This window comes from Giraffa tippelskirchi, chromosome 13 (assembly GCF_054371585.1).
Source record: "Giraffa tippelskirchi isolate mGirTip1 chromosome 13, T2T-mGirTip1v1.2.pri, whole genome shotgun sequence".
Taxonomy (NCBI): domain Eukaryota; kingdom Metazoa; phylum Chordata; class Mammalia; order Artiodactyla; family Giraffidae; genus Giraffa; species Giraffa tippelskirchi.
Window position 1 is genome coordinate 8,438,767 of NC_137287.1, and position 140,602 is coordinate 8,579,368.

The 140,602-nt window shown below is 47.7% G+C and overlaps 5 protein-coding genes, 2 long non-coding RNA genes and 1 pseudogene across 25 annotated transcripts; 3 read left to right on the plus strand and 5 right to left on the minus strand.

Moving 5' to 3' along the window:
- Positions 1 to 217: 217 nt before the first annotated feature.
- Positions 218 to 720, minus strand: LOC145532546 (small ribosomal subunit protein uS12 pseudogene; annotated as a pseudogene). The gene has a single exon (XR_014073331.1). The product of XR_014073331.1 is annotated as a small ribosomal subunit protein uS12 pseudogene (transcript).
- Positions 721 to 6,600: 5,880 nt separating this feature from the next.
- On the plus strand, positions 6,601 to 19,159 carry FZD9 (frizzled class receptor 9). Of its 5 annotated transcripts, XR_014073332.1 has the most exons (5): positions 6,601 to 6,688; positions 7,021 to 7,166; positions 11,095 to 11,256; positions 11,786 to 11,906; positions 13,509 to 13,708. XR_014073332.1 is itself a non-coding variant. In XM_081557883.1 (4 exons), the coding sequence occupies exon 1, from the start codon at positions 7,723 to 7,725 to the stop codon at positions 9,490 to 9,492; it is 1,770 nt and encodes a 589-aa protein (XP_081414009.1). In that variant the 5' UTR covers positions 7,433 to 7,722; the 3' UTR covers positions 9,493 to 9,589; positions 11,095 to 11,256; positions 11,786 to 11,906; positions 18,352 to 19,159. The 5 variants fall into 5 exon arrangements, 4 of the variants coding, with proteins under 4 accessions (XP_081414009.1, XP_081414006.1, XP_081414007.1 ...); XM_081557883.1 differs by lacking the exons at positions 6,601 to 6,688; positions 7,021 to 7,166; positions 13,509 to 13,708 and adding exons at positions 7,433 to 9,589; positions 18,352 to 19,159; XM_081557880.1 differs by lacking the exons at positions 6,601 to 6,688; positions 7,021 to 7,166 and adding an exon at positions 7,433 to 9,589.
- Positions 13,691 to 68,583, minus strand: BAZ1B (bromodomain adjacent to zinc finger domain 1B). 2 transcript variants are annotated; one of them, XM_081557877.1, is made up of 19 exons: positions 68,127 to 68,583; positions 59,053 to 59,169; positions 56,727 to 56,871; positions 53,033 to 53,234; positions 49,680 to 49,801; positions 47,289 to 47,486; positions 37,546 to 39,247; positions 35,490 to 35,628; positions 34,855 to 34,988; positions 33,111 to 33,216; positions 32,302 to 32,400; positions 31,157 to 31,334; positions 29,063 to 29,245; positions 22,904 to 23,051; positions 21,623 to 21,770; positions 19,736 to 19,848; positions 17,362 to 17,507; positions 16,103 to 16,206; positions 13,691 to 15,848 (listed from the first exon to the last, which is right to left on the minus strand). In XM_081557877.1, the coding sequence occupies exons 1-19, from the start codon at positions 68,231 to 68,233 to the stop codon at positions 15,491 to 15,493; spliced, it is 4,449 nt and encodes a 1,482-aa protein (XP_081414003.1). In that variant the 5' UTR covers positions 68,234 to 68,583; the 3' UTR covers positions 13,691 to 15,490. The 2 variants fall into 2 exon arrangements, with proteins under 2 accessions (XP_081414003.1, XP_081414004.1); XM_081557878.1 differs by lacking the exons at positions 59,053 to 59,169; positions 68,127 to 68,583 and having other exon boundaries at positions 53,033 to 53,225; positions 56,717 to 56,813.
- Positions 68,584 to 68,738: 155 nt separating this feature from the next.
- LOC145532550 (uncharacterized) lies at positions 68,739 to 72,568 on the plus strand. The gene is made up of 3 exons (XR_014073333.1): positions 68,739 to 69,133; positions 70,150 to 70,210; positions 70,797 to 72,568. It is a non-coding gene; the product is annotated as an uncharacterized LOC145532550 (long non-coding RNA).
- A 274-nt stretch (positions 72,569 to 72,842) lies between these two features.
- BCL7B (BAF chromatin remodeling complex subunit BCL7B) lies at positions 72,843 to 90,302 on the minus strand. Of its 2 annotated transcripts, XM_081557884.1 has the most exons (6): positions 90,093 to 90,302; positions 86,752 to 86,827; positions 77,624 to 77,720; positions 75,016 to 75,186; positions 74,152 to 74,231; positions 72,843 to 73,914 (listed from the first exon to the last, which is right to left on the minus strand). In XM_081557884.1, the coding sequence occupies exons 1-6, from the start codon at positions 90,182 to 90,184 to the stop codon at positions 73,822 to 73,824; spliced, it is 609 nt and encodes a 202-aa protein (XP_081414010.1). In that variant the 5' UTR covers positions 90,185 to 90,302; the 3' UTR covers positions 72,843 to 73,821. The 2 variants fall into 2 exon arrangements, with proteins under 2 accessions (XP_081414010.1, XP_081414011.1); XM_081557885.1 differs by lacking the exon at positions 75,016 to 75,186.
- A 4,740-nt stretch (positions 90,303 to 95,042) lies between these two features.
- Positions 95,043 to 102,615, minus strand: TBL2 (transducin beta like 2). Of its 6 annotated transcripts, none has more exons than XM_081557888.1 (7): positions 102,456 to 102,615; positions 100,812 to 100,942; positions 100,373 to 100,519; positions 99,743 to 99,894; positions 99,295 to 99,421; positions 98,786 to 98,938; positions 95,043 to 98,546 (listed from the first exon to the last, which is right to left on the minus strand). In XM_081557888.1, exons 3-7 carry the CDS (start codon positions 100,429 to 100,431, stop codon positions 98,084 to 98,086), a joined length of 954 nt encoding a protein of 317 aa, XP_081414014.1. In that variant the 5' UTR covers positions 100,432 to 100,519; positions 100,812 to 100,942; positions 102,456 to 102,615; the 3' UTR covers positions 95,043 to 98,083. The 6 variants fall into 6 exon arrangements, with proteins under 6 accessions (XP_081414014.1, XP_081414016.1, XP_081414012.1 ...); XM_081557890.1 differs by having other exon boundaries at positions 100,396 to 100,557; XM_081557886.1 differs by having other exon boundaries at positions 100,373 to 100,557.
- A 7,122-nt stretch (positions 102,616 to 109,737) lies between these two features.
- MLXIPL (MLX interacting protein like) lies at positions 109,738 to 128,486 on the minus strand. 7 transcript variants are annotated; one of them, XM_081557893.1, is made up of 18 exons: positions 128,092 to 128,486; positions 124,221 to 124,327; positions 123,603 to 123,646; positions 119,851 to 119,933; positions 119,596 to 119,685; positions 119,221 to 119,265; positions 118,464 to 118,665; positions 118,273 to 118,353; positions 115,207 to 115,376; positions 113,141 to 113,693; positions 112,840 to 112,907; positions 112,614 to 112,761; positions 112,325 to 112,437; positions 112,101 to 112,220; positions 111,818 to 111,945; positions 111,611 to 111,734; positions 110,792 to 110,921; positions 109,738 to 110,522 (listed from the first exon to the last, which is right to left on the minus strand). In XM_081557893.1, exons 1-18 carry the CDS (start codon positions 128,461 to 128,463, stop codon positions 110,404 to 110,406), a joined length of 2,697 nt encoding a protein of 898 aa, XP_081414019.1. In that variant the 5' UTR covers positions 128,464 to 128,486; the 3' UTR covers positions 109,738 to 110,403. The 7 variants fall into 7 exon arrangements, 5 of the variants coding, with proteins under 5 accessions (XP_081414019.1, XP_081414018.1, XP_081414021.1 ...); XM_081557892.1 differs by having other exon boundaries at positions 112,614 to 112,764; XR_014073336.1 differs by lacking the exon at positions 123,603 to 123,646 and having other exon boundaries at positions 110,792 to 110,916; positions 128,092 to 128,415.
- Positions 128,487 to 128,551: 65 nt separating this feature from the next.
- LOC145532559 (uncharacterized) lies at positions 128,552 to 130,884 on the plus strand. The gene is made up of 2 exons (XR_014073339.1): positions 128,552 to 128,798; positions 130,671 to 130,884. It is a non-coding gene; the product is annotated as an uncharacterized LOC145532559 (long non-coding RNA).
- Positions 130,885 to 140,602: the final 9,718 nt, after the last annotated feature.

The window sequence follows — 140,602 nt, forward strand, 5'->3', positions numbered from 1 at the left end:
CTCAAAATTCTCCAACCCAGGCTTCAACAATACGTGAACTGTGAACTTCCAGATGTTCAAGCTGGTTTTAGAAAAGGCAGAGGAACCAGAGATCAAATTGCCAACATTGACTGGATCATTGAAAAAGCAAGAGAGTTCCAGAAAAACATCTATTTCTGCTTTATTGACTATGCCAAAGCCTTTGACTGTGTGGATCACAATAAACTGTGGAAAATTCTTTTTTTTTTTTTGGTATATGAAAATTTATTACTATCGTGCTTTCATCATCAAAATTTATGATCTTGGTCTTTCCTTCTTGCCTTTGTATAAAGCCAAAAGAGAGACATTGACTACTTTGACAGCCTTAAAGTGGACTGTAGGAATGTCACCAACAGCGTGACCTTTGCGACCAAATCCAGCAACCAGAACTTCATCATTTTCCTCAATAAAATTCAAGCAACCATCATTGGGTACAAAAGCAGTGATTTTTTTGCCATTCTTGATTAGCTGAACCCTGACACACTTCCTGATGGCAGAATTTGGCTGTTTGGCTTCAACTCCTACTTTTTCCAGCACAATTCCCTTGGCATGAGAAGCGCTGCCAAAAAGGTTGGACTTCAGGGCTGTGCCCAGATGGGCTTTCTTGTACTGCTTATCATGCCACTTCTGGTCTCGTCGGTGGCTATGCAGCTTGCTAGCAGTACGAAGACCGCGACACTTGCCCATTTTGCTGGAGCCATGGGCCTGAGCGAAAGAGCTAAACTGTGGAAAATTCTTAAAGAGATGGGAATACCAGACCACGTGACCTGCCTCTTGAGAAACCTGTATACAGGTCAGGAAGCAACAGTTAGAACTGGACATGAAACAACAGACTGGTTCCAAATAGGAAAAGGAGTACGTCAAGGCTGTATATTGTCACCCTGCTTATTTAACTTATATGCAGAGTACATCATGAGAAACGCTGGGCTGGATGAAGCACAAGCTGGAATCAAGATTGCTGGGAGAAATATCAATAACCTCAGATATGCAGATGACACCACCCTTATGGCGGAAAGTGAAGAAGAACTAAAGAGCCTCTTGATGAAAGTAAAAGAGGAGAGTGAAAAAATTGGCTTAAAGCTCAACATTCAGAAAACTAAGATCATGGTATCCGATCCCATCACTTCATGGCAAATAGATGGAGAAACAGTGGCAGAAATTATTTTTTTGGGCTCCCCAAATCACTGCAGATGGTGATTGCAGCCATGAAATTAAAAGATGCTTACTCCTTGGAAGGAAAGTTATGACCAACCTAGACAGCATATTAAAAAGCAGAGACATTACTTTGCCAACAAAGGTCTGTCTAGTCAAGGCTATGGTTTTTCCAGTAGTCATGTATGGATGTGAGAGTTGGACTATAAAGAAAGCTGAGCGCTGAAGAATTGATGCTTTTGAACTGTGGTGTGTGGAGAAGACTCATGAGAATCCCTTGGACTGCAAGGAGATCCAACCAGTCCATCCTAAAGGAAATCAGTCCTGAATATTCATTGGAAGGACTGGTGTTGAAGCTGAAATTCAATACTTTGGCCACCTGATGTGAAGAAGTGACTCATTTGAAAAGACCCTGATGCTGGGAAAGATTGAGGGCAGGAGGTGAAGGGGACGAGAGAGGATGAGATGGTTGGATGGCATCACCAACTCAATGGACATGAGTTTGAGTAGGCTCCAAGAGTTGGTGATGGACAGGGAGGCCTGGCGTGCTGCAGTCCATGGGGTCGCAAAGAGTTGGACATGACTGAGCTACTGAACTGAACTTAACTATATAGACATAGATATTCTTTTTCAGATTCTTTTCTATTGTAGGTTTTTATAAAATATTGAATATAGTTCCCTGTGCTATATAGTAGGTCCTTGTTATTTATCTGTTTTATACAGAGTAGTATGTCTTTGTTAATCCCCAGACCTAATTTATCCCACCCTCTCCCTTTTCCCCTTTGGTAATGATAGGTTTGTTTTCTATGTCTGTGAGTCTATTTCTGTTTTGTAAATAAGTTCATTTGTATCAGTTTCCCTCCATTGCACATATAAGTGATATCAGATATTTGTCTTCCTCTATCTGACTTACTTCACCTAGTATGATAATCTCTAGGTCCATCCATGTTGTGGCAAATGGCAATATTTCATCCTTTTTATGACTGAGTAATATTCCATTGTGTATATAATATTCCATCATGTATATAATATTTCATTGTGTATATAATGGTAAAGAAGATATATATATATATCTCTCTCCATTCCTCTGTGGATGGACATTTAATCTGCTCCCATGTCTTGCTATACTATAGGTAGTACTACTATGAACACTGGGGTACATGTATCTTTCCGAGTTAGAGTTTTCATCTTTTCCAGATACATACTCAGAAGGGGGGTTACTGGACCATACGGTAATTCTATTTTTAGTTTTTTAAGGAACCTCCATACTATTCTCCATAGTAACTGCACCAATTTACAGTCCCAACAGTGTAGTAGGATTTCCTTTTCTCTACACTCTCTCTAGCATTTATTATTTATGGACTTTTTGATGATGGTCATTTTTTTAAAATTTTTATTTATTTCTTTATTTGTGGCTGCAGTGGGTCTTTGTTGCTGTTCACGGGCTTTCTTTAGTTGCAGCGCACAGGCTTCATGGGGTGGCTTCTCTTGTTGCCGAGCACAGGCTCTAGGGCGTGGGCACAGTAGTTGTGGTGCATGGGCTGCACGTGGACTCTTCCCAGACTAGAGATCCAGCCCGTGTCCCCTGCATGAGGAGGCCGAGTCTTAACCAGGGAACCACCAGGGAAGTCCATGATGGCCATTCTGACCAGTATGAGGTGATACCTCCTTGAAGTTTTGATTTGTGTTTCTCTAATAATTCAGGATGTTGAGCATCTTTTCATGTGTCTGTTCGCCATCTGTATGTCTTCTTTGGAGAAATGTCTATTTAGATCTTCTGCCCATTTTTTGGTTGGGCTTTTTTTTTTTTTTTTAATTGAGCTGTATGGTCTGTTGCTTTTTAAAATAATTTTGTTTATTTATTTTTGGCTGTACTGGGTCTTTGTTGCTGTGTGGGCTTTTCTCTAGTGACAGAGGGAGGGGGCTATTCTCTAGCTGAGGTGCACGGGCTTCTCACTTTGGTGGCTTCTCTTATTGTAGAGCACAGGCCCTAGGGCATTCGGGCTTCAGTAGCTGCAGCATACGGGTTCAGCAGTGGCTGTTCCCAGGCTCTAGAGCACAGTCTCAATAGTTGTGGCACATGGGCTTAGTTGCTCTGCAGCACGTGGGATCTTCCTGGACCAGACAGAGATCAAACTCGTGTCCGCTGCACTAGCAGGTGGATTCTTTATCACTCAGCTACCAGGAAATCCGGAGAAGGCGATGGCACCCCACTCCAGTACTCTTGCCTGGAAAATCCCATGGACGGAGGAGCCTGGTAGTCTGCAGTCCACGGGGTCGCTAAGAGTTGGACATGACTGAGTGACTTCACTTTCACTTTTCCCGTTCATGCACTGGAGAAGGAAATGGCAACCCACTCCAGTGTTCTTGCCTGGAGAATCCCAGGAATGGCGGAGCCTGGTGGGCTGCTGTCTATGGGGTCGCACAGAGTTGGACACGACTGAAGCGACTTAGCAGCACCAGGAAATCCCTCTGTTTGTTTCTTTTGGAAATTCAGCAAGAGGTACTTCAACCCCTGACACTGATTACCTGAAGGCAAGGGTTCAAGGGAATTAGTTACAGAAATTTTTAAAATGCTTCTTTAGTAAGAATGGAACAGTCTAGTCCAGCCCTTGACCTCCCAATAAAGGGACCCTGAGTCAGATCCAGGGCTGGAGCTTGCCCTGGGCCTGGGCGAGTGTGTGCGCACACAGTTAACTTGCCCCCAGACCCACATGTCCAGCACATACACGTGCTGGCGCCCACTGCTGTCTGCCCGGGCTGCGGTGTCACGCCCCCCGCCCCCGGCCCCCCCAGGAGCAGATGTGTCCGTGTTGCACCCGCTGGGCCCCTCATCACCATCAGCAGCCTCTCTGGGGGTCTCCCGGGCACTGGAGGAGGTGTGGGATGGGCCTCCTCCTGGTTCCTGCTTCCTCACACAGACAACTCTGTCCCCCAGGGTCCCGTCCTTCCCCAACTTCAGGCCCCACTTGCATGTCGCCTCTTCCAGAAGGATCTCTGGCCACCTCCTCCTCATGACATCCTTTTCACTCAACAAACATTTAGGGGCGCCCCCTCTAGGCTAGGCACCAAGACACCCAGGAGCAGGGCCCAGCCCTCTAACCTCCAGAAACTCCCAGGTTTGTGGGGAGACAGGCATGGTTATGGGGGCGGCAGGCACCAGGGCCATAGAGCAGGAGGAAGCATATCAGAGTCAAGTTGGGGAAGGGTCAGGATGTGTCCAGTGAGGGTGAGTGATGGCTGTGATCAGAAAAGGGTGGTAGGAAGGGCCTCCAGGAGTCTGGGGAGACTAGAGGGGTGGGGGCAGAGGTCAGGGGGGTATCCCTTCCCACTTGGGCAGGGCAGCTCACTGGCGCGCAGCCGAGGGCCCCCAGGAAGGGAGTGTTCTCCCCCAGGAGGAGGAGTGAGGAGGGGGTCTGTTCCCACCTCACCGACTCTGGCCCCCTCTGCCCAGGGAGTGGGGGTGGGAGTGGGCACTGATGGCAATCACCCTCCTCCTGGTCCCCTCCAGTCCTCCGCATAGTCTCCTTTTCAGTGAGTGCCTGGTGTATTGTTCCGCCTTTGTAAAGAGGGGGATCCAGTGACAAAGCAGGGTGGGTGGGCAGGCGGCCCAAGAGGCCTCTTCTCTCCTAGGCAGTATCTGCATGGGGGAGGGGCTTTTTCACAACCCCCACCTCTGGCTTCCCAGGAGCAGCTGTTGTCATGGTGACAAGCCTGGCATCCCATGGCTCCTGGGGTGTCCTCCCCACTATGGCTGCCAGAAGAAGGGCCCCCGGCCTCTTCACCCTGGCTGGGGACAGAGGCACAAAAAAAAACCTGGATCCCAGACCAGTCGTAGTGGGGGGAAGCCTCCAGCCTTCTCCACCTCTCTACCCGGCTGCCTACAGCGGGGCAGCTCCGAAGCCCCTGCTTCATACAGACCCTGTGAGGTGGGGGCTCAGCCCATGCACCACTCTTATCCATGCATCTGTGCCTCCTTGGGGCAAGATACAGAGAGAAATAAAATGTCCCCAGGGTCCTTGAGCAGCTGCTGGCATTGGGGCAGAGTGGGGGATGTACGGAAGGCTAACAGCACGTGAGTGTACAAGTGGCAACGGTGAGTGGGCCAGGACTCTGGGCCCACAGAGCAGAGCCTCCAGCCCTGTCCTCGAGAGCTGGGGTCTGCCCCTAGGAGGCTGGTGTGCCCAACAGAGCAGAATAGGGCCTTTGGGCCAGGGAGACTGAAGGCATGACGTGGCATGGGTTCCAAGGAGTTAGGCATGGCAGGAAAGGAAGAGGTAGGTGGAGGCTATACCTGGAAGGGCTCTTGCTGCCATCCCCAGGGGCATGGCCTTCACCCTGGGCCATGGGAAGCTGTTGCTGGCATTTCAGGAACCTCCTTGTTCAGGAGGTCAAAGTCAGGTCCTTGTTTCAAAGTTATCCTATTTCTGTGTTGCCTCTTTGGGACGATCAGGAGCTTGCCGCTTCAGCTGTCACAGCCCAGGTGGGCCGAGGATGCATCTCATGCTGAGAACAGGGCCGGCTGCATCTCCATGGAGTCCCAATCTCTCGGGTCCTCCTCCTCCCTTCCCTGCTCCAGCACTGCTCCCAGGGCACCGATTACGGCCGCTGCCCTGGCTCCTTGCTGCACAAACCCCTCCCACATGCCAGGCTCTCCAGCAGGGCAGTGTTGGCCAAGCAGGGCCAGTCGGGCAGGTGCCCTCGCGCCGGTGGCGACAGGCAGCCTTATGCAGTGGAAGAGCCTGAATGCCAACCCTGATCCTTATGAACTGTGTATTCCCAGGCAAATGTCTTGAGTTTTCTGAATCTCAATTTCTCATCTGTAAAATGGGCACAGAATTCCTTGCAGAGCTGTTATGAGAGTTTAAAAGGTCACTGTGTAAAACACCTGGCCCGGAGCCCACCTGGCTCCACTTAGGTCTACAACCAGTTTCCCAGGCCCCTGCAGCACAGGTCTCTCCCTCAGCCCTTCACCCACTGATCATCCCTAAGCAGCTGCTAGGGCTGGACCTGTGCCAAGAGCTCACGTGGAATCTGAGTCTTCCAGGTACATCTAGGCCAAGCGGGTGAGGGCAGACAGGGGTGAGCCGGGGAGGAAGGAGGAAGTTTCTAAGGGAACTCCAGACCAGAACAGGGCCCCTTGGGTGGCCTCCTGGATGGCACTTGGGTTTCACCCACAGAGCTACCTGGGAACCATGGTGGAACCCTGGCTGGGCAGAGGTGGGAGGGCAAAGGGCCTTTGGGGCCCCAGGAAGCCCCCGGCAATCCCAGCCTCTCAGAAACACCTTCCCAACCTGAGTGAGGATGAGGGGTGTCATGTGCGCAGTTCAGGGGTCACAGACCCCACTCACTCACTGTCACCTGTCACCTCACCAGCAGGCTGAGCCTAGGACTGCCTTGATGGTTCCATCTGTGCAAAGGGAAGAACAGGCCTCTCTCCTCCCCCTGTTCAGGTGCCGCCATGGAAGCAGGCTGAGTAATAGTCTTACCAGACTAACCTGACAGCTGTCAGGTTTAGGTGAGGAGGGTGTGAGCTGAACTGAAATGTTCCATGGCTGTCACTGTACCTGGCCCCCTACTCTGCAGGCGCAGGAGGGAGCAGGGGGCTCGGGGGAAGGGGATGGTGGAAAGGGGCAGGCTTCCTGGGCAGAGAGGAGTTCTTAGGGGAGACCCTGTGCCAAGGGAGGGGAGGGGGCAGAAAGAGACTGGGTTTTCAGGCGGTCCCGAGGTGTCAAGGGGGCAGGTGGATTGCGAAGAGACTGCGAGCTCAAGTGCGCAGTGTGACGGGTAAGCAGCCCGCGCGAGCCACAGGTGAATTCATTTTGACGGGATTATCTGCCTGTTTTACAGAAACGAAAACAGGCTCAGAGCGAAGAGCCCAGAGCCACACGCAACTAGTGAAGAGACGGAGAGGCTGCGCTCGAACCGTCCCAGAGTCCGAGGTCGAGGCGTCCCAGGCGTAGAAGCCTTCGAAATGGTCCCGCCTGGGGAAAAACGTAGGTGACGCAGTACGGGGGGCAGGGAAATCCTCCGGCTGACTGTCCTGTCCCGGAGAGAGGTTGGGCAGCAACCCCTCAGAAAGGGAGAACCGACTGTGAGCGGGCAGACGAGGTCACTACTCTGACACCCCGCCCCACCAGACCGCGCCCGGGTTGGTCCTGCCGTGCCGCGCAGCTGAGAGGCGCGGCGCCTTTAAAGCCCGGCCAGGGGCGTGTCGGGCGCGCGGGGGGGCCCGCCCCTGGGCGTGTCCGCCAGGCGCCCCGCCCCGAGGCTTGTAGCCGCGGCCTCGGGAGGCGTTGCCTGCTCCGGCTCCGCGGCCGTTCGAGTAGCGGCGGCGGCGGCGGCGGCGGCGGCGGTGGCGGCTCGGCGCCTCCTTTCCCTCGGGCGGCTTCCCCGCGCGCTGCCCAGGGCGCCCGGCCGCGCCAGGACACACGCGGCCGGCTCCGCTATGGCCCGCACCCCGCGACGTGGCGGGCGGGCACGGGGGCGCCGGACGGCGCGGCCCGAGTGAGGCGGGGCCGCCCTCCCCGCCCTCGGCCGGGACCGCCCGGGATGGCCGTGCCGCCGCTCCGCCGGGCGCTGCTGCTGTGGCAGCTGCTGGCTGCGGGCGGCGCGGCGCTGGAGATCGGCCGCTTCGACCCGGAGCGCGGGCGCGGGCCGGCGCCGTGCCAGGTGGTGGAGATCCCCATGTGCCGCGGCATCGGCTACAACCTGACCCGCATGCCCAACCTGCTGGGCCACACGTCGCAGGGCGAGGCGGCCGCCGAGCTGGCTGAGTTCGCGCCGCTCGTGCAGTACGGCTGTCACAGCCACCTGCGCTTCTTCCTGTGCTCGCTCTACGCGCCCATGTGCACCGACCAGGTCTCGACGCCCATCCCCGCCTGCCGGCCCATGTGCGAGCAGGCGCGCCTGCGCTGCGCGCCCATCATGGAGCAGTTCAACTTCGGCTGGCCGGACTCGCTGGACTGCGCCCGGCTACCCACGCGCAACGACCCGCACGCGCTCTGCATGGAGGCGCCCGAGAACGCCACGGCCGGCCCCACTGAGCCCCACAAGGGCCTGGGCATGCTGCCCGTGGCGCCGCGGCCCGCGCGGCCCCCCGGCGACGCCCTCCCGGGCGCCGGCGGCACCTGCGAGAACCCCGAGAAGTTCCAGTACGTGGAGAAGAGCCGCTCGTGCGCGCCGCGCTGCGGGCCAGGCGTTGAGGTGTTCTGGTCGCGGCGCGACAAGGACTTTGCGCTCGTCTGGATGGCCGTGTGGTCGGCGCTGTGCTTCTTCTCCACCGCCTTCACCGTGCTCACCTTCCTGCTGGAGCCGCACCGCTTCCAGTACCCGGAGCGCCCCATCATCTTCCTCTCCATGTGCTACAACGTCTACTCGCTGGCCTTCCTCATTCGGGCAGTGGCTGGGGCCCAGAGCGTGGCCTGCGACCAGGAGGCGGGTGCGCTCTACGTGATCCAGGAGGGCCTGGAGAACACGGGCTGCACCCTGGTCTTCCTGCTACTCTACTACTTTGGCATGGCCAGCTCGCTCTGGTGGGTAGTGCTGACCCTCACCTGGTTCCTGGCCGCCGGCAAGAAATGGGGCCACGAAGCCATCGAGGCCCACGGCAGCTACTTCCACATGGCGGCCTGGGGCCTGCCAGCCCTCAAGACCATTGTTATCCTGACGCTGCGCAAGGTGGCGGGGGATGAGCTGACCGGGCTCTGTTACGTGGCCAATATGGACGCAGCGGCGCTCACGGGCTTTGTGCTGGTGCCCCTCTCCTGCTACCTGGTGCTGGGCACGAGCTTCCTCCTGACCGGCTTCGTGGCTCTCTTCCACATCCGCAAGATCATGAAGACCGGGGGCACCAACACGGAGAAGCTGGAGAAGCTCATGGTCAAGATTGGGGTCTTCTCCATCCTTTACACCGTGCCTGCCACCTGCGTCATTGTGTGCTACGTCTACGAACGCCTCAACATGGACTTCTGGCGCCTGCGAGCCACAGAGCAGGCCTGCTCGGCAGCCACCACGCCCAGCGGCCGGAGGGACTGCTCGCTGCAAGGGGGCTCAGTGCCCACTGTGGCTGTCTTTATGCTCAAAATCTTCATGTCGCTGGTGGTGGGCATCACCAGCGGCGTCTGGGTGTGGAGCTCCAAGACTTTTCAGACCTGGCAGAGCCTGTGCCACCGCAAGATGGCAGCTGGCCGGGCCCGGGCAAAGGCCTGCCGGGCCCCCGGGGGCTATGGCCGGGGCACCCACGGCCACTATAAGGCCCCCACTGTGGTCTTGCACATGACTAAGACAGATCCTTCTCTGGAGAACCCTACACACCTCTAGGGACACAGCCTGCGTGGGGCGGCTGTGGCCCCCTCCTCGACACCCCCTCCGGAGGAGACAGCTGACTAGCAGCTGCCCAGCTGTCAAGGTCAGGCAAGTGAGTCCGAGGGGCCGAGGAGCAGGGCGGGGAGCCTCCTTCAACCCTCACTTGTCGGACCCACTGAGGCTACTCCCCTGTTGCCTAGTCCAAGGGGGTGGGCCTGGCTGAGTCCCCACTGGGACCTGGGGGAGCACGTGGAGAGGAGGAGGGGCAGAAGGGGGTGTGGTCCAGCAGAGTTTATTTAATGATGTAATTTATTGTTGAGTTTCTCTGGAAGCTGTGACTGGAATAAACCCCCGTGTGGCAGCGCTGCGTCTTCTGTGGACTAGAAAGGGGGACGGTAGGACAGTGAGGGCCCTAGGGGAGCCTTCCCCTGCGAGCGGAGCTGGGAGTGGGTCTTCTGGCTTTCCATCAATCAGGAGAACATCCTGCCGGGGAAACAGCTGTGTTTTGCAGGAGCCCCAGATTCTGTGAGTGGGTGTGTTCTCCTCTTGGCTCCTTTTGGTGGCCTGCTTGCCTGTCTGAGCCCAGGAGCCCCAGATTCTGCGGGCGGGTGTGTTCTCCTCTTGGCTCCTTTTGGTGGCCTGCTTGCCTGTCTGAGCCCTGGGTTCCTGCTTCCCAGAGTGAGACGGGGATGTCTGCTGGGAGAAGTCAGGGAATCCCCTGGGATGACACGCCCCACTCTGGCCCCAGTGAGCCTGGCCTGTTTGGGAGCTGTGGGTAAGACTGCTTTCCTCAATTTGTGTAAAAAATTAGGGCATCAGCCTTTCTTGAAGGTTCCCTTGGAGGCTGTGTCTGCTCCCACTGGCTGGCTGGCCCCTCCTGTTCCTTCCCTGCGACTGAGGGTCGGGAACCAAGACAGTCCTCACTGTTGTTGATGTGGCCGCTCACTCCTTGGGGCCCCAGTCAGGGCATCACTCCCCGCCCCCAACTCCCGCCCTTCTGGGTGGAGATGGGGCTAGACTGTTACTGGGCATCTTGGGAGCAGACATGGGCACAGAGGCAGCCCTCGAGGAGGGTGGGGATTGGGTCCCCAGCTCCTAAAGGGTTGTGGAAAGATGAAGTGCTGAGCACAGCAGTGAGAAACAGGCAGGTAGTATCGCGTACCGGCAGAGGAAAAGGTGCTGTGCTGACCTACGTGCCGGGGCGGCCCTGGGGCTGCCGGGACCTGTGTGGCCATCCCGGAAACCCTGGTCCTGTCTTAGCCTGTGCTGTGGCTGCTGTGACTCCAGCCAGGGGAGAGCCTTGGTTCCTGTCCCCGGTCCCTGGTTCAGCGGCACCGTCAGGAGGCCCCAGGGTCCAGCCCGCTGCCAGCCAAGGGGAGCCCAAGGCCAACTGCTTCATACAGTAGGACCGAGCTCCCAAACCCAGGGCCTCTCTGGCCAGAGCCCTTTCTGCCCCAACCACCAGTATCACAGGAACAAGACAGACATCAAGTAGAGATCAAACAGGTGGTGTCAGCTCCCTCAAGAGCTGATGGAGAGAGGGCGGTCCCTCCCCGCCCTCAGAACAGTCCTGACCCCTAAGGGGATTTTGCAACCCTTACACTATGCTTCTTGCAGGTGGAATCCTCCCCGCCCCCCAGTCCTTCCGTTCTCATAGAGCACAGACAGCTAAGTCCTCATGTCCTCATGCCTGCTTTGACCAGCCAAGTCAAGTGACCCAAACGTTGCAACTTTTCCAGGGAGGGTCCATGACTGAGAAACAGAAGGAACTTATTGCAGGTGAGGGGGCCCAGGCTGGGAGAGGGACCGTGGCTGCACTGGGCTGCGCTCACAGGCCTGCACTCAGGTGTGGGCAGCAGAAGCCACAGGAGGATTCTGGAAACAGGAGGAGAAACGCAAGTGATGGGTATGGGCCAAGGGTGGAGGGCAGGGCGAGCGTCAGGAGTGGCACTGGATCACCCAATCCCTTGTCAGTCAGTGGACAAGGCGGGTGGAGGGCACTTGTCTGTGTCCTGCTCAGTGGAAACAAAACTGACTTCCAGGACAACTGGGACCAGAAGGGGAGGCAGTGTAACCAGGACAGACCCCAAGGGAGCTTTGCTTTGAGGCTAAGATGATTCACAGAGGCCAGGACCCAGGAAGGGGGGCGGGGGAGGGCAGGCCTTGGCAGCTAAGGCTTCTCAGCCTGGCAGCTTGGGACGACACTAACGACAAGTCCCAGACCCTGAAGGACAGAGAAGAAGGAAACATTTGATTCAAGACCTCTTACAGAAGTCCTCCATCTCATCCTCCCCTGTCCATTTTTCAGACAAGGGAAGTGCCTGAAGGCCTTGGCTGGCTCAGGAGCACACAGCCAGGGAGACTGGCCTCCAGAGCTGCTGTGACTTCACACCATGGATTCCACCAGGCCGTGGGGTGAGATGGACACGGTGGGTGTTACAACCTAGGGCAAATTTATCCAGAGAAACCTGCCCCACGGCGGGACCTCTCCCCACCCAAAAGGAGACTCTAGAGCCCAAAAGAAGTGCCTCAGAAGCCATCAGCCTCCAACCTGTGCACCGCGTGTCCCTACCACTTCCCTCAGGGGCCTCACAGCCCCACAGGGCCCCTCAGAGCAGCATGTCTGTGTGTGTGTCCACACCAGCCGAGCCTGAGCTTGTTCTTAACCGAACTTGTGAGCCCAGATCGCAGTCAGAAGTTCCAGGGAAACAATGCCAAGTTCCCTGGAGTCAGCAGTGGGAATCTTGACTGAGGTCAGACTGAGAGGTCCTGGGGGTCAGCAGCTGCCCTCTGTCCCTGCTCAGACTCCCGGGAGGAGTACGCTCTGAACAGTCCTGGTGTGAAAAGGCCTGGGCATCCTGGGCAGGGGGAGCAATGAGTGACCTCCTCCTACCTAGTTTGAGTGTCTGACTCAGTATCCTGCTAAGGGAACCCTGGCTCTCAGGCAGATGGGGGCCTGGTTCCCTACTGAAGCACTGCCTGAGTAGCTGCTTTGGAATCCAGTCACCAGCTCACTGCCACCTGAGTGCCCCCTGCCCCGGGGACAGGATTTGAGGAGAAAGACAAATAGGCAGGACGAGGGAGAGGTCTCCCTTGATCGCCAGAGTAATGGTCAGACCCCTGTCTTCAGGAAAAAAGTTGTCTCCATTTGCAGTAGTCAAGCCAAATCAAGCGTCTCCCCCAAGGTCACAGCCTGCTAGGGACAGATGGGCTGGGATGGTGGACTAGGATCAGGACACAGACCCCGGATGAGGTGACGGGGCCCCAGAGGTGCTGTCCTCACGTGGCCTAAGAAACCACCCCAGGAACAGGACTTCACAGATGCCGGTGAGCTGGGGCTGCAGGGACTGCTCAGAGGTAGCACAGCTCCTCCAGAGCCTGAGGGCTGCTCAAATCCAGCCTGACCTTGGGGCAAACCACTTCCTCCCTGTGGAACTGAGAATCCCCTAGTGCTCAGGCCTGGCTTACTGCCCATGCTCACCAAGGCCACAGAGGCAGTCAATGGCAGAACCCACACCCAGCGCTTAGGTTTCTCCTCAGATTTCTTCTGGTTTTACCTTCTGCCATCCCCGGTGCAGCTGGTCAGGAACTGGTGGTTTCGCCGCTCTGTCACTGGGATCACGCAGTGGCCCTACAAAATCCTGGGATTCCACAGGCAGGTTGCCAGCCAGCAGTGACCTACTCAAATCAACCAGTCTGACTAAAGAAAGACTCCCAGCATAAAATATACATGAAAGCATGAGTCAAACAAGACTGGTTACACAGAAGTGCTGAAGCTGAGTAGGTAGGAATTTGTCGTAGTTCTGCTGCACATGTTTCAAGTTTTCCTTGAAAACTGTTGTAAAATACCCAAAGCTTCCCCCAAATTAGATTCTGAAGGACTACAAATTCCCACAGTGAAGCCTTAAAAAATTACTTTCTCCTAATTCCTAGAAGTTTCCAATAGAAATTGGGTGGGGTGGGGTAGGGTGTGGGTTTGAGATGGAGATAAGGCCAGGAGAGGCTTGAAGGCCATGGCTTCGATTACCCAGGGCACCAGAACGCTGTCCTGGAAGCAAAGAAATGCAATAGATGGATCTGACCTGTGGTTAAAAAGACTGTAAGCCAGAGGTCCTCTGCTGAAGAGCCGCCTCCAAGAGAAAACACGCTCGGGACCTACTATCCACTAAGACCTCCAAGAGCACAAAGAAAAATTCACCAGAGTTGTCACTTCTTTATAAACACAGGTACATAATGTTTATTTGAAAGTCCAATTTATTACAAGTTTACCCTTTAATGGGGCCCTTCCTCCTTAAAGACAGTTTAAAAAACAACACGTAACTGAGGTGTCACTGAAGTGGGAACACAGAATTCTCACTGTTAACAGAGACAGACTGGCTCTAGGGAGAGGCAGGCGAGAGGGGCGGGGCTGTGACACTGGGACATCAGTGCCAGCTCCAAGCCCAGGGGAGCCCAGCCGGCAGCCCCTGGGGCAAACCCCGAGGCAGCCGGGGCGTGGGGACCACACCTTGACGTTTCACTTTAAGAGGCTTTAGTTCTGCGAGCTGCAGTCCCCTTGGTAGACTTCTTTTCCCTTCATTTGAATCGGTCCGGAAGCGCTTAGGTGCTCACGTTTTCCAAATTCAAAGTTGACAGAAAAGAAAATTAAACCCTGTTCTGCATTTTTTATCAAAATCTGCCATAAAAGGGAAAGAAGACTACAAAGGTTGGCCTAAACGTAACAACTAGTGCTAGACTCACTGTGGGAAGGGCCGCAGAGCGCCCCCCCACCCCCGGCCCCCTGCCCCCGAGCCTGACACTGAGCGCTGAGATGCGGGTTCTCAGGGTCCGAGTCTGAGGCCAGAGGAGCACGGCAAGGGCACTGCACACGGAGGCGGCGGAAGCGGCCGCCAGGGCGGCAGAGGGACCGTCCACAAGCAGGTGGTCCCCACCACCGGCCCTGACGAGCCCCAGCCCACCTGCTCTAGAGCAGAGAGGACGGGCTGAGGGAGGAGACTGGGCAAAGGAAAGCAAACACGTTATCATAGAAATCGTACTGTACATGTGCCAAAGCGAGATGACAGAGATCTTTTTACAAGATGTTCTTTATACAATATCACTGCTGAAACAAGCAACCTTTAATAACTAGAAAAGTCAATTTAAAAAAAATTAAACATTTAAATTCCTCCTGCTTTTCTTCTGCTCCCCTAAGAGCTTGTCTGGTGTGTGGGTGGGCTGGGCTCCAACACCCCTCTGCCAGACCCATCAAAGGAAAGGTTATACGCGTGGTTACAAGCAGGGCTCCAGGCTCTGAGTGAAGTGCCTTAGGTTTTGTTTGAGGGGCCAAGGGTGGGGAGAGAGCTGTCACAAAGAAGGGGAGGGGTACTCAGGAATGGCTGTAGGACATGTCCCTTTACTCTGCCAAGATCAACTCAACAGACCACAGCTGTCTCATGATGCTGGTGAATACAGAACTCTGTATGGCACTCACTGATACTGTCCCCTGAGAGGGCGGGCGGGCGGGCGAGACAGAGCACAGGCTTCAAGAAACAGGACTGTGTATAAATATAGATTTAAAACATCGACACTACCTCCCCAGTTGGCCTTATTACCCTTCATCCTTCTACGTAATATAGTAATCCCTCCCCTGGAGACCAGAGGGCTTGGCACTGCTGTGGTGGCCAAAGTGGGAGGGACCTTAGGAAAGAAGAAAGAAAAGGAATTGGGTTCACGAGAAAAGCCTTGGACTTCTCCTGGAAACTCTCAGGAAGGGGGGTTAAGGCCACCTCTCCCCACAGCATTTCTGGGCAAAGACCACCGACCAGCACGAGGCTCTCCAAAGTGCGCTGCTTGATTAAGGCCCATGGAGAGCTCTGGAGATGTGTGCGAGCGCGGGTGACAGGCATTCCCGGGCTCCCCGTGACCTCTTCCTGTCCATGTTCTTCTCCAGCTTCTTCTCTCGCCTCCCTCCCCCCCCCTCGCTCTTGCCCTCGAGTCCCCCCGACCTCAGCTCCCTTACCAGGGCCCTGCCTCTCTACTTCTTCTGTCTTCGTCCCCTGGACTGTCCAACAGGCTCTGGCTCACTGTCCCCCTCGTCTTCAGCAAGCCGGTCAGGAAACTTCTTGCGTTTCCTACGGACATACGGGTGGCCAGGAAGGTGTTTATGCAACAGAGCCACCAGACACTGTTCCGTCTTCACCATGCAGCTCAGCACGTGGCTGCCCCGGCAGTTGTAAAGCTCAGCGTTGGTAAACACTTGCTTCACGTCAGCAAGAAACTCCTGCACAGAGCGGTAGCCCCCACAGGAACATTTGCTCTGCATTGTCTGGAAGTCCATGGGGTGGGTGATGATGTCGTAGTAGTCCTCAGCCTCATCTCTGGTCACGGGCTCCCTGGGAGAAGAACCAAATGGAGAGGTCAGCGCAGCCTTGAACCAGACAGAAACCTGGTTATCAAACCACGGACGTCATCAGACGTCTCACCAGAACGCTGAGCCCAGCCCACCAGCAGGCAGGCAGAGCGGGGGTGTTCACTTGTGCTCAGAGTGGTCTCCGCTAGTCTGGAAGCTCACTTCCCCGCCCGCCACTGAGATATGTCCCAGGGGTTCAGCTGCAAGGCTGGCCCGCTCCCCGGAGCCCAAGCTCACCTGAAGGGCCAGCTGAAGCGGTATTTCACTATCTTGTGGAGAATCTCTTCACACTTCTGCAGTTCCAGGCTTTGCCTCCGGGAGCTCCGTTTGGTCTGAAGTACCTGGAGCCAAAGAAAGAAGACACATTATTGCAGGTCCGAGAGCAGAGTAGACAGGACAGAAGACACTTTAAAAAGTGTTTTTATACCTGCTTAAAAAAGCGAAGAGCAAAGTTTAGCTATCTTTTTGGAACAGAGATGGTCAAGATCATCTGACTTCCATCCAGGGAGTGCTCTGAGCCGGCGGGCATCAGCCCACCCGCCTCCTCCCTGGTGGACAGTGATCAAAGCAGTCGGGAACAGGCAGCAGTGGCTGGGTCCCAGCAGTCCTGCCGGGGCCAGCTACAGACCACTGTCCCCAGGAAGCCAGCCCTCTGAGAGCAGGTGGACCTGGGATTACGGTCACACTGTGCATGAGTTTAAACAAGCAACTGCAGAATGCCAGGCAGGTTAGGGGGACCACCTGAAGTCAATTTTGTGGGGGTGGGTGTGTCTTGAGGGAAGAAAAGTAAGAGGTACAGTTCTTTTCCTGGGCTCTCCCCTGAGAAGCCGCTAAGAAGCTAAAGAGAAAGGGGCATGCTGCCCCTCCAGGTGGCAGGAATAGGCGTGACTCGCAGCCAGGAGCACAGAGTTGAAGGGATTAGGGCCAGGCCTACAGGAAGGTTACTCAGGGTGCCCACTGAGCGTCCTGATGGCTTGCTCTAATGCCCCCAGCCCACCTCCAACTCCAATTTGATCTGTCAAGCTTTTTGTTCTTTAAAACTCAAGTGAAATCCAAAGCAAGACTGCTAAGATCACACTGGCTGAGGAGCGGAGGGGAGGGTGCGTCCCTCCCATGACAACTGTCGGCAAAACCCCCAAGTGAGCGAGGCTCCGACATTGCTGACATTCCCACCACAGAGACCCAGCCCCGCTGAGCCCCGGGAGACACATGGATACTATTTTAAAGTCCTTAACGAGTCGCAGGCTGCCCGTTAACTAGAGGAGACGTTTGCAGGCTGCAGCAGCGGAATGCCGGGCATAGCTGCTCCCGGGGGCCTACTGCCCCGTCTGCCTACAGGCGCATCCATCTGCCTCATCAGTCTCCAGAGTGGGGGGCGGGGGGTGGGGGTGGGGGGCACAGAGGGGCGGCTCCACCTGTTGCCTGGTGAATTCCTGATGCTGGAGTAGGGGGCACGAATCCAAGATGCTAGAGCACAGAGGATAAGTGATTCTTACCAGCTCGTCCACCTCCATGTCGTCCGCAGGTGGAGCCTTTGGCCGAGCCCTCCTGGCGGGATGCGGCTTCTTGCCTGGCCGTCGGCCGGGCCGTGCTGTAGGGGGGATGACACCCTGCTTGCCCCGGATAGTCTTGCGTGGTCTCACTGAAATTAAACAGATGCATTCAGAGACGAACTGAAGATGAAGGGAGCATGCCCACAGAAAGGGTGATGCTCTGGATGAGCAGAGCGGTGACCTCCTCAGGCAGGGGGAGGGGGGATGGCTCGTGCCGTCCGTTTCCTGCTCTCTCACCTCACAGGGCACATCAAGGGTAACAGCAGCAGATGACGAATAGATGGATATCTTTCATCAACTGCCCAAGACCTTTGAAGAGTCTCTTTAGCGAGCCAGTTCCTTCGGTACATGCACCCTCTGTCCCCAGCAGTGAGGGCTGGAAGGAGTCAACTGTAAACTGACTCACTCAGGAGACAAGGCCATTTGCTGATGGGTCTGCCTGGAATTCCTTCAGCTCAAGCTCAGCCTGAGAACGCACGTATTTACATGCGAGATGGAATCTGAGTGTGGAACAGATCCTGTTTCCTAATTCCCAGAGTTATCCTACACTCACCACCACAGTCTGCTCAGAGAAAAGCTGATACTTATGTGAAGTCTTCCTCACTGAATCCAATTTAAGGCTTTGATTTCTAAAAAGCACAGACAGTAGCTATTTCAACCAAAGCCCTGCCCAGGACCCCCCAAGAGAGAAGAGAAACTACAAAGGCACAAGACTGCCTGTTTCTCAGTTTACAACAGGCACTCAATGTCAAGAGCAGCCAGTATCTCTCAATATGTCCCCGAGACACAAAGCCCCCTCAGGGTTAGCTCAAGGCTGCTCCACTGAGTAAACACTTCCATGGAAAACGGGGCGGGGCACCAGACCAGAGCTAGGGGCACACAGAGGCGGTGACGCAGAGCATCAATAATCTATGCTTTCTATTCTACTTCTAGACCAAGAGGACACTTCACCAACAATCTTAGGTTTTCTAAGTTCTGAGACTAGGTGAGGAAGAGAGTAAGAAGCTAATGCCAAGGATGAAACGCAGGATACACAGCCAGCAGCCCAGGGCCTTGAACTGCACTAGGGAACCACATCTTTGTGCCCTAAAAGGCAAAGCAGGCAAGAGGCTCTGAAGCACCAAAAACTTCCTGGATCCTTTCAGTAGACGAGGTCCTAGAAACCTGAAGAGGGAACAAGTTCTTGGAAAGAGCAATAACTTCAAAGTGGAAAGAAACCATCACTTGGAAAATAAACAAAATCAGTACATGGTTACATCCAGAATCTGTTCACAGACAATGAAGTATCCAAATCATGACTTGGGCAGTCCTCAGCTGTCTCTGTGTAATGCAGACTCACAGACCCCTAGTCTCCTTCCCTCAGACACCTGAAAACTCATGCCTTATGAACAAACAAGAGAAGTCCTAGAGGAACGAGAGAAATGCAGGTGTCCCAAACTAACCCCCTACGGTGTCGGGGAAGCCGCAGCTCAGGGGCACAAGCCCAGAGCCCTCAGGTTTCGGGAGCACTGATACAGTGAGGACTGGGTCTGGCACGCAACCCCTCTCTCCCGGCGCCAAGTATGATCATGGGAACTGTGCCTCTCTTCAAAAGCTCATCAAAATCTCGTAGTTGTATTAACCTACAAAGAAAGGTGTATTTTGCAGGAAAGGCTGCCTGTTAAAAGGCTCGACTGTAGGACTTAATGGTTTAACCAATAAAAATGACCGACTCTCAAAGCCCCATGAAAAATGAATGAGAGAATGAGTCAACAAGGTGACGGTAAATGATGAGACCCCCCTGCTGACATCTAGTGAGAGACAGATCGGAGCCTCCTAACAACCGTCCCCAAACCCTGGGGGAAAAGGCTCCTCTTTTCAGACTAGCAAATCTGTAGCCCTACACACTACTGGGAAGAGAAAAACCACTGTAACCAGAGAAAAAATAACTTCTCTCAAAGGAACACTGCACCAGAGGCCAGAAGAATGCAAGGGACAGCAGTGGGCCTGGACCCTCGCTCCCGCAGCCCCACACGGAGGGGCTCGGAACCAGCAGACCTAGCGCAAACACACCTGGGGCCTGGAACTCCATGAAACCGTGGACCGAGTGGCTTGGCCACAATTTGATGTTCTGAGACCAAGCCACCCAACCTCCTACTAGGCAGGGAGTTAACTGGCATCTTGAAAACCCATTTAAAACATGGCAGCAGAGTCAGCCCACTACCACAACATGGAAAATGGCACGCTGGTGGTGTTGGGCATCTCTCGCCAAACCCCGTCTTGCCAGGTCAGCTTAGAAGACAGTGAGGTTAACTATGAAAGCAAACCGAATACTCACGTCGCAAACCAGCCACCTCATAATCCTCTTCCTCTTCCTCCTCCTCCTCCTCTTCCTCTTCATTGCTCTCGTCATCCTCACTGTCCTCAGAGACAGACTCTTCAGTATAATTCCTGTGGGAGAAAATACTTGTAGAGACCATGGATCCAGGCCAAAGTGGTCCAAAGACAGGTAAAGTCCCACATAAATCATGGCAACCTTTCCCTCTTCACGGACTAGACAGATTTCATGATAAGGGGAGGGAACCTGAATCGAGGCCTTGACACAGGGAGCAGAATGAAAACCTAAGCTTTAACCACATGTCTCCTCTGCCAGGCCTCAAACACAGTGGGTGAAACACGAATGGCAACAAAAAACCAAGACCCAAATGCAACCCCACCCCTAAACACACAAAACCATTCCTTTTGTCTCACAAAAACAGCCAGATAATGTAACATTTCAGGTATAAAAGCTGTCCCCAATGCTGGGGCAGACTGAAAGGATAAACAGCCCAGACAGGTGTTACTCCACCTGGATGCCCCTTCCAGGAGCTGAAACAGCTTGCAGATGACCGTAACATCAAAGCACTGGTAATCCCAGCTCAGAACAGCTGGTCCAAAGCCCCACCGATTCCAAGCAGCGGCCTCCCCTCTCTAAGTGTAGCTGGAATGGAGTGAGAAATAACCGAGTAATGCTGTTAGGCAGGGCTGGGATCAAACAGCTCTGTCCTTTCAAAGAGACACCAAGCCAGAGTGCCTACATGCTGCTCTTTTACAACTTCAAATTTCAACGTGGAAAACAATGGTATTAACTTTGGCAAGTATCAGGCGTCTCCTCTTTACAAGGCCCTGTGATGAGGGTGGAGAACAAAGTGCCACCTCTACTCTCAGGGCAGGAACAATCTCACAGGAAGACAGCGAGCCGTGGAAAAACTGAACAAAAAGGCAAAATGCACCAGTATTCCACTTTATAGACATCAGAAGCTGAGTTTGAACACAGAGGAGGAATGATTAATCCTAAGGATGTAAGGATGCCTCCAAAGAGCAGTGAAATTTAGGCAGGCGGCAGGCAGTTTAGCCAGGTAGGAGTTCTGGGGCCAGGGAATATGCCCGCTGGGAAGGAAACACCAGAGGCAAGGATGCCCAATGAACAGTCTGCAACGAGCACACAAGATGGGAACAAGGGTTCATAAAATCATCAGCTAGTGCTGTGTACGAACAGTCTCAAAAGTCAGTCCAGGGAGTCTGGACTTTATTCTAGAGGCAGTGGGAAGACCACAGTGTTTCAAGAGGATAGTGACGTAAGCAAATCTCTGTCTTTTGTAAACCATTCTGGTTTTACCACAAAGCTGGAAGGAGAAGAGGGAGGAAGATATGAGATCAGGAGTTGAGAAGCCACTGGAGGAAGCCAGATGACAACAGGAAGCTGACTCGCAGACATCTAGACATTGAACTGGTAATATTTGGCAATATAGAGACAGGGGAGAGGAAGATGTCCAAGCTGACACCAAAATTCTAACCACGCTAAGGAAGGAAAAGAGTAGGTACAGGTAAGGAAGGTAATGAGTTTCATGATTTTTAGCAGCAGGCAGCTGCAGAAGTATCAGAAATTAAGAAGTGGACAAAGTGGAAGTAAAAGACGGAGATATGTTATTTGAAACGAAGGGATGACCAAGAAAATATAAAACATGGCTGGTAATGAAAACTAGAAATGTCAACAATGAGCTAAAATTAAATTGGGGCCCTTTGAGCACCACTCCCCGCCCCCCACTGTAGTACCTTAAATAAGGGGGCTCTGCACACAAAAGATGAACTTAAAGCTCCCCAGCATCATTCAGTCTCAATAACAGAAGCTCAAGTACAACAGCTACTTATCAATTTATTTGTTTTTAAAAGAAGAAATTCTCACCTGCCACGGGAGTTGCGCCTGGCAGTAGCAGGCTGGCAAGCTGGGCACTGCCACTCACCATCTGGTACTTCATAGAGGGCCGGCCTCAGACAGAACAGGTGGAAGGCTTTATTACACTCGTCACATAAGATCAGCTTGTCATCCTCACCTGCAAGGAGATAAACACGTGGAGCACGCTGGGAGCACGGCCACAGCCAGCGACTTGTAAGAAGGAGCTGCCAGAAGACAAGACTTCCCAACCCAACAGAACAGAACAGAACCAACCAACCCAACAGAAGAAAAGACTTCCTAGTGCAGTGCTACCCCATTTTAAAAAGCACAGTCATCTTCTGAAAAGAAATGCAGTATTAACTAGACTACAGGTAATTTAGGGTTTGGGGCTTCTAACTTACACCCCCAAACAGACTCAGGGCTAGAAGAGATGGTTAACATTCACCAGGAGGCAGCAAAAACTCAAGCACTGGCAGGAGGTTTCACTGCCCCTCTCCCACTAAGAAATGAACCCCCCGACAAAGTATACCTTTCCTGCCCTCCTTCCTCTGCCCCGACCACACAAATGCGTCCCAATTCGTATCTATTATGGTTTGGTTTCCTTACATTTGAAAATACACCAAACCAATTTAAATCATCATTTCCCCTCTCCAACCTTTAGTTTTTAGAGCAACTAAATGATTTTAGAGAGGTCTTTTCATCCTTGGAAAGTACATCCTAACCTGCCACATAACAGCTTTAGCCACGGAGAAGTCAATCACTGAGGGGCTTTTAGCACATAATGGGGCTCCTAAAAGCTCCAGCATTAAACAATCCCACATGCTTTGCTCTGTAGGATTCCAAAATAGAAAAGTCCAAACTTCCTTCTTCATAGCGTTCAAATACTGCCCTCTACTGGCAGCAGCCACAGCACCACAGATGACTAAAATTCAGAGATTTTAAATTTGGGTTAAACTCATTTTGCTCCCTAGAGAAAACTTAAAAGCTTGGCAAGATCAACTGTTCTTATTTTATACTCAAAACAAAGGGCCTGCTCTGATTTGTGGGCATGCGACTTGACTAGCATTTTATGGACTCTCAGAAGGTGAAATCTGTCCCCCCACATCTAAAAGCTGTGTGCCAGAACTCTTTAGGGGAGAAAAGATCTTCGAAATGTCCCCCCACATCTAAAAGCTGTGTGCCAGAACTCTTTAGGGGAGAAAAGATCTTCGAAATGGAAGCCCAAATGCCTAATACACTCAGATAAGCCACTGTGACTTAAATATACCTTTCTTTCTGATTTAAATATACCTTTCTTTCGACAAACTTTGCATCGAGCATTTTCAGCTGACATATCCCATTTGATACAGGCATCAAGCATCCCAAGTAGAACATGCATTCTGGAAAAAGTCTGAGCCTCGCGGATAGCTGTCTTCCATTTTTCCAGAGCAGATGCAACCTAAACGGAAACCAAAGCAGGCCAGCATTACTACAATGACCACAAAGACACAGAACGTGGACCTTTCACATCATACTGACAGAGTATACACCGAGAGAGGAACAGTACTAGGTAAAGATACGAGAGAATCCTGAGTTCACTCGCCTTCTAGAGCCCCTCTGGTCTAACCCATTTATCTTACAGAAGAAACCAAGACCTTGAAGGGTGCAAAAAAGTTGCCAAAGGTCGCACAAAGAATTCAGTCGCGGTGGGGGGGAGGTGGGTGACTAGAGACAGGTCTCTTCTAGTGCAATCCACTTAAAGACTCAATGTCATTTAAAAGCAGGAACGCTATACTGTGTCAATAATGCTAGTATGCAGCAATGTCATGGAGCTAACAAAACTGTGGTCAACAAGAGTATCAGCTTCTGCGCCAATATGTGCCCCAATCCCAGATAACAGGGCCTAGAAATACTAGTGATACGAATCGCTCGACAGTCCTTAGAAGCATGAAGCGCAGATAAGTAACGTTTCCCTTGACTCGATCACCAACTGCTAACTGAAGTGACAACTGTAAAGCGCTGGGGGTTGGCCTGATTTCATTCTGGGCAGTTACTCTCAGCATAACCCACACTGTCTCCTGCCATCATCAGAAAATGGAAATTAATTTAGAATTAGCAAAAGAGTTGGGATGGAGAAAAATACAATTAAGAATTTTCAACCCTCTCTATAAAACATACATTCTGAGGTGGAACAAAAACACCATTTTAGAATAACTCATGTATTTGTATTGCTGTTTTATTAACTGAAAGGTGATTTTTTGCGAACACTTTCAAACCACTTAGAAAGCCTAAATGATTAAATGGCATGATAGAGGGCATCATTCGCAACAGCCAGACAACACAAGAGCTGGACAAGCTGACGCTCGGGCAGTCCACCAGGAGCCGAGAGCCTCGGGTACCTCCCTGTCGTCCACCTTGTGGAGGGCATCCTGCTCCCAGTCATGGCTGAACTGAACTCAGACGTGCCGGCTACTTTTACAGCCTGGCTAGCTCCAGCTGACTGACACCACCCCTGCTGGGTTTTACTGCCCTGTCCTAAGCAAAAAGGCCTATTCAAGTAATAGTCTTCCTCCTGTAAGAAAGGCCCGTTTTCCTTGAAGGCCATAGGCTTTAATTAAAACAGAGCTGCAGAGGGAAAAAGACAGTTGAGCTATTTCTGCAACCCTGGTGTGAAGGCAGAGGGAGGGGGAACAAAGGCTGTCTTATTCTCACAGAAACCAAGAGCCTTGTGTGTGTAAGTTTATGAATAAGGGTAAGTAACATAAACACACCAAAACATCTATTTAAGAGGCTGCTCAAGTTCTAGTGGAAATTGACTCATTCCTTACTCCAACTTGCAGTGCAGATATTTCAACATCTGCCTCTGAAATACAATTTCCTTCCTTCCCTTTTCAGAGCACCTCAGCAGGATGTAAGATATACAATCACAGCTGCCTCGCTGGTCTTCAACCCTAACGTAATGAGAGCTGACATGCGGTACCAGAGAGTCTCCTACTGTAGTAAAACTCAAATCTTCTTCATTCAATGGAATATAAATTTAAGAATTTTAGGTTCAGTTCCTAAGAGTGTTATTGAGAACAGCCAGGGAACAGCTAAAATGGGCTTTGGTGTCCTCTAGTGGTCAGATGGACACAAGTTATCAACATTTAAAACGTCTCCTATAAATTACAAAATCTGAGAACCTAGCACATGTGGCCTCATTAAAACAAACAAACCAAAACACTGGAAGAGACCTTGAGAATAAGCTTATTTAAACCTCATTTTAAAAACAGACTTGTTAATATATAAATTATATCTCAAGTTCCCCCTATTAAACATACAGTCAATGGCTTTTCATATATTTGCAGAGGTTTACAACTATCAACATAATCTTAATTTTAGAACATTTTTATCACCCAAAAAAGGCTTGCCATTTCCTATCCCTACCCTAACCACAATTCCCTACCCTATCCCACCACTTCCTCAGCCGGAGGCAACCACAATCTTCCCCTGCTTTATAGATTTAACTATTCTGACGTTTCATACATGTGGCCTTTTGTGACTGACTGGCTTCTTTAATTGAGCATGTTTTCTAGCTTCATCCACATCCCAGCATGTAACAGTACTTCATTCCACTTAAATTGCTGAGTAATACATCCATGCTGTTTATCCATTCATCAGCTGGCAAACATTTGGATTGCTTCCGCTTTTTGATTATTCTGAGTAACACTGCTATGAATGTTTGTGCACATTTGTATAAACGTTCATTTTTTATTTTTCATGAAAAGAAAGTTTGCCCAAGATCTCAGCAATCTGGGCTAGGTCTCCTGATCCCCAGTCCGACGCTGCTGGCATTTATACATTAGCTCCTGTTTTATCCACTGTGTTATTTATTCATCCAGATCAGCCTTATCTCCAGTTTAGTTCAGTTCAGCCGCTCAGTCATATCTGACTCCTTGCGACCCATGGACTGCAGCATGCCAGGCTTCCGTGTCCATCACCAACTCCTGGAGCTGGCTCAAACTGTGATGCCATCCAACCATCTCATCCTCTGTCGTCCCCTTCGCCTCCTGCCTTCAATCTTTCCCAGCATCAGGGTCTTTTCCAATGACTCAATTCTTCCCATCAGGTGGCCAAAGTATTGGAGTTTCAGCTTCAGCATCAGTCCTTCCAATGAATATTCAAGACTGATTTCCTTTAGGATGGACTGGTTGGATCAGTCCAAGGGACTCGCAAGAGTCTTCTCCAACACCACGGTTCAAAAGCATCAATTCTTTGGCACTCAGTTTTCTTTACAGTCCAACTCTCACATCCATACATGACTACTAGAAAAACCATAGCTTTGACTAGAAGGACCTTTGTTGGCAACAAAGGCCTTGTCTCCAACCAGCCTCTAATTTCAAGAACAAAACCAACCGGCACTCAACATTTTAAAGAACATCTTACTCTCCTCCCATTGCACAAAATTCCAAACAGTCTAGAACATTAAAAAAAAAAAAAACACCACCATATCCAAGACCTAAGAACAGATCAACAGCAGCTAGATAAAGTTTTTACAGTCAACACAGTGCCATCAAGTAAATACTCTGTTCTGCAGTACTGCTGGGAAGCCAGACACACTATTCTGATGAAAAAGTCAAATTCTCCAACGTATTTAAATCAAGTTGGGCCCTAGTTAGAAACAGCAGAAGTGTGTATAACAAAATGAAGGGGAAGGCAGCTTATGGGCAAGCCACCATTAATCCCCTTTACCTAACACTAAAAAGACAGCATCATATTTTGACAAGAATATAATGAGGCATCAGACCATATTCTTCCATAAAAGAATGTTTAAAATGGAAAAACAGATAAACAGCTTGTCAAGACAAATGCATCCAAAGTAAACAGAAAGCCTAACAGAACCCAGGATTTCACCCAATTATAAAACATCTTTCCCACTGAACGCAAGAAAATGAAATAAACATTAAATAATTGAAATAACTGACTACCACATGAAGGGATTTAAGAGATAATCTACTTTCACAAATAAGGAAACTGAAGCACAGATTAGAGACTGACATTAGCTCAATGCAACAGCCTAGTGCCAGCTGAAAAACTCTGGCCCGTGCTAAGTGGAAACCTTCAAAGCAAAGGACAGTGGAAAATTTTAGAGCTGTGGCAAGGTTGACCTTCGGTAGGGAACTGCAGGGCATAATGCTGTTTTAATGGAGAACATTGTTGAACTACTTAGTCGGCAACCTAATTGATTTTCCAAGAAACTCCTCCATGTTTTCCATTTGTGTGCTATGTGTCTGGGCCCCAAGGTTAAAAAAAGTGCTCATATTTTCCTCCCCAACCAAGCTAAGAATCGTCTCATATGACAAACTGAAAAGAGGTTACTTCACTACGGGGCTGCATACTAAAAAGGAACTTAATGAGAACGCTATATAGCTACTAGTTCCCAATGAGAAGAAAATAATATGAGTAAAGGAATGGCAAGGAAAGATCACATCAAGGAGGAGACTGTTCTGAACAGAACTGGGTTAAAAACGAAACCCATGAACCATTCAGCAAGGCTGAAAGTTACGCCTAATGAGAAGAGATTTAGCAAAGCAGAGTATGAACTGTCTGATGCCTTATTTCACCTAGAGGTTACCTGGATGCTATATTCCTGTAAGACAATGACACGTGTGTGAAAGCTGTCTATGTCATGAATTAATAGTTAAAAGTTTATCTAACTTAGTTAGCTTTATCTAATCTTAGTGCTCTGTTCACCTCTCACCTAAAATGTTTCTTGTATCACATATCACTCTCGGTCTTAGGAAGAAACATGGGGGGATCATGACAACTGTGTACAACTCCAGGAGGAGCTTCAGAGAGTAAACTCACTCCATGTCAACTCAGAGGACGAAACAAGGACCAGTGGTCAATGACGAGAGGCAATTCCAGCTCAGACTAACGCTGCGCCCACCCTCTCCACAACCTAATGAACTTCTACTTGTTCTTTAAAATCCAGCTAACAGGTTCTCTCCTCTGGCAAGTGTTAAGTGGCCCTTGGACCCCTCACAGGCGAGCCATGGACTGGTCTTCCTCCACCATCTGTCACACTACTCTAACCATATCTCACACAGGAGTTCTTGAGGGCAAGGACTTCTGGCTTCTACTTATCACCAAAACCCCCAGACTGTGCACAGTGACCGGCAGAGGCAAGCCAGTCCCAGCCATTATCCAGTGGGATACTTCCCCTTGTTTTCACTTTTCTCCCTCCCACTTGCTTCAAGCTTGGTCAAAGAAGACAATCTTCGCTGATAGAGGAGGACCTTTCTTCACCCAGGGTGCCCAAGTAGCTGTGTTCCCCGAACAGAACCCCAAACAAGCTCTAAAGGCAACAGCAGCATCATTCACAATAGTCAAAAGGTGGAAGTGACCCAAGTGTCCACCGATGGACTGATAAGCACAATGCGGTCTATACACACAATGAAATATTACTCAGTCTTATAAAGGAAGGAAATTCTGGCACATGCTACAACACAGCCAACTTTGAAGACATTAAATAAACCAGTCACAAAAGGACAAATATTGTATGATTCCACTTATATGAGATACCTAGAGTATTCAAATTCATAGACACAGAAAGAAAATGATAGCTGCCAGGGACTGGGGGAAGGATGAAATGGGTAGTTTAGTGTTCAATGGGCAGTTTCAGTTTGGGAAGATAAATTCTGGGGACAGATGGTGGTAATGTTGCAGAACAATGTGAATGTACTTAATGACACAGATTACATGTAAAAATGGCAAAGTTGTTCATTATGTATATTATACAATTTAAAAAACATTAAAAACCACCACCTTTCAAAAAAGGGCTTCCCAAATGGCTCAGTGGTAAAGAGTCCACTTGCCAATGCAGGAGACATGGAAGATGTGAGTTTGATCTCTGGGTCAGGAAGGTCTCCTGGAGGAGGAAATTGCTTGGGAAATCCCATGAACAGAGGAGCCTGGAGGGCTGCAGTCCATGAGGTTGCAAACAGTCAGACATGACTGAGCACACACACACAAACACCTTTTTAAAAAAGGAATTTGCTTTGGTAAAAGGTTTTTGGCTTCAGATGAGAGTGTGACTGAATTGATACCACCCCATGATCAGTAGTGGAGAAGGAAATGGCAACCCACTCCAGTGTTCTTGCCTGGAGAATCCCAGGGACGGGGGAGCCTGGTGGGCTGCCGTCTACGGGGTCGCACAGTCGGACACAACTGAAGTGACTTAGCAGCAGCAGCAAAGGTAAAAGGTGTGTGTGTTGGGGGGTGGGGGGTGTCTGACACAGTATCCAGCACTACAGGCAGGGCTGTGCTCCACAGACCAGTTTGAAAACAACATTTGGAGAAAGGGATAAAGATCAGACACTGGCTCAGGGAACAGTGCTTATGTAGCTAAAAAGCACAGGGTTAGATAATTTTAACAGCAGATTACATACTTCTACAGTCATAAAATGACATCTTCATTAGCTAAAATACCTTTGCTTCCTCTGCCATTTTTTTCTCTTCATCCACCTCTTCAGTCTTGGCTGAATCTTCACTTTGGAGTTTTCTTCTCTTCTGCTTGGGAGCCATGAAACCTTGGAGAAACTTCTTTATGACACTGGCTTGAAGGGCAATCACACATTCACCAAAATCCTTCAGTTTCTCTAGTGAGATCACCTACAGAAAATGATTTCAAGACTAGACTGAGTGAAAGGCCAAGAGAAAGATGAAAGCAGAGAATCCTCAATTAAATTCAAATCAACCTAGACCCAAATTGGTCACATAACATTAATTTAACTGGGTGCCTCGTTCAATGGAAGGCTTATACATTTCATAGTAGCCAGACTACTTGGATATCCCTGATGAAGGGACCCATGAGATGCTGAAACTTGCTCTACTTAAGGAAGTTACTGAGCTCATTCATTCACTCAGCGACCGAGTGCCTACTAAGTACAAATGACAGTCTCAAGGCAAAGAAAAACAGAAGGAAAGTAAAAATGTACCAACCTACTAGGTTACAAACTATAAGCCACATAATATGTTTTAGATGACGATCACATCGAAGCCTCACATTGATTTTATGAATGAGGAAACATAAGCTAGATCACTTTGATCCAAATTATGCTCTACCTTCTCAGTCACACAACACATGCCAATTTAACAATACCATTTTATAACTACAAAGAGAATCAAAATATGGTCCATTGGAGAAGGGACTGGCAAACCACTTCAGTCTTCTTGCCTTGAGAACCCCATGAACAGTATGAAAAGAGAAAGAATGATGATAATCCAATGTTATCAAGTATGGGTCTGGGTTTGGCACAAAGTAGGCAACTGATAAATACTCGCTAAATAAAAAAGCAATTATAGTATTTGAAACTGGCAGAATCCTTTTGGTTGAATAATTCCTATTAAAAAAAAACAAAAACAAATTTGAGCAATAACTATGTTTCAATCCTTTTCCCAGGGAATGTACCAAGAACTCCTTACAGAGCTAATGAAAAAAAAAGTTACATATATAAGATGATATATGACTTGCTAATTCAAACAGCAAAGAAAAAAAACAGAAGCCTGACAATAAAAGATTTACCGTATCAACTCCATGGCTTATTATGTACACTAAAGTGATACAAAGACTGAAAGAAATGGAAAGTTCCTATAAAGGAGGGAAAACGGGGGGTGAGGGGGGTGAGGGTGGGGGCGCGGCGGCCTGGTGGCCGGCAGGGGATCCCCAACTGCTCATAAAAATCATATAACTATTAACACATCTAATGCATATAAACAATTTGAAAAGACTCACCAATATTGATGTTTGGAATTATGTGGACTTCATTACTTAAAATTAACACAAAAATCAGCCTGCCAGGCTCCTCTGTCCATGAAATTCTTCCAGGCAAGAATACTGGAGTGGGTAGCCATGCCCTTCTCCACATCTTCCCAAACCAGGGATGGAACCCAGGTCTCCTGCATTGCAGGCGGATTCTTTACCATCTGAGCCACCAGGAAAGCCCCATAGTAATAACTGACGGACAGTGTTTTCCAATCTTTTCTCCAGCTTTGATACCTAAACTTAGCTGATGTGGGACACAGTGTCTCTTGAACTGGGTCACCTATAACACTTTAGGGTCCTTCTGAGCAGTAAGCGACAGAAAGATAAATGTACCTTCACTGAAATTACCTATTTAACAGCGTAAGTGTTGCCCAACACAAGGTTAACTCTACTGAGTTGATCAGGTTAGAGAATGGACAAAAGCAGGATACACAAACGTTTCCTACCTTGAAGCACAGGCATCACATGGGAATGGACAGGTTAAATAATGTTATGACTATGACTTCAGGATTAGTTTTCTTTCAACTTAACGGAAAAGCTCTTTTTTAAAAAAGGTTCTGAGCCAATTATTAGTTTTTCTGGAAACCAGCAGATGATGAAAAGGGGAAAATATCACATGTACACAGAGAACTTAGGATTCCACATGTGTCTTTCAAAACAAACATATGATCCCCAGGGTCATCTAGGGAAGCCAAGAAGAGTATCAGGGAACAATTCCAAATTAACAGACTTCAAGGGTATTTTCCTGATGGTCTTACCCGAGCTTCAAATTCTGAGGTTTCTTCCACATAACCAAGTCCTCCCTTCTGTAACCTTGTTGCAACTTCAATGAGATCACTCCGAAGAAAGTTTAAAAGCTCCTGGTTGCCATCACAGGATTTTAGACCTAAATTTGGCTTCCGGGCCAGATGAATAGAATGAATAATGTCCTGGTACCTACAAAAGTTGAGGGAAAGGGCAGGAGGAATAAAGGAGCTTAAAGAATGATCTACAGATTCCAATGACTTGAATGATATGTTTTATTTCTATAAGACTGATTTAGATCTTTTTAGCTCTGCTTTTTAATAATCTGTTTCTTACACAAATCTCAAATTTCTTTTTCTTGATTCTTTTTAAAAACACATTGATTGTATTCTGCATATGGTAATTCCAGTATCTTGTGTTTCTTTACCTAGCTCTCATTCATGGTACCTGATTTGTGTGGGGTTTTTTAAACTTTTTTTTAACCATGAGTTTCTTGGAATTCTATCTGTGGAGATTCTTTGAGGCCTGGTTTGAAGCTGTGCTCCTCCAGAGAGAATGTTCATTTGTACACTCTCAATTCCCCCCATCCCTCATCCCCTGGCAACTACTAATCTATTTTCTGACTATAAATTTGCCTACTGTGGATGTCTCATATAAATGAAATCATACACTATGTGGCCTTTTATGTCTGGCTTCTTTGACTAAGCATAATGTTCATCTATGTGGCAGCATATTTCAGCACTTTGTTCCTTTTAATGGCTGAATTTATGCATATACCACATTTTGTTTATTCATCCATCGGTTGATAAAACTGAGGTTGTTTTTATTTTCTGGCTATTTTGGATACTGGCAGAATACTTCTGAATACCAACTGATGTGGAACTGTGTTTACAAGGCTGCCTAACTACAATGAAGCTCTCAGCCTGGTATGTGGCATGTTAGTGAATAACCCTGCTACCCTGTATACACATGCTTTAATAGCATAATTTTCCAAATAATTATGAGCTGTCAAGAAAACACCAAACAACAAGAACATAAGAGGGTTACAGGCTTTTAAAATTTTATTTAAGCTTTTATGGTTAAACAACCACCACCCCTAAGGTATGTATAATATCTAATGCAGAAGGGAAGATGTGAAGAGCAAGATGAAAACCCTTACCTCTTCTCTAGTCTCTCTTTAAGCTGACTTTCTCTTATTCCCTGAGGGTGAAGGCAATTTAGCAACTCATCCAGTTCCTTCTGACTATCACATAAAAACCTGCAGGGGCCAAAAAAAGAACTTGTTAACTCTGTGCGGGGGGGGGGGGATATCAAACACCATGGTGGTGGGAGTGGGAAAGCATAATTCCAACCTTTCTCAGAAGTAGAACAATGTACTGTTGCCATAAGACCTAATGTTAACTTTATCCCAGGACACTGGAGCCAATGTTTCTGCTAAAATGTAGTAAGAGACAAGTGTACAAATTCACGAAGTTCACTCTTGTCCCTACCCCTTTAATAAGTAAACTTATATCCAAAACCAAAGGTGAGCACAACCAAGGCAGCTGATGCAATCACAAAGTAGAAGGGACCCTCTCCAAAACCTAGTTCCCAGCTTAAAGCAGAATAGGCACACAGGAAGATTAATGGCTGTATTTATAATTCTTTATTCTTTAATAGAGATGAAAATCCTGCTCTATCGCCAAGCAGACTGAAGGGCATTTTCAATGCTATATAAGATCTATCATATAATATACAGTTATATTACAACAGAAAAATAAATTCTAAACCTTAAAGCAAACAAATACATTCTTATCAAAAAAAAAATCAAGTCTGCTTTTAAAGCAATGAGCTTACATATCTCAGAAATCAGAGTCACACAAAATGCTCTCAATAGTGAATCACTAACTCACTGGTATCACTGTATCAAATGTTTTCCTAACACTGGAAACGAAAAAGAAAGAGCAACCAGATGAATGCTCACGTTACCATAGATTCTGTCCTTGTTTTGGTACAGTGGTCTCGACAGCAATTTCTGTTGCTGGGCCGTGGTGCGTGTTCATGCTTACATTTTTGCCTAGGTTTGCTTTCTTACCTAAGAAAAATGTATACGTTACGCTGAATACAGCAAACAACTCCACTCCTAGTTTTAAATCTAAGCAGTACACAGACGCTGCCTATTGAATATATCCACGTGTACAACAGATGCTAATTTCTCTTAAACATCTTACAGACAGCACAGTACCTGAGATAGTTGCTCTCTAGACAGCTAAACACTTGTACAGATCAAAGTTTAAGAGTATCACAAGTTAGAATGGAGAGAGACGACTAAATATCTCAGGGTACATAAATAATCTGCTTCCAGTACACGATGATGTTTGGCAAAAAGGTACCTGTGGTGAAGCAAACACAACTGAAATATATACACTACTACAAGTTTAGCCCCGGAAGTGGCTGCAAATGTCAAACAGGATGAAGTTTTTTGTAAACCAGCTCCTGTACCCGAATATATGACATTATTAGATAGATCTAAAGCCAGTGTGAGGCTTTACCTAATCCTACAATTGGTTCTCTCCCCTGCTCCCCTTCTCCCGCTTTAACCTGCACATCTTCCCTGCAACATGAACATGTAATCTTGTTGTGTCTTTTCCGTCAGGGAGTTCTGAAGAAACCCTGCCATGCTGGAACTAGACAACAGCAAGAAACAACATCCACCAGGATGCTCTCGAAGTGAAGAAACATGGACGACAACCTCCTCTCAGGAGAATCTGTAACTGTGGGACTGGATTTCTAAAAATAGCCATTAATTTTCTGAGACACATAATAAAACCACAGTCCTTCATCCCACTGGAATTACTCTCAAATCTGAAGAGCCTCACTTCATATTTGCTGCTTTCACCTGGTTACTTTCAAAGTCCACCCAAACTAGATTTTTCTACTAAGAGCCACATGTGGACACACAATATAATCCAACATGAAAAATGCCTTAAATTTGAAGTTTAGGGATATATATTAATTTCATTATTTAACAATTTTGTGAGTTTAAAGTGTGGATTATGAGTTTCTCTAAAATGAAAGAAAACTACTTTTTGAGTAGCAATTTTCATTAGGTTATTATAAAGTACAACTGGAAGGAAGCTTATGGATCATCTAACGCAATGGTTCTCAACAGAAAGCCAGGCTGCCTCCTAGGGGACATTTGGCAATATCTGGTGGCATGTGGTTGTCACTAATGGCATCCAATGGGCAGGAGTCAGGGATGCTGCTAAACAACCTACAAAGCATAGGACAACCTCCCACTACAAAGAATTATCTGGCCCCAAATGTCAACAACAGTGAGGCTGAGAAAATTTGATCTAACCATCTGGTATTTTTAAATTAAAAAATTTTTTTTCTTTTAATTTCTTTCTTAGGAAAAAAAAATTACCTCAATTCCAGCCTTTGAAGTACCTACAAACAGACTCCTAAGGAACAAAGTTTGAAAACTACTTGTATAAATATAATACCCAAATATCCTAACACTCAAGTTTTTCATCTTTTCATACTATGCCTGTATCAACACAAAGCTGGTAATCAAATGTTAAGTTTTCTTCCTTTTTCTATGCATTTCACATCTTCCCACCTCACTCAAATAATTCTACCTAAGAAGATGATAAAGAAATTTAGCGAGTGAAAAAATGTGACAGAGGAAAGACAGTCTTGAGAAGGGTAAATAACTAATAGATATACATACTCCGGGGACAGTAGTCCTCATCAGGAGAGTCTGTGTGGTCTTTCCGGTGATGGCTGAATCGGTAGTCAATGCTGTCATGGACCCAGCCTTTCTCAATGAACAAACCTGGAACTTCATCTGAGAAGAGCCAGTATCTACAAATCACAACCACATGTTAATATAATAATAAAAGACCATGAGCACAGGATGACTTCTTTGTTGAGCAAGATGATTACAGAATGTCACTGAACATTGAGCAGATACAAATTCTAAAGTAAAGCACAGCATACTAAAATTTGAGGAATTTGAGATTCACTTCCTATCTATAATTTTTATAACTACTAATATTTTTCTGCTTTAGGTTCCACACGATGTATGCAGTTAAAATATCTTACCATTTTTAAAGACTTCTATTAGGATTACATTTCTCCTACCACCATAATTTAAGCTTCCTATCTGTCAAGTCTTCAAGGACAAGGTAAAGTCTTATCTAACTTCATAACCCTAGCAGTTGGCACAGTAAATATTCAAATAAATGCGCAGTGAGCAATGCTGTGTCCAATATCCATGAATAGGGAAGCTTGTCTAGTCTTAACACTAACGAGCGACACTGCAAAAGCCCTAAGAGGTGATAAAAATTGAGTTTGGAAACTGACCTGTTATGGTTGCGATCTGTGCCGATCGGCGTCCTCCGCATGACTAGCTTTGCCTTGGCAATCCCCTCCTGGAAGGCCTTCTCGGCAGCTGCTTTGTGCTTTCGTATTCGTTCTTCTTCAGCTTCGCGTTCCAGTTTCACTGTTGAAGGTAAAAAGAATCAATAATTAAATTTTTTTTCTAGTGAATCTTACAAATTTAAATAAGGAGTGAAAAGTGCCTGGTATAAAGTAGATATTCATCAAAACTTCATTTCCTTCTCCTTATTCTAACCTGTTGTTAAAAAATAACAAGTAAGGCAGCAATTTCTATCCGGTCCTTCTACGTCTTTGAATTTCAGTGACATCTGAGCCATCAACTCAGTGCAAAATCTGTTCTCTCCAAAACTTAACGTCTTATTAATTTTATAATAAATTAATTTTATTTTATTGACAACTAACTTTAAATGTAACCCTAAAACAGTTCTCAAATGGAATTAACTGAAACATTTTCTGATAGGACTAGCTACAGGGTCCTCAAAATGATCAGGATGAATAAAACCAGAATAGTTATTTTAAAACAGAACATATTTCAGTCCTGAGGAATTTAGAAAAAAAGAACTGAGAAAGTAAGAGCAGAGAAGCATTGGCAGATAATAGCAATTACTGCCTACTTAATTAATACAATTTATCAAGTTATTCAGCAAGTTAACACTGTAAATGATGAAAAAATTTTTTAATCCATTTATTTGTGGTCATTCCTAAGTTTATTCTACCTAGACAGAAATTTCCCTCAACAAAAAAAGCAGCTCAGGAATTTTGCCTTTTATGTTTTTCCACAACTGTCACAAATTTTGATACTGTAAGTAAAGGGTACTGCTATTGACAATGCCAGAAATTTTACTGCTCTACTGATGATAACACCTACAATGTAGCAAGAATCTGGAAAATGCATCCGTCTAGAGATGTTACGTTAAAAAATTAAGACAAATTTCATCTGTTTAAAACCAACACAGGGAAATTCCTAGGAGGTGCAGCAGTTAGGACTTGGCGCTTTCACTGCCATGGGCCCTAGGTACATACACCCATGAAAAATGAAAACATATGTTCCGACAAAAACTTGTACAGCATTGCCTGTAGCCAGAAGAGTAAAACAAAACAAATGTCCATCAACTAATAAATGGATAAACAAAATGTGGCATATCCGAATAGTGGAACAATATTTAACCATAAAAAGGAATTAACTGTTGAAACATGCTACAACCTGAACCTTGAAACCACAGTTAAGTGAAAGAAGCCAGTCACAAGAGACCACATATACAACTCCACTGATATGATGTAACAGAATAGGCAAATACAGAGATACAGCCATGGAAGCTGATTGCTTAGGACTGGGCGGGGGGTGGGGTGGGGGGATCATGATAACTAAAGGGCATGAAGTATTTTTTTGAGGTGATGAAAGTGTTCTAAAATTGACTGTGATAAAGACTACACGTATCTGTGAATATATTAAAACAATGAACTGTATAATAAACATGGATAAGATGTATAGTATGTGAATTATTTTTTAATAAAGCTTTTTTTTTTTTTTAAAGTTCAGACTTAACGGTGCTAGAAAGCCCCCGGTTTTTATTTCCTTACATCTTAACAAAGGAAAGATTAATATCTGAGGTGGCGACCACACTGAGGGCTTCAAATACCTGGTCGCTCAATTGTTACAACAATCTTGAGCATATGAGGATAAGCAACTTGCTCAAAGAACTATGAAGCTAAGAACTATGAAGCTAAGTCAAAGGTGGGGTTTAAACCCAGGCTGGCCCATCCCCACATCATATGCTGTTTTCAGCATGTCTCTTTGTGGATCTGGTCCTTCACTAGAGCCAGAAAAGATGCCACCATCACACTAATGCAAGTCAAACTATGCCTGTCAACCAGAATGCCTGGTTGAACACTCCTGCTAGACTCGTACACACGTAGGAGGATCTGGGTTATCACACACAAAAATAACTGAACAGTTGTGACACATGAAGACACTACCATGGCACCTTAGTGGCTTCTGTCCTGCCACACAAGGGTTTACCTTTCATCTCTCTCTCCTGTATCTCCCGCTCCTTCTTAGCCTGAATGGCAAGCAGTCGTCTGCTCTTCACAGCACTGATCATGTCTTCAGCTTCCACATCTACTTGGGGCTCAAACTTCACGACTTCTTTTTTCCTGTCAGCTTTGCCTAGCCCATTCTCCTCTTTTCCATTTTCTTTATTCCGGGCTTCCATTTCTTTCCGTTTCTGTTTCTCTGCTCTCTTCTTATCATTTTCTTCCTTCAACACAGCAAGCCGTTCCTTCCATAACTCTGCAGACATCTGCTGCCTGGTTTCCATGTGGTCCTGCACGGAGTATGTCATGAGAATCCGGTGGCAGAGGGCTGTCAAGATCTGCAGTTTCTCTTCTGATGTGAGTTCAAAAAATTCAGAGGTCTCCAGCTTTTCTAGGAACTCATCTTGGACCTCATTGTCCTCGAATGACGCAGAGTCTTTATTGTCGTCCACATCTGAGCCCTCGCTCTCTTCCTGAACGTCCGACTTGCGCAAGCAGAGCCGAACCAGCTCTGACACAGAATGCAAGGTCAGAGGGATTTCTGACAGCTTCATTCCCAGTTCACCATAGTCTTCTGCTATTTCGTCTTGTAACAAGGTCTGCAGGAGGATGACCAACACTCTATTCAAGTATAAAAAGCCACCCTTCTCTGCGCTCAAGGCTTCCATGAGGGACACGGCAGTGATGGGATACTGGGCATCTGGTAAGAGTAACCCAGAGTAACAGCTCAAGAACTCCACCACCATGGCCACATCCCCAAAGAGTGTGTTGGGCAGCCCCTCGGGGGTATCTACCAATTTAAATGTTGGAAGGGTTTTGCCAGTTAACTCTTGGTCCTCGTACCGCTTCTGTTTCTCTAGTCTCTCGAGCATTTCTTTCTCCCTCCGCTCCTTGGCTTTCTCCTTCAACTTCTCTTTCAGCTCCTCTCGTTTCTTTTTCAGATATTCTTTGCGCTGCTCTTCAGACATAGAAGCCCACCTCTTTTTGTGCTCTAGAAGCTCGAAGCGTTTTTGAACAATGCTCCGCAGTTCTTCCGGGAGACGAGCTCTGTCTTCGCTGGAGAGGAGACGAGCTGTCTTGGAGATCACGCAGGACAGGGCGCTCTTCTTGTCCTCCCTGTCTTTGTTTTCTTTGTAGTAGGCGATGAGGTGCAGGGCAGCGGGAGGCAGGTGTTTATGAGGCTTGCTAGAGGACCTGGGGGTGCCCCCGGAATTCCGCGGGGCTCGAGTCACCTTCTGAGTGCCTTTGGCCATGTCCAACAAAGTCATCTGCTTCATTTTGGTTTTAGGGGTCTTCAGGCCCTTCTTGGGAGACTTTGAATTCCCGGTGGACTTCTGTCCGTTCAAGATGCCTTTGCCTCTGCCCTTGGCTTTCAAAGGCTTGTCACTGTGCTTCCCGGACTTCTTGCCAGGTGGGCCTTTCTTAGGAATGTGAAAGTTGGCATGTAGCTTGTTGGGCGACATCATCTTCATCACTTCCTCCAGATGCTCCTCTGGAGATTTGGAATTCTTTGAGTTCTTCACTTTGAGTGGCGAGCCGTTCAAGGACTTCTTCAGGTGTACGTGACACCATAACTTAGGATTTAGTGGTGAACTGAGAGAAGAGTTGTCTGTCTTGGATTTCTTTGAGGGCTTCCTGTCTGGAGATCCAGTATTCTTCCTCTTAGTAGATGGGTTGAGAGTCATATACTAGAATTTAAGAACAGAAGCAAAATTAATTTTAAAACCTAATTTAAAGAAATACTATTCAAGCATCCTAAAGGCCCTCTTCCCATCCACTCAGGTAAAGTTACATATTCATTCTCTTCACGGACACTCTGTCCCTGAGAAAACAAAGCCATGAATGTTAGCTAATATTTTATTTAGCCTTATCAACACAAAATTCTTCTGACACCGAGACTTAAAGATCTATACTCCAGGATGTCCCTGGAGGTCCAGTGGTTAAGACTCCATGTTTCCACTGCAGGGACACAGGTTGGATCCCTGGTCAGGGAACTAAGATCCCACATGTCATGCCGCATGGCCAAAAAAAACCCCTATAATATTAGGCATTTCTCGTATGAGACTACTTTCTTACATATAAATTTTGAGTCTTTAAATATCTTAAAGAAATCTGTGAACTCCTTCCCCAGAAACATACAAAAATCATGTACACAACAGAGTCCATGGGACCTAGATTAAGGACATCTGATCTGGATAATGGCAATATCTGAGAAATTTTAAAATTTACTGCTTGAGACAGATTTGGATTTTTATCCTTTAAACTTCTGCTACAACTGGCAGTATTCTATGCTTAGGATGAGAGAAAGTATACCATTTAAGTATTTTTGTTTAAATTCAGAAGCATATTTCCTTATTAAGAGTATCAGTAAGTATATTAACAACAAAACACTGCTCATAAATAAGAAGCCCTCCTGATCCTGGCCTTCTGGCTCCCCACACCTCAAGAAGCCATTCCCATTATTAACTACAAGTCTGACAAGTTTTCAACTTCATACAATTCTCTCCTTGATTATCCTCTCACATCTTTCAAATTCACTCCCTTTTGCACCCCAACTCCACAATCTTTCAATCCCAGCAGAACAATTCATTAATCTATTAATTCTATCACATTTTTACCAATCTCACTTCTTCATCCTTTACCTAGATTAAATTCCAGTCAGTCATTCCAATCAACCTTGCATAAATTTACAGTTCCCTTGCTCTATTGTATCTAGTTAGTCCTAGCCTGCGTATGTTCAGCTTAAACATGACTAGAATAAAAGACACAAGGACAGTGTGTGGACTTACTTTAGATCTCCACCTTATCCCCATCATACAGAATTACTTAAAAGGTTAGAACCCAGTCAACCTGTCATGCTACCACTGTTTCTACTTAAATTTTTATTACAACAAAAACACTATTGATTTTGATGCTTTCAAAGAATATAATTACAGAGAGAAAAGCCTGGCAGTTAAAATAAACTACATGAAATAATAACCAAGCAATGAAAAAGTACCATCAATTCAAAAAAATTTTACTGTTTTAAGTGATTAGGAGAAAGACTAGATAACCCCTAGAACACTTGATTTGTTACCAAAAGCGGTTAAGCACACAGAAGGCACTCAGACACAGAGGAGGTTTGGCCTTTACAGGACTAACTTGTAAAGAAGCAGGCTGGAGGCAGTGGGGAAGACAGACTGGGGGAGATGGGACTGCAGGCAAGGAAACCACTGGAGACCACTAAAGATGAAATCAGGACCCTTTAAAAGCCAACAGGGAAATGGCTACGGTGAAGTAAGTCTCAGTGATCATACAGAACACGTATGCTCTTGTTATGGGTAAACAAAACAGGTACAGTAAAATTCAATAAGCTGTACTATAATGCCAAATAAGATTTAAACATCAAGGATATATGATCATCAGAGAAACAAACTCATAGAACCTAAGTCGCAGAAGAGGTAGAAATACAGTCTGTAATGAATGAGTGGGCTATACTTAAGCAATCCTTCTTCTGGCTAAGTTCTCTAACTTTAAAGGCCAATCTGCCCTCTAAGAACTATAAGCAATTGCAGGTTACCATTCCCCTAGCAGGCTGTTTTCGTTCCTCGACCAAAACTGGACGTTCTGTTCCCCAATTATCCTCAGTATGGGCTGATAAAAAGGTTTCATCGTTTATAGAATATATACATTATCTGTGACTCAGGGGACATTTTCCCCAGAGGCAAGAATTTCCCAGTCCTAGTTCCCCAGAACTCTATTTCAAAATGTTAAAAAGAATAAGCAAAGGTAACTATGTACGAGTCCATCCTTCTTGTGGGCGGAATAGCAACAAAACTTCAAAGAAAACAGTATTTCAGAGACCACCCTACAAATCACAGACTAAGGCCCAAAATTACCCTGGCAGGAATTAAAGATAAATACATGCTTTCCAAAAGTTAATCATACACTTCAGCTAGACTTAGAAAATCTTCAGAGAATAGACATAACAGACTGATGCTTTTTCTAATGTGCAGGATAACAGATTATCTCTAAAGTCATTCCAAAAATTTATCACTAAAAAGGAGATGAGTATGAGACTTCATTTTTTACCAGTTTTAATAGATATCTTGTAATAGGATCTATTATAATTGGGCCACTTTTTAATTTACTGATTACATTTCTATTTAAAAAGCCACTCAAGCATAAATTTAGCATAAATTTCTTCTACTTAGAAGCACTGTATTACGCAGAAATGATTATGCAAGAAAGCTGGGAGGATGGCTTAACCATGAGATGGTCCAGCAGCCCATTTTTATTTATAAGGTGTGTTTCTTTGCCAAGCCACACCATATATATATATATATATATGTTTTGTTTTGTTTTTTTCTTAAAAATGAAAGAAATTAACTCACCCAACCCCCTCCCAAAAGGCCGGCTCCCCGCGTGAGCAGTCCTTCAGTAACTGGATCATCTCAGCATAGGGCATGCTGGGCAGCCACAGCCAGTGGGAGCCGGCATGGCTGGGCTCAGGGGGAATCTGAAAAAGTATAAAACCACGTATGTGCTAAGGGTCTACCCTGTCCCCCACTCAGCAAAAGTAATCTACTAGAACAGTGCACAGAGAGGAAGAAAAGGATGGGCACCCGGATTAGCAGTATTACAGCTTTTCTGGCAAAGGCCCTTCTTAACTGATAAACAGGAAAAAATTATTTATGTCTCAGGAACACAAGAGGCTATACAATTCCACAATTGTGTCCACAATTCCACACTTGTTCCCTGTCACCTAGAACAAACCACCACCACAAATAAGGAAATCTAGTAAGATAAAAATGAATAAACATATTTATAGCAGCTCATTCAGATGCTAAATTTAACTTAATCGCAGTAAGAACCTTGAATTAGAAAACTTTGGCAATCTATATTCTGATTCTTATTTCACTCTTCTCATTTGCCCAAGGAACCCTGTTAGGAGTTTCAAGATAACATTCAGAGTGTTGTCTCGATCTCTAGATGCTTTTATCAGCAAATGCGTGAAATCTGTTACTATAAAATAGTTTTAAGTGCTCTGAAAATCACTTTATTTTTTAAAGTACTTCAGCTCTAGTCTCTAATTCATAACCAAACTTCACAAACCAAAATTTATTCAAAGAAAAATCTTAGGACTATAAACACTTACTTTAAATATCAGTTACTAGGAGAGATAAGAAATACTTTTTAAAACGTACAATAATTAAGTTTCACTAGTAATGAGACAAAATTACACCACGTGCCTTCTGATATGATTCACTGAGAAGAATACAACAATAATTCTGTGGTATTTCTAAGCATGAGGATATAAACTCAAATTGACGAGCATTATGCAAAATAATTGACTTGTATTCTTTAAAATGTCAAGGTTTTTAAAAGACAAAGGAAAATTGAGATTAGAGAAGACTACAGAGACGTAACAGATAAAGGTAACACATGATACTACATTAAATCCTACTTGGGCCAAGACAAAATTTGTTTGGCTAAAAGGATGTTACTGGGACAATTAGCAAAATCGGAGCTAAAGCTGTGGCTCACTTCTTCCCACACCGAAAGCACTCTCGCAGACAAAACGTGTTGGACTTTCTGTAGTCAGTGCCACAAGCGCCAGCCCACAGAGAGACATAGTTCAAGAAGCCCAAGGAGCCTCTCTATTCTCCAAGGAAAGAAGAGTTACGGCAGGAAGCAGGGTGGCTAGGTGGCCAGACTAAGCTGGTTTTCCAGAGAAAGGCTAAAACCACAAAGAAGATTTTGCAGAGGCTTGAATGCACTGAGCCCAACTGCAGAACTAAGAGAATGCTTGCTGTTAAGAGATACATGCATTTTGAGGGGGGAGGACGTAAGAAGAGAAAGATCCAAAGTGATTCAGTTCTAAGCTTATTTTGTTTTATTATGAAAATAAAATCTTGAGATTATGGTCACTTAAAAAAAAACTCTAGATCAGGTAACAGTATTGTTTTTATGCTAATTTCTTGATTTTGGCAATTGTACTACAGTTATTATAGAAATATCCTTGTCTTTCAGGAAACACAAATTCAAGTATTTTGCAAAATGGCATCCTATCTTATAACTTACTACCCATGGCTCAGAAAAAAATGTGTGTGAAGAGAAAAAAAATTAATGTGGTAAATAGTAACATTCGAGGAATCTACTTGACGAATACACAGAAATTCTTTGTAGTATATGTCAGTTTTTCTGCATGAAATTATTTCAAATAAAATGCTTTATAAATGTATTAAGAATCATATTAAACAAATCCAAATTATTTTAGGACTCCAAATGTCTTAAAAAGTATTATTTTCTTGTTGTTGTCTCTATCCAAATGCTTCCCTACTAGGATATACCAGTTCAAAATAAGAGTTCAAAACATTATGGACAGGGAATTTTCTAGCAGTCCACTGGTTAGGACTCTGTTGCCACCTCCGGGGGCGTGGATTCAATCCCTGATCATGGAACTAAGATCATGCATCCGGCATGCTGTGAGGCAAAAAAAAAAAACATTATAGACAGACTAACAAAACACTACAGTGGCAATGATTACAAGAGGGCAATGAGCTAAGATGGCTGATTTCGTCTTCGATGAAAGTTATTTTATTATCCAAGTGCCTTATAAATCATTCCTCCAAGTCATTAGGCCTACAAAATGTTTTCCCTAAACTCAATTGTCAGCTGCACTTTTCTCAACGAACAGAACTTCTTAAAGAAATGAATTCACTAGCCAGGTACATATTATACCTGTGCTAAACATCACAGGATATAAGATGAGTAAAACAGTTCTTAATCTCAAGTAATTTATGTTCTAAGGTTTACAAGACCACAAACACATGCCTATCACCATATCAGGCTCTGCTCAGATAACACTCAAAAATTCTACTTTTCTAAATAATTTTCCTCTCTCCCACTAAAGCTCTCCCCGCCAGTCCTTTCCTAACACTATTACTCACAACTTGCTTCCTCTCTCCAGACCTCATCTCTCTCTACAGCAGGTGTATTCAGCAGCCTCCCAAAACACTCAATTCAACTAAACCAAAAACAAAAGAATTTTTAACCTGTTGCTTTTGGTTCTGATTTTAATGTAGGTGTTACTGAAGCAAGCACAAACCCATTGCCTTTTGGACAGGCAGATCACAAGTGATCAACTTTAATTCTCCATGAATTATTTTAAATTTCCTTTAGATCATGAAAGAATCCAAAGCACTCTTTCATGGTCTACTTATCTGTGCCTTAAGTATATTCTGTCTTGGCTGTGATGCCAAAAAGTTTTTTAAGACAGCTGATTTTATAAAAAGGAAAAACAAACATATATAAACTCAAAAAAGAAAAATCAGTGAAATATCAAATAGTATTGGGGAATAAGAAATTACTCTTTAGGGATGCTAAATACATAATAAGATAAGTATATGCTCTTAATTTGTAGACCAGTTATCTTACATGACTCCCCATTTCTCTAAGTAGAATCACTGTCTTCTTATGGCAGTTTAGTCTAAACAAGCTTGTACTCCCTAGTCTCCATCTGAATTATAGTCAAATTTCATTAAGTTAACATTTTAAGCCCTCATTTGAACATTTCAGAATAGCCAATTTCTTCCGAAATTGCTTTTCAACAGATAAATTCCTGGAATTCTAAGTCTCTGGCTCCTACAATTAAGTGTGGATCAGTTTTTTTGTTCTAATAAAACCCAGAGACATTTTATCCATAAATAGTCTTTCTTTCATGTTATTCATATTATTTGAATCACTAATCTAAAATACATAAAAGACAACTGTAAAATTTTAAAAAAGGAAAATATTTAAGGACTCAAAAGATTCAAGAGTCTTAAAACTCACTTAGAGATGATTTTATATAGAAATCTTTATCTTTGCTTAATCATGCTGGTCTAGAATAAGAAAACATGGTAATGCTAAACCATGGTTGGAGGTCTTTTTCAAGGTTTGAAAATATATATATATTTCTCAATATACTTTTGCTAGCAATATCAACATAAGATAATTGACATAATTTAGTTGTATGACTCACTTGTAAGATATTCTCAGCTTTTCATAATTACAAGGAAGAGATAAAAAGAGAAATCCTGAATTCTGATTTAGTTTTAAGGAACCAGTAGCCCTCTCCTGATCACATTCTGGCCCAGAGGTCAAGATGAAATATCAATATGTAAATAAGTAAATTTATCAACAAAAGGAAATATAAATACTCTCAAAACCCACATTTAAAAAATATTATTGAAGAAACCCTGAGATGGAAAAGGCATTCAGAAATCCAAGGCCAATGTCTTAGCTTCTGTCATTTACTTTCTGCTGGTTCTAATTAGACTAGTCTCAGTTTCCTCATCTGAAAAGTAAGATTAATACATATATACCATATGACTTCATCAGAATATTATGAAAACCCAATGAGATAATTAAAGGGAAAAAAACAGAGGGGAATGTTAGATTTTCTACTAATTCTTTTCAAAGATGTCAGTATATATGATCTTATCTGACAATACAAATATCAGCTTTCACTTTTAGCAATCAATCTGCAAAATATTTTCAACACTATACCTCTTTCCGAGAAAGATCTGAGACAAAAAAGCACATGCATGTCATGTTTAATTATGCAACCACAGTAAAAATAAGTCAAATTAGAAGAGGAGATATTCAATGCAACCAACTCCATTACCATAACCTATAAGAAATAGATACATGTGAAAAAATTTTGAATTCATTATTTAAAATTAGAGTTTAAAATCTACTGTAAATCTAATCCTATTGGAGCTATCAGAGAAAATAAATTCATTTAATAGTGTTCTATCCTTCTGTACGTCAAGGCTGTATATTGTCACCCTGCTTATTTAACTTATATGCAGAGTACATCATGAGAAACGCTGGGCTGGAAGAAACACAAGCTGGAATCAAGATTGCCGGGAGAAATATCAATAACCTCAGATATGCAGGTGACACCACCCTTATGGCAGAAAGTGAAGAAGAACTAAAGAACCTCTTGATGAAGGTGAAAGAGGAGAGTGAAAAAGTTGGCTTAAAGCTCAACGTTCAGAAAACTAAGATCATGGCATCTGGTCCCATCACTTCATGGGAAATAGATGGGGAAACAGTGGAAACAGTGTCAGACTTTTTTTTTTTGGGCTCCAGAATCACTGCTGATGGTGATTGCAGCCATGAAATTAAAAGACACTCACTCCTTAGAAGGAAGGTTATGGCCAACCTAGATAGCATATTTAAAAGCAGAGACATTACTTTGCCAACAAAAGTCCGTCTAGTCAAGGCTATGGTTTTTCCAGTGGTTATGTATGGTTGTGAGAGTTGGACGGTGAAGAAAGCTGAGCGCTGAAGAATTGATGCTTTTGAACTGTGGTGTTGGAGAAGACTCTTGAGAGTCCCTTGGACTGCAAGGAGATCCAATCAATCCATCCTAAAAGAGATCAATCCTGGGTGTTCATTGGAAGGTCTGATGTTGAAGCTGAAACTCCAATACTTTGGCCACCTCATGCAAAGGGTTGACTCATTGGAAAAGACCCTAATGCTGGGTAGGATTGGGGGCGGGAGGAGAAGGGGACGACAGAGGATGAGATGGTTGGATGGCATCACCGACTCGATGGACATGGGTTTGGGTAGACTCCAGGAGTTGGTGATGGACAGAGAGGCCTGGAGTGCTGCAATTCATGGGGTCGCAAAGAGTCGGACACGACTGAGCGACTGAACTGAACTGAATCCTTCTGTCCAAAAATTAAGGTGCCTTACCTTGTATGGATCAAGCAGAAAGTCACTGAACTTGCTAGGCAGGGAATATTTCTTCACTAATTCATCTTCTACTACCCAAGGTGCATTTTCACCAGTACCAGCCCGTAACGCGTTGTGCCGTATAAAGTATCGAAGTATCTCCTTATTTGGTGGGCGTTCTGTACGAATCAAGCTGTCTGCTGGCACATTACTGATGATCTAGATTAACAAAGAAAAATAACTCACTACTGGGGTCAAAAGCAATCAACCAATGAGAACAAAGATCTATACTTTCTCCAGAGAACTCCTAATTCCACCTATACAATAGAGTTATCACCTTTTCCAGAGACAGAATGTTAATATATCTTGAGTCAATTTGTCAACATGTATCAAAGTCTAAAAAATGCATATATCCATTGTCCACAGTTACTCTTATTAAGAATTTAGAAATAAATAGAGAGTCATCATCAACTGCTTACAAAAGGTGGCGGGGGAGGGGGGAGGGCAGAAGGGAAAATACATAAAGGTATATCCATAAAGGACTCATTTTTCAAATTAAAATATCCACATAGACACTATGCAGACATGGGGGCAAATAGTTTCTAAATCAGGACAGAGTTATCAGAATCATCTAGGGTGCTATTACAACGCAGGTGCTTGGGCCTTATCCTAAAGCTACTGAATTCGTGGTGGTAAAGTCTGGAAATCTGTATTTTTAATAAACTCCCTTGGTGACTACCATACATACATACTTAACAACCTGAGAATACTGTTTTGGAAGAAAATTTAATGATACTCATACAGTAAATGAAAAAAGCAAGTTATAAAATATTATATACAGAATAATCCCACTTTTGAAAACCATTTAAAAGCTAACCACTCATTAACCACATCTATATTCACCAATTATCATCTCTAAGTATGGGATCAGAGATACCTTTTCTGTTATCTGTATTTTCTATTTTTCTATAAAACCACATTTTAATAGTAAACCATACTTACTACATGTGAACCAAACAAGTTACAATCATCAATAAGAAAACAAACGTTAATTAGGGAAGTAATTGAGACTTGCTAGCAATGTTTTAACAACCCACCTTGCTGAATGGGACATAAAACATTCAGTAAAATAAAATGTATTTAACACTCAATTTTAAAATATAAAGAAATCCTGATAATGCAATTAAGTCTTCAGATCACTAACTACAAAACAAATGATTCAAAATGAAATAAAACTTGTCAACACTCTGATGTGGGGAAAAGCAACAGCACTCTAAAAGAGGCTTTCTCAGGCCTTAGCTCTTTCTTCTATAAAACCGTTAAACAGGAAGACAAGTGTGCAGCTGCCTTCCACACCTAGCTGCCCCACAACTTCTTTCTAATGATAAGATTTCATACATACAGAAATACAAGTGCCCGAAAGCAACATGCCACGTTTCATGAAATCTAAGATGTTATTAATGAAAGACACATTACTTCATGTACCACAAAGAAAACAATTCTTGCCAACTGATATTAAGATACATCCTGATTCCAAAAGATACAAACGGCTATATATAAAATAGATAAACAAAGTCCTAAAGTATAGCACATGAAAATATATTATCTTTTAATCAACTACAATGAAAAAGAATAAAAAGACACATTACTTCATGCACCACAAAGAAAACAATTCTTGCCAACTGATATTAAGATACATCCTGATTCCAAAAGATACAAACGGCTATATATAAAATAGATAAACAAAGTCCTAAAGTATAGCACATGAAAATATATTATCTTTTAATCAACTACAATGAAAAAGAATATACATATATATGTATAACTGAATCACTCTGCTGTACATCAGAAACTAACACAACACTGTAAATCAACTATACTTCCATTAAAAAAAAAAGATACATCCTGATTCTGGGCATGTAAAAATACGGAAGTTGAACATCTCAGCATCAATAATACATAGTACTAAGTTACTTAAACAGTATTTACCATTTTAGATGATTAGCTCCACAGAGTCCTTGTAAAAGCACTGGTTAGAGTTAACTCAGTTTTTGAGCTTATTTTATTACAAAGAGCTCTTCTTTTAACTGGGAAGAGCTATTTCCTCAGGAAGTCCATAACCACTGGAAATAGATTATTATTTATTTTAGACAACTAACTTTGAAGCTCAAATGCAAATTACTGTTACACTCTAATAATTCCTGTTAGAAAGGAAAAAGCTTGTGCTCTCCTAGGAAAGAAAATTCAATTTAACTTAAAGTCATAATTACGAAGACCAGAAAACCACTCAGAATTTGTTGTAGAAACAAATTCATTCACACAGCATATCTTCTATAAGAAAACTAGCCCTTTGATCCTTTCTTAACCAATACTTACTATGTGTAAGAGGCTCAATATAAAGTGCCAACTAACCTTATCTTCATTCTGTAGCTTCACATCGTATTTGTGAGGCAGAAATTTTGGAGGAGCCCATTTCCTCTCTCCTTTTTTTAATGAAGTAGGAAGTTTTCGTGGAGATCTGCGTGCTCTGTCGTCTAGTCAAATCAACAGAAAATTAGTGAAAAAAAAATAATTCTTTTAATTCTGCTCATTTATTCACTAACAATAACCTTACTGAACACGTACTCTGCAACCAGGCATCGAGTGATGGGACCCAAAGATAAACTGTAAAGCCTTTACCTCAAGTAGCTAAAGTCTATGGGAGGAGTCAATAATAATTACAATACAATGAGGAAAACAGAGGGTTGGTATAGAAAATTACTAAAGGGAGAAAAATACTCAAAAAGAGAGAAGTACGAATTTAGTCTGGAAGATAGGCAGGGAAGGCTGAAAGAATATGACCTGTTCAGAGACTGCAAATAATGAGATACGGGTGAATATGATCTACATTATAATTTTTTTAAAATAAATCAGATTACAGGACTTCCCTGGTGGTCCAGTGGTTAAGACTCCAGAGGGCACACTGCAGAGGGCACAGGTTCAATCCCTGGTCAGGAAGCTAAGATCCCACATGCCGCCTAGTATGGCCAAAAACAAAGAAGTTAGACTAAAGAGGTAAGTAGAGGCTTATAAATTGTAATGAACCTTGCACAACACTTAAATAGATTGGAATTTGCTTTACAGGCACTAGGGAAACAGAGGAATTTTGATCCAACTAACCAGATGTACATTTTGGAAAGAGAACTAACGTGAAAAATCAAGAAAAGGAAAAAACACTTTCAGCAGTCAGAATATGAATAAAATGGGAAGGTGAGACTGAAGAAAGGACATCAGAAGATATAATCGTAAACATCTGAGTTTATGTATCGGGAATGGTGAAGCGAACAGCTGAGACGACAGACCTGGTAACCAACTAGATGAGGGAGATGCTAAAGGCTGCCCAGTGTTCTGCCTTAGATACCAAGTAGGTGTGTTGAAAAATGAAAAGAAGGCAGAACAAAATCATATGAAAACAAACAAAATCTAAAGGAACAGCAGTGGGGAAAGGAAGCAAAAAAAGAAAAGTAGTTGGAGAAAAAGGAGACCCTGATATTAAATAAACTAAAAAGGAGAGTCACCAGCAGTGTTAAATATACAAGTAAATAAAACACACTAAAAAGAAAGCAGTGGATTTGGCAATTAGGGGTCACCTAAAACCTTACTAGGAACAGTTTCAGGAGTAAAGAAGCACAAGTTAACAGCATAAGGAATAAACCGATGGTCAAAAAGTGGAGACAACATTCTCAAGAATTTTGGCTTGAATGAGTTAAGTCAGAAAGAGAACAACAGGATAAAGACAAGTATGTTTTGCTTTTGGAAAATGGGACTTCATTTATAAGCTGAGAATAACCATTCAAGAGAGGGTTAAAAACACTGAAGTGCAGAATAATAAAGTTAACCCAATCCTGAGAAAGCAGGAAGGAATGGAATTCAGAGCAGGTATTGTGACCAAGAGGAAGGACAGTTCTTTTCTGATAGAGGAACACAGAATTTCGTAACAGTGAGGTTAAGAATACAAAGCTGAAAAGTTCCTGCCTAATACATTTTACCCCCATAAAGTAGAAGGAAGAAAACATTTTGAATACTGGAATTTGTCTATCATATTTCTATGGAAATGCTAATCAGTTTCCCCCAGAAAACATTCCGAGTATATTGTAACATTCTTTAGCCAGCCTACTTCGGCCACCTGATGCGAAGACCTGACTCATTTGAAAAGACCCTGATGCTGGGAAAGATTGAAGGCAGGAGGAGAAGGGGACGACAGAAGATGAGATGGTTGGATGGCATCACCGACTCAATGGACATGAGTTTGAGTAAACTCTGGGAGTTGGCAATGGACAGGGAGGCCTGGTGTGCTGCAGTCCATGGAATTGCAAAGAGTCAGACACGACTGAGCAACTGAACTGAACTGAGCCCACCTACCATTCTTTCCACAGACTAGCAATAACATTATATCCCAAAACTGAAACCTAAACTAAGGCATATAACATCCTAAAAAAGAAGCCAGTCTAAAACTAGGGGTTCCTAAGTACACAATGCTTAAGGAATAAAACTAACAGCTGTAACACATTACTGGGATTCCGATGATCTGACTCTATGATCTTTTATTTTTGGCCTAGCTTGGAGGGATCTCAGTTCCCCCGAACAGGGATCAAACCAGTGCCTCCTGCGGTGAAGCACAGAGGCCTAACCATTGGACCACCAGGGAAGTCCCTTCCAATGATCTGATTCTAGTAGTGTTAGAAGACATATCATCAGTCAACACTTAACCAAAACACTTATCAACCTCAAGTCTTGGGTATGTAAGTAAAACTTCAGTATCAAAAAGAAGGAAAAGAGAAACTGAAAAACATTGATATTAGCAGTCACAATACAGAATGAAAAAACTGAAGCATCAACAAGTGAGGTGGACGCATTACCACAGTCTCAGAAGTTTCCTTGGGACAAGAAAAGGACATCCCTTTAAAACCATCTGCACACACCCAAAGCATAAGGAGACACAAAACAGAATGGAAGACACACAGCACAACACTCTAATGAAATGTTCTAATTCAAACTTTGTAACAGTTACATAATGAGGTAAAATTTGATCCTCTGATAGTCAAGAGGAGGAAGCTCAATATATTCAAACCCTGTGAGTACTCATATCTTCAGAGATAGAAGAAATCTAACCCAGTTAATTTCCTAATTGACACAGATTTTTTGGAAAAGGGGGAGGGGGAGGGAGGCCTCAGAGGATAAATAATTTTCCCAATGTGTAATGTCTCAGTTCAACTTTCAAAACATTATGTTAGGTTTCCAGGTCCCTAAAAATTACTTTTAGACATCATAGTGCTTCAGAATTCTGGCAGTTCCCATCTGAGAAGGATAACAGACAAAAGGAAGTACCTCAAAAGCATCACACTGGCTTGCAATGTGAAGAGAAACAGGGATTAGAATTTATTCCTCCTACTCAGATCATCCCCCTTCCACGCATATACACATAATTCCAACTTAAAGAGAAAAAGAAGGCAAACCTTCTTTCTCATCTTGAGTACCTTGGTATGTGCACACAGATTTCTAAGCAACTAGAGGAAATGACTTCCCAATGCCTTAATTGTGTAAGGAGATTTAAATCTTGAGTCACAGTATAGGTATGTTTTCCAAAGCATAAACAAACAAAAGCACGTCTATCTAACAACAAAACTCAATTACAAACTGAGTTGCTACAGAACTCAACAAGATGTGTGCATAATAAAATAAACAAAGTTGCACAGCTCAATAAGGAAAGACGGTATCCTACATACTAATGCTCTCTCTCCTTCCTTCCTCTTCCTTCCCAGGTGCCTCCTTCTTCTGATGATCCTGAGCAATTTGGCTAGAATTCTCTTTGTCGCTTGAGGGAGAGTCACAGGAGCCATCAGATTTCTTCTCAGTGGCCTCTTCATCTACTTTCTCCAAAGGATGAATCTTAACAATCCTCACTTTGAGCATTTTTTCCTTCCCAACCTATAAGAAAGGAGAGAGAGTCAAAGATAATAATTAAGAACTAGAAACCTAAAGGTAACATTGATAAGCATTCCACATAATCTGACCAAAAAAGTTCACGAAAACTCTAAAAGAGCCAAGTACAGTGATTTTTTTTCCAACTTTATTTCCCAGACCTCTAGCATGAAATAGGACATCTTAAAAAAATAAAATGATCACCATCCAGTTCATAATTCATGTACCAACGTATTAAGGCCAAAGGGTAACTACTATACAAACCTGATACATGTAAATAAAGTTCAAGAATTTCCATTGTCTACAAAATCAATTATATATGGATATCCAATTATTCCAGAACCATTTATTGAAGACTATCTTTTCTTCACTTTAATTACCTTTCCACCTCTATCAAAAATCAGCAGAGACTAATATGTGTGCGTGCATGTGCGTGCAAATGTGTCTATTTCTGGATGCTATTCTGTTCCACTGATGTATCTGCCTGTGTTTATACCAAATTATGCTGCTGCTGCTGCTAAGTCGCTTTAGTCGTGTCCGACTCTGTGCGACCCCATAGACGGCAGCCCACCAGGCTCCACTGTCCCTGGGATTCTCCAGGCAAGAATACTGGAGTGGGTTGCCATTTCCTTCTCCAATGCATGAAAGTGAAAAGTGAAAGTGAAGTTGCTCAGTCGTGTCTGACTCTTAGCGACCCCATGGACTGCAGCCTACCCGGCTCCTCCATCCATGGGATTTTCCAGGCAAGAGTACTGGAGTGGGTTGCCATTGCCTTCTCCAAATTATACCATCTTACTATTTTAAAGTAAGGCTCAAAATCAGAGAGGATTAGGATTCTACTTTTGCTGTTCTTTTTCAAAGTTGTTCTGGCTAGATTCTATGCATTAAAATCATTTCGAAATTTTTTATCCAATCTGACAATCTCTACCTTTTAATTGAAGTTTTAAAACATTTATCTCTGGAGAAGGAAATGGCAACCCACTCCAGTATTCCTGCCTGGAAAATCCCATGGATGGTGGAGCCTGGTGGTCTACAGCCCACTGGGTTGCAAAGAGTTGGACACGACTGATCAACTTTCACCTTAGAACATTTATATTACATATAATTATAGATATGGTTAGATATTTTCTATTTGGTTTCATCAAAACTAAAAATGTCTGCTCTTCTAAAGACACTGTTAAGAGAATAAAAATACAAGTCCTAGATTGGAACAAAAAAAAGCATATATATAGCAAAGGATTTGTATCCAGAAAATATAAATAAGTCTCACAACTTAAAAACAAGAAAATAATCCAATTTAAATTAAATTTAAATTTTAAGATGGAGGAAGATTTGAACAGACATTTCACCAAAGGAAACACAAATAAAAGGATAGCAACAAGCAGAAAAGGTGCTCAACATTATCAGTTATTAAAAGAGAAAATACTCAAGAACAAAAACCCTAGTCAAAGGGCATACTGTATTCAATAATGCCAAAGCAGTTACCGAAATAGTTAGCAATGGATGAGCCGCTCCACAGTCTTGTCAAAACTTGGCATTATTTTAACTTTTCTTTATTCACTAATGAGATGTGTATAAAATGACCTCACTGTGGTTTTCACTTGATTTTCTAGGTTACTGATGAATAGAAACATCTCTTCATACGTTTACAGACACACCTCTCTCCCTCTCCTGGAACTCCTCTTCCACCTTGCAGTATTTTCCTTTCATCACTCCACGTCCATCTCCAGTCTTCTCTACCTTGCTCTGTGCTTAAACAGGCTGACCTTAATGAACTACATCAAAGGGCTCCTTTCTCCCTGGGTTCTGAGTTCAACCCATGGGGAGCACAAGCCGAAAATCACAGGGCAAAGAAGGGTGACACGCATTCCCCTGACCGCCAGCCTCAGCAGCTGGTCACTTCTCTCTACACCAAAGCGCTTTTCTACAATGACACTATTCTCTCCTAGTTCCAGTAACCTTCCCTTCCCTCATTTACTTCGAGTTTAGAAGCAGTAAAGCCTCTCCACTATTGATTGCCATGAGGTACTTAACCTTTCCTTGTCAGTTTTCCTTGACCTAGATCAGACTGTGATCTGAAGTTTCTTTTTCAAACTCAATTCAATTACACCATTTGAATATACCATCTGTTTCCTGCCAGGACACAGAATGATATAAAGTGTGTGATTAAAACCCAATGATGATTCCACAGACATTACAAATATAAAAAGTAGCTAGGAGATACAGGGAGTTAAAGTAAATTGAGTAAAGAATAAGGACTTTGGAACCAGACAACGACTTACTGGCTACTGCTGGGTTAACCTAAGCCATTTCCCTTCTCCTTTTCTCCCTCCTTCTTTTGAGGCTTTAAAAAAAAGGAGGAAAAAAAAAAGGGAGTATTCACTTTCTTAGCCCCCTTGTAGCTGAAGATGGTTATGTAAGCCATGGTCTAGTCAATAACATGTAAAGATAAAAGGGAATGTGGAAGAATATGCTTCTAATAAAGATTTTCTTATTATGCTTAGACAAGCATTTGCTTGCTCTGAATACAGTCACAATTTCACAACCAAGAGGCAACAAAACTAAGGACAAAACCAAACACACCAAGAACAGAATAGAAAGGCAGAAGGACAGCCTCTACACCAAACTTGGAACTGCCTGCTTCTAAGACTTACTATGTGAGATAATCAAATGTCTTCACTGGTTAAGCTGATGCTACTCAAAACGGCTGTCTCCCACGTGTTCATATCATCACGTCCTGGAGTGTGTTAGAATTGCAAACTTTCAGGTCCTACCCTAGACCTTCCCTGTAGTCTCAGGGGATGGGGCCCAAGAATGCATATTCAGAAATCCTCAAAGTCATTTTATTTAAGCTAAACTTTGAGAAGTCCTGGCCACTGTCAGTCAGCTATTTCGTTACATACTAGTACATTGTATCAACCTGAACAAGCTATCTAAACATCTAACCCTGTTTATCACCTCAGCCTTTCTGTGCAGATTCTGTAAGATACTATGTAAAGCAACCAGCCCAGTGTATCCAGTACATACAGAACTTCAACAAATGAATCTTATTTTAAACTTTCAAAGGACTATATGGGGATTGCTTTAGTGTTATGTAAATAGTTTACCTATTTACTTTAGTAAATCAGTAATAGTAATAGTCATCCTACCTATTTACTTCAGTGACAGTTATCCTCTAGTAATGGGCTGGAAAATTAAACAAACTTATATAGAAAGAAGTCAACTCAATCCCTGTTGTACGGAAATGGAAATCTTTTGCCTTAGATTCCATAGATTTGGACTAAAAATATCTGAAAGTCTTTTACATAGTTCTAAAATTTAGTGATTAAAATACTTAATATTAAATGTTTAAAAATATATTTGATACTATTAAGTAAAGGGGACTTCAATATTACCCACACAGAAATACTTTCTGTAATCTGCATGGGAAGCTCTAATCCTGACATATGGTTAGTGAATCAAATCACATTAAAAAAATAAGTAAAAACAGGCGCTCACCTCAAAGTCACACTCTTCTCCCACTGCGTATTTGGTCATGATCTCCAACCAAGCAGTATCCACTAGCTTCTCTAAGGAGGCTGTGTTATGGTGAACCATTTCCAGGACAAGTTTCTCATACCAGGCGGGGAACTCCTCCTTCAAACTAAACAAACAAGTCATCAGTTTCCAAGAATATGCGAAAAAGACTATCCAGAGAGTTATTCGGGTCAACTGAAAAAGTCCTTTAGCACATACAGGCAAGGCACTGGAAAATACAAAGATTATTCACAGAAGTAAATATAAACACCTCATCCTGTCCTCTGCAGCTGGGCACAAACTATCCTTCAACTGTCACCTTCTTCATTAAATCTCATGGAGTTTTCCCCAGCAACTCTAGGTTAGTCTTGCTAACCTCTGGATTCCCACTGTACTTTATTTCTGTGTGAAGGAGAGCAATTTATTTTCATCAATTCTCTGATCTGTTCCTAACAGTTGTCCACCTGATTGTCTTTGGGTTTTCCAGGTACATCATCATATTACAAGCAACAATAACTGATCTCCCCCTTACTACTCTTTATTTGCTGTAGGTTAATGGTTATCATCTTTCATTCAAAGAGAATTTTTACACAACCAGAAAGATATCCAGAAGAGAGTATTATCTCTATTTTGTAAAGAGCAAATTGTACGTGCTTTTACAGTACAAACAATTGTGCCTAGGCACTGTGACCAATTTTAGCATCAATCAAACATGAGACCTGCCCTCTAGTTCACAGGCTACTACAGGGGTCAGGAACAGCCTATGAGCCAAATCCACCCTGCTACGAGTACTTTTTTTGGTAAATAAAATTTTATTGGGACCTACTCACTCCCATTCAGTTATGGTATTATCAATAGCTGTTTTCACTGTACAACATCAAAGCTGAATAGTTGAGACAGAGACCATATGGTCCACAAACCCTAAAATATATTAACTGGCACTTTACAGAAAAGGTAGGCCAACCCTGAGTCTAGTACACTGACAAGGTATAAACATAAATAACACTAATTCAAAATGGAACAACGTCAGTGACCCAAGCAGAGAAACAGGCACCAGGTTAACAGACTTGACTAATTATTAATCAGTGATGGAGCCATTACTAGAGCCCAGGTCTCAAGTGAAGATAGTGCTGTTACCCAGGCAAAAGAGCAGAAATATGGTATTCATTACTAAACTGTATGCTCTGTTTATATACTATTACGAGAAGTCAATGAGAAGTCCACAGGAAACATTTCTACTCTGAATTTCCAAAAGAGTATTGTTTTTCTATAATAACTATAAATAGTTGGCTCACTGTATCTCACTGTTCGCTGAACCCCTGGTAGGCAAGGTGTGAGCAGGGAAGCTGGAAGAAAACTCACGGCGCCACAGGAACCGCACACGTTTATTCTCTCCGGGTTGGCTCGGCAGCCGGGAGGCAGCCGTTCTGACGTAGTGGACGTGGCCATAAAGAAGCTGCAAGGGCTTTTCACGTGGAGCTTATATAAGTTTACAGAACAAAAGTGGCCTGTGGCCAAGCAGGTACCCATCGTGATGCGCATGCGCAGTGCTATAAGCGCTCTCAGCTGTTACATAACCATGTATTTACAAACCGTGGGGTGAGAGCAAGACCCTAACTGCTACCACCTCAGCTACTTTGCTCTTTCCCTACACACAGCACAACCTTTAAAAATTATGAATCACCATACTGTACACCTGAAACATACAATCCTGTATATCAACTATATTTCATTTTCCAAAAAAGGTACTGTTTTATCATCCCTAGTTCCTACTTATCTTTGCAAGCATCTGTTGTCTAAATTCTGAGTATTTTCTTTGAAAGAATACCCAGACAAATACACCCGTTGAACACAGAACTTTTAAGATACCTCATTTAACCATCCCACTCAGGTAAACTATCTTCCAACTGTGTATTTATTTTCAATAGCTGCTATAAATACTGTCTTAAATTTCAAATGACCACAAAATAAAGAAAATCCTCTGCTAATTCGCTGCCTCCGTATTACTTCTAGATTATATCAGTTTCCTTTGTTCAGAACCACATTCCCAGAGTATTTGTAAGGGAAAAGTATACAGCAAGAACATTCAAAAGCCTAGTACATACCAAAGTTAAGTGTACGCACAACTATATATCCCACATACTGTGTTACTCACAAAATGACAAGAGGCAAGACACCAGTACATCAACGTAATGCATTCCAATTTAAGCCCCATAAACTTAAATACAAATACTGTTTTGTGGTTAATAGTCCCCTTTTCCTAATAATGTGAAGACAGCATTAGAAGGGCAGTGCTTCTCCTACTTACAGTTCAGCAACTTCCTGTTCCTCCTCCCAGGCCTCCTTGTGTGTGAGCTGACTGCTCCCGGTACTCTTACACGTCCAGATGCGCTCACTGTACCTTTCCAAGCGGGCTTCATACTCTCTGTGAGCAGGGGCTCAGGAAAATGATACTCAAGCAACAGAGACAGACTAATCCACAAACTACTTATCATATATGGAAAAAACCACAGTATCCTTTCTAAAATGCACAGCATAAACTGAAATCAGAGTTTTCAGCTGGCTAATCCAAGCAAGATGATTAACACTATTCACCCAAATTTCACTTCACAAGACTCCCAAAGAACTAAGAATTATAAGAAAAAAATTAAGGCAAAATAAAACACAAGAGATAAGAAATAAGAATCCAAGGTCTGTGAAATTGTTACACAACTCAAATGGTCAGCAAGTTTAAGAATCAGTTCCACAGGAAGATGAAATGGCTACACCAGTTTCCCAGGCAGTTTGGAATAATAACCCTGTGCACATGCTCATGATCCATTTCCTAATGACCTTCTAGCCTACCTTGGAAACACTTCTTGATTCTCTTGGGTTTAAAACATAAATACCATAAAATTCTAAAAATAATTCTGACATAGTAGTAATGTATCCAGAGTTTATGTCACCTGCAGTAACACCACGTTAACAAGTCATTCACCAGTAATTAGTCCCTCTTTGTGAGGGAGAGGGAGGAAGAGATCACCCAACTAGTACCGTGTGCGTGGGAACTTTCCACACCACCCCAACTGGAATTCATTATCAGCCAGCCACGTTCAAATTCAAGTGACAGGTAACTGATTTCCTTGTATGCACAGCAAAAGATGCTATGCAGGAAAACTGACACCACAACTAGAGGGCTGACTGCCAATCTCTGTACTTTCCAAGTGACAGTTTCTATAATGGTTGAAATAAAAAGTATTTAAACAGCTCCTCTCGTAATATTACTGAACAACTAAACAAATAATTCATTTTTAGTATAAAGGAGATTCTTGGTTTCTAGGGCTATTATGAGTTAAAAGAAAAATGACAGGGATAAATCCATAAATAATCCAAAACTGTAGTTTTAGTCAATAAAGAAGTACCTTCTCTTGCTGTATCATTCTCTGGATCTGCCAAAAACAAAACAGTACGTCTCTTTTTCCTCAGTGGGGTGATGATAATATTTAAATGATTAAACTATTAAAACAGAGTACCAGTGAAAACCAGGAGTCAGACTACCACAGAGCCCTATGCAAATCCAATCACCGAAAATTTATAAAATCCTCTGGTGAAAACGAACTAGCATGGCTTCCATAGGGACGTTAACTGACTAACCAACAAAATGGTTTGTTTTCTGTTTCTCTATTTGCACCTGGGGAGGAGAGGTAAAATAAAAAGAATCAGTAAGTAGATTTATTTAAACATTCAAAAAGCTTAATAACATTCTAATACATCATTCAGCTACACTGAAGAAATTCACTGCATCATCAGAGAGAATGTGAGATTAACAAATATATCCTAAAGAGAAAGCATTACGTTTTTATTACTGTTCCTTTCAAAAGTCAGAATAATGTGCCAAGTCCATTCTCCTCAGATTAAGACCCATATGGTCAATAATACACAGGACTGCTACCCCCCAGATGCCTCAATGATTCCTCAAATCCAACTGTTTCTAAACTCTCATTACCCCTCCACTCGTGCTCAAACGTGCTCTTTAACAGATATTCCCAATCTCACTGAATGGTCCAAGGCAGAACTCAGGGAATCATCCTAACTTCCTGAGCCCCCTAACTGTAACCACTTACATACTTCTCAAATCAGTTCTTTCTCTCCCGTAACAGAGCCATTATCCAAATCCAGCTTCTGATCCTCATTTCTCAACCAGTCATAACATTTTAACATTTAACTGGCCTCACTGGTAATCTTCTTCTCAGGTACTTTGTGCTTCTCACCCTCACATCCTTTTCTCCCAGTCTTGTTTGCTTTTAAACACATTTTTTCTGATTTAAAAATCTCACTTCCCCTCAGGCCCCTTGAAATGCAAACATGTTGCAACAGGAAAACTACTCTGACCCCCCACAGTACCGAAAACCACTCATCAAGATTTAATTGGGTTTTATTTTCTAAGATTTTTATTTTCAGAAGGAAAACAAAGAGAAAACTAGTTTCAAACAATATACACTTAAATAGCAAATATTGATTGATTATGGTTTTTCAAATACAGTAATGAAAGTCCCTTCTACCCTGATACAAGTCTTTCCCACCACCTTTGAAAATCTTTATCAGTCCAGCATTCTCGTTCTGGGTGGCCTCATCCACTCCTATTAACTTCAATTACTATCTATAAATGCTAATAACTTCTATTAGCAGCTCAGTCCCCTCTATCTGAACTCCAGGCCCATATATAGATATATACTAGCAACATATACATCTCTATTTGGATAGCCTCAACAGTTCAACATAAGAATGTCCAAACTAAACACTACATGACTCCACAGTCAAAACAAAATAAACAACTGATCCTCTTCTAGGTGAAACCCCACATCTCAGATTGGGACTCAAACCCAGTTACACTGCAGATGGGACTTGAACCCAGTCTCCCTGCTCCAGTCACACACCTGGTCTCAGAACTTAATGAAGCTCAGGTTCTTTAGTATCAGCATGGAAGGAATTCAGCAAGAAGCAAAGCTGTAAGCAAGAAGTAGATTTATCAATATAGAACACCTATGAAGGATGCAAGCAGCCAGGCTCTGCCCTAAGACCTAAATGGGAAAGCAGGTTTATTTAGGTCGATACACACTCCACAGACAGAGTGCGGGCCATCTCAGAAGGGGAGAGGCCCTGAAATACGGCATGGTTAGTTTTTAATGGGTTGGGTAAATTCATAGGCAGTAGGAGGATTATTCCAACTATTTTGGGGAAGGGGGTGGGCATTTCCAAGAATTGGGCCACCACCCACTTTCTGGCCTTTTATGGCTCAGCTTCCAAAAGGTCTTGGTGCCAGTGGGAGTCATTTACCATGTGCTTAACTATTACAAAGAGTGTATAGAATGAGATTCAAGGTTACTGGAAGGTGGCTTCTGCCACCTTGGGCCTATTTGGTTCTAACCACTTTATGTTCTCCTTTTAAGGCTGGGCCCTGCCCTCTTCCTTCCGGTCTCATAGGGTCCTCTATGTCACAGTCAAAGCTACGGTTATTCCAGTAGTCATGTATGGATGTAAGAGTTGGACTATAAAGAAAGCTGAGCGCCAAAGAATTGATGCTTTTGAACTGTGGTGTTGGAGAAGACTCTTCAGAGTCTCTTGGACTGCAAGGAGAGCAAACCAGTCCATTCTAAAGGAAATCAGTCCCGAATATTCATTGGAAGGTCTGATGCTGAAGCTGAAACTCCAATACTTTGGCCACCTGATGCAAAGAACTGACTCAATGGAAAAGACCCTGATGCTGGGAAAGATTGAAGGCAGGAGGAGAAGAGGACAACAGAGGATGAGATGGCATCATCGACTCGATGGACATGAGTTTGAGCAACCTCCAGGGGTTGGTGATGGACAGGGAAGCCTGGTGTGCTGCAGTCCATGGGGTCACAAAAGACGGACACGACTGAGTGATTGAACTGAACTGATGTCATAGGACACCACTAATCAAATCATAACCAAAACATAACCTGACTTCTCCTCAATCAATCACCAAACCCTGCCAAATCTACTTATTTCAGAAATTCACAAACTGTACTTCTCTCCACTTCAAGGGCTAGTGAATTTATTCAGACCACTGTTATCTACTGCTGAGATGACTTAATCACTGGTCTAGTTGCCACTAGGCTACAGATCCATTCTTAACCTTTCTTAATGCTGCACTCACAGTAATCTTCCTAACCTAAAAGCTTGCTTCTTTGCTTTTCAAATTCTTTCAACAGCCTCCACTAAATTTAAGGCAAAGTCCAAATTCCTCAGTCTATCTCACAACGGCTGGTGGTGATGCAGCCCCATTTGTATATCTCATCACTGCATCTCCATTCCTACTTTCCCACTCCAGCCACATGAAACTTATTTCAAAAGTGGGAATTCCCTGGTGGTCCAGCAGTCAGGACTCAGTGAGTTTACTGCCATTTGCCCAGGTTCCACAAGTGCAACAGCACAAAAAAATAAAAATAAATAGAAGGTTTTAACATTTTTTTTTAATAATTATTCTTCCAAAATCAAGAACCATCAAACTCACAAGCTCTTCAAAAGATGTAGACCTCTTCTTCATCTAACTAAATGTTTTTTTTTGTTTGTTTTAACATTTTTTTTTTAATAATTATTCTTCCAAAATCAAGAACCATCAAACTCACAAGCTCTTCAAAAGATGTAGACCTCTTCTTCATCTAACTAAATGTTTTTTTTGTTTGTTTTGCTGTGCCACCCGGCCTGTGTGGGATCTTAGTTCCCTGACCAGGGATCGAACCATGTCCCCTTAAGTGGAAGCGCAGAATCTCAACTGCTGGATCTCCAGGGAAGTCTCCACCTAACTTCTAACCATCCTTTAGATCTCAACTTAAAAATAACTTTCCCCAGGAAACACTGCCTTAATCCTAAAATGTGGCAGACAGTACTATTCTTTCCAAATATCCACTCCCCTCCACAAGAGGATTCTATCAATACATCTCCACCCACTACCATGTGGCTTGAAATGCCTCCTGGGAAGAGGAAAGTACATCATCCCCACATCACCACCTTGGGTTTGACCACATGACCTGCTCTGGCAAATAGATGGAACAGACGCCACCACCAGGAAGAAGCTTAAAAAGCCATCACGGTTTCCTGTTCTTTCTGCCACCAGAAAAAGATGCTGCAGATAGGGACCACTCCTTCAGCCTGAATCTTGGAAAATAAGAAAAATGTGCCTTTCCTTTTTTGCACTCATTTTCCTTTTTTTCAAATGTGGCCACTAGAAAAAATTTAATCACATGTGGCTCACATCACATTGGGGCTTCCCTTGTAGATCAGTTGGTAAAGAATCTGCCTACAATGCAGGAGACCCAGGTTCAATTCTCGGGTCGGGACGATCCCCTGGAGAAGAAAATGGCAACCCACACCAATATTCTTCCCTGGAGAATCCCATGGACAGAGGAGTCTGACAGGCTACAGTCCATGGGGTCACAAGATTCACAGACAACTTGGCAACCAAACCACCACCACCACCACCACCACATCATAATGGACAGCTGTACAATCCTAACACTTATATCTAGGAATGAAGGTCCTCTGACAACACAATTTTTAATTGACTAGTTATTCAAATTAGATTAATTTTAAAAGTTTAAAACTGAAATTACTACAACAACCCCTAATATAAGGTACTTTTAAGTTTATGTAACTCTTTTCTGGTTATTCATTTGACTTACCTTTAAAAAAAAAAAAGGAGGAAAAAAAAACCCTTCCAGAAGAATATTGAGTCAGCTGCCTCTGAATCCTATTTCAGATTTTAGGTTACCAAAATAAGTCACTCACTCTCAAATAACCCCTCAGGGCAAATGCCAATTGAAGTTTTTATGTTCCAGCGACTGCTGTACTTATAATTGCAGACAAAATGTCAAAGCAATTCTCCAAAGGTTGTGTAAGCTATAAATGATAAGATATTTTCAAATCCTAGGCTAATTCATTATGTATCTCCCTTTTCAAAAGTTTAAGAGGTACCTCCTTACCACCATATGCTGCTTCTTTGTTCTCTTTAGCCTTTTAAGTATGGTTTCTTTCAATAAAGTACTTGATAGCCTGAAAGGAAGCGGCCCAGAAAAGTATGGAGGTTAAATAAGCATAACTATAACCCTAGGAGTTCTAAGTCAGAAGACAAAGCACCAACACAAGGTCTGCTTTTTAGCCTGTTTTCTCTCTTTGGACCAGCCTGTCATTAAGTTAAAAATAACTCTAACCTGCTAATAACTTGTTACTTTAAAGAAATTACATTATGAAAATCAGCATACGAGCTCAATATTCCAACTGTCCAATAAAATCCTGTCTTACAACTACAATTTAACCCCAGCTCTTAGAATGCTTGTCATGTTTTTCTCGGCAAATTAAGTTATTCTTACCTAGAGCCAGAATAACTGTATATTCTAGCAGCCTCTCCTTACTACACCATCTAAAACTTCTCATACTGATACGACTAAGGTTATGAATCAGTTCCTAGGCTTTAGAAACTAGGATAGTCAAAGCAATACAAAAAAAAAAAAATTAATCTACAGCAGGCTGCCTGCAGGTTCAGTTCCTCCCTAAAATCCGTCTTGACTTAAACACAGTGAATGCAGACTTCTACTGTCAAACAATCACATCAAGAAGCGATTCCGATAAAGTTAACTTTTCCAGGTAAGATCTAGGCCCTTGCCTGTAGTACTATCCTGGGAAGCAATGCGCCATAGATTTAAAGGTACAGTACAATAATCATCGATATACAACCCAGTCATTAAATGTGTGTACATCATCCACAACTAACACTGTCAGTTTAATGAAGACATACAACAATGCCTTCAAGAACACAATGCTCATAGCTTTAAGTCAATAAAATACCATAAAAATTTGCTACAGAATATACATGCAATCCAAAGGGAGGAATTAGGAGAAAATTAAAGTATGAAATCCCATTAAAAACATAATTGTAACTATAAACTTAAAACTGAAAAAACCAACACTTCAAATGCAGCAGTTATCCAACCACATCCTCATTCTCCTCTATGAAATCACTAATAGCCTAATAAAAAAATATGCCAACCTGCCAACCACACAATACAATTGTTTAAAAACCATCCTCAAAGTGCTTCCACTCGTAGAAATTCCCAAGGGAGCAATTTCTCCCCAATAGGTTAACACAATTTAAGAACTCCTTTGTTAAAAGGGTTCTAAAAACTGGTAGGGGAGATTTTAGAGATGAAGAATTTTTATTAAATACACACCACTTAAAAAGTTCCAGGTATCAGTGTTCAACTGTCATCACTAAAAGAGACACTTCATATATACCATTTTATTTCAACAATTTCAGTAAATGATACGAAAAAGCCTAGACTGCCAGTTCTAAGTTAGTTATCTACAGCCATTTTTTTTTTTTAAACAGAGCTCAGTTCCTATTAGAGACTCAGAATGTGTCTCCTCCCTATTGCAGTTTCTTATACTTCACTAGAACCAGACGTGAAAATCAACATCCAGTAACATTCGTGTGAATAACCATCAACTGCTCAAAAGACATGTGAAAAGGATACAGTATATTTCCACAAGTAATTTTTTACTTCATGATGTTTTGGAATGTTATTTTAAAAAAAAAATAGGGCACTTTTAGAATAATGCTGTGATTGGGAGAGCTTCAGCACTTCTCCAAAACAATCCTCCAAAAGCTCTAATAGGACAAGAAGAAGAACCAGATTACCACTTCAACCTCTCCCTTAAACACACCGTAACTTATACTACAGGCTTCCCAGATGGATCAGTGGTAAAGAGCCCACTGGCCAACGCAGGAGACGCCAAGAGACAGGAGTTCAAACCCTGGGTGGGGAAGATCCCGAGGAAGGAAATGGCAACCTGCTCCGGAAATCCCATGGACAGAGGAGCCAGGCGGGCTGTAGTCCATGGGGTCACAAAGAGTCAGACAGGACTGAGCCACTGAGCGCGCACACACACACACATCTTGTGCTACCAACTGGAACAAACAGTGGATTAACATTATTAAAAGCGAAGGAATAGCATTCCATGTTCCTTTTGTGATCTACTTTCAGGCATGAGGTGCCAAGAGCACTGGATTCTCCTCCTGACTCTTATCATTTACAAGTGTGTGATATCAACTGTCTGGGCCTACCAGGCATACGCAGGCAGGGGAACCCCACCATCTCCAGGATCTAGCTCCGCTCTGAGATGCTCTGGTTGCATTTCTTCGAGAGTCTTCCTACAGCATGGACTCATTTTCCAAGTCCCTTCCTGCATGAACACCTAACATCCTCAAACTGCACTGAAACAATCCCATAAAGCGCTACATTAGAGGGAGGATCAAAGAGAAATGTAATCAAATGATATGGCTCACACTCGCACTTCCTTCTACTAGGAAGCAAACAGACACTGCTGAGAAATCAAGTCCTTCCAAAGAAAAAGCAGTGATAAAGCTAACACAGTAGGCTTCACTCTTGAAGCTTTCTGTACACTAAAGAAAGGTAGATTCAAAAACCTTTTTTACGGTTAAGATTCAAAAAGGATGCATCTGGCATCCATAAAAAAAGTAAGAGTGGTACAAGTTTAGCTAAGAGACTTGACAATAAGCTTGACAACAAGAAACCTTAAGCAATGATTAGGATGCCTCTCATTTAAAACATCAGCCTCGTGCTCCTAAAATACAACATAAAAACTGTAAGCGCGTCTTTGAAAAACGCTGTTTAAAGATAAATACCGATCTTGTATACCGTCAGAATTCCAAATCTGTGCAAGTCCAGGGATAGAAGGCATCGGCTCCTCCAAGGTAACTTTTTTACTGTCTTTACTCTAAGTCTGGAAATTCATTCTTGATTTTGAGCCCCACGATCCCGTCAGTTCATCAACCTCCAGTCCACTCGGAAGGAGCAAAACACAAATGTCCCCGCAAAGATGGGGGGGGGCGGGGAACGCAGTCGCGCCTTGTACAACCCGGATCACGAGGCCGCGCAAGTACGATTTCCAAAACTTAAGTGGAAGGTTTAATTTTAAAAGAAAAAACCAGCAGCAAAGGAAACCCCACTCACCCCCGGTACTTAGGGCCTAACGCCAACCCCCGCTGGGAGTGGGATGGAGGGTCGCTCCTCCATAACGAGGCCCGGGGACAAAGTGCGGAGCCGGGGGAAGGATGAAGGGCGCAAGGCTCGGAGGCTGCTTGAGCCCGGCCGGCCGGGCCGCGCACCCCTACCCTACCCCACCCCACCCCACCCCACCCCAGCCCCCCCCCCCGGATCGGCGGGCCCGGGGCTCGGGCTCTGGGTGCAGGCCCGCCCGCGCCGGGCTGGCTGACAGCTGCCACCGGCGCGGGGCTGCGCGGCCCACCTCGCTCCACCCCACCCCGCGGGCGGCCTGGCCGGTGCTGCTGCAAAAGGATACTCCCGGGTGCGGAAGGCCTCCTGGGTGTGCGCGATCGTGAAGAGCGGCTCTTCGCCGGGAAGCGGCTTCACTAGGGGGAAGGGCTTGCGGCCCAGGAGCGGCGCCATCGCGGCAGCGGCGGTGGCGGGGAAGGCGACGGCTCCTCCGTGGACCCGCGGCGCAACACTAGGCCCCGCGGCCCGGAGCGAGCGCCTGGCTCCCGGGGGTGGGGTGGGGGAGGGGAGGGGTGAGAGGGCGGCGCGAACTCGGCTCCTTCACTGCTGGCGCCGCCGCGCTAGAGCCATGGAACGGGACCCACGGGCACAGAACTCCCTCGCACACTTCCGCGCCGTCCCGAAGCCTCCGGCCAACCTTCGCTACGGGTCCCCGCGTTCGGCAGTCACGACTCGTTCTCAGCTGCACCGGAGGAAATTATTGAAAAATGGCGGGAGATTCCCCTCCACCCCCCCACCCGGCCAGCGCGCACACTAACTTGCTCCCCTGTGGCGCCGGTGGCGAATGCTCCAATAGGCGGAGAACTGGTCAGCACCCAGAATCTATTGGTTCAGAGGAGCTGCCGCTCTGCGGTTGGGTCCCGCCCCCTTCCCGGGCCGCCTAGTTGGGTTGCAGCGCACTAGAGGGCAGTATGAAGAGGTGAAAGGTCACGTTATGTAAGCGCCAGTGACAGACGCGCGGGCCTCCGGCGGCGGAGTTGAAAGTGGGGAAAAACAGGGAACCGAAAGGTCGGGAATTCAGAGAGGTCAGGCCAGAGAAGCCCTCTAACATGTACTGACTCTGCGCCATCTGTCACCGAAGGCGACACCGACATCCGGGCACCACTGTCCGTGTGGTGCGCCGGAGGGGGGAGGGGGAGCGCGCGGCCAGGGGCTTTGTCTTTCCACTCGGGCTCCGCCCCCTTCTTAAAGGCACCGCGCTCGGCCACGCCCGGAGATGCGCGGGCGGGGCGCACGGAAGGAGGGGTTGGCGGGAAGTAACGCGGAGACTTGATCGGCATAGGTTCTGCTGAGGTAACTTGCGGTTCCGGTTGGGTCCCCCTAACGTTAACTTTTAGACGAGAGGTGGGTATTAGTATAATGCTTGCTTCTAGGGGTTTGCTGGAAAGGATAATATAGAAGCTTCGTTGGAAAAATACATTAAAGAACATGTCTATTAAAGATAAATTCATTCATTCATATAGTCTTTCCTAGCACCTAAAATGTTCAGGGCCCTACGTGGGGTGCAACAGGAAGAGAGTAAGACAGAGACTACTGCTCTGAAAAAATAGAGACAGAATCACAGTTCTATGTGATGGATGCTGTACATAGGGTGCAGTAGGAAAACAAATAACCGTGCCTGGAGAGTGAGAACGTTTGCGCCACTTCTCTTAAGTAGAATACAGTCACTCAAAATCTGTTTGCCCATCCAGTACAGTCAGAAACACACTTATTAATCATTCATCCCTGTTACATTGTTTTGTTTGTTGTTGTTCAATCGCTAAGTTGTAGCAGGCTCTTTGTAACCCCCTGGACTGCAGCACACCAGGCTCCCCTGTCCTTCACTATTTCCCGAGTTTGCTCAGATTCATGTCTATTGAGTCGGTGATGCTACCTAATCATCTCATCCTCTGTCACCCCCTTCTCCTCCTGCCCTTAATCTTTCTCAGTATTAGGGTCTTTTCCAACGAGTTGGCTCTTCCCATCAGGGGGCCAAAGTATTGGAGCTTCAGCTTCAGCACCAGTCCTTCCAATGAATATTCAGGATTGAAATCTTGGTTTGATCTTGCAGTCCAACGGACTCTCAAGAATCTTCTTGTTTACTACCTTGGTTCAAAAATCTGCAGTGGCCCAAGAACATATCTTTCCAGCCTAGACAGGGCTAGACTGCTAGGTGTCCCTGAATGGCAACATGCCAATGCCAGACCTTTTTTTTTCTCTTTTCTTCTCACCTTAAAGTGAGAAGGATCATTGCCAGTAAAAGCTAAGTTCTCATTTTTTGACGAAAAAATTCACAACCTAAAAGTTGTAAATTATGTTTTATTTGGCAGACAAAACCAAGGACTTAAGCCCGGGTAACAGCATCTCAGTCTGAGAGACTGCTCAGAAGAGGTAAGGGAGGAGTTGCTACATAGGAGTTTTTGCAACCAAAGCCAGGTAGTCAGAACACGGAAAGATCACTGGGATTTTTGTTTGTTTTTTTAAATATTTATTTGGCTGTGCTAGGTCTTAGATGCCACAGGCAGGCTCTTTAGTTGTGGCATTCAAATTCTTAGTTGAAACATGTGGAATCTACATCTAGTTCCCTGATCAGGGATCAAACCCAGGTGCCCTGCTTTGGGAGCAAGGAGATAGCCACTGGACCACCAGGGAAGTTGAGAAAGATTACTGTTAATTAAAAGAAAACCAAGTATCTCAAGTTGAAGAATTTAGTGCTTTCCTATGTATGGGAAGATGCAGAAGTTCTGGCTCATTGAAATCTTTCCTTTGATATGCACCTCAGCCATCTGGGGCCAGTATCCTGTGCTTTTTCATCCTGAGTTTCCTGGGGAGGGGTGGGGAGGGTGGACCTAGATGGCAGGCATCCTGTTTCTATCCTAAGTTCCCTTCCTTCAGCCACTGTAAGGTGATGGCTTGATACCTGCAACATCTTTGTTTACTGATATGGCAGGCAACATGTTTTCCCCCATTGATCTAGGTCAGACGTCAGCTCTATGAAGCCCGTTCAGACCATCTAGCAGCGAAGAGAGCTCATCTCCCTTCAGTAGCCATTTCTTCTAAGAGGATTAGGAGAAACCTCAGAGGCTGTGGCATTTGAGCTGATTGTGAAGAGATGAAGTTGCAGCTCACTGCTGCTGCTGCTAAGTCGCTTCAGTCGTGTCCGACTCTGTGCGACCCCATGGACAGCAGCCCACCAGGCTCCGCCGTCCCTAGGATTCTCCAGGCAAGAATACTGGAGTGGGTTGCCATTTCCTTCTCCAGTGCACGAAAGGGAAAAGTGAAAGTGAAGTTGCTCAGTCGTGTCCGACTCGTAGCGACCCCATGGACTGTAGCCTACCCGGCTCCTCCATCCATGGGATTTTCCAGGCAAGAGTACTGGAGTGGGGTGCCTTTGCCTTCTCCTGCAGCTCACTAGGCAGAGAGAAAAGAGAGATGGACATCCTAGGCAGGAGGAGCAGCAGAGCAGACATGGTAAATTCAGGGCAGTGTGCCTAACATAGGGATCTCCAGGCAGAAAGTATCCAGAGAGGAGAATGGCAAAGGGAAGTTCTCATTCTGCCACAGCATGTGAGGGTTGAATGGGAGTGACCACGTGGAAGGGAATGGCAGGAGAGGTGATAGCAGGGGCGTCGAATGGTCGGCAAGGTCGGTGAAGACAAGTAGCTGGACTTGAGAGGCACAGACAAGATGACTTAACGGGATGGATGCTTGCAGGACTAGACACCTAATGGCAGACTACACACCGAGTAAAAACTCCAAAAACATCGGGAGGAAAAAATGGGCCATTTTTGGTATTTCCAAAAACACACCCAGCTGCACATCAGAATGGGCACCATAGTCATTCCAGTGCTTGTGGCCGCTGTGGACCGGAACCCAGCCCTGGTTTTGGTAAAGCAGAGATCTAAAATGGGAGATTCAGGGATGGGCTCAGGCTCAGCCCTAAGAACTGGAGGTACACTGGAGAGCCATCAAGAACAGCTGGAAATCCTGCAGACGGAAGTGGAAACTAGAGGTGGGGCTTTATGAATAGGGAATATCAGCTTCAGCTCCATGAAAAGGAGCTGAGAAGTGGCTCTCCAAATAAAGAACAGTGCTTACCTTGGAGAGACAGGAGTTATGGGTTTGTTTTTCTTTCATTATATTTTCATGTGTTTTTCCAGTATGTTTTTCTATAGTGGTATTTTCATTTTAAAATAGAAAAAATAATCTTTAATGTGACTGTTGCTTGGCAGTTGTCCTCGATTTCTATGGCTCCAGTTTAACACCCATCTTTCACTGATACAGACCTAAACCCTTGATTAGACAGTTTCAGCTTCTGTCACTTTTTTTCATTGTGCCATGCAACTTAAGAGAATATAGTTCCCTGACCTGGGATCAAACCTATGTCCCCTGTATTGGAAGTCTGGAATCCTAACAACTGGATGACGAGGGAAGTCCCTACAGTTTCAGCTTCTGGCTGGTCTTTTCCGGCCTGTCCTGTTGGTTCCTAAACCTCAGAACATCCCAAATCCACTGTCTTTTATTATTTCCCTTCCCTCCATCACCTTGGGGGAGGGGCAAGTGGGAAGTGAGGGTTTAATGGGTACGGGTTTCTGCTTGAGGCAAAGAAAATGTTTGGAGCTGTATAGTGGTAATGATTGTGCATTACTGTGAATGCATTTAGTGCCACTGAACTGTCTACTTTAAAATGGTTAAAATGGTAAATTTTATGGTTGTGTGTTTTACCATAATAAAAAGTTAAAAGAAAAACTTAAAGAGTCAGCCACCTAAGGACCTGGAGCTGTGGGAAACACATCCCATGTACACAAGGTTGTATTCGGTGTACACAGGGGCAGAAGTATAACTCAAAGGACGTGACAACCTCTAAGGGAGTCTCCAAATCATTTTCACTGAAGTCACTCTGTGGGAGTCAAGACAACTGGCAGAGCCCAGCCCGCAGTGACTTCACAAGCACTCAGCCACCATCGCCCCCAGCCCCTGCCCCCACAACCCTCAAGAATGAAGCACTCAGCTGCCAACAAGACATATTTCAAATAGTTTAATTTTAAAAATATTCTATTCAGTGCTAAAATATGTCTTCACTCACCGTTATCCATTTCCATTTTCTTAAACTTTTTTGAAACAAAAAATAAAATCACAAGGTTCGATGAAACATGCAGATTTCAAAGAAAAGGGAACTTTCTAGAAAGTCTGGGCTGAAGGAATACTGTGGGGATGAGTACTGTCAGAACCTCAAATTCTCGTTGGGGCAAAGTTTGCGGTGGGAGAGCTGGGGACCATGGCGGGAGGCAGGGGGGATACTGGAATGAAATGTCCAGGTGGAAACAGCTGCGAGTATGTGCGTGTGTGAGTGTGTGTGTTGGGGGAAAGGGGTGGTTACAGCAGGGGGACAAAGGACTGTCAGCAGCCAGAGAGCCCACGAGAGGCAGGATGGCCTCAGGAATGGGTACAAGCGCCAGGATAGCATGACGTCTAGGTGGGACTTTTCTGCCGTCGTGTGGAGTTAAGCCCTTCCCTTCCCTCCAGAGTCTACTGAGGCATTCTCCAACAGCAGCCTATAGGGTCCCTAGCCCTATGGGCAAGTCCATGAATCTGCAGTCACCATTCAAGTTCAAGTAAGCCCTCGGCACGCTCTTCTCTGGAGGGTGCCTTCCCCTCTCTTTCCTCTTGCAGAAGCACCAGCAGCTCAGTTCAGAGGCTGTGGAGCAGAGACTGCTACTGGAGGTGACAGATGATCCTGGAGTGGCTGAAGCGCCAGCCTCCTTGGGGTGCAAAGAGGACAGGAGTGCTCCTCTTCTCAGGATCAGGCAGACACAGGTGCCAGGGACGGGAAGATGATGCTACGACCCCAGGTCCCGCGTCCGCCTTCCAGCCCAGAAGGCTCTTGAGGTGCAGGCTCTGGACCCCGGTGCTCGCCCTTACCCCAGCAACACAGCACAGCCAGAACCAGAATGCAATAAATAGAGGCCTGGAGCCTGGAGGTGAAGGGCGCCAGGGGGGTGCTAGCTTTCCGAAGCTGTCTGCGGCACTGCAGGCTGGTCCATACAGAAGCGTTTCAGGGGAGGGGCACCTGAGTCTTCCTCTTCCTCAGCAATCTAGATGCAGCCAGAGCATGGAGTGACAGGGCCATCCCTCTGAAGCAGACCTCCCCTCCACCCTAATCACGACCCCGACTGTCTCACAGATCACAGGGCCTCTTCCCGACCTCCTAACCAGCATCCCTCGCTGCCTCCCCACCCCCACTACATCCCTCTCATGCTAGAGAGCCAGTGCACGTCAACGGAGCCCTGACATTTTCCTTAGAAACTAGGAAACCCAAAGCACCTCCTTACCTGTGTCTCTAGAGGAACTGGTTCTTCCTTCGTGAGGGTCGGAGGTTCATCAGCAACTTCCGAGGCAGGCAGGGAGGGCTCTGAAAAAGCAAGGTCAGTGTAACTGCAGGGCCTGCTGGGATGGGAGACCCCCCAGGCTGGGGGAGCATTCCCGGGAGGCCCCTTGGTGAAGGGGTATCCACTGGTTATGGAATCAACATACGTTCTAAGAAGAAATTTGCAGAACCCGGTACAAAGGGCACTAACTCCAAAGTTAGAAGGAATGAAACAAATCAGGCAGTTCAACCACCAGCTGTGGGATCGTGGCCAAGCAACTGAACTCTTTAAGACAACTTCCCCATCGATAAAACGGAGACAACAGTTGCTATTCCATGGGGTTTTTGAAAGGAGAATCGTGTTTGCTGTTTTAGTCGCTCAGTCGTGTCTGTCTCTTTGTGACCCCATGGACTGTAGCCCGCCAGGCTCCTCTGTGGGATTTCCCAGCAAGAATACTGGAGTGGGTTGCCATTTCCTTCTCCAGGGGATCTTTCCAACCTAGGGATCAAACCCGCTTCTCTTGCACTGCAGGCAGATTCTTTACTGCTGAGCCACCAGGGGAACCCAAGAATCATACCAGGCCTCAAATATGAAAAGTACCTTCCTTGCAGAGAGGCTGGCACTCACTCGTATTGCTGTTTCTTTCTGTCATTCTGTGAAAGGGGAAAATACAACCATTCCCCAAAAGAGCCTCAAACAACTGACAAACGGCTTGAAGCTGCCAGCACCAGCTGAGGCACCATCTCTAACCTGTGACTCTAAAGAAAACCATCAAGAGCAAGAGCACAGCCTCTCCAAGACACACGTCCTGGGCCAGAGGAGACTCACCCTCAAGGATCTCCTGGCCCAGCGTGGGGGGCTGGGAGTCATCTGTGCGGAAGTCAGAGGTGTGCGCAGGGCTCAGGGACTCGCTCTGCTGGGGGCTGGGACTCGAGTTGGTGCTGCTGTCCACCTTGAGCTGATAGACATCAGACACGGAACTCTGGTTGCTGTTTTCATCTGAAAATCAAACATGACAAAGGCAATGGCTGAGGCCGGTCACGCTCGAGGGGGACTCAGTACAGAGCCAACGGCCTGGGGTCTCCGCAGACAGCATGGACACAGCTGGGCACACACCGATCATAGCTGCAAACAGCCCCTGAACCAAGGGCAGACAGTCCCAGGGCTCCTGCACATCGCAAATTACCAACAGAATCTAAACTGACAAATTTAAGCACATGTTATTTTAAGACATATATTCTAAGCACCACCGGATGCAGCCAGATCTTTAAGTTTATGCAACCTTTATATGTCAGGGAGGTCAATATAAGCATATGAGTCCCTTATTTAGTATCCACTAATCATAACTGGGACCTGGTATTTTCTCACTATCCAGTGAATGGAGGGACCTAGCTCTGCCTCTCAACCTTTCTCACAAGAGATGTAGAAAATGACAGTCTGTCTACCATTCGCAGCTCTCTGAAGGAGGGTGATGGGGTCTGGAGGTGGTCAGCTCAGGCCCTGTACCTTCCCAGGCTCTGCCTCACTGCCTCACGGACCACTGGATCCCACCTGGGAAGCGCTGTTGAAGGCTTGAAGTCACCACCTAAGTTAAAAACCGACTCAACCATTCCTTCCTCTCCCCAACCTCCAGCAGCCAGTCACCAAATCAGACCCATCCTACTGCTCTGATGCTACGTGTATCCACTCCTTCCTCCCCCACTGCCTCAGTTCAGGCCTGGCCTCTGGCAACAGCCATCCAGCTGCCCTTCCTTGGGTCTCAGCCACCCGCCACGGACCTCACACCACTGCCAGAATGAAACCCTTCTGTGGTTCCCTGCTGCCCACTAGAGGGCCCTATCATATCCTACACACTGCTCTCCAGGCTCACTGCCTGCCATTCTTCCTATGTACCCTTGGCTCCAGCCAGGTCGGACCCAAACCTAAGAGCAGATACCAGCACCGTGTCTGGTATGACATGCTCCTTCCCGTCTTCCTGCAAAGCCCCTACACCTGCCAACTGGCAGCTCTGGCATCCTCTCCTCTGCAGAGCCGTGTCCCAGGCTCCCTTGGGTGGAGACAACCACCCCCTCTCATGCTCCTGCTGCTTCCTGTGCACACCTGCATTTACTATATTACACACCAGTCTCCCTCCATTACACCCGGTGGTGTAATGGGCTCTGTGGCTCACAGGTCCTTGAGTCTCCAGCACAGTACACAGTACCAGGCACCCGGCAGGAGCGCATTAAACGTTCACTGCGTGAAGGCAATGGCAACCCATTCCAGTACTCTTGCCTGGAAAATCCCATGGACAGAGAAGCCTGGTAGGGTGCAGTCCATGGGGTCGCAAAGAGTTGGACATTAGTGAGCGACTTCACTTTCACTTTTCACTTTCATGCATTGGAGAAGGAAATGGCAACCCACTCCAGTGTTCTTGCCTGGAGAACCCCAGGGACGGGGGAGCCTGCTGGGCTGCCGTCTTTGGGGTCGCACAGAGTCGGACACGACTGAAGCAACTTAGCAGCAGCAGCGTGAAAAGGATGAGACGGCGGCCAGGCTGAAGAAATGGAGCCTCCCATGTCTCCCGGAGCTTAATGCTGCGGGGACAGCTCACGCAGCTGGAGAACTGTCCCCCTGGAGTCTCTTCTGTACCACACCAACCTTGGGGTGGGGGCGGTTGGGGGAGAGGGAAGGAGGGGATACCTGGTCGTTCCCAGTCTAGCCCCAAAGAGAAAATCGTAAGCCTTTTCTAGTCTTCATCCTACAATGACCACTATCTTCTATACTAAAACGGAAGTAGCGTTTTATTATACAAAATAATAAAGTTCTGTCACTCTTCAGCTTAAGTAGATACTTTTCTTCTCCAAGTATCAGTTTCCTTAAATCAGGATGATGGTAACTGCCTGGTTTATAGCCCAGGCTGATGCAAGGCTAAAAAGGAGACACTGAAGTGAAAGTGCTTCATAAGCAGTAACTGCCACACAGGTATAAAAGGTAAAGTTCTCAGTGCAGTGCTGACTCAGGCCGGACGTCTACCAAAGACTGGTTTAGGAGGCAGAGCTTGGACTAACTGTAGACAAACAGGCAGACGCCCCAGCCTGGGGGGGAGCGGGGGGCGCTCCTCTGAAGTGCTCTCATCAAATAAACATAGTCTAAAGAAAAGAGCTTCTGATCCAGAAAACCAGGACCTACCATGGGTCCTCACTTACAAGTGACTAACTTTAGATATGTAACCTCACCTCCCTGAGCCTCAGTTTCCTTAACTGGAAAGTGAGGAGACTGTCGTCTGTCTTGCAGGGTCACTGTGAAGTTGAAACGCAAAGACTTCTGTCAGGTGCCCAGCAAGATACCACCAAAACCGTGGGCACTGAAATGACACACAGACTAGTCTTCGGATTATTGATGGGTCATCTAAATGTTCGTTTTCCTGCAAGGAAGACATAAGGATGCAACTCACCCTGGAATTCAAGAAGGAGAGAGGAATTGGCTGAGGCATCAGAGGGAAAGCCATTAGGTTCCCGGGCTGCGGAACTGTTCGATTTTGACTTTTCTTTCTAGAAAAGGAAAAAAAGAGGAATATGACAGAGCCAAGCAGAAGACTCACAGAGAGGGAGAGAGAAGGTGCTGAGACCCCACAGAGGTCTGGATTAGGAGCATGAGGAACAACAGTGGTTTCAGGACCTGAGGAATAACAGGATCCTGGACAAGGTGTCCCCAGGCCTCAGTGGCTCTATCAGTAAAATGGACCCTTCCAGTACTAATCTCATGACTCACAAGACAGAGGCAGCTATATACATCTGCTTCCACTGGAGTTCTCTGGGGGACCCTCCTGCCTTCTCCCCTGATCAGAATGCTCTGCCCGATCCTTCCCTACATGGATGGGTGAGAATTACAAAATACTCATTTAAGAAAGATCCCTGTTTCAGGAGCACAGCTAGGGGTAAAAAGTGAAAGAAGAAAGGACCTTTGACTGGACAAAGGAAGGAGTCACTTTATATGTAATGTGAGCAGGGACAGGACAAGGGGCCCCTACAAGCTCTACTCCTGATCAATCCACCCCATCCACTCAAGAGTGAAACCTCCCATGTCCACCTCTGCCTTCAAGCAGGATGCAAGTCACACGAGTGGGGGAACCACAGTGGAAGGTAAGCACTAGCTTGCAACACACCAGCCCACAGGAAAGGCAATCGCCAACCCAAGCATTTGCAAATGAGAGCATCCTCACAGCTGAATTTCAAATCTGGACAATCCCAAACTTACTAATCCATACTTCACATACTTGTCACTTTATTATTCACGCATTGTACTAGTAACACAGCTTAGTTTTTGTGAATACTCTCGATTGTAACTCAGCAATAAGTCAACTGTACATATATATGTATGTAGTCCTTCCCTTCATGTTTTATATGCAGACATAATTTTAGTGCAATTACACTTTACCATTTAACTACAGAGGCTACCTAAACATGATTTTTACTGGCTGCATAATATTCCAGGCATCATACTTACTCAATCACTACTCAACCAGTAGACATTGAGCTTTACCTTATTTAAGACTGTGTGTTTAGTACTAGTAGAAATAAACCTACAATGCTTAACTTTTATTTTTTCCTGGATTATTTGGCTAAATTCACACCAAAAAAAAAAATTCCTTGTAGATCAGAAAGTATAAACATATTTCTCTTAAAATACCCTGTGCCTCCCTACTCTCTACCAGAAGGTTGGCAATATACTTGGAGTATGAGCATCATAGCACCCATGCCAACTTTTGGTATTACTGTTTTTTCCTAATCTCTCATTAGTCTTTCAATGATTCTGTGCTCACGTAAAATATGCCTTCACTATAAGAAATTCTGAAAATACAGGAAGAGATTAGGTATCAGAGATACCCGAGACATATAACGTATCGAGACGGACCATGGTTCAGTATTATAACCTGCTCCCCACCCCACCTCACCATATTAAAAACATTTTTCTATGCCACTGAGTAGTTTTTTAGACCATCTTTTAAAAGGGTAACAAAGCTGCACAATATACGAGTGCACAATAACTTAATTCTTTACAGCTAAGATCTTCATTTTGCTTCCAATTTTTAAATACCACAAACAATACCGTAATACTCAATACTGCAGATGTATCTTGTACACATCATGATTATGTCCTGAGGATAAATGTCTAGAAATAAAACTTCTAGATCAAAGGCATAAATATTTTGAAGGCCCCCCCACACACACACATCCTCAGCTTTACTGAGGTGTAACTGACAAATAAAACTGTACAACATTTAAAGTGTATCCTGGGGTGATTTGACATATGTATATATTGTGAAAGGATCCCCAACATCTGGTTAATATTGCTTTTAAGTATACATATATGATCAACCTGTAGAAAGTTTGTCCCAGTTTATTCTCCCATCAGCAGTGTCCCACTCCCTTACATCCTTCATGTTTTCTTCTTTACCAATTTGATCATTTTCTATTTTTCCTAACCTAACAGGTCTATGCTAGTACCTTCGAAGCTGGCACACTACCACAGACCACTGGAAGGTAGATAAACCAATGGACCTCAGGGCCCAGCTCAGAAACCAATACAAACACTGTGAGAAGTCCTTGGGAGAGACAAAGGGAGATGAGTCCTGGGCAAGGAGAACCTGAAATAGCAAAGGGGGATGTCCCCCAATGGTTAGTTTTTGTGGTCCAGTGGTTATGATTCTGCACTTCCTGTGCAGAAGGGGCAAATCTGATCCCTGGTTGAGGAAGTGAGATCCCATATGCTGCATGGCACAACCAAAAAAAGAAAAAAGAAATAGGAAAGGGTCAGGGGCTTATATGTGAGAAATGAGGAATGGGATGTCAGCAGTGTCCTTCCCCCACACAAGAGATCTAGCAGCCTGACCTTTGGCCTTTATGGTATTGGCATCACCAAAGCCAAGGTTAGATGAAAAACAAAGGGTGGCCCCAGAGCCCCTTTAACTTTCACCCACCGGCTCCACGGACTTGGCAAGTTTGGCTGCTCGCAGATAAAGGCAGCATGTGGAGACTGGTACTAGAGAGCTCCCTGGGAGACAGCGAAGATGAGAGAGGGGAAAAGGGAAAGGCTGAATCCCAAGGCTAATCCCATCCCCTCAGCTATTTACAGGAGAAAGCACGGAGCTTAGGCTCACGTTCTCCCCTCGGTTACACGTTTCTAGCCAACACAGCTCGAAGTTGAAAGGAATAAAAGATGAGTGCACAGAGAAAACTAACCAGACACTGGAGGAAAACAAGCACCGTGAAAGACAATTAACAGAGCAAGCTATACCAGGAAAAGTGCACTAACGCGACAGAAGAATTTAAATAAAATATGGCAAGTCTCCTCAGAAAGACAAGGTTGACACTGGAAAGTTGTTCTGAACCACCGCCAAGGATATTTGGTATGAGCAATGAAATTGTTCAAAGTAAAAATTAGGTGAATGAGTTTATTAGCAGAAATAGTTAAGAGCTGAAGAAAAAATTAATGAGCAAAAACTGGATGAGGAAGTCAGAATATGCAAAGAAAGGATAAAGAGATGAAACAAACTAAAAGTTAAGAAATGAAGCTAGATGTCATCATTACAGGATATTCCATTTAGGGAGTTCCCTGCTGGCCCAGTGGTTAGGATTCCAGGCTCCCAGTGCTTTGACCAGGGAACTGAGATCCCACAAGCCACACGGTGTGGCCAAAAAAAAGATGAAATTCCATTCAAAACGAAGGACAGGATAAGGGATGAAAGGGTCGGGGGAGGGGGGCGATGGAGACCAGAGGATCAGAGGAAAAATACAGATTTTGATAAGCTTTATACATTGATATGGAAAAATAGTGTAAGTATTATTAGGTTGGAAGTTGCCAATAAAAAAACTAAAAATAGAATGCAGAACTTCCAGATCAGCAGAAGAAAATCTGTCTAGTCATCATGAGGTGAAGAGGAAAAAAATAAAAGGAAAGTGTATTATGACCGAAATCCTTGTCCATAAAAATAGAATTCTTAGGCGGTCACACTTTCCCAGCCTTTCTAGTGCCCAGACGTGCCACAGCTATTATGAACACTTAGTATATATGTCTTAAGGAGACTTCTGGGAAACGCCTTAAATTCATGAAAACACTATTTGCCAACCCTTCCACTCTCTTACTGCCTTGAACTTGAATGTGCTGAATGATGGCTGGAGCTCGAACTTGGAATATAAAGTCAAACACGAACAGAGGACTGAGGAATTATTTAATGGGTACAGAGTTTTTTACCTCTGCAAGATGAAGAGTTTCAGAGATGGGTTACACAAGGTGAATGCACTCAACACTACTGAACTGTACACGCTGAAGTGGGTAAGATGGTAAACTTCATGATATGTATATTTTACCACAACAGAAACAATGTAAAATGAATAGAACCATTACTCTCTTAAAAGTAAATTTAAAAACAAAAGAATAGAGAGGGTGCCAGAAACCTGGGTCCCTAGGGACTCTTAGAACAAAATTACCACACCAGTCCTGGACTGCATACTTCTGTTTCTCTAGAACAAAATAACTGCTTTAAACCACTGCTATTTTGAGTTTTCCGTCACCCACAGCTAAACCTAATCCTAATATGTCCAATAAGCAGAAAAATGTAAAACGGGAAAAACAGCATTACAAGACATACCAGGCAAATAGAAATCAAAAGAAGACATAATATAAAGTGTAGTATCAGATAAAACAGAATCTGAGGTGAAAAAGGGACAAAGAAGGACATTACATACTAGTAAAAGGAGGAACAGGTCAAGATGAGGTAAGAATCACAAACATACATGGATCAAAAATAGAGCTTCAAAGTACAAAGGATAACTGACTCATAGACCATGAAGAAGCTAACAAACCAACAATTTCACACACTCTTCTCAGAAACATACAGAGCAAACCATACAAAGATGAGCAAAGATACAGAAGATTTGGATAACATAACAAATCCTTCAATTGTTTAATGTCATATTGAGAGTATATATGTGTTTTAATTGTAAGTGAACTGTCCACAATTCAATTACAGATCAGGTCACAAAAAAAGTCCCAGTAATCCCAAAGAACAAATATCCTACCAATTCCACAGAATCAGAGCACCAATTTTAAAAGGACAGCTTTCAAAAATCTCACATATCTAAAAACTAAATTATCATTCTTTTAAATAACCTTTGGGTTAAAGAGGAAACCAAAGAGAAACCTATGAAAATCTTACAGTTAAACGACACCATCAATGATATCCTGATACTCATTTATGTCCAAATCTATGGGAGATAACTACAGAAGTGAAATGGACCACAAAAAAAAAAAAAAGCAAAGAAAAACTAGAAAAAAAGTGCTAAGTGTTCAACATAAGAAGTGGAAAATACAGAATAAAAACAAAGGAAAATAACAAAGGCAAAAATTAATCAAATAGAGAACAAAGCAAAATGAAAAGAAAGATGAACAAAAATTACACGAAGATTCTTTTAATAAAGATTTCAGGACCGTGTTACACAGAAAAAACATACGTAACAAATGTGAAAAAGACAAAATAATTACCAACAGAGACTTTAAAGTACAAAAGGATATTATAAATGACTACACAGCAGTACACATGAAAACTGATCAGTGTTCGTCAGCAGGGGTACTGCTGGCCTTCTGGACAGGCTAATTAATTCTTCACTGCACAGGACTGACTCATGTATTGCCAAAAGCTTAGCATGGCTGGCCAACCAAACAGTGCCTTGCCTCATTTCTAAACACTCTTGGGGAAGTGGGCAAGGGTGAAGACTCAGCACTGTCCCCAATTAAAGAAACAATCCCCTACTTGAAATGGAAACGTTTTTTGGAAAAGACACAAAACGGCAAAATAAGTACAGAAAAAGGGAAAACCTAAATACATCAATCACCATGAGAGCCACTGTAATGATGATCAACACCTCTTCTGCCACCAAAGACCCAGAAAGTACTAAAGGTAGGGCCTTCATTTTATGCAAGTTGTTCCAGAAATCAAGAGGGGAAACTGCCCAATTTGTTTTAGGATGCTGGTGTAAACAAGATAAAGATAGCATAAGGAAATATAAACCAGATGCAAATACCTCAATTATTTGTGAGTTGAATGTAACATTATGAGAAAAAAAAAAAGGCATGTCCAAGTAGAATTTGTCTTAAGAATGCAAGAATGGTTCAAACATCAGAAATTCGTCATTTTAATAGATTAAAGGACAAAAGTCCTATGAACATTTAAGTAAATGCAGGAAAAGCAGCTGGATTAAGTCCAAATTATCTAGTCATAATTTTTAATAAGCCTTAGAAAACTAAGAAGAGAAGGGAATTTTTCATTCTGGTAAAGACTATCTTTCCAAAAACCTACAAGAGAGAAAAGTCACCCTACTTAACATGAAGACACACTAAAAGCATAGTAAATAAATCTAGTGCAGAAACAGATAAAATAACGACAAAAAAATGGAAAGCTCAAAAACAAAAACATGCGAATAAAGCATCTAACAGGGATGACATCATATACCAGTGGAGAAGGACAGATTATGGAGTGACCAGTATTAGGGGAAGTGGCTCACTATATGAAGGAAAATTAAAATTAGATTATCTTCACCATTAAAAAAAAAAAAAACCTACATGGATTAAAGGTATAAAAATGAAAGTTAAAATTAAAAAGCTAGCAGAAGATGCAGAAGTCCTCTATAACCAGGAAATGGAGAATAATTTTGAAACATCACCCTGGAAGTAAAAATCATAAGGACAAAGTTAACTTGACAGAAAAAAATTAAAGGCTATTACTGACAAAGTTATCTTATGTGACATGTTAGACAAAGACAACTGCCATGTACAAAACTGACTAGAATTTTCTGTATCTATAACATAAAAGAATCCATGCAAATCAAAAAAGGAAAGACAGGAAGTCCAATATAAGAATAAGGAAAATTTAAGAAATCAGAGGGGAATTCTTGGTGGTCCGGTGGTTAGTAGGACTCCATGCTTTCACTGCTAAGGGCCTGGGTTTAATTCCTGGTTGGGGAACTAAGATCCCACAAAGCCACATAGCCAAAAAAAAAAAAAAAGAAAGGAAGAAATCAGAGAAGAGGAAATCTAAATGTTTAAAAAGGAAATCTGAAGAGATAAAATTATCAATCTCCTTAGTATTCAGAGAAATGCAGAATAAACAGATACCACTTTACATCTACGAGACTAGCAGGATTTAGGAATTACGTGTTAGATGATACCAAATGTTGGTGAGGATGTGGGAAACAGGAGGTAACCATCCAGGGCAGCCATTCAGGAGAGAGATCTGGCCGCATCGAGTAACAACAATCATGTATGGGACTTCCCTGGTGGTCCTGTGGCTTAGAATCCACACTCCTAATGCAGGGGGGCCCTGGTTTCAATCCCTGATCCAGGAACTAGATCCCTCATGCTGCAACTAAGACCCAGCACAATCAAATAACTAAATAAATAAATATTTTAAAAAATCAATCATACATGGACAGCCAATAACAGAGCATCTAATCCCGAGAAAACCTCTCACAAGGCCTCAAGGAGAGTGGATGAAGGATGTCCACCATGGTCATCCAGGCTACCCAAAAAAGCTGGCAGCAAAACACACAGACCCATATATATACCTGAAATATGGCAAAGGTGGTTCTACAGAGCAAGAAGAAAAGAACAGTCTCTTCAAGTGGTGGCACAAATGCATACCCACATGGAAAAATATAAAATTGGGCTCCTACTTCAAAACACACAAAAATCAACTCCAGGTTTATCATAAATGGGAACAGAATAACAAGCTTGTAGATTATATGGAAAAATATCTTTGTAACCTCAAAAAAGGAAAAGATTTAAGACATTTAAAAGCACTAACTATAAAGAAAAGAATTTTGTCTACATTAAAATTAAAAACTTCTGCTACTCAAGCCTGCGTAAACAGAGGGTGAAGACAAGCCATGGAATGGAACAAGGTACAGACAGTATTCAATCAATAAAGAATATGTGTCCACAACACAGAGAATCCCTACAAGCTGCAAGAAAAAGACCATAACCAAACAGACTTAAACAGGCACTGCCTAAAAGAAGAAATCCCAAAGGATACCGAAAAGGTTCTCCATCTCATTAGTAATTACGTCCTTAATCACCACATCAAAACCAAAGTGAGATATCTTAATACATGAAGCCCAACAATACCAACTGTTGATGAGGGTTTGGAGCAGTGAGAACTTTGGTATGTCTGGTAGGAATATACAATGGTACAATCACTTTGTCATTCCTGGTATAGGTCAAAATACACATATCCTAAGACTTGGCAATTCTACTCCTAGGAATACTCTAGGAAAACTCGCACACATGTTGACCCATATACAAAATAAGAACGTTCACAGGAGCTTTGTTCCTATTATCCCAAACTGGAGACAATCCAAATATGCATCTACAGGAAAACTGATAGGATATTAATAAATTATGGTACAGTCCTGTAACAGAACTCCATACATCAAGGAAAAGGAACAAACAGCTCCAAAGACAACATGGATGATTCTACAAACAAAACGCTAGGCAAAAAAAGCCAGACACACACAAATAGATACTTCATGATGCTGTTTATATAACGAAATATTTACACATGACTAAAGAAGTAGTAAGAAAAGCAAAAGGAGGAGACTGATCTCCTCTGGAGGGGAGAAGAGGGATGATGGGAAGAGTTTCAGAGGCTGCTGGGGGAGTTAGCAACATCTATCTTTTGACATAGATGGTTTTTACAACGGTATTAGCTTCATATTTTTTTCCCTGTATAGTACATTATGTTTTAGATACTTCTGAACACATTTTATAGTTCAGACCTTTTAAAAATAATTAGAATAAAAAGAGGGGGAGAAATCAGGGAGTTTATCACTCAGGGAATGTATAGATAAATCAATGTGGTTACTTCACATAAGAGAATACAATGAAAGAGTAAAGATAATTTTATTTACAATTACAGAAACATGTTCGAGTTTTCAAAGAAAAAAAGAGGTTTACAGCACAATGCTATATATAGACGCAAAGTTTTAAAAATACAAATATGAAACAATGCTGTGTATTTTTCAAGAATATACAGAGGTACAAATAAAATCATGGAAGGGGAATCAGAAAGGCATATATACATAAAAACACACCCAATACACTACAGTGGGCAGCAGGAGTCCGCAAGCTTTTTCTTATGAGGCCAGAAAATAAATATCTTGGGCTTTGCAGGCCATTACATGTTATGGCCTACTCAACTCTACCATTACAACTCAAAAGCCACCACAAATAAGGAAACCAACGGGCACAGGTGTGTTCAAATTAAACTATATGGAATCACAGGGAGCAGGCCTGGGCTGTAGCTGGCCAAGCCCTGGAAAAGAGGAATGGGTTAAGGAAAGGGAATAACGGGGAGAGGGGGGAATCTAATAAAATGAGAGGCTTTGCATGGACCAATGACAGAGGGGTCCCTGAAGTGTTTTCAACTCAATTCTGAGGAAATCAATCCCATAACAGCTAAGAGGCAATCAAAGAAAGAAAGAAAGAAGACGTTACCTTTTTGTTGTTTTGATTTTCTTCCACACTTACCTCCTTGCTGTCTGTCACAGGAACCCACTTAAATATCCTAAGGGACGTGTCACCCACAGTCACCCACTTCTTCTCCCTAAAACAAAGATACTTCTCAGAACCGATAAAACAGATTTTTTGATCAGAACTTGTGGTTTTCTACTTCTCACCAGATGATGTCTTCAATCTTAAATGCTTCATAAACTTTGTCAAATCACACTTTACTTTTCAAGGCAAAATCACCGTTTCCAGAAACACTTCACTATAGAATTCCTTTAGCCCTGAACCTTCCACCTGTCACCTCTGCTCACATGGTGCACCAAAACCATTTTTTTCCTCACAGACTACAGTAGTATGGAGTATGAGCACATTTTCAAACTCAGGTATCCATCTTGCATAACTTCTTCATCTCCCCAAAATTAATTCAATCCCACTGATATTTTATAAAGTCCTATTATACAAAGCCTTACAGGTGATAAAGAATATATAAGATAGTGTCCCTATCTTGGGAACTCATAGCAATAAAAAGATAAGTAAAGAAATCATTGTAATATGTGAAGGCAGTTAAGAAAGAAGGCTGAAGACCAGGATATTCCACGGAAGGCAAAACTCCTGTGAAACTCGGGGTGCATTAGTTGCTCAGTAGTGTCCGATTCTTTGTGACCCCATGGACTCTAGCCCACCAGGCTCCTCTACCCATAGGACTCTCCAGGCAAGAATACTGGAGTGGGTTGCCATTTCCTTCTCCAGGAGAATCTTCCCGACCCAGGGATCAAACCTGTGTCTCCCTCATTGCAGGCTGACTCTTATCATCTGACCCACCAGGGAAACTGTGGGTTGAAACACAATTCCAAAAATCAAGGAGCAGGACACAATGCTTTCAGCTAACAAAACTGAGCCTCACACTGGCTTTTGGAAGAGGTGAAAGCCAAGCGCCATGGAAAGATGGCTTTAAGGTTTCGTTTTACAGAAGAGGGTACTTTTGAGATAGGCCTTAAAAAAATGAGTAGCTGTTCTTCCCTCCCCACACATACCTGGGGAGGGAAAGGCAAGTAACATTCTTGAATAAGGGTACAGATTATGGACAGCCAGAGTTGGGGAGCCTGAGTGTGACTTCTGAAAGTTTCAAGTCCCAATGTGAGCACAAAAAAGCAAAAAAAGTAACTGCTGTTATTGATGATGCTGTTCAGCAAATGACATCACAAAAATATAGAGACTGTGATGTAACAGAAAGAAGAATGAACTAAAGACTTAGAAACTGGAATTAATTCCTGGACAAGTCACTCATTTATTCCTCATTTATTCAACAAATATTTAATCTACAAAACCCTCTGCTAGGTCCTAGGCACACAGGGAACAAGATGCACAGTCCTGACTCTCCCGAGCCTGAATTCCAACTGGAAACAGACACCACACAACTCATGTCAGTTAGAAACCTGATCATTAGATTCAACCACATCAAACTGCCATTTCTTCAGATTAAAAAGGCAAATATAGATGTCTTATGGTTCAACCTAATGCCCCTGTGGAAAGTTCCATATAGGAGAGGACCTGATTTAGACTGGGACTCTTGAAAGGTTTCGGTGAGGAAGCAACTGCTAAGCAGAGCCAGGCACTAACTAGGCAAGTGGAAGGAGCGGGTAGAGGAAGGTTACCAAGCAGAAGGAAAGGTAGTGTGGCCCCAACTGAAAGATGGCTAACATCTTGCGAAAGAGGGCAGTTTGAGCCAGTCTAGTGAGGCATGAAGGATCATTTTTGGTCTTTATCCTAAGGACAAGAAGAGACCAATGAAGCCTTATTTCCTAAGCAAAAGAGTGCTAAAAAATTCACACTTGAGCAAAATACAAAGTAATGAATGGACCGGGGAACTGAGCCAGTCCTGAAGCTGGCAGACAGATCACAGGGAGGCCAGCACAGAGTTCCAGGTAAGACAGAGTTCCAGGTGACAGAAGATGCTCAACTGCCCTAGGCTGCAGGTAAGGACAGAGATGGCCAGAAGAGGAAGGGATGCCCAGTCCTAGGTTTCACAAAACTTAAAGCATTAGATTCGGAGGAGGAAAATCATCAACTATTTAACTAGTATTTTTAAGTCCTCAGAGATGAGGAACTTGGTCCTGTAGCAAAATGGACAAATAAACATGCAAATAAAGTCCAAGGTAATTATGACCCAGTTTTCCAGGTGGCTCGGTGGTAAAGAACCCACTTACCAAAGCAGGAGACGCGGGTTCGATCCCTGAGTTGGGAAGATACCTTGGATAAGGAAATGGCAACCCACTCCAGTATTCTTGCCTGGAAAAACCCATGGACAGAGGAGCCTGGCGGGCTATATGGGGTCGCAAAGAGTAGGACATTACTTAGCGACTGCTGCTGCTGCTAAGTCGCTTCAGTCGTGTCCGACTCTGTGCGACTCCATAGACGGCAGCCCACCAGGCTCCGCCATCCCTGGGATTCTCCAGGCAAGAGTACTGGAGTGGGGTGCCATTGCCTTCTCCGACTTAGCGACTAAGCAGTAATAATAATGACTCTAAAGGGAGTGGAGGGTGAAGGGCAGGAGGTCTTGGAGAAGGCTTCCTGGAGGGAGCTAACACCTACCCGGCTTTAAAGTTATTAGTAAAGTAAAAGTTATTGGTAGCAATCAGCTAGAGAAAAGTACTCAAGAAGCTGGCGCAAACATCTGGCTGTGAAAATTTAAGGTGATAACGCACTGGAACTCCTGGTACAAAATAGGCGGTCAACCTGCCCCTGCAATGAACATGACAGGAGCCGTTTCCAAACAAGGGGGAGATCCTGACTCTTCTACTAACAGCTCCCAGGTCACCCAGCTCGCGCGCGTGAGCCCATATTAGGGGAAAGCAAGAATTTTTATTCTAATGACTCTCTGGTCCCGTGGCAGGTAGCTTGCCGAAAAGTTCTCACCTAACCCAGACGCCTGAATACGCAGAGTGCTCAGTCTGGCCAACGGGAACCCCTGAGATTGTTAAGTTAGTATACGGGACAGTTCAGAACGCAAAAGGTTCCTCAGGCAGGCGGGCGCGGAGACGAGGCCCGCGCAGACCCGCGGCTAAACAAACCGCTCGGACCCGGCGCCGCCGGAAGCCGGCAGCTCCCAGCCGGCGCCGCGCTGCCGGGAACAGAGGGGAGCAGGTGGGCGGGCCCGCGAGCCGGGCAACCCTCTGATTGGTCGCGGCCGGCGCGCCCTCTGACCTCACGCCGACGCCAGCGGCTCCCTCCTCCCGCCCTCTCAGCTCCCCCCTCCCCCCCAGCGCCTGCCGGTCGGCTCCCACCCTGCCCGCCAGTTCGCCGCTGCTCTGGACGTGGGCCGGAGGCCCCCTCCGCCAGCACCCTTGGGCCTGGCCCCTTACCATTTCCGCACTTTCTCGATGGCCGCCATCACCTTCTTGATGTCATCCTTGGCCCGGCTACGGGTCTCGGCCCGGACCGACCGGCCCGACATGGCGGCGGCGGGAACGGCGGGGGTCGGGGCACTGCTCCCAAGACACCGAGAATCGCGCGCCTCACGCGCCGCCGCCCGCCAGGCGCAGCAGCGTCACCGCGGCCGTCGCCCCCTCCGTACGCGCGTGCGCGAGAAGTGCGCGCACCCGCCCTCCCCTTGGGGCTCGAGGCATCAGCGCGCCTGCGCGGTCCGCCCGAGGTGCCCCACCCTGGGCGTCCCACCCAACAGGCCCCACCCTGGGCATCTCAGAGTCCCCTGGGCTCCCGAGCAGGCCAGGATCCGCGGGCCAGCTGGCAGCGCGTGTTGTGTGCAGGATGAGGTGCGAGGCGCTGCCAGTGGGGTCTCTGGCTCTTTCCCAGGGCAACATGTTAATTCTCTGGCCAGGGCTGCAGCCATAATCTATATTTTATGGACTTGACACCAATGTTACTGAGGTTCTACACTATCCTGTACTGCTATCTCTCCTGTTTGGGGCCCTCGCTCCCCAGATACACCACTGTGCTCCAACTATAGAGAATTTCACACCTTCAGTATGCCTTCCAACGTTTGCACACATCTCTTCTCACCTGGCATTCTCTTATCTCTTCTTGATGACCACTTACTCTTCCAACGTTCAGTTACAATTCCAACAAGACTTCCCCCTGAGATTCTGAGGTGCCACTTTGTCCATACTTGACACTCTACATCAATGTCTTATTTAATTCAGCAATCGTTGATTAAATGATGCCTGTGCTGTGCAAGTTGGCATGCAAGGTGCTGAGGACAAAATTGGGTTTTGCTTTCAAAGAGCTTCCAGTTTAGCAGAACATGCAGACCAGAAAACAAGCCTTTCAAATGCCATTTTTTAAATGCTAGGTTAAAGGGAAGCGGAAAATTTTCTGAAAGAGATGGGAATACCAGACCATCTGACCTGTCTCTTGAGAAACCTGTATGCAGGTCAGGAAGCAACAGTTAGAACTGGACATGGAACAACAGACTGGTTCCAAATAGGAAAAGGAGTACGTCAAGGCTGTATATTGTCACCCTGCTTATTTAACTTATATGCAGAGTACATCATGAGAAACGCTGGGCTGGAAGAAACACAAGCTGGAATCAAGATTGCTGGGAGAAATATCAATAACCTCAGATATGCGGATGACACCACCCTTATGGCAGAAAGTGAAGAAGAACTAAAGAACCTCTTGATGAAGGTGAAAGAGGAGAGTGAAAAAGTTGGCTTAAAGCTCAACGTTCAGAAAACTAAGATCATGGCATCTGGTCCCATCACTTCATGGGAAATAGATGGGGAAACAGTGGAAACAGTGTCAGACTTTATTTTTTTGGGCTCCAAAATCACTGCTGATGGTGATTGCAGCCATGAAATTAAAAGACGCTCACTCCTTGGAAGGAAGGTTATGGCCAACCTAGATAGCATATTTAAAAGCAGAGACATTACTTTGCCAACAAAAGTCCGTCTAGTCAAGGCTATGGTTTTTCCAGTGGTCATGTATGGATGTGAGAGTTGGACGGTGAAGAAAGCTGAGCGCCGAAGAATTGATGCTTTTGAACTGTGGTGTTGGAGAAGACTCTTGAGAGTCCCTTGGACTGCAAGGAGATCCAATCAATCCATCCTAAAAGAGATCAATCCTGGGTGTTCATTGGAAGGTCTGATGTTGAAGCTGAAACTCCAGTACTTTGGGCACCTCATGCGAAGGGTTGAATCATTGGAAAAGACCCTAATGCTGGGTAGGATTGGGGGCAGGAGGAGAAGGGGACGACAGAGGATGAGACGGTTGGATGGCATCACCGACTCGATGGACATGGGTTTGGGTAGACTCCGGGAGTTGGTGATGGACAGAGAGGCCTGGCGTGCTGCAATTCATGGGGTCGCAAAGAGTCGGACACGACTGAGCGACTGAACTGAACTGTACAAGGTGCTATGACAACCCTAATCTAGATGAAGGGTGTCCAGAGGCATCAGGGGAAAAAATGACCGTGAAGTTGAATTTTGAGAATACAGTAGATGCAATTGCTCTAAGTCCTCACTGTGTCCACAGACGCTGTAGATGCTCAGTAGATGTTTGGGTGAATATTCAATCTTCAGTGCAGCTGCCTGTCTTCCCCTGTCACCCCAGGCATGCTTGTGGTATGCAGAGAGGGCCCTGAAGCAACCACTTCAAGAAACAAAGGAAGCAGGTGACAGTTTGCATTGCTTGGTAGCAGCTACTTCTTTTATCTTTAGAGAAACTTCCTTCTGTGTACCCAGAGAACTGTCTCACTGAACTTGACATAGCCTCTGACTATGACTCTTCCCCACTCTGTAATCCACCAAGATCATGGCTTGATAAGCACATATCATTTTGCTGATGAGGAACCCAGGAATAGTGTCTGCCCGCCTGAGGAATGAAAGAGCTGAACTAGCATGTGGAGGGAAGGATGGGTCCACTAATAGTGGGATCAAAGGTGGCACGTTTTCTCAAAGCCATTGACTCAAAAGAACTGAACAGAAGAGCTATCTTGAGTATCTGCTACATGCCCTACAGCAGTGGGACATGATTGTGGGTGATACAAAGATGAGTAAAACACACTCCCTGCCCTTTAGGTGAGGATAAGGAAAGCAACAGGAAAAGAAAACTCAAAGGCAGAGCATGCTAAGTGTTGTGACAGAGGCCAGCTCTCTAGAATTCTCGTTCTCTTAGGGCCCCCTGGTCTAGGCACACAGCACCAGGCAGTTATGACTCCATTCTCTCTCACCCTGTCCAAGTGGCCAGCTCCCCCTCCTAGGTTTCTTGTCTATAGCTTCCCTGCTCCACAGCCCACTGCTCCTCCCAGCAGTGTTAGCCTCCTGCGCCCCTCTCTCCTCCAGCCCACCCTGCCAGTCACCACCTTCCTCGGGCCTTCCCTGCTCTGAAGACCCAGTGATCCTCCTGATTCCCACTCACATTTGTCCACCTGGCCCTACATTCCCCACCTACCTCCCATTGAAGCTCTGTGTAAGAGAGTGGTCAAAATGAACAACTGCCAACGATTCCCCGAAGCCTGCACAAATGCCCTCTGTTGACATACTTCTCTTTAAAAAAAAGTCTCCCCTTGGGACTTCCCCGGCAGTCCAGTGGCTGCCATGCCCCTCCCCACAAGGCACAGTTGCAAGACCAGGGAGATGTGACCACTTGGTGCAAATGGTTGCCATCCCATCCACCAGACCCTGGGCTCCCTGTCCAAACAGATGCAAGCCTGCTTCAAGGGCTTGTACAAGCCTCTCCCCTGGGTCCATCCTCACAGAGGTGGCACTGCCATGGCGCACAACCTGAGGCCTCAGTGGTTGGTGGCCAAGGGGCAGGTGGTTGTCTCACAGGGATATGATGGCATATGAGGTGTGGGCTGGGGTGTCCCATGCAATGTGGAAAAGAACCCAGTGGGAAAAGGAGAGCAGCCTTGATCATGGGATGGTCACCTTTGACAACACACTGTAGCACAGACCTGAGTCTGAGAATTCTAAATTTGAACATGGCCTTCCAGGATGCTGTGTCAAGGTAGGAAGATAGCACATATTGGAGCTCACCTTAACTTATAACAGATAGTAAGACTTGCACAGCATGTGGGTCTCCATCTGTATTCTTGTCTCTGGCTCTACACACGTTGGTTAAAGGAATGTATTTTAGTACTGCTGCTGCTAAGTCGCTTCAGTCGTTTAGTACCAGATAGGCCTAAACTCAAAGATTTGGGCAAGCCTTTTATTGGTTATGTGTGTTGGGCAATTAGACTCCCTAATAATACTGATGTCAAGGCTCTCTCGGTTGCAAGAGTATGCCAATTCAAATTGACAATCATACACAGGACTTTCTTGGCTCTTAGTAACTTGGTTGTCCGGTGGTGGCAACCTCAGGTGTGCCTGGATCCAGCAGCTGAAACAAGAAGCATCCTCAGCCTGCGGTCTCTTTGGCTGCTTTCCTGTGTTGGCTTCATTCTTGGGCAGGACTACACGGTTAACACTTTACATTCTACTTATTAAGCAATTCTAGCAGAAAACTAAACATATTTTCACTTTTTTCTAAAGTCCAGGAGTCTGCTAATTGGTTATATGCCTACCATTCTTGCCTGGAGAATTCCATGGAGAGGAGCCTAGCGTGCTGCAGTCCATGGGGTCGCAAAGAGTTGGACGTGAGTGAGTGACTAACACTTTCACCTTTCATGGAAGGTCAAGGCCTATCCTCTATAAATTATACAGATGAAGATTTGGGGAGGTGGTAGTTCACCAGATAAACACTAACATAGGGTTGTTTTCCTGAGGCAGAAACAATAGTGAGATGGTAGGGATTGGAGGCTTAGCACTCAATGTGAGCCACTATCAGCGTGAACAAGGAAATGCAAATGCACTTAGACTGGGTATGTCTACTGAATAGAAAGCAACTGGAGATCACACTCATTTTCCTACTGCCCTGAACTCTGGGATCAGAATTGGAAGCTTGAAGAAATAAAAGCTTCATACAATCACCGTCTCACAAGGCATGCCCAGGTTTGTGTTTATGAATCATGCTTTCAGTTTCTGTGGCTGATTCTGCAGTGCCAACCCGTGTCATCAGTGGGCCTCAGTCTCAAGAGCTGTGTGCTAAAACCAAGTCATGCTCACCTGGAAGACTCATATTTCTGGAATTTTGTAGAGAACGTGAATCCCAAATTATTAAGTTTCTAGACACGTGGCCAATTTGGGGCACTGTTGGGTCTATGATATAACCTACCATCACTGATAACTGATCACAATTGTATGTGTTTCCTACCTACCTGCTATAATCTCCAATTATAGAACATCTTTTAAAGACAAGTCTTACTACCTTAATTGAAATTGATGAAGACTATCAACAGACCTTCAGATGTGCACTTTTCTTTAAGTATTTTTTTTATTTTTAATGACTGATAAAAATATATACCACCATTTTTTAATTTCCCCCAATTTTTATTCTGAAAACTTTCAAACCCACAGAAATTGAAATGGTAATATTAAAGTATTAACACTGCCTTCACACACAAGGATTTTTTTATCAAAAAAACATAGTGGCCTCTGGGCTACATGAACATCCAGGTAACTTTCGCCATGCTGACTAGGGAAGCAGCCTCATCTTTAGTGAGAAGAGCTGTTTTCTGTCCTCGAGACATCTCTGTAATGACTCTTCTGTAGTGTTTTCATTCATTTTATTAGAAATTCATAGCCCTGGCAAGGCATGCAGGGCTGGATTTATTCCCATTTTACAGATGAGGAAACAAATTCAGAGAGGTGAAGTGATGTGTCTGTTCAATAAGCGCCCCAGCCGAAACTGGAACCAAAGACTTCTGACTTCAGGAACTCAACATTCTGCGATCACTGCCCCTCCTGGATATGCAATGAGAGTAAAGCCAGAGCCAAGCAGAAATGCAAACTGTTTTAGTCTCATTCTTCTGACAATCAGAAAGCAAAGTTTCACCAGGACCCAGGTGCACAGCATCATCAGTCAGTCTATTCTTAGGAACATCAAACCACAGTACACAGAGGGTACTGAGATTTCTGTTAGCTGCCCTGGTTCGAGTTCAACATTTATTGAGCGCTTACTCTATTCCAGGTACTGTGTGTGGGATACGGAGCAAATCAGACAAGGATTCCTGTCATATTCCAGTTGCTTAATGAACAGTCCAGAAGCTGCCAATGAGAGACTGCTGGGCTGCATCCCGCCATTAGCGTTTTGTTTGGTCCCCACAGTGCTTACGTTTTTCTTTTAGAATAAATTGCCAACCTCTGGCTTCTCTAAAACGGGCAACTTCTGCTGGATTCCTGAATATTAAGCCGCAGCCACCCCTCCCCGACTCAGGACACACGGCCTCTAGAGATGACTTCAGTTCCCACCTTTTCCTACTGTCTTTCATCCAGACGACTGTGGCCCAATTCACCCACTTCTATTACCCACCTGACACCCCTGAAGCCAACAAATATCCCAACAAGATAATTTCAGACAGCATTAAGTAATGCAAACTAAAATAAAATGAGCTAATGTGACGGGTGTGATATGACTGGTGGAAAGGGCTACTTCAGATTGAGTGGTCAGGGAGGGTCTCTCTAAAGTGTAATTGAAACTGAGAACTGAATTATGACAAGCATGGCAAGTCTGCCAAGAGAAGGGAAAAAGATGCTTCTAAGCAGAGCGAAGAACAGAGGCACAAGTCCCCTTGGAAGCTGGAAATAACTTGGCCTGGTTGGAGGAATGGCAAGGCTGGGAGAGTGGTAACAAGATCACAGAAGGAGGAAGAACCCAGATTACACATGGTGTACACCTTGTACACCACGGTGAGAATTTTGGATTTTAATCCAAGTGTGATGGGGAGTCTTGGGAGGGTTTTAACTTGGGAATGATGTGATCTGCTTTACATTTTTCAGAAATCACTCTGCTGTGCAGAAGAGTGACTTAGCGAGGCAAGCCAGGAATCAGGAAGGCCAATGAGGAAGCTACTTTATAGCAGCCCTGTAGGTGACAGTGGTTAGGACCAGGATGGTATCAGAAGAGATGGAGAGAAGTAACAGATTCAGGATTTACTGCAATGTAACCTAAAGAATTTTCTGGTGGAGTGGATGGTAGTCGTGTAGTAGGGCAGAGGGAGTGAAGAAAAGGGAGTAACTGAGGATAACTCCAAGACTGTGATTTGTTCACATGTTTATATGAGTTGGGGGTGATTAGGGGAGGTCCAGCTTTTAGGGAGAGGGAAAAATTTATTTTGGAGAAATTTTGCTGAGGCTCAAGTCTTCCTCATTTCCCTTACCTCTCCCATCCAAGCAGTCCTCAAAGTCCAAAAATGTCAACTTCTAAATACCCAATCTATTTAATCTATCCCTTCTACGCCATTGCCTCTGTCCTGATTCAGTCCTCTCTCTTGCCTTGACTTCTACAACAGCCTTCTCCAGCTGTGAATAAACTAACAAAAAACACTTCACAGACTTGTATCTCTCTTCCACCAGCCATCTTTGATGGCAGAAATCATGTCTTATTCATATTTATCTCCAGTGTCCGTGCTGCGCTGGGCACAGAATAGGCACTCAAATGTTGGATGAACTGAAAAGCAGTTCTCCTCAAACAGGATATACCTCCTGGAAGAGAAGAGCCCTATCTTGGGATTCTGTGATTCCTCCACCCAACTTAAAACAAAAGCAGATATGAAATGTACAATCAATCAAATCCCAGAAACTTAGCTTTCCCAAGAGATTCAAACTGCCCTGTTTGAGTCCCAGTTTTACTCAGTAGTTAATAAACAATACTGAACAACAGATAACAGATTATGACTCTTTTCCACTTTTCTTTCAAATCTAGGAATAAGGTCAAAAGGTAATTATTCTCCATTTGACAAATAGGAAAACTGAGGCACAGAATGAAATCCCGTAATTACTTCTGGATGAAGTTAGGCGCTTTGCCTGGGTTAAGATCAGCCTTTCCCTGAGCCACTCCCCAGTTCTGGAATAGGAAGGAATCTGTCTCCCACCCCTGCAAGACTGCTGGTTAGCACTCAGGTCTTCCCTGGGTTTTGCCTCCACACTTACAAGCTCCTTTGGATAGCAGGGTGTGTTACCCCAAGGTCAAAGACCATGTGCTCTCTCTCTTCTAATTACCACTCTCCTCAGTGCCTAGTGGAGATAGACTCCACCCCTTGGGCCCAGGAAAAAGAAAAGCACCTTGGTCATTAGCCTGGGAGGTCGTCAAGTAGGCCAGGAGTCACCACCAGCAAGAAGAGAGAGAGAGATCTGAGTAGGCCAGAATCGTTTCAATGGGGAAAAGGAGAGAGAAGCTGCCATTAGGAAAATCAGGATGCTCCTTTCAAAAGGCTTCCAGCTGGGGAGTACCCGGGAAACGGCAGCAGCGGAGGCAGCAGCAGGTCAGATTGTTCCTACTGTCCTTCCTCCCAGAGTCATTTCTTCAAGGCCCCCAGGTTCTTCAGGGCCTCCTGGGCCTGCGTCAGCTGCTGCTGAAGCCTCTGGCGGGTGCTTTCGTTGGAGGCTCGCTTCAGGAGGGCCTGCATCTCCTCCACCACTGCCCGGTAGCCAGGCGTGTTGTGGAAGAGCCGCACTGCCCGGTCCCCACAGGAGGCCAGAAGCCGGCCAGTGATGTCAAAGGACAAGTCACTGATACACTCCCCGTGGACCTGCTCGAAGCACTCCTCCTTCTCACCCCGCCGGGTACTGTAGAGATGAATACTGCTGCCACTGGCCAAGGCCAAGACCTGGGCGTCGGGGGAGAGCGCCAAGCGGCACGGCATGGCACTCGCTTCTTCAAAGCGGCCTGTCCTCAGCAAGTAGGGGTCCTGCTGCTTCTTGTATTCCACGTCTGTGTCCCACAGTTTCCACGTGCCGTCCTTGGAGACAGAGGCCATCCTGCAGCACGGAAAGTCAGGGCTCTAGCCTCACACACCCTGGAGGGGAGGGCACTGGGACAGCACTTGGGGACGCTAGCTGGGAAGCCAATTCCACTTCTATGTCTACTTCCTGCTGAGAGTCGGAAAACCCCCCCACCGCACAGCTGCTGCAGAGAATGGCTGGAGGTTCTTGGTTGCCAAGAGGGGCTGGAAGTCTTGGTAAGAAACTGGTAAAAAATCAAGAAAGGATTCACTCACCTCCGGGAGTCATTGGAGAAGGCAAAGAAGTGCACGGCTGCAGAGTGGCCCTTCAGTTCAAAGGCTCGCACAACTTCATGGAAATCCCCTTTCTTCCCAAAGCAGATTTCCCAGACTTTTACATCTGGGGTGAAGCCACACGAGGCTACAAACCTGCCAGACAACCCATGTTCCTTTAAAACTTAATTTTAAGGGCAGCTTTTTCTGCAGATGCACTAAACCCCTTTCCTGAGAGAGTTCATAATTGTGTATCTAAGTAACAGTCTTTTAAAAGTGCTTTTAAACATGACCTCAGTTCATCCTCACAGCTATAAGATACATAGTACCCCCGCCCCAACCTTTTATATGCTTTAAATGAGGTGGGAGAGACTAAGGACTCGAATCTAGGTGTCCTGATTTCACATGCCTGCTCCTTCTGCTACTCGAAGCTGGCTCTCTACTCTCTCTCTACCCTAGCCCCCAGCTCTAACCTCAGCCCACATCCGATGCCAGAGTCCCCTCTTCCTTACCTGCTACAAGGGGATATAGCAGCATATGTATTGTTCATGTGGTTGGTGTTGATGGTGGACAGCACTTGTCCTTTCAGATTCCAGATGAGGATGGTCGTGTCACTGGAAGCAGTCATGATGAACTTCCCTGGGGGTGAGGGGGCGTAACATGAGCTGAGGTCAATGACCTCATCAACTGACTTATGAAGGCCTCTGCTGCCCTTCGTATCATGCTCCCCTCCCATGCCAAGGGTCACCACAGATAAGGATATGACTGAAGACTGTGGCGATTACCTGCCTCTCCTGGCGACTTGCTGTGACTCCCAGGACTCCAGGGGAGCCCAGACAAGGTCCCTTTTGTTACACCAGAACTGAGCATACCTCTCAGGCTGCATTCACTCATTCAGTGAATATAAACAGTCCATTCCCTCTTGCCTGGGGCAAGCGCCCTCCTCTGAATGCCTCTCACCTGTGTCAGCGATGCCAATGTTGACAATGGGTGCCTTGTGCTTTTTAGGAAAGTCCTCTGGCGTGGCCGTGAAAGTATAGCCCCCATCGTCTCGTTTCACCATCTTGAAGACACGGAGGGTGTCTCCATTGGCCAGCCAGACTATGAATGCTCTAGAAACAGGGAGCAGACAAGTCTCTCACTCCTTCAGACACAGAGACCTGTGTGTGTGAGGTCCTATGCTAGGCAGGCTTTAAGGAAAATCAAGATCTCCTTTCAGGAGTCCAGCCTCACAACCCTTAATTCAGAATCTCTTAAAACTCCTTAGAAGGCTAGGACTCTCATAGTTCTGGCTCCTTCAGCTTCTCTCTAGGGTTTAGAAAACCATGACAGCTTCCAAGACTAATCTGGAAATCAATTAGGCTTTGGTACTTCCCAAATAGGAACAGAGCTTTCCCACTCTACTTCCTTGTTAGGTAGCTGCATAACCTTCTAGGGAGCCTCAGACAGTGTTCAAGCTGTCTGGATGTTCCCTTCTGCCACCACAAGGAAGACCCTGGGTCCCCCCCTCACTATCCCAAACCAGGTATAAAGGACCTAGGCCTGGGTCAGGGCTTCTGCAGGCACACCAGGGGCTCCATCCTGTCCCACCTGCAGTCAGGGCTGAAGCGCACCAGAACGGCATGGTCCAGCTCCACATTGGCTCTCATGCTGCGGTGCTCCCGCTGCAGGAAGTCCTTTGTGCTCCAGATGCGGATGGTACGGTCGTCTGCACAGGTAGCCAGGTACTTGCCATTGCTGCTGAAGTCCATGCAAGTTATGTTCCCACTGTGGCTCTAGGGCAAGGGCAGCAGCAGGTATGAACAGGAACCCCCTGGGCAAATGCGGAAACCCGTGCAGCCATGACTCAGGGGCCCTGTTGCTTAGATCAACAGCAAGCTGCTGATGGGATGTCAGAAGAGATGGGATGGGGAATCCCCCCTGATCTGGGTCAGAGGCAGAGGGGTCTGTAACATGCACAGAATCCTACAAAGGAGAAGTCTGCGAGGCTGTCTTTCTATATATGTGCTGTGCCTGGGTACCCGTGTACCTTCAACGCTGCAGCCAGAAGTCGGTGGGTGAAGTTGTGCTGCTGAGGCTTCTCCTTGCGAATCCGCTGTTGCAGTTTCTGCTTCTTGGATTTCAAGGACTTGTCAGGTGGACATCCATTTGCTTTTTGGCCTATAAGGAAGGGCCAGGTCAACCATCCATTTACTCGCTCAGTGAGCACTCAGTGACCACCGATGACTGGCCGGGCATTGAGTGGAGAGGCACAAGAGATGACCCTGTCCTCGAGAAGAGAGAGGGATACAGGGAAAAAAACAGAAGCTTTGGAATCAGACCTGGGTGTGGACTATGTCTCTATCGCTGAGTGATCCTGGGGAGGCTGCTTGCTATTAGCATATATAACATAACCAGATAGCACCTCACTGCACATTAGAGAAGGCGCCCTCTCTGGGCAGGCGCAGCTCAGTGGGTTCACAGAAAGGCCAGTGGAGAGCAGATCCTTAACCAGATCTCTCTAAGTGAGGGATAATGTGCACTACAGAAGCTGCTGGCGCTGGTCTCAGGTTAAGTTACTTAATTGTTCTGGGCCTTGGCTTTTCTAAAAGAAAAGTTGAGAACTGGGCAAGATAATATATACAAAATGACAAGCATAGTACCCCAAACAAGCACTAAAAAAGGCTCAGAGGGAATCCCAGAGAGAACCCGGCAATGAGAGGTAGTCAACATGTGCTGAGCACGTCCCCCGTGCTGAAAAGAGTGCCAGTCATTTTTGTATAAAATAGCTCATTTAAGTGAGAATCAGGACAGGTGCAAAGCGGGCATGTGTTAGATCGCTACAGATGCTCCTCAGTTCCTACAGGAAGAAAACTCCGGAGGCCACTGTTACAAAGGCAGATCTGCCCTCTGCTTGCCTCTCCAGCCTTGTCTAACAAGCCCACTCCCCTCCCCTCATATCACAGTCAAACCAAACGCTGTTTCAGGTCTCCTTGGCTTCCTGCACGTTGCTACTGCCAGGAGTATTCTCCTTCTCTTAGCCGTCCCGGCAAACTCTTACACATCGATCCATGAAGACCCCACCTTCGGGGTTCTTTACTTGACCCCCGCCCGCCACCGACAAAAGCGGGGCTGACCACTCCCACCCGTGGGAGTACTAGTACTGAGCTGGTATTAGTATTCTAATACTGATCTTTCTATGAAACCCACGACACTATATTTTCCACTTACATTTTCCGATGTTCTTTACCCGACATTGGACTCCCCGAAGGAAAAGACCGCAAAGCCTATAGGAGGTGGTAGTTATGCTGTATGTCGGGAGACCCAGAGCGTTCAAAAATAAATGTCTGTCCCTTCCTCCCCGTTTTCATAAAATAACGAAAAGGAGCGCGCGGGAGAGTTTCCGAGAGGCCTCTCAGCTGTGCTCCGAGGGAAGGCGGCTTGGTCTCGGCCACGGAGAGAGCGCACAGCCACGCGGGACTCAGGTTCTAACAGATCGTCCCAAAGGGGCGCGACGAGCCGGGCAAGGCGGCCCCTAGTCTCGGGAAGCGAAACTCGTGTCATAAGAGGAGAAACTGAGGCGGGGAGGGCGGGTCACTGACACCCCCACAGGCCCGAACGGTGGGTCGGACCCCCGAGGAGGCCGGGGAGCGAGGTCTCGGAGGTCGCTCCTACCCGTCCCCACCATACTCACCGGCGGACCGGCCGCTCGTCTCCTCCTCCGCGCGCAGCCACCCCCGCGCTACCGCCGCCGTCGCTACGAGGGCCAGCAGCCCGAGCAACAGCGACAGCCCCATCAGCTCCGGCATCTGCGGAAGCTCCATGTTGGAAGGGCCACTGCCACCTCAGCCTCTGGCCTGGCAGACGCCTGCACGTCGCCGCGGGGCCGCGCACGCACGCGGGGCGGGTCCCGGCTGTTGGTGCGTCCCGAGGGGCGTGGCCTGGTCGTTGGCGTGCCCAAGGGGCGTGGCCTGGTCGTTGGCGAGTCTTCAGGGGCGGGGCCCGGATCGTTGGGCCTCCCGGAAGGGCGGGGCCTGGCCATTGACGCTGTGTAGCCGCGGAAGCGTGCGGGGCATGTATGCCACGTAGTCCGGGCTTAGGCCTTCCCTTGACTACCTTACTGATAATCGTTAGTAGTGGCATTATTCCAGCCGTCATCACACTGGAACCTTTCAAGGAGGCAAGAGTCCAATTATTACTCCCGTTCAACAGGTGGGGAAGTCTTAGTATTGGGAAATTCAGATGGATTTTTTACTGTTAATGGAGAAGGGAAAGGTAGTTCTGGAATTAGGGGGTGGGACAGCCTCAGCAAAGACTTGAGCAGGAGGATGCTGTGTGGAGGCAGGGTATGAGTAAAATAAAAAGCCAGTAAGGGAATTCCCTGGCAGTCCAGTGGTTAAGACTCCACATTTCCATCGATGGGGCCATGAGTTGGATCCCTGGTCAGGTAGCTAAGATCTGGCAAACCAGGTAGTGCAGGCAAGGAAAAAAAAAAAGGTAGCAGGTAAAATTGGAAGCTTCCCAGGTGGCTCAGTGGTAAAGAATCTGCCTGCCAGTGCAGGAGATGCAGGTTTGATCCCTGGGTCGGTAAGATCCCCTGGAGAAGGAAATGGCAATCCACTTCAGTATTCTTGCCTGGGAAATCCCATGGACAGAGGAGCCTGCCTGGCAGGCTATAGTCCGTGGGGTCGCAAAAGAGTCGGACACAACTCAGCAACTAAACAACAAGATTGGAGAGGTGTTTGAGGGCCTTGAGTGCTAGTTCAGTCCAGTAAATGGTAGCCTCTGCTAGTCATTTCAGGGTGAGATAGATCAAAATTGGTGTCTTGGAAATTCTACAGATGGACTAGTGTGTGCCAAGACCAAGCAAAGATAGAAGGAAAGCCAAGAGGTGGTTGCAAGAGTCCAAGATGGAGGAGATAAGAGCCTGGACTCGAGGGTGGCCTGATGGAAGGAAGGAAGCTGAAAAGATTTTTTTTTTAAATTTGGCTGTTCCATGTCTTATTTGCAGCATGGGGGATCTTTAACTGCAGCATGTGGGATCTAGTTCCCTGACCAGGGATCGAACCCAGGCTCCCTTCATTAGGAGTGTGGAGTCTTAGCCCTGGACCACCAGAGAAGTCCCTGAAAATGTTTTTAACAACACACTTTAAATTTTGAATTATAGATTCAAAAGGAGTTGGAAAAAAAAAGAACAAGAAAGTCCATGGACTCTTCCTCCAGGTTCCCCCGGTGGCAACATAACTATAGTGCAATATAAAAAACCAGGAAGTTGGCATTGATACAATCTACAGAATTTAGCCACCAAAAAAGATTTCGCCAAAAAAAAAAAGAGAGAGAGAGATTCTGAAAGACTAATGACAGACCAGACCTGCTTAGCTATAGAGGAAATGTTCCCAGAAACAGATGTGCTCCATAGGCCTCCCAGTCAAGTGGAAGTATGAGTCAGGGCTGCCAGATTCAAATGTGTCCCTGGCCACCAGGGAGCCTCTCCTGGCAGAGTGGGCCCTCTGGCTCTAGAAGGACCCTCTGAGCACAGAGGCTGCTGCAGAGACTAGAGGACAACCTCGGGTGAGGAAACAGATCCACTCAGAGAGCAAATGAAGTGGCCTCACTTCCTTCCCTTTTGTCCTTGGTGAGGGGAGAAGGGGAGACTGGCATTGACTCAGCTGTGGGCAGTAGGGTGGGGAGGGCCAGCAGGGGGGTGTCCAGAGCATTCTGGGGCCTTTCCTCCTTAATTTGCTGTTTAGAACTGAAGGCCTAGTTCTGAACCACTTTCTCCACCACCTAGAGACAATGCGGTACTTTTAAGAATTTCATTTACCAAGCATTTTGCCAATGACATTTGTTGATCCAGGAGCTTGCATTTCTTTGAATCTTCTCACGTTCCCATCCCACAGTTTAGGGGACTGATGCTCTAGGAGATGCTCACTAAGTGATTTTCCAGAGGTGACAGATGAAAAGTGAACCTGGGGAGACATGCAGGTCTGTGACACTAATCTATTGATGTGGGGGACAAGGAGAAGCAGGAATAGGGCTCTGGTTCAGTTGAGAGTACAGGATTCTTTGACATCATGAACTCAGTTGATCCTTTAAAACAGATGATGCTATGAAATAACTTTAACCAGACCCCCCAAAAAAGCCTAGGCTCTGGTCAAGTAACTTACCTCACATCAACAAGGAAGCCAGGAATCAAACCCAGAGTCCAACTGGCATCTGCTATACTTCAAGATCCTTATCCATCCCATCTTGCCATGGGGCTGTGGTAACAGACCTGTTTTTATCCCCAAGTGTCCTACAGCCCAACTGGAATCCAAGGCCAACCCTCAGAAGGACAACTGATGACACAAAGCAGAATGGGGGAAAACTGGACAGATCAGGGAGGGAGATCAGCCAATGGGTTCAGAAGGCCAATGAGATTCAGCTGCACCTTCAAGGGTGGGCATTTAGAATAGGTGAAACAGGATAAAAAGGGAATTCTAGGAGGTCCGGTAAAATGATACATTTCCTCATCGTTTAAGTAATGGTTCTCAATGTGTGGGCCCTGGACCAGCATCATTAGAAATGCAGATTCTTAGACTTCACCCCCCATCTGCTGACTCAGACACTCCGGAGGTGGGGGCCTAGCAAGCTGTTTGTTTTTTTAATACTTATTTTTGTTTATTTATTTAGCTGTGCTGGATCTTAGTCACCATATGTGGGATCTTTTTTGCTGTGGCATGTGGGATCTAGTTCGCCAACCAGGAATCAAACCCAGAACCCCCTGCATTGGGACTGTGGAGTCTTCACTAATGGACCACAAGGCATGTCCCAGCAATCTGTATTTTAACAAGCTTGTTAGGTGATTCTGATGCCCACTGAAGTGTAAGAACCAACTATTTAAATTAACTTGAGCCCCAGACATAGGTTATTTGCAGCTCACAGACTCCATTACAGTAGTTCTTAACCTTGAATACATACTGGAATCCCTTTTTAAAAAAATGCTTATATCGCCTTCCCACAGCCAGGTATTCTGATATAATTGGCCTGGACTAGACCTGCTCAAGAAGATTTTGAAAAGGCCCAACTTATTCAAATGTACATTTAAGTTGGAGTTCTAGCTGCAAGGGATACCAGAGGCTAGTGCAGGAGTCTACGTATAAAAGTGATGTTTGTCAGACCAGGGCCGTGGCCATGGTGATGGATACTTACAAGATCAACCAGAGACAAGAGGGAAGGGAGCAGGGCGCAACCATTAAAAAGATGACATAGCCACTGAGGATACAACAAAAACTGGTTATAACTAACTAGACTCAAGATGGCAGAAGATTTAACTAACTTCCAGTGGACCTGGAGCCTCACAATACAGCTCGCTCATTGAGATAGGTTAGCATATGCCACCAGAAGGCAATGGCAACCCACTCCAGTACTCTTGCCTGGAGAATCCCAGGGATGGGGGAGCCTGGTGGGCTGTCGTCTATGGGGTTGCACTGAGTCGGACACGACTGCAGCGACTTAGCAGCAGCAGCAGCAGCAGCAGCATATGCTACGTGACAGACTCACCCAAGCCATGAAGTGGGTGGGTAATCCAGTTCCTGGAAATCTCCACCCCTTCCCTTAAACAGTTGGAGTAACCCTCCCACTCATTAGCCTGTGAAATTACCCAGCCCATAAAAACTCACCACCCCAGATTTCGGGGAGCTCTCATTTTCCCACTTGACCCCTGCCCTGAGGCCTCTCTCACCTTCTGAGACAGACCAGGCAGACCGCGTGCTGCCTAGGGAATGTGTGCACGCGTGCGTGCTCAGTCGCTGAATCGTGTCCAGCCCTATCCCATGGACTGTAGCCCACCAGGCTTCTCTGTCCATGGGATTTTTCAGGGAAGAATACTGGAGTGGGTTGCCATTTCCTACTCCAGATGGAATGTGTACCTCTCTCAATAAATCTACTTTCACTTTACTGTGCGCTCTTGAATTCTTTCCCGCGCAAAGCCAGGGACACTCACTTGGTGGTCTGACCCAGAGGCTCACCCAAGCCTGGGACATGACCATCTCTTTGTGCCCACTTTCCTGCAGCAAACTGGCCAGACCTTGGTAACACACCAGAGGGCGATGGGGAGTGGGGAAGAGCTGAAGATGACTGTTCTCCGAGGGCACAAGTGTGTCTGGATGGTGGTGCCCTTCCTGGGCTTAGGGAGCATGGAAAGGTTCAGGTTAGAGGCGGAAGGCTGTGAACTGCTGTCTTGGGAATGCTGAGCTCTGTTTTGGCTCCTTCAAGGTTAACGGAGCTGTGGTATATTTGGGGAGAGGGAGGTCAGGGTGTGGCTCTGAGAGAGGGCAGTGCAGATACAGGAGAGGAAGCCCTCAGCTGAGAGGCCGGAGGCAATGACAGGGCCCGGAGCTTGCCATAGAGTGAGAAGGGAAGAGGGCTGAGGAAGGGACTGGGGGTGGGGCTGGGGGAAAAGGCTCCCACAGCAGGGCCTGGGAGTCACTGCCAGCGGGGAGGTAGGAGAGCCTGGATTTGCAGGAAAAGAGTGATTCAAGAAGGAGGCCCAGGGGACTTCCCTGCTGGTCCAGGGGTTAAGAGTCTATGCTCCCAATGCAGGGGGCCCAGGTTCAATTCTTGGTCAGGGAACTAGATCTCAGATGCCGCAACTAAAGATTCCACGTGGCAACTAAGACTCAGCGTAGCCAAATAAATTAAAAAAAATTTTTTTTTTAAAGCAAGAGGTCCAAAGGCCTTGGGAGCACTGCAAAGTGGTTGTTGGATTTAGCAGTGAGGGAGCCAAGTGACCTTGGAAAGAGCCGAGTCAGGGCAGGGGTGAGGCTGGGGTGGAAGTAGGGAGGGAGGAGGAGCCCAAAGGCAGGGGCTGGAAGCAAGTGGGAGGGGAGGAGGAGGAGAAGGCAGGTGTAGACGATTCTCTTAAGGGAAGGTGGCATCTAGAGGGGGACACAGAGTAAAGGGGATGTCCTCTGAGGACCGTTCTGGCAGGATGAGTGAGTGAAAGCAGCAGAGCAGAAACTCCTAGGAATTGACCTTTCTGAGAGCCTATAAGCCTCTGTCTGCAGCAGCAAATAGCACCTAAAGGCTGGGTACCTCTGTCACCTGCTGTGACAGTGCTCTGCTTAGTCACTCAGTCGTGTCTAACTCTTTGTGACCCATGGACTGTAGCCCGCCAGCCTCCCCTGTCCATGGGATCTCCAGGCAAGAATACTGGAGTGGGTTGCTGTGCCCTCCTCCAGGGGATCTTCCCAACCCAGGGATCAAACCCAGGTCTCCCGCATTGCAGGTGGATTCTTTATGGTCTGAGCCACCAGGGAAGCCCAAGAATACTGGAGTGAGTACAGCCTTTCCCTTCTCCAGGGCATCTTTCTGACACAGGAATCGAACCGGAGTCTCCTGCATTTCAGGTGGATTCTTTACCAACTGAGCTAGCAAGGAAGCTCTACCTGCACAGTAAAAAGTGGCTAAAAGAAAGACAGCCTGGGTGGGCAGCTCGTGAACCATGAGAACTTAGGCTAGCTAACTTCTCTACACCTCAAATTTTTGGTTGTAAAGTGGGGACCATAGTAGATAGTAATCATTATGACAACTCTTCCATCGGATTTACGCCAGGCACTGTGGTAAGTATGTATATTTACTCTTTAGTCCTCACCTCAGGCCTACAGAGGTAGGTGAGATGAGAATTAAGTGAGCGAATATACATAAAGCGCTTAGAATCATGCTTGGAACTCGATGAACATTAGGTAACCATGCAGCTAGTCCTCTTATTGTTATTATTCTACATAAACGTCAAAGCCCACAGAAAACTATCTCCTATTTCTAGCCGGCAAACATCTCTGGGTGTTCTGAGGACATGAGACGATTCAGGCTTGAATGATAGTTCTCAGAGAGTGGTACAGCTGTGAACATACTCAGAGCCAAGGCCACCGTCTGGTCCATAGTGGGCCCTCAGGAAACTGTTTTGTGTTTTTTTTTATTTACTTGGGTGCACTGGGTCTTAGTTGTGGTATGCTGGATCTTTTAGTTCTGGCATGTGGGATCCAGCTCCCTGACCAGGGATTGAACCCAGAGCCCCTGCACGGGGAGCATCCAGTCTTAGCCACTGGACCACTAGGCAAGTACCAAAATACTTGTTGAATGGGTCAATGAAAGGAAATTCTCTGGTGGTGTGGTCCAGGGTTTAGGACTCCATGCTTTCACTGCAGGGAGTGCGGCTTCAATCCCTGGTCGGGGGACTAAAAGACCGCTCCAGGTGCGTGGTGGGGCTTAAAAAAAAAAAAAGGCTCAATGAAAGGATCGATGAAGTGTTGCGGTTATTTACCCCAACTCCCCAGCTGCAGCATCAGTTCCTGCTAAGACATCCAGACCCGGTGGCCACCCACCCTCTGCTTGCATTATCTCACATGGTGGGGTGGTCACGACCCCCAAGGCAGCTTTCTCCTGGATAGTTCTGATGGATGACCCTGTTGCTTCCACCCCGGCCCTGCCCTCCTCCCATGTGGAAGGTGCTGAGCCTCTCTGAACCTGTCGGGGGCCACAGAGGGAGGATCTCCAGGCTGGGTGCTAAGTCACTCAGTTGTGTCTGACTCTTTGCAGCCCTATGGACTGTAGCCCTCCAGGCTCCTCTGTCTATGGGATTTCCCTGGCAAGAATACTGGAGTGGATTGCCGTGCCCTCCTCCAGCGGATCTTCCCGACCCAGGGATCAAACCCAAGTTTCTTAAGCCTCCTGCCTTGGCAGGAGGGTTCTTTACCACTAGTGCCACCTGGGAAGCATCTCCCTGCTTCCACCCTTTACTCCCTGCAGCCTATTCTCAACTCTCCACCAGAGGGATCCCGTTAAGGTCCCTCTGATCTTGTTCCACTCTTCAGTCAAAGCCCTCCAGGGGTTTCCAGCTCAGAGGACAAGCTAAGGTCCCGTCGTGGCCAGCAAGGCCCTCTACAAGGCCACAACCACTCTCTCTCCATCCTAGAACAAGACACGCTGACAGTCCCTGACAGTTTCTGTTTTTATTGATCAAGAATTCTTTACAAAATACACACACACGTACACACACACGTACACACACACACACACACACACACACACACACACACACACACAGATACCTGCCCTGGTTGGGTCACCCCCCTGCCCGCTTTCTCCTGGGATCAGACCTTCCTGGCCTCGTCCGGGGATGCCACCCTGTGGCCTTTTCCCCTACCAGCGGAGGAGCACAGAGAAGGAACTTCCTTTGTTTCCCTGCTTAGAAACACAGGCTAGGGCCCCCACCTGTGGGGGGAGCAGGTGGGAGTGGCAAGGAAGCATCGCCCCCTTCCCTCTTTCAAACTCCCTGAGTTGCCAGGTTAGGCTCCCAAGCATCACAGCTGCTAAGGCCTTGAGATCCTCTTCCATTCGAAGCTTCCCCATCCCCATGTTGCACACTGAAAAATGGAGGTCCAAAGAGGGAGGACGAGCTCCCCCTTAGCCGCCCCCACCCCCCTCCCTGCCCAGGTCACAGCATTAGCTGCTATTGTAGAACAGGGACTGGAACACAGTTCTTCCCGGCTTCCGGGAGATGAGAAGGAACCCTGCTCGACAGCCAGGACTCGGGGCAGGAGGGGCATGCCCAGGGAAAGTAGCCCCATGGTAGCTGAGTGAGCAGCAGGGTCTGGCCAGCACTATAAAGATTTGCCAAGGGTGCCCTCTGTGACTGCCCGTGTGGCTTGCTCGGGTATACAGTCTGGATCCGTCAGGATGCTGGTAGATGTACTCAGCTGACGTAGGGAGTTCAGAACAGCTGGGAAAAGAGAGAGAGGGAGAGACACTTTCCGGGGTCAGGGGTCATCCTACACTTGGATGCTAAAGACAAAAGGTTCAGGGGAGGAACTAGTCAGTCAGACCCTCCTAGGAGCTCTGTCTGTAGGTGTCCTAGTGGTCCACCCTGGAACGTGGTGGGGGATGGACAAAAGTCTAGGCTATACTGAGGACAGGCTGGACTGGGTCTGAGCAGGGCAGGCCCCCACCCCCTGCTCTGAGGCTTGGACACTCTGCTGGGCAGGCACGTACTTGGTCGGAGAGCAGGCAGGGAGCAGTACTGGTCCAGCCAGGCCAGGGAGGTCTGGCGGAGGCTCTGCAGGCTTGCTGTAGACACCATCCCGTTGAAGGACTCAAACAGGGGCCGGATGAGAATGCTGAACTGGAGCAAGGTCAAGGAGCAGGCCTGGTACCCTCACCCACTTCACGTGGAGCCCTGATGTCCGACCACTGTCCAGCCTTGAAGCCCAAGGACCCCTACTGAAGCCGCCCTCCCATCCACCGAGGTCCTCCCACAGCTCTCTGGCTCTCAGCTCCCTCCGCCAGCTCCCCCATGGCCTTCCCTGGGCTAGCCCCCATCCCTGGGCTTCCTGCTCTGGCTCAGTCAAGGGCTCGACCAGGTAGGGGAGTGAGAGATTCGAAGTCTTCCCGAGGGTCCACCCCAATCATCTTACTCAGAGTTTGGGCCTTCCCTGGTGGCTCAGATGGTAAAGAATCTGCCTGCCATATAGGAGACCTGGGTTCAATCCCTGGGTGGGGAAGATCCCCTGGAGAAGGGAACGGCTACCCTCTCCAGTACTGGGTTCTCCCCAACTGCCCCTAGGACTTTCTGAGGACAGGGCTGTGATCCTCTCCCCCAGTGGCTCCCCTTCAGTTTCCCTCCACTCCCAGCCCATCATCGGGCAATGCTGCTGACCAAGGTGCCAGGGGCCTGGCAGGAGGGGGTGGAATCGGAGCCCCTCCCTCTGGGAGCAGCTCCGAGACCCTGCCTGGCCTGGGGAGCAGGGTCTGCGTCAGGTACAGCTTGATCTGGCTGTAGCACAAACCAGGCTGCTGGCCCAGTGAGGATACTACCCAGAACTTCCAGTTGTGCAGCGTGCGGGTCCGGACATAGTCATCGAACATGTCTCGCATTTGGTCGAACCGCTGGTGTGTGATGGGCACCCCGGTAGCAGGCAACTGCTGCTGGCACAGGCTGGTGGCACGGGGTGGGTCAGGGCGGGGAGTCAGGCAGCAGGCCCCCTGCTGGCCCTGCACACCCTCGCCGCCCCCACCTACTTGATGGCGGCATTGAGCTCCTCGATCTGGTCCCGGAGCTGCTGGGCCTCCTCCTGCTTGGCCGTGCGCTCCTGCTGCAGCATGGCGATGTACTCGGCCGTCTTCTGCAGCGTGGTGGCCTTGCTCATCTACAGGGGCACCAATCAGGGTGGCCTTGGGTACTGGGGCCCCGGGGTGAGGCACTGGGCGAGGCGGAGGCCAGCAGGTGTGTGGATGGCCTTGGGGTTTGGTCTTGGGTGGGTAGGGGGGGGTCTACATGCGGCTGGGGGGCCTGGGCACTCACCTTGAGGTTGGGCTGGGTGCTGAGCGTGCTCACCAGCCCGTGCAGCGTGTCAAAGCCCAGCTTGATGTTGAAGCGCCTCTTCTGCTCCGCAGAGATGTGTGTGATGCGCCGGTTTTCTGTCTGGCGGTTGGGGGGAGAGGCAAGAGAGCCAGAGTGAGCCTGGGAGGGAGTGCCAGAGGGCCTGGGATAGAGCAAACAGACCTTAGGACGAGAACGGGTGCCACCTTGCTGTCTGGGCGGCCCCGGCTCAGCATGGGTTGCTGGGGAGAGATACGGATGCTCAACGCCCCTGGGCCCGGCAGCGAGGTCAGCTCCGCAGACAGCCGCCGCTCACCACCTATGCAGGGGACAGATGGACTCACAGACAGACCAATGCAGGGGAGAGGGTCCTAAGGCCCTGTCCCTCTCATCCTGGCCCCAGATGTCGTCCCCACATGTCGTCCCCACATCCCCCTTCCCCTCCTTCCATCCCGCAGACCGCTCCCCCCACCAGCTCTTTCAACCCCTCCTTACCGCTGGGCGCTGGGGGCGAGAGCCGCTCCACTTTGGGGACAATCAGGGGCCTGGGAGGGGCCAGGGCAGCCGGGCCTGGAGGCAGTCGGGGTGGTGTGGGGGCCGGGGTCGGGGGAAAGAAGGTGCAGGGGAACTCGGGGAGAGTGTCCTGCTGCGGTGGAGAAGGGCAGAGAGTCGGGGTGAAGGCCCGGGGTGCAGCCCCACCTCCCAGTGCCCGCTGTCTTACCGGTGACCCTGGGGGCCGGAGGAGAGCGCCGGACACCAGCGGTGGCTCCAGGGCTTGTTCAGGCTTGGCTGTGCAAAGACAGCATGCTGGGGGCCCCATCCATCGTCTCCCAAGGCCCCACCCCTCCCTTCCTAATAGCCCGCACCCCTTCGGGGTCAGGGTCCTTAACCCTGAACCTCCGGCTAAGCCAGCCCCTCACCCCCAACCCTCTAATTCTGCAGGCTCTCCGTCCACACTGGGTCCCCATCTCCCTTGCCTGTCCGCGTCCACACTGGGTCCCCATCTCCCCGGCCCGACTCACCGGCTGTCAGCAGCTGCGTGAGGCAGGGGTTGTTACTCCCGGCAGTGGCAGTGGGGCTGGCAGTGGCCGGGGCCACGGCAGGGGCGCCGGGCTTCCGCCCTCTGGGGGACGGGGCAGGGGGCTTGCCTCTGGGCCGCGTGCCTTGGGGTACCGGGAAGTGGGGCCCAAATGGGGGCTCTGAATAGCCGGAGGGTAGCAGGTCTATGGGGAAGGGGGCGGGGCCGGGGGCGGGGCCTGGGCCCGGCTGCGGGGTGGGTGGGAAGGGCGTGGGAGCAGACAGCGGGGATACTCCCGGGTCGGGAGGGACCGCAGGGAAAGAGAACCTGGGCGAGAATAGGGGCTCTTCTTGCAGCAGAGCAGGCGGCGGGGCCATGGGAGGGAAGGGGGGCGGGGGACAGGGCTCCAGGCCCAGCCCCTTGGCAGGGCCAGGGTACTGGAGGAGGGGTGGGGGTGCAGGAGTGGGTGGGAGCTTGGGCTTGGGGTCTTCAGGAAGCAGGAAATCAGAGTTCAGGTAGGTGCTGGAGTCCAGGGGGCCAGGGCAGCTGCTCCGAGCCTGGTTGGGGGACAAAGAGCAGAGGAGAGAGCTGGCCTTTTGGGGAGCCTCCCAGGCAGCCTCCTGCCTGGCTGAGCTCTGGATTGGGCACTGTGGGAGTTGAATAGTCCTTGGCCTCAGACACACACATCAGGGACATTACAATCTAATGAGGGGAAAGAGTGGGGCACATTTATACACAAATTTAAGCATGAGAAAGAGCATCAATTTTTCCGCCTGCTCATTCATTCACTAAATTATTTATCAATCCATCCACCAACCCATCCATCCATCCATCCTCCATCCATCCACCTATCTATTCTCTCATCTATGAGCTAGCTCATCCACCTATATTTCCACCAGCCCACCAGGTACTAACCCATTCACCAATCCATCCAACCACCTATACTTCCTTCACTCACCCACCAACCTTTCCACAGTCTCTCCATCTATCCACCAGCTACATATCCAACCACCAGCCCATTTATTGATCCACCATGTACCACGTGGTTGTCGCTCAGTCGTGTCCGACTCTTTGCAGCCCCCTGGACGGTAAACCTGCCAGGCTCCTCTGTCCATGGGATTCTCCAGGCAAGAATACTGGAGTGGGTTGCCATTCCCTCCTCCAGGGGATCTTCCCGACCCAGGGACTGAATCTGGGTCTCCTGCATTGCAGGTGGATTCTTTACCATCTGGACTGCCAGAGAAGCCCTTTATTGATCCACTAAACTACTTATTCATTTATGAATCCATCCACCAGCCCATCCACCCACCCAACCACTCACCTAGCTATCATATACACCAACCATACAAGCATCTACCCCCATCTACAACCCAGCGATCTATTCTGCAACACACCCACACATTCACACACTCATCCATTCACTGACTTGTTCAATCACTGGGCAACCATTTTTGCCAGCTGTGAATGTGCTTGAACAGTGCTCAGGATGGGAAGATGCAATGTGGCAAGAGTGAGGATGTGGTGAGTGAAGCAGAGCCCTTCCAGCAAGGAGCTCATCATCTAGTCCAGTAGACAGACCTCTCAAACAACGAACTAAGACAGTGCCGGAAAAGTCTTATGACGGAGGGAAAAGGCAGATAGCCTAGCACCGGGGGCGGGGGGCAGCATTGGATTGGGGCCTGGAGTTCCTGAGCCAACCTGACAAGAGTCACAGCTTCCTAAAGGCACGTGCTCAGCTTCGGTCTCCATGTTTCCGTTCATGCTTCTCCTCACATCTGGCGTACCCTCTACAGGTCTCTTCTGCCCCAACCCAACTCATTCACAAAGCCTGGAACCACCCCCTCTTCCAGGAAGCCCTCCAACAAGCAGCTCAGCCCCATGCTCCTCTGTCCTCAGCCTCCTTCCCTCAACCATCTTATCAGCCCTGCTTCACGAGGGTCTTTCCTCCCCAGCTGAACCATGCCCTCCGGTCTCTCTCAATGGACTGAGCATACCCAGGAAGTACCCCGAAGACCTCCTGGGCATGGGCAGGTGAGCTGGGCAGGGCGGGGTGGGGGCGGGTGAGCTCACCTGCAGGCGGTTATGCCCTGAGAGGTGGGTCATGCCCGAGCAGGCAGGGGGCACCTCTGAGCCCAGGATCCCACTGCCGAGGATGGGGTCAGCCATGGGCCCAAAGCCGTGGGGCTCTGGGAAGTTTGACGGCGTAGGCGTCTGTGGGGGGCGGTAGCTGGTGAAGAAATCTGGAATTCAGACGCACAGGGTGGCAGCCGTCAGGGCTAAGGCCGTGACTGGAAGCAGTGGGCTGGCCCTGTCCCCAGGCTGGGTTGGCGGTGGGGTGGGGGCCGGCGAGGGAGGGGGCCCTTCCAGGGGAGATTGTGAAACTGGGAGAGTTTCTGTCTCACCCAGGGGGAAGCAGCGGCGGAGGCTCGAGTGGGACGGGCCTGAGTGGGAGACAGCCAGGGAAGGGCGTGGGGGTGTCAGCAGGACCCCAGGAAACAGCCCTCCCACCGAGCCCCCAAACTGACTCCTGAGGACCCCCTTCCACACCCCCAGACCTGGGAACCCCAGGCCTTTTCTGCGCCTGCTGGGGACATAGAAAGTGTGTTGGGGGGAGGAGGGGGTGACTACAGAGTGCCAAGGAGGGATAGGGTGAGGTCCAAGGGGAGGAGGTCTGAGATGGGGAAGGGCATCATCAGGGTGTCAGGAGGTCACGTAGTGAGTCGGGGGAGAGAGAGGTCAGAAGGTCAGCGGGTCTGGGACAAGCTGGGTTTGTTGGAAGGTCAGTGGGTAGGGCTACAAGCGTGGAGGCCAGGAGTCAGGGGTGAGAGGCCTAAGAGGGTCTGAGCAGGGTCAGAGGGTGGGCTCAGAGTGGAGGCAGGGGTGAGGGTCGCTAGAAGGCCTGAAAGAGCTGGCAGGGTGGGGGGCAGCCAGAGTATTCGAGGTGGGGGTTGTGTAAGCCCCAGGCTATTCTGGTTTTGGGAAGCAGCTGTCCGCGGCCTAACCACATCCCGGGCCCGGTCGCCGCCCGCCCACCCACTGCCTTCCGGGCACCTTTCTCTGACCCTGAGCAGCCTTCTGTCTGCACCAGCTCCCAAGGCCTCCTGGTCTGGTCAGAGGCGACCCCACTGGCCCCAGCCACCCCGGCCAAGACAGCCGGTCAGGCTTTCTCCCAGGGCCCCTTGAAGGAAACCCAGGAGTGGGATAAGCTGGCATCAAGCCACAAGCCCAATGGGGTCTTATTTGTGCGTCTTACGGGACGGTGTGGCCCAGGTGTTGCTGGGTGACCGGTTCTGCATGTGTCTGTCTCACGTAGCATCTGTCTGTCTGCCTCCCTGTGTGCTGGCCCCGCCGTCTGTTGCTCTGTCTGATCCTGCATGTACCTGCCCTGGTGTGACTTGGCGTGACCATGTCTGCCCCGTGCCCGTGTCTGTGTTTGGCTGTGTGTCTTTCTCGGCCACGAGATCAGAATCCTCCAGCCTCCCTTCAGCAGGACTAGGAGGTGGGGGGTGAGCGCCCATGGACCCCGCACGCCCAGCCCCACAGAGACCACGGACCTCGTCACGTCGCCCCAGGATGCTCAGGGTCTCAGAGCAGCCCCGCTCACAGCTGCCGCCCACTCCCCAGAATCGGGTGGGGCTCACAGAGCAGCAAGCCCAGCCCAGCCCGAGTCACCAGGGTCCCCTGGCCATAGCAGGTCCCCACCCCACCTTGGTTGGCAGAAGTCACTTCCTAGCCCCAGCCACCCAGGGAGCCCTCCCTGGCCTGTTCCCCCTACTGACCTGCCATGCCCTGGCTGAGCGTCACCCCCCACACCCCCCCGCACCCCCAAGCCCCTTCCCTCGAGAGAGTTATGGCTCCCTTACTGGGTTTCCTCTCAAGTGAGGAGCTCTTGGGGACAGAGCGGCAGCTCTGAGGGCCCTGGTGCTCCGGATGCTCCCAGTTCACGGGGGCGCCTGAGGGGGCCATACTAGCCCCCTTCCCTGTGTGACCCAGGCCCCCTATGGCAGGTCATCCCAGCTGACACCCACTCCCGCAGCCACCCTGCACTTCCTAGCCTGACGCTCAGATTTTTGCCCAGAGCCCCGGGGTGGGGGCCGCTGGGCTCCTACCTGTGGCAGGGGTCTGTGCGCCCCGACAGGGCCGCTGCCCTCCCAGCCGGGTCTGCTCCCAGGGCACTGCCATCAACACTGCTGCAGTCCCTGCAGCTCCCCCCCCAGGCAGGGGTGGGGGTGGTTCCTCATTCCCTCGTCCCCGCCCCATGGGCCTCCACCTCTCAACTGACAGGCCTAGGACCCCGCCAGTCAGGAAAGAGTGGAGGGGTCACCAAAACCAAAGCCTTTATGCCAGGAACCTCTTTTCTGTCCCCGAGGCCTTGGCTAAGACAGGTTGAGCCCCGGAGTCCCCTAAGCAGGTGACCATCAGAAGCAGTCTCCAAGGCCGACAGCTGAGTGAAGAAAGCCAAGTGGGAAGAAAGCTGCCGTGGAGACAGAGACATTTGTCCAGGTGTGCTGTACAGACGGGATGTCTCTGGAGGGACATGAGACACCAGTGGCCGGTGGCCCTGGGGCTCAGGAGAGGGAGGTAGGGCAAAGGGCTACTTTAAAGAATGCTTTATAAGATAAGATTCCTGGGGTTTAAAAAAAAAATTACATAGGAGGAGAGAAGTGGGTGAGGTCTAGATGAAAGAAGAATGGCCAAGAGCTGATAAATGTTGATGTTGGTGAGGGTTCCATGGGGTTTCTCTCTCCCTACCTGTGTGGGTGCTTGAAATGTTCAATAAATAGTTTTTAAAAATGAGTTATATAAATACAAATAAACAGACTCAAACAAAGGAGAGGGATCAAAGCCCTTCTCTCCCATGAGAGAGTCCATGCTTTCCTGCGAACTCCCCAGAGCTGGTGGCTTCAATGGACCTGGTCCCCTGTCCCCTGCCAGGTACCCTGATCTCACTGGAGGCTACTCTGGCTGCATCCCAAGGCCCAGACAAAGGGAGACCAGGAAGATCCCTCAGAAATCACCCAGATCATCTATCCTTTCAGAGGGGCCTGGGACCAGCCTGAGGTCTCAGTCATACTGGGGCTTTCCTACCACTGACCTGTGGGCCGCCCACCCCCCCAGGGGCAGGGCCTGCCCCACCTGAGATCTCCATGAAGTCATCCAGGCTGGGCTGCAGCGGTGTCAGGTCTGGCTGGATCATGTCAGCGTTGCCCACGTAGGCTGGAGGGGGTAGGGGTGATGTCAGGAGTGCTGGGCAGGGTGGAGGTGGGGGGCACCCGTGCCTGGCCATCCACCCCTGGCTGCCTCCCTTCCCTGGTGCAGGCCCTCACAGTCCTCAGGGGGCAGCTGCAGGGGTGTGGGGCTGGGCTGCGTCATGGTGAAGAGCGTGTCAGAGATGTCGGAGAGAAAGCAATCCAGATCCAGAAGCTGGCGCCCGCCGGGCTCCTCCTCCGGGCCCCCCAGCAGCACGGGTACCACGCTGGTGAAGAGCTGCTCGCACCATCGCTCCGGCGGCTGCCACCCCCCTTCCGCCTGGGGAGACAGAGCCGTCAGCAGCCCTAGGAGACCCCACCACCACCCCATTCCTTCCTGGCCTGGAGACTCAGGGCGCTCCCACTACTCCTGGCTCTTCCGGGTCGTTGCCCCCTGCCTGGGGGGAGGGGGTGGTCAGCCATCTAGACAGACCGCTCTCCGCTCCTGTCTCAGGTGGACTCAAGTTTGGTGCCTGAAAGGCTAGGGTCACCGCACTGGCCTCTAACAACTCTTCCCCGGGAGATAGACTGAGATGGGCTTGCTGAAGAGCTAAGGGTCCCCTCCTGCCTCCTCCATTTTTCCCTACCCGGGACCCCGGTTCTAACAGCCCTCTGTTCCCCCATGCCTCCCCACCACCTGCTTAGTCAACCAGAAGTCTTGGGGTCTTCCCACTACTGCGCTCCAAGGCTTCCCCTCCCATGGGAAGAAGAGCGCAATTCACCAACTACAGGACAGCGGCGACGCCCACTCCCCTGCCCCCCGCCCGCATCCCACCGCCACTGCCTCGCCCACTCAGAGGCAACCGTCCATCCTCTGGGTCCAGGGAGCACCCACCTGCTTTGGGGCCAGGAGATCCCCTTCCCGACTGGACTTACGAAGCTGCGGGAACACACAGACGGGGACACTGGACCCCCTGCCCCCATCCATCCCTCCCTGCCAAAGCCTCCCCTACAGGCGGGCTCCCTCCAGATCCACCGGATCCCTCGCTGCCCCTCAGGAGCTCCTTGGCGGTAAGGAGGCTGCGAGGAGGTCCTGTGGCCACGCGGTGGCACTGTCGGCCTGGGTGTTAGTGGACGGCGGGTGGAGGGGTGCGGGGGAGGGCGGTGGGACCGGGGCGTTCCCCCGGGGCTCTTGCAAGTGACGCGGTGGCCAGCAGCCGCAAGGGGAAATGTCCCTACTCCCCCCCACCGCCCCCACCCCGCCACTGACCCGCTTCTTGTAGTAGATGCGCCACTTGTGGTACTCGCGCATCACCACCTCAATGCGCCGCTTCCAATAATTTCCCTCCAAGACGACGGCCTGGGGAGGGCCGGGAAGGGGGCTCAGTGCAGGGGTAGCACTGACCCCACCCTCACCCCAGTCTCCCTCTGGCCCAGTCCCCTCCCGCTCAGCACGAGGAGTGATGGGCGGGAGGGGCCCTGGTTTGGCAGGGCGGCAGGTGATTGGTCCAGTTGGTCTCGCTACCTGCGGTTTCCGGTGCTCATCAGCCTCAGGCCCCTGCAGGGGGGTCACGAAGCCACACACGGGGCTCTTCCTCCGCTCCACATCTGAGAGAAGGGGGCCAGGTCAGGGGTGCCCAGCTCCCTCATCTGCCACACTATGAAATCCTGCCAGGCCTTCCATGCTCAGACTAAGTGCCACCTCCTCCAGGAAGCCTTCCAGGCTGTTCGGGCCCTCCCAGATCTCCCTTTTCTATGAGACCCTGTGAAACAAACCTCCCACGCACCATCTGCTCCTTTGGGAACTTAGTAGGTGTGCAGATAATGCTTGCTGAGTGGGAACTTGGGGGCCACAGGGAATGAATTGTCCAGAGAAGGTCTCGGTCAGGCTGGCTGGCTAAAGGTCCAGAGCCCTGGTTCCTGCCTCAGGGTGCCCATTTCCATCTCAGAGAACCATCCCTGCTCCACTTCAGGCCACCTGCCTGAGCTCTTTCTCTACGTCCTCCTCTCCCATCCCTGTTTCCAGCCCTGAACTCTCCCCAGGCTCCTTTTTGGCCAATAAACAAGTGCCAGGCTCTCCTCCCCTTTGGCTTTTCTCCCAAACTCTGGAAGAGCTGTCACTTGCCACCTCCACTTCCACACCTCGCAGTGGCACGGTCACTCCTATACACCAGCATCTGTCCCCACACTCACCCCGCTGACCCAGCTCCTGAACCCAAGGGTCTGGCCCTCCCCAGCCCCATGCTCCTTGACCTTGGCTTCAGGGCACCCCCCTCCTCCTCTCTAAGCCCCAGGAGACTTCCCTCTGTTCTCCTGTCTCCCTGACCACTTTTCACTGGCCCTGCTGCCAGCGCCACCCCAACCTCTGTCATCCTGCTCCTTTGCAGCTTGAGACTCATCTTCCAGCTGCCCGGGGGAACCTCCACTAGGCTGTCTCAAAACATCCTCTCAGATGTTCAGGGACTTCCCTGCCAAGCCAGAGCCTTCTCTGGACTGCCCACCTGGCCTCCCAGTGCTCCAACCTCCCATCACCTCCCAGTGTCCCCATCTAATCTATGGACTGACCCTCTCAACCTCAAGGATGTGTGACATTTCTTCCACTGTTCCCTCCCCTCCATATGCTGTCACCCCCTGGTCTGGTGTCATTTCTCACCTTGACCTCCCTGACTCCAGCCTCACCCTCTCCAGTTCACCTTCCTTCTGTGACCAGGTCAATTCTTCCTAAACCACTGGCAGTACAGGCCTAAAACCCTCCATGGATCCCTGAACCTCCTAGGTAAAGTCCACGCCCCCTAGCCTGACTTCCAAGCCCCTATGACTGGCCTCGCTGCTTCTCCTGCCTTTCCGTCTCCTTCATAGGCCCCACCTGGAAGCCAGACAGCTAGCCACCCACCCCACCCCCCTGCCCCAGCAGCCCTCTGGTTTTATTTTATGCAGAATGCCTTTCCCTTCCCTCCTTTGCTTCATCCATCCACATCTATGCCTCCATCAGGATAGCCCAGGACAGCCTCTCTTCTGGGAAGCCTTTCCTTGTCTGAAACAACCCCTCAGTCCCACCTGCCTCACTCTCTGCCCTGCTTCGGCCATCTCTCTGCACTCTGGCCTTTCTGCTGGGAGTGAAAGCAGGGGTGGTGCCTTTTAGCCCCAAATCCTTGCATCTGGCACAGAACTTGGTACACAGCAGGCCTTTAGAACCCTGGAACCCGCCCCCCCCCCGGTCCCACCCCACGATGGAGTGAGTTTTCCTGGCAATCTTGACAAACAGGACTTCCGGGGTGTCCGTGGAGCCCATCCTGCTTCAACCCACAGCCAGCTTCCTCTGACACAGAGGACGGGGGACCACCTGACCATGGAATTTCTTGGGACCTTCAGCATCATTTACAAAGTTATGTTCTAAAGGACATTCTCCAAGACTATCCCTGTGGGAGTGGGGATGGGGGTTGTCCTGGTTGCTAAGCACGGCTTGGACAGAAAGCAAAGGGAGGGCCCTTGGCTGTGTGAACTCCCAGGGATGAGAGCAAGGAGGATCTCAGAGTCTCTCTGCTCCTGGCTTCATTGTTGAGGATATGAGCCAGGAAAGATCGGGCTTGTCCAGGGTCCACAGAGAGTCAGCACTGAGCAGGCCTGGTCAGGCTCTGCCCTCCCCGACCCAGTGACCCTGTGCTCTGGATGGAAGGGCAGGGATCATGTGACTTCCTAGGGCTGGGGCATGCTTTACTTTACAATGGTAAGTTCATCAGTTCGTGCGGCCTCCTAGCCCCTTGCACCTGTGCTGGGACAGGGGAGCCACGGAGGAATCAGGGATGAACCTCCCAGCTTATGGGGAGAGACAAGGAAAGCACATACATCACAACAGCTAAAGCGGGGTGGCAGGTCTGCCCAGGAGAGGGGCACAGTGCCCTGGGAGCTCAGAGGTAATACGATGATTTGGCGGTGTGAAAAAGGAAGGGAGCTTGGAGGCCCGGAGCCTGCCCAAGAGAGGCAGGTGTGAAGGGGAGGAGCCAGGCAGCCCCCCAGCAAACCCGCTCCTCCCGGTTTCCTGAAGCCCACCTTCAAACCTTCCGGGCTCAGGAAGGAGGAGTCCTGAGACTGGGTTTCAGGCCTGCTGTGTGCTGTTGTTATGATCACAGTAATAGTAATAAATCGCAGCCTTCACCTGAAGGGAGCCCTTGTGTGTGTCAGGCCCTGTGATGCGACATGGATCATCTGTCTTGCTGAAAACCGACAGCAAGCCCAAGCAAGAAGGTGTATTATGATTCCCACTTTACAGAGGAGCAAGCTCCAGCTGGGGGAGGCGAGGGCCTTTCCCGAGGTCACAGAGCTAGGACGTGCAAGAACTTGACCCAACTGCCCTGTCTGACTCGGAACTCGGGGCCCTTCCATCAGCTTGTGCCATAGTCTGGGTGAGGACCCCCCGCTGGCATCAGAAATTCCTTCTGCAGAGAGAGAAGGGTTTGCATCCCATTCTGCTTTGGAGGGAAAGCCTAGATGGGGGAACCTCAGGGTGGCCATGGCATGGTGGGGGAAATTAGAGACTCCTTCTCCCCCTAGCCTACCAGCTTCCTGGTTTGGGCAGGGCCTGTCCTGAGCATTTCTCACTGGAAGCCAGCCAGCTGGGTGCAGTGGAAGGGGCGTTGGGCTGAGCTGGAGAGCCCTGAACTCACAGCCAGTCATAGCTCTGCTCCTTTTATGCTTCGTCACCCTGAACACGTCAGTGTTCATGCCTGGAGAATCCCCATGGACATAGGAGCCTGGCGGGCTACAGTCCATGGGGTGGCAAAGAGTCGGACACGACTGAGCAACTAAGCACACACACCTTGAACAAGTCACTCACCTTCTGGGCCTCACCTGCTCATCCATAAAATGGGGGTAATAATAACCTGTCTCCCAAGGTTGCTTGGAAGCCTTAAGTAAGATGATTTATGAACCTGCCAGGTACATAAGGCAAATAGAAACCAAAAAACAAAACAAAACAAAATAAAAACAAACCCACTCCTTTTCTCTGCTTGAATGGAACCCAGTGGGGCCAGTACAGAGAATACACGGGTGGGCCCTTGTGAGCTATGTGTTCCTAGCTCAGCACAGCCTTCGATTCTGCAGGAGGACGTTACTGAGCTGGACAAGGTCTAGCATGGGATCGACCGTCCTCTCAGCCTCTGCTGCCCTGCCATCGGGGATGGGTGGGTTTTGCACCCCCAAATGAATGACCGTGACCTCCTCAAGGTTACATTAGATTCAACCATCATTTATTAAGCACCAGCTTTGTGCCAGGCATACCTGTGATCCCCATGCCAGCCATGAAAGTTAGGAGTCTTGGCCTCCTTTTATAGATGAGAAAATGGGTTCAGAGAAGTCAGACAACTTGCCTGCAGTTACACAACCAGCAAGGGCCAGAGACAGGGTGGGAAACCAGCTCTGGGTGACTGAAACCAGAGTTGCTTCCACTCGACCATGTGGCCTCTCTGGGCTCCCTCCCCTCAAATCTCCATGGCAGAGGGGGCACCTAAGGACCTCACGGGATAGCTCGTGGAGACCCGCCAGGATCCGAGTTTCCCCTTTGCGATTGGCCCAGATAGTGCTGAACGCCTCTTTCTACCCTGGCATTTGAGGTGCCTGACTACACTAATGGGGTACAGAATGGGCTTTCAACTGTTCCCCCATCTCAGCCCACTTGAGGACTTCTAAGGGGTGACTCCTGCTGTGCCCAGCTTCACAGTAGAGAGCGCCCTTCGGGAGGGACACGTCCCCTGCAACTCTCTAGGTTTAGAAGCTGTCGAGGGGTACTGATGCTGGGGACCCCGGTCTCCCCCGAGGTGCTCTGCCGGAGCCGGTGCTGAGGGTGCCCAGGGCAGCCCCTGTGTCAGCCCTCCTGCCGGGCCCGTGGTGCCCACTCACACTGGATGTACCAGGCCCTCCAGATGGCGTTGTTGAGGCGGATCTTGTCCCGGCACAGCAGCTTGAGGCCTTTGAAATTCTTCCACTTGGGAGAAACCAGCTTGCCACTGTCAGAGGGAGAGGGCTGGGTCAGGGTGCAGGTGTGGAAAGTTGAAGGGGGGTGCTGAGCTCCACTCTCTTCCCGGGCCCTGGGGCACTCATCTATGGTGGGCTATTTGAGGGACCACCCCAAAATCCTGCCCCTCACTCTTACCTGCCTGAAATGACTACCTTTAAAATATTCTCCCAGGCCCCACTCCAGGCCTCTGTGTTCCTCTGGCGAGACCTGCTGAGACCTGTTTCTGAGCTCAGTCCTTGGAATGACAATGCCTGCCCATTTCTTACTGAAGGAAACTGAGGGTCAGGAAGTAAAGGGGACGTGCCCAAGGACACAGGGTGGAATCTCACTGAGGCCCTGTGGTTTTTTTTCTCCATCCATCTCACTGGCCCCCTGAGCCCCCCAGGGGTTGGGTCAGATTTGTCTGAGTACAGAGGGAACTGGTTCACCAGAGGCGACCTCCAGGTAGCCAGCTGCTGCCTTTTCACTGCCGGTCCGGTGTCTGCCCAGCCCAAAACCCCAGCATGGCGATCTGGACTGAGCTGGAAGGTACACTGTTTCCCAGAGTGTGCGTAACTTGACAGCCACCAGGGCCCAAAGGAAGGCAGCTAGGATGGTGGAGTGATGGGCAGGGGCTGAGATCCTGACCCTGACCCAGGTAGTCAACCCAATCCACGTGATGGATTGGGCTCTACCAGGTGAGGGGCTTGACTCTCAGGGTCCTGACGGTTGCAGGCAAAGTCTGCCACCTCCAAGGAGCAGGCCTAGGAAGTTAAGATGTTCAGGGTCTTCGGACCCCTGCTGGTCCCTCCCTCTTCCTTTCTCCCTCCTTCCTCATGGTTCCCCAGCTGGGGTAATAAACGAGTCCCCTCTGGCCCACCTTCTTTTGCTCGCATGGAAGGCTGAGGCCCCAAGCTTAGTCTTCCAGAAGACCAAGTCTGCTCTCTCTGGGGGCCTCTCTCAATTCCTGGGGCTGAAGGGCAGGTGGGTGGCAGTCTGGCTCCTACAGCCCCTTGAGCATCTGAGTCACTGGGTCCCCTCTACTCTCTGGTCTCCCAGCTCCTGTGTTTGCTTTGGGGTGGGGTGGGGGGACCGCTACCCCAGGGCACAACAGGCCTCATTACCCAAATAGGGTACATGGCCCAAGCACCCAGCCCACTGGCTGCCTCCCCATCCCTCCTAAGTTAGGTAAACACCATCTGTCCAGTAGGGAGACAGAGAGAGGGGGGCACTCTGATACCTCCCGGGCCAGCTTCTTTTGTGGCACCTTGCGGCGGGGGGGGGCGGTACTCCTGAGTTTGTGGCCCCAGCCTGTATCCCAGCAACCTCCCAGCCCCCTCTGATCACCCAGTGCCCGCCCCCATCCCCCACCTGCCTCCCTCCCTCTGCCATTTCCCCACTGAGGTTATAGTGTCTGTGGCCAGGCAGGGCCTGGGGAGGTGAGACAGTGACATCGAAGCCCAGGAGGAAAGGATTTCGTTGGGAGGGGAGGAGAGGGGCCCAGACTGGAGCAAAAAGCCTGTGGTCAGAGTTCAAAGGATTTTTTATGACCAATAGAAATTCTGGGAATTTAGGGAATGAGAAGAGGAAAATGCAGAACTCCCCCCCTCACCCCACATATCTACCTTGCAGAAATTCCTTTAGAGTTTTCCCTGATAGCGTCCTGCTTGTTCTCGCTCATCCCTGAGGCCACTCTTTCCATAGTCAGCCAGCTCTGACCATGAACAGGGATTTTCTCAGAACTTTCAGAACCTGCCTCCCTGACACTTCCACCCACAGAACCACGGAACATGGGCCTTCTGCCCATGCGAGCAGTCTTCTCTCTGCCCACACGGCCCTGCTGAGGGTGAGAGCTCACCAGACGTCTGCAAGCTGTCCCTCCAGGTCAAACTGACCAGTTCCACCCAGCACCCCTGGACTCCCCTGCCTTGCTGTCCCTCCCCATCTACTTTCTCTCTTGGGATACCCCAGCTTCTTCACTCCTCTCCCCTCCAAGGAACCCCTATAATTAGAAGTCTTTAAGGGCTAAAAACACTGTCCGAGTCTGACTCTCAGTTTTTCCCTCTGCCAAATGGGAGAACTCAAGAGTCCTCCGGTACCGAGCCACTCCCATCCCTACCCCTTAGGCCCCCACTCAGGGCCAGCCACAGAGATGGAATATTCTTGGTGTTTAGGGAGAAAGCCCAAATCTCTCTACCCCAGCTTCCCCTAACTGGGGTCACAACAGTGTTGTCAGCCTCCTAGTGGGGGTGGTTCTTGGAGTGGGCTCTGTCCCCTGCCTGGTCATTTCCCCTGAATCTCCCCTTTGGGTCACCCATGGTCTGGGATGGGGGGTGGGCCTGAGCCAGCCCAGGCAGAGCAGTGTGTGCTATAAAGCAAGAAGCTTAAGTTGGGAATGGGTGGGAAAAGGGGACCCTGGAGGACCCTGGGAGCAGGTGCCCCCTCTGGCTGGGCCCGCATCCGGTGTCCCGTGACCTTAGATGCCCTGTCCCCTGAGGTCCCGTGATGTCCGAGGAGGGGAGGGAGGAAAGGGATGGGAATTTGAACTTTCCACACAGGTCTGGGCTCTGGGCAATCAGATTGCAACATGACCTGGGCCCGGGGCCAGAGCGTGTGGGCCAAGGTTACAAAGCGTCCAGCCAATGGGGTCCAGGCTGGGCGCCGCAGCAGGAGGTGGGCAACACTCCCCCGCAATCCCCACCCCTGCTCCCCGGCTCCCAGTCAGTGCCAGTCTCTAGCCAGCGGTTCTCAGAAGAGGAGGAGGCGCCGCAGAGGAAGAGGAATATTTGCACAGAGAAAAGATCAAGGCCGGCCGATCCCCCTTTCTCTCCTACGGGTTTTCGGTTGATAATTTATCCTGGTCCCTCCGCTCCAGGGAACTTTGCTCCAGGGCACCAAGCCAGGACCCTGGTTCGCGCCCTCCCCTGGGACACAGGCGTGGAGCTGGGGCCGGGGCGCGGCCGGCGTGCTCTGCGACTCGCCGAGCAGGGGTTCCAAGCAATATTAGGCGCAGAGCCTCGCGCGGAGACTCGGGGAGGCGATCTCAGGCACCCCACTACCCGGTTCCCGGGGACCAGCCCTGCGCAGCCTGTATCACCCCGTGCCGGACCCCGCTGGGAAACTGCGAGGGAGCGCCTCCTGGGTCCTCCCCAGGCACTCTCTTCCCGCCACCCTCGACCCAGCAGGTTAAGAACAGGTTAATTGTCTCGCAATCAAGGGGTGCAGAGTGGACGAGAGACTGGGTTTCAGTCGACGCTGGCTATGAATTGGGACAACCAAGGCTCGAGGAGTATCGCGTGGGTGCAAGAAGAGTCGGCCTGGGCAGGGGGTTCCGTATTGGGAGCAGAAGGCTGCAGGTGTCGGGTGGAGTGACCCCCGGGGTGAACGGTGGGGATGTTAGGACCGCCTAGGGTCCTGGGAGAGCGAGGGATGCCCTGCGGGCATTCTTTGGGGGCGGAGGGGTCAGGACTCGGGGAGAGAGGCTGGAAGTGGGCCTCTTGAGGTTGAGGTGGAAGGCAGGAGGTCCCTACCCCACCAAGAGGGAGTCTTGGTGGCGAGGAATGGGAACCCGGGAGGGATGCAAGTCGGGGGGCCAAGTGGAAAAGGCGGGATCAGAGACACTCCGGGGTGGAGGAGAAGAGGGGATCCAGGAGGTGGCCCGAGTCTCTGAGAACAGCCGGGACCAAGGCTTGGGCCCGGGTGGGTTGGCCGGGGGCCCCAGAGCGAGGTCCCGCCATAGAGGGCCGAGGCCGCCGGCCCCGGAGCCGCCCTCACCTGTAAGCCAGGCTCATGCACTCGAACAGGCGGGTGAGTGTCGGGTCGATGCTGCGCGGCCCGAAGTCGGCGTGCCCCAGAGACCCCTCCTGGTCGCGCCGCCGGGTCAGCGAGTCGCTGTGCGGCGACGACACCATGAAGTGACCGCTGTGGATGACCTGCGAGCGAAGCAGCCCGCCCGCGCTGCGCCGGGCATTCGGGTCCTCCGAGTCTGTGTCTGAGTCCGAATCTGGGCTGGGGACGACCCGCGGGCCCTGCAAGCCCGCGACCAGACCCGCCAGCGCCCCGGCCATGGTCATCGCCGTCGCCGCCTCGCCTGGGCTCGGGGCAGCTGCGGACGCAACCCGTGTCGCCAGACCGGCTCGTTAGCATATCCCCTCCCACCGCTTATTAGCATAGCCCCGCCCACACGGCCGCGATAGGTCGCTCGAGGGGGCGGGGCCTCGGGGCGCGCGGGAGCAGACGGGGCGGGCTTACACTAACAGTCAATACGCCTGGTGTGAGAATGCCGGGTCAGAACTCCCGCAGGTCTAGAGCTTGGCAGAGGAGATCTCTTATCTCCTCTCCCATCGTTCCTTACGCTGTGACCACCTGGAGTCCTGGTGGAACCGCGCCTACGTCACCAAAGGGCTCTCAAGAAGAGCAGTTCACGCCTGAGCCAGAACATCCTCAGTGCCAGGGATCCCTGCTCCCCGGGTCGCCCTTCCGTGAGTCCTCTCATCTAACTACTCCCCCCCCCGCCCCGCCCTCTCTGACCTCCCGGCTCATATTCACTCCCTCTCAGTGCTCCACCCAGCTGAAAGCACCAAGTGTTGCGTGGCCTGACCCAAAGGAAGGTCCGGATACCTCCAGTTATCATTGTAACCATCACTGCACCTGCCCAGAGGTCCTGGGGGGTTTACCTGACCGTGAATCCTGCCTGGACACGCGGGGTCCGTACCAGTGGTGAAGGGGAAAGGAGAGCCGTGGTCACCCTCCCCTGGACATCCCCTAGGCAGCCTATCTCTCTGGGTCCCCTCCTCTCACCGACCCTGTGGCCCAGCTTGTGTTCTCGTTTCTAAAGGCCCTCTTCTCACTCAGAAGAGACAAACTAGGCTGTTTGGTCTGAGGCATTTCACACCTGTCACCTCACTGGCACCTTTAACAACCTTTAGGGTGGGTTCTTACCCCACATCAGAGGGGGCACCAGAATCCACAGGCATGGAAACAAGCCTGGAATTCTTCCAGGCTTCCCACCCAGGGCCATCTCTGCCGGGGGTGGCAAGGCGGTGAGGGCTGGAGGCAAATGTTAACCTCCCTTGACTTTGCGGAGGGTGTGGTCTATCTTAAGTCACAGGCAGACCAAGGGAGGACACGGTCGGCTGGGGGCTGAAGGCTTGGACAAGGCTCCCCCACACACTTTCTTCCAGCCCATGGCAGGGTCACACAGCTCCCAGAAGCAAACGGCAGTGCCCTGAGGGCCACTGGGACCGCTTCAGGTGCTGAAATGGTTACCCAGGCTGGTCACAGGCCAGCCCTTCCACCCACCACGTCCCCTGGACAGGTTCCCTCTCTCCCTGCCAAACAGTCACCACATGTTCCCAGGAGCCCCAGCGACCCTGCACCACTTCCTCCCTGCTGCTCTCTGCAGGGGGTGGATTCTCCCTGCTCACCTCAGCCTGCCCTTCTCTGGAGAGAGGGCCATCTCTAAATGGCCCTTTTGGAATCCTTGGCTCAGTGAATTATCCCTCATGTGCCTGTCTGACTTCTCCTCTGGCCTCTGGGCCCTGAGGCAGAACTGTGTCCTGGAGTATCTGAACCCCCACACTGGGCACCCAGGGACTTGGGGGACACACTGGGGGGGTAGGGGTGGGAAGCAGGGCCTCCTCTCCCTTGGAGCCTCCTTGCTTCAGGTGGTGATTTAGTCGCTCAGTCGAGTCTGACTCTTTGTGACCCTATGGACTATAGCCCACCAGGCTCCTCTGTCCATGGTATTCTCCAGGCAAGAATACTGGAGTGGGTTGCCATGCCCTCCTCCAGGGGATCTTCCTGACCCAGGGATCGAACCTGGGTCTCCTGTGTCTCCTGAATTGCAGGATAGCAGGGACTTAGAACCAAGAGTGTTTCAAGTTGAAGGACCCTAAGACAGGGGATCCCCTGAAGAAAGGAAAGGCTACCCACTCCAGTATTCTGGCCCGGAGAATCCATGGACTGTGTAGTCCATGGGGTCACAGAATTGGACACGACTGAGTGACTTTCACTTTCTTTACTCATTGAGCCATCTGGAATGGGGAAGTTGAATTCAGTGATGTCTTAGGGTCCTGCAGCTTGAACCACTCTTGGTTCTAAGTCCCTGCTATCACCATTCCAGCTCACACTCCCATGCTCCTCCAACCTCTTGTCCCCAGGAGACTTTCGCCTGGGGGCTTCCCTGGTGGTCCAGTAGTTAAGACTCCATGCTGCCACTACAGTTCAATCCCTGGTTGGGGAACTAAGATCCTGCATGCTACACAGCATAGCCCAAAAAAGAAACTTTCCTCTGAGCTAGTTTTCACTAGGGTGGGTTATCTCCCTTACTTCATGCCTCTCTCTTTGCCCAGACATCAGCTGGCTCTCCACAGGCATCTGTACCCCATCTCTGCCCTCCTGAGGCCCGAGCACTGAAAATATAATCCCTCTGCACATAATTCAAAACAGAACAGCACTGCCGGAAATAAAAGGAAGTCCACAATAAACAGGACCCTACTTTATAGCACGGGGAGCTATATTCATTATCTTGTAATAACCTGTATCAGAAAAGAATCTGAAAAAGAATATATATGTGTGTGTATGTGTATATTTTATTGCTGTTTAGTCGCTAAGTCCTGTCCGACTCTTTCGCAACCCCATGGACTGTAGCCTGCCAGTCTTCTCTCCATGGGATTTCCCAGGCAGAATACTGGAATGGGTTGCTATTTCCTTCTCCAGGGGATCTTCCCGACCCAGGGATTGAACCCAGATCTCTTGCACTGGCGGAGAGATTCTTTACTGTTAAGCCACCTTGGGAGCCCATATGTGTGTGTGTGTATAACTCAATCACTTTGCTGTATACCTAACAATCTAATACAATACTGTAAATCAACTATGCTTCAATTAAGAAAAAAACAACCCAAAACACCTTGACTCCCAAAATGCAAAACAGTTACCCAATGAATATTGGAAAAAAAATTTTAAATTCATTTATTTGAATAAAAAAAAGGGAGTCCACAAATTCTGACTTCTCCCATGATGACATCTTCAATTTAAAAAAATGTGTGTATCAATTACTAAGTTTTAAAAAGTATCCTAATGCCCCAACCTTGCTGAGGCCTTGGATGTGTGATTCATTCACCTTGTCTAGCCTCCAACCTATCTGTTGACTGTTTAAAAGGAGGTTTTTTTTTTTTGTCTGTGCCACATGGCTTGTGGGATCTTAGTTCCAGACCAGGGATTGAATCCACACCCTCAGCAGTGAAAGCTCACAGTACTAACCACTGGACTGCCAGGGAAGTCCCTGCATCCAACACTTTTGAAACATCATCTCTAACCTACTGAAGTTGGGTGCCACTACCTTCATTTTACAGTTGAAGAGACAGGCTCGGAGAGGGGAAGCAGTCGCTCAAGATCCCCAGCGGAGAAAAGGCAGAGCCAGATCTGACTCAGAAGTCCAGATTCCCTCACCTGTGAGGCTGCCACCCAAAGCTCACCCATCCTAGAAGTGCCACTCTGGCGTCTTCCCCAAGTTACCACAACTCTTGTTCAGCTGCAACTGCAATTTCATTCGGCCCTGGGTTCACATGCACATGCCTCTCTTTCCCACTAGATGGCAGCGTCTCTGAAAGCAAGAATCATATCTCACTCTCTATGGACCATATTCTTCTCTAGTGCAAATGTGGAAATGGGTATTTGCTGAATGAATGAGTTTATATCTATCTAGACTAAGTGTGCTCTCCCTATCTATCTATCCATCCATCCATCCACATCCACACACGTAGATAATATTTATTAAGTGCACATTATGAGCTTGTCCCAGTGCTAAGTATTTCACTTGGTTAAACAAACAGTTAAAAAACATAAAAAAGGAAAAGATCTGGTGCTTTTATTTGTTTATTTTTAGCCACACCTCGAGGTGGGATCTTAGTTCCCTGACCAGGGATCGAACCCATACCACCTGCATTGGAAGTACGAAATCTTAACCACTGGACCAACAGGGAAGTCCCTGGCATTTTTAATATCTATAGGGTAGGAAAATGGAAAATGACAACTACAGATACAGGGTTTCTTTTTAGGGTGTTGAAAATATTCCAGAATTAGATAGTGGTGATGTTTGCACGACTTTATAAATATACTAAGAGCCAGTGAAAAAGGGTGCATGTGTGACTGCTAAGTGTCTTCAGTCATGTCTGACTCTTAGTGACCCCATGGGCTGTGGCCTGCCAGACTCCTCTGTCAATGGGATACTCTAGGCAAGAACACTGGAGTGGGTTGCCGTGTCCTCCTCCAGGAGATCTTCTCAACTCAAGGATTGAACCCAAGTTTCATGTTTTCTGCATTGGCAGGCAGGGTCTTGACCACTAGCGCCACCTGGGAAGCCCCAATAAGTGTATTATATTTCAGTTAAAAAAAAAAAGGTACTTTAAGATATTTAATTTATATTTAAATACATTTAATATATTATTTAACTGACTGGTAATCTGCTCCACTGTGTGTGTATGTGAGTGTGTTCGTATTTTCATTGCCATTTTACAGAAGGGGAAACTCAGGCTCTGGAAAGGGAAGTGATTCAGAGGTTGTAATGAGAATTAACCATAAATAGCTAATGTTTATGGAGCCTAAACTGCTTGGTCTAGGGTATCTTTCTAACAGACGCATGACTTTCAACTCATTTTGTAGACAAGGAAAACAGGCTTTGCTGAAAGTCACGAGCAAAAAGAATGGGATTCAATCCCAGGCAATCTGATGGGGGAAGCCTGCCTCCCAAATATCCAATTTCTCAAATTAAAAGGACTAACGGGGACTTCCCTGGTGGTCGACGCTCCCAATGCAGGGGGCCCAGGTCTGGTCCCTGGTCAGGGAACTAGATCCCACGTGAGGTAATTAAGAATTTGCATGTTGCAGCTGAAAGATCTCACATGCCGAAATGAAGATCGAAGATCTCACGTGCTGCAACTAAGACCTGGTGCAGACAAATAAATAAATAATTTTTTAAAAAAGACAAGCAATTGTTTGTGAGGATGTGGTATGCATGGAACCTCCTCCACTGCCACCACCGCTGTGACTTGGCACAACGTTTTGGAAAACTATTTGTCAGTATCCACCAGAGCTGAACATCCATGTACCTTATGACCCAGCAGTTCCACAGATATGTGCGCATATGTGCACCAAAAGACATGTACAAGACTATTCAGAGCAGCATTATCCTTATTAGCTCAGTAGTGGAAACAACACAAATGTTTATCAACGGGCGAATGAATAAATATATCTCAATTCAGACACACGGTAGAGTCTTAACACAGCAAAGAGATGAACACTCTATTACCAAATGCAACCATATGGACGAATCTCACTGACAACATGTTGAGCAAAAGCAGCCTGACATGGAAGTGTGGATGCTGTAAGGCTTCGTTTATATAAAGCTCCAAAACAGGCTGGTCTTCCCAGGTGGCACTAGTGGTAAAGAACCTGCCTGCCAATGCAGGAGACGTAAGAGAGGCAGGTTTCCTGGGTCAGGAAGATCTCCTGGAGGAGGACATGGCAACCCACTCCAGTATTCTTGCCTGGAGAATCCCTGTGGACAGAGGGGCCTGGAGGGCTACAGTCCATAGGGTCGCAGAGTCAGACACAACTGAAGCAACTTAGCATGCACATACCACAAGAGGCTAATCTCTGGTGTTAGGCTGTGCTTTAGCCTTGGGATCACTAGAGGGGATCACGAAGGGGCTGCTAACATTTTGCCTCTTTATCTGGGCTCCGGAAACATGTGCATGTTCATTGTGAGTATTCACTGAACTGGACACTTATGAACAGTTTTTATATGGATGTTAGACTTACAAGTTTTTGAAAAGAGAGACTAAGGGACTTACCTGGAGGTCTAGTAGTTAAGACTCCGTGCTCCCAATACAGGGGGCCCAGGTTTGATCCCTGGTCAGGGAACTAGATCCTGCATGATGCAACTAGGATCCTGGACACACATAAAAATCACATAAATTTTAAAAAGAGAGAGAGAGCTTAAGTTTGCACGTGCAGCCTCATGGAAGCCTGCCTTGCCTGGGAATGGATTAGGCATCTAGGTAGTGGCAGAAGGAGAAATCACTGAGTGAGTTGAGGGAATAGAGAATGGAGAGGTAGGTGAGAGAAAGAGGAGTCTTAGCTGGGTCTCTAACTGGTGGCAAGTTGAAAAGTCATTTCCCCTATCTGGGTCTCAGTTTCTGTATCTGAAAAATGGATGTACAAGTCACAAAGGGAAAATTGATAAATATGACTACATCAAAGTGAGGAAGCTGGACTTAATGATTTTTCATATCAGAAGCACTCAATTGTTCTGTCAAAAAATATGAGTCTCAGACTTCCCTGGTGGTCCAGTGGTTAAGAACCTGCATTCCAATGCAGGGGATGCAGGTTCAATCCTTGGCCAGGGAACTAAGATCCTACATGCCATGGGGCAACTAAGTCTGTGTGCTGCAACTAAGACCCAACACAGTCAAACAAATAAAATAAATCTTAAAATATATATATATATATATATATATATATGAGTTTCATCGTAGGAAGAATGAAAAAAGTCACTTCCCTTTGCAAAAATACACTTCATGCTTACAGACTTTCTGCTTCTATATTTACAGTTAGTGATATTACAAGTAAGATCATATTATTCATACTTTAAAAAAAATTTTATTTAGCTGTGCCAGGTCTTAGTTGCAGCATGAGAACTCTTAGTTGCAGCATGTGGGATCTAGTTCCCCGACCAGGTATAGAACCCCTGCATTGGGAGCACAGAGTCTTAGCTACCGGACGGCCAGGCAAGGCCCACTAGTACAGTTGAATAGTAGAGAGGAGAAGGAAGCCATTCCCATAGGGCCCTGGGGTACAGCGCCTAGTAGGGCAGCGAGTGGGTGGCTGGTATGCAGGGCCAGCTGGGAAGAGAGGGGGGAAGAAAACAGTGGCCTGTGGCAGGACTGGGGGGAAGGGGTTATCAGCCCAGAAATTCTCTTTTTCTTTTTGGCTGCACCTTGAAGCTTGTGGGATCTTTGTTCCCCAACCAGGGATTGAACCCACGTTCTCAGCAGTGGGAGCTTGGAGTCCTAATCACTGGCTGGCCAGGGAACTCCCTGCCCAGAAACTTCTTTATCCAGCACTGTGGCTGCTTCCTCGGCAGCCTGAGAACCCTATTCCAGGCCAGGAGGAGGCAGGAATGCCATGGGCCAGATTACAAGCTTTTCCTCTCTTCTGTTGGCGGACTAGTAACATGGGATTCTATTTTTGCAGGACCATTTGGCAAAATCTATTACACCAAAAATGTTGGTACTCTTTGACCCAACAGGTTCAACTGTAGGAATCTGTCCTATGAAATATCTCTATAAGTGTGCAAAGATGTACAAAGATGTTCTGGGAAGCACTGTTTATAATACTAAGAAACCGCAGAATGGATGAATAAATTCTGATAAATCCCTACAGTAAAATAGTATGTAGCTGCTAACAGCCTCATGTGTAAAACAGGGATAATAAAAGGACCCGTCTCTCACAGTTTTCATGAGGATTAAGTGAATTAATACCTGCAAAATGCTTCCATAGTAATGCTAGCTGTCATCATCACTATAGATGTAGAAATAGGGAAAGATGCAATGTTGATTAAAAAAGAAATGAGAACTGTGATCCCATTTGAGTAAATTAATAATAGTAATCACATATTAAAAAAGAAGAAAAGTCTGGACATACAAGTATCAAATGATGACGCTGGTGGTCTTTGGTGGAGGAGAGGGTAATGGAGACGTTTATTTGTAAATCTCTATAAATTTTAAAGTAATACCTGTGTATTGCTTTTGAAACCAGGGGAAAAAAAAATCCTCCAAAACAGTAAAGGAAACAAGAGGAGATAGTGGAGTAGAAGATGGCATGAGAGGGACTTCCTTGTTGTCCAGTGGCTAAGACTCCGGGCTCCCAGTACATTTCCCTGCCATTTCCAGGGGCCTGGGTTTGATCCTTGGTCAGGGAACTAGATGCCACAACTAAAATCCCGCATGCTGTCAAATAAATTCTAAAATAAAAAATATTTGGCATGAGAAACCCCCTCCCCTCTTCTTGAGGACCCCAAAGTCCAAAAATCAAAGCTACCCAAACAGGCTCCCTGGGGAATTAAGGGCCTGGATTTGATCCCTGATCGGGGAACTAGGATCCCACAAGCTTCGAGGCATGACCCCCCAAAAAAGAAAAGGCTCCCTGTTTTGGCTGATCAGACTCTGGGGGTGCAGCTTCCCACACAGCTTGTCTGACTCTTCATTCTCATTCTGGACTCCATGGGGACATCTTCTCTTCAGGGCACAAGGCCCGGGAGGCTGGCTCATCGGGGAGGCTGGGCCATCTCACACAAGCCGTTTGCCCTCTCTGGGCCTCAGCTGCCCTCCTTGCAACATGGGCAGAAGCAGCCCAGCCTCTTGACGTGTTGTGAACAGCTAGGGGAGCAGAATGCGCCACTGGCATCAGAGCAGAGCGAGGGAGGGGGGCCAGTCTGGAGCTGCTGCTTCACCAAGCAGAGCCGCTATGCCAAGAGTCTGTCGTCTGTAAAAATGCCGACGGCTGCCATTTGTCAGTGGGCAGTTTGTACTCACAACACTGCTGACACCAAATGCGCAATATCTTCTCCAGTTCTCCAATACCAGCTGGGTGTCCTCCAATTCAATTCAGCTCTGACACCGTCTACCCGGAGTTAGTGTCAGATCCCACAAGTTAAGGGCTCGGTCCTGCAAGCCTGCCTCCGCCTCAGACACCAAAGTTCTGACCGACTGGCTATAAACAGGGGGATCCTCTGACCCCCGACTGAGGTTCCATCATTTGCTAGAAAGCCTCACAGGACTCAGGAAAGCTCTTATATTTTGCGGTTTCTCATAAAGGAGAGAACTCAGGAGAGGTGAATGGAAGAGACGCATAGGGCAAAGTACGGGGGCAGGGGGTGCGTGGAGCTTCATGCCCCCTCCTGGTGCAAAACTGCCCCCAGTACTCCAACCCAGAAGCTCTCTGAACTCCTTCATTTAGCAATTTTTATGGAGGTTTCATTTCATAAGCACGATTGATTAAATCATATAACCCTGGGGACTTGCTGGTGCTCCAGTGGCTAAGACTCCAAGCTCCCAATGCAGGAACCCTGGGTTTGACCCCTAGTCGGGGAAGTAGATCTCCTCCGCAGGAACTAGACTAAAGATCCTGTGTGCCACAACTAAGACCTGGGTGCAGCCAAATAAATAAATAGAAATGAAAATAAAAACAAATCATTAGCTCTTCATGACTGAACTCAATCTCCAGCCCCTGTCCCCCCACCACAACCCTGGGGGCGGGGTGCTGAAATTCCAAGCCTCTAACCATGCCTTGATCTTCCTAGTGACCAGCTCAAAACTATCTAGGGGGCCACTAGTCATCTATTAGCATACAAAAGATTCTGAAGATTCCAGGGGTTTTAGGTGCTGTGTGATAGAGACTGGGAGACAAAAACCAGGTATGTCTCTTTCCCAGTGTACCACAACCAGGCCTCCCAGTGGCTTGCCAGGCTCTGAACACTGGGTGTCCTATCTAATCAACTCACTCAACCACGTGTCACCTAGGGCTGATGGTCCCCAGTTTACAGAGCACGCTTGCCTTGGAGTTGTTTGTTTACATGTGTTAGAGAGAGTAGGACTGTTGTTCCAGGTCATACAGTTAATAAGTAGTGTCGCCTCAATTTGAACCAGGTGTGTCCAATGCCAGAGTCCCAGTGTGTCCTTCCACTGGGCTGCTCGGAGGCACTGAAGGCTGACGTGACCTCCCCCAAACATCAAGTAGCAGAAGGCGCACATACCAGGGTGGAAGGGGCAGTCGGTACATAGTAGGCGCTTTGTGAATACTTGCTGAGTCAACAGAGGATTGGCAAGTCCTTCTCCCCACCCTCTCTAGGCTTCAGGGTGTCATCAGCTGCACAAGACTCATATCCATGATCTAGAAGATTGTAAGTCAGCGAGGGCCACAGACCTTGTGTTGCTCAGAGGGAGAGTAGGGATTGGTTGGGTGCAGGGGCTGTCTCAGACCCCTGGCATGGTGCGTCAGTGACCATGCCAGGCCTCCTCCCTCCCAGCCCTGGAACCTCCATGCTGCATCGCTGGAGTCTCGCAAGAGCAGGCTGGGAGGAGTAGAACGGGGATCATTCCACAGAGGAGGAGAGAGCTGGAGAGCAGGTGCACAGCCTCCTTCTTTGTGCATTTCTGGCCACCTGTGTGTACCAAGTTGAAGTCTGGGTGTGGCTGCCCAGGGTCAGTCCCCGGAGAGTAGAAAGGGGGGTACCTTGGAGGGATGGAATCATCATCAAGGCTGAGACCTCCCTGGCCCCTCAGATCCCTGCCTGGCTGGGAAACGTCAGGGTCAGAGGATGCCCAGCCCACCCTGGCCCAGAGCCGTGGGCTGTGGTGTCCAAGCTGCCCCTGATCTGTGACTTTGGGCCCCGTTCTGAGTGCGACCCCTGTATAAGGAGTGAGTGCTTTGAGCACTGGTTTCTCATCTTTAAAATGGGTGTGGCAGGACGTCTCTGGCGGCCGGTGGTTAAGACTCTGGGCTTCCAATGTAAGGGATGGGGATTCGACCCCTGGTCAGGGAACTGAGATCTCACATGCCGTGTGGCCAGGCTGGTAAAGTAAAATGGGTGTGTGATATGAAGTTACATTTACCTTAGGGGGTTGTTGTGAGGATTAAATGAAGTGAGTGAGTGACAGCCAGCGGTTGGCACTGATAACTGTGCTTTCCTTCCTTGTTCCCTCTCTGCCTCTCCCACCTCTGTCCTTTCTTTTCTCCTTCCTTCCCAGCCAACACCTCTGGGTAGGGTGTTAGAGAAAGAACTAGGTGCTCCAGGATACAGAGAACAACCTCCACCAGGGGTCTTGGGGATGGAAAAGGCCTTGTCAGACCAGCTGCGGACAGGTGACAGACAGCTCCGCTCTGCCCAGACTCCCCCGGCCCCTCCAGTGCTGGGGAGCTCTGGAAGTCACATCAGCTGTGGCCCCACACCAGCTCCATCAGGGCTCCAGGCCCCTGGACTGACATGGAAAGGGGGTCCCAGGGAGGCACATTTTTCACCCAGAGTCTTACAGCTGATGGGGTCCCCCAGCAGCTGACTGTTACCTGCCCACCCACCTGCCAGTTGACCTTCAGGGCCAGCCAAAGGGATGTGTCACCTACTTATTAGTGCCAGGTCCTGCCGCAGGAATGCTCTGTTCCTTCCTGCTGGGGTCTGCCAGGGTCCCCTACGCAAGGTCAGCTTGTGTGCGTACGAAGTCGCTTCAGCCGTGTCTGATTCTTTGCGACCCCATGGACTGTAGCCTCCCAGGCTCCTCTGTCCATGGGATTCTCCAGGCAAGAATACTGGAGTGGATTGCCATGCCCTCTTCCAGGGGATCTTCCTGATCCAGGGATTAAACCCACAGCCTTCTTCGTCTCCTGCATTGGCAGGTGGGTTCTTTACCACTAGCACCACCTAGGAGGCCCTAAGGTCAGCTCAAAAAGGAAAGACAACAGGAGCTGCCTCCTGTCCCTGTATCTCAGGAGGAGGAAAGACAGATGGGGAAATGGATGTGGTGGGCATAGGTCATGAGAACACCCATGAGCACCCATGAATACACCCCTTCTTGTGTGCTGCGTTTTCAATACAGAACACACACTCATCCGCATTGCCCAGCAGTCTGGGTAAGAATGCTTAGACCCAGGTTATAGATGAGCAGAGTGAGGCCCAGGAGAGGACAGGGTCACCTGGAGAAAAGTCAGAGGCAGCAGGGGGAATAGAAGCTTTGGAATTAGGCTGCCTGAGTTTGAATCCCAGCCCTGCCATTTCCAGGCCATGTGACCTTGAGCCAGTGCCTTGACTTTTCTAAGCCTCTGTTTCCTTATCGGTAAAGAGGATAGAATACCCTTTCCACCTTAGGGTGTCAGAAAGAAGGAAACAGCGCCAGAAAAGCCCCACACAGTGCCCAGCACACAGTAGGTGCACACAGTGCCAGGCACACAGTAGGTGTATAGCAAATTTCAGTTCCTGCCCTGACTCCCAGCTCCCTTGAGCCTCCTTCCTCTGCTTCACATCCGAGCCCAAATCTCTTCTTCAGCCCTGATCAAGGAGTGAGAATTGACCTAAAGATGGCTTCTGCTGGCCTGACAGCTCCAAAACCTGCTTTTGCCCACCACAGGGCCAGCAGCAGGGTCAAGGGCAGCCTCAGAAGGAGGACCCTGGGAAAGGAGTCTGAGTGTTTCGGCAGGTGAGGTCATGGAGCCTCCAAAAAGCCACCCCTCC

Excerpts from the sequence above, each read along its gene's own strand:
- FZD9 (XM_081557883.1), top strand. The coding sequence starts at position 7,723 with ATGGCCGTGCCGCCGCTCCGCCGGGCGCTGCTGCTGTGGCAGCTGCTG.
- BAZ1B (XM_081557877.1), bottom strand. The coding sequence starts at position 68,233 with ATGGCGCCGCTCCTGGGCCGCAAGCCCTTCCCCCTAGTGAAGCCGCTT. Across the intron at positions 53,235-56,726 it reads GAGAAGAGTGTGACTTTGAG|GTTGGGAAGGAAAAAATGCT; the intron begins GTGAGCGCCTGT and ends CCTTTCTTATAG. Across the intron at positions 31,335-32,301 it reads AAAGAGAGACTAGAGAAGAG|GTACCAGGACATTATTCATT; the intron begins GTAAGGGTTTTC and ends CAACTTTTGTAG.
- BCL7B (XM_081557884.1), bottom strand. The coding sequence starts at position 90,184 with ATGTCGGGCCGGTCGGTCCGGGCCGAGACCCGTAGCCGGGCCAAGGAT. Across the intron at positions 77,721-86,751 it reads CTGTGACAGACAGCAAGGAG|AAAGAAAAGTCAAAATCGAA; the intron begins GTAAGTGTGGAA and ends TTCCTTTTCTAG. Across the intron at positions 74,232-75,015 it reads GGGCCAGGAGATCCTTGAGG|AGCCCTCCCTGCCTGCCTCG; the intron begins GTGAGTCTCCTC and ends TTGCTTTTTCAG.
- TBL2 (XM_081557886.1), bottom strand. The coding sequence starts at position 102,585 with ATGGAGCTTCCGCAGATGCCGGAGCTGATGGGGCTGTCGCTGTTGCTC. Across the intron at positions 100,558-100,811 it reads TTCTGGCTGCAGCGTTGAAG|AGCCACAGTGGGAACATAAC; the intron begins GTACACGGGTAC and ends CCCTTGCCCTAG. Across the intron at positions 98,547-98,785 it reads TTCTCCAATGACTCCCGGAG|GATGGCCTCTGTCTCCAAGG; the intron begins GTGAGTGAATCC and ends TCCGTGCTGCAG.
- MLXIPL (XM_081557892.1), bottom strand. The coding sequence starts at position 128,463 with ATGCTAACGAGCCGGTCTGGCGACACGGGTTGCGTCCGCAGCTGCCCC. Across the intron at positions 110,922-111,610 it reads ACAACTGGAAGTTCTGGGTA|TTCAGCATTCTCATCCGGCC; the intron begins GTATCCTCACTG and ends ACCTTGCTCCAG. Across the intron at positions 110,523-110,791 it reads CCTGCCTGCTCTCCGACCAA|CTGTTCTGAACTCCCTACGT; the intron begins GTACGTGCCTGC and ends CTCTTTTCCCAG.